Source organism: Euleptes europaea, chromosome 2 (assembly GCF_029931775.1).
Source record: "Euleptes europaea isolate rEulEur1 chromosome 2, rEulEur1.hap1, whole genome shotgun sequence".
Lineage (NCBI taxonomy): Eukaryota > Metazoa > Chordata > Lepidosauria > Squamata > Sphaerodactylidae > Euleptes > Euleptes europaea.
Window position 1 is genome coordinate 52,888,872 of NC_079313.1, and position 121,896 is coordinate 53,010,767.

Here is a 121,896-nt window from a genome sequence, read left to right on the forward strand (position 1 = left end):
CAGCCCCTGTCAACCTCCCAGAAAGTTCATTCCTGGGGTCACACAATCCAAGTGGAATTACAGCTAGGCAGGGAGTGGTTGACTTGAGAGAGGAGGGAACAAGGGGATGATGTCAACCCTTTTCCTTTGTAGAGCTGTATTTGCTGAAAAGGAAAAATTAACAGTTCCTCCCCCTTTGTCCCTCTCTCCAGCCCCCCCCCTCCCCGCATGGCTATTCCTCCATGTACATCTGTAGCCCTGGGAATGATGTTTCCAGGAGTCAGTAGGGGCTGCAGTAACAGAGAAGAACATAGCAAAATTCCACATTCCATGGATGTAGTAGAATACGAGCCAGTATTTATTATAGCCTCTCTGTAAGGTAGACTAGTATTTTAATTTTTGCATTACAAATGAGGTGGTTGAAGCCAAGACAGCAGTGACTTATCAAATGTCATCTACTTAATTCATCATAGAGAACACATTTAAACCACGGACATTCCAGATTAGAGCCAGTGTGCTATACCAGTTCCCACTGCTACCACCAATTATATTCATTGTAGCCATATAACACGAGGGGGAAACGCTGAAAGATACATCCCTACATTAACATCACTAGTGATCTGATAATGTAACACAATTGGCTACTGAGTCCTGACAATCACACAGTCACTGGTATTGCACCTAGTGGTGTGAAGTTCCCCAGTATCATGTGCTGCAAGAAACAGTAACTACCCTAATACTTAGAATGTAAGAGAGCAAAAGGAAGTAAACTGTACGGTGAAACCAGTACATATCAGTTAACAGCCCTCATGTTAGTTACAAACACATTAGATTACATAAGAACATAAGAAAGGCCCTGCTGGATTAGACCAAGGCCCATCAAGTCCAGCAGTCTGTTCACACAGTGGCCAACCAGGTGCCTCTAGGAAGCCACAAACAAGACGACTGCAGCAGCACCATCCTGCCTGTGTTCCACCACACCACACAATATAATAGGCATGCTCCTCTGATACTAGAGAGAATAGGTATGCAGCACGACTAGTATCCATTCTAACTAATAGCCATGAATACCCCTTTCCTCCATGAATATGTCCACTCCCCTCTTAAAGCCCTCCAAGCTGGCAGCCATCACCACATCCTGGGGCAGGGAGTTCCACAATTTAACTATGCGTTGTGTGAAAAAATACTTCCTTTTATCTGTTTTGAACCTCTCACCCTCCAGCTTCAGCAGATGACCCCGTGTTCTAGTATTATTGGAGAAGGAGAAAAACTTCTCCCTGAGCTTCATCAATCCCTAACCCTTCATTTCTACCTTGTCTCCAAGGGCTTCTCGCTCCTTTTTTCGCTTTTTCTTGATGGCTAATTTTTCCTGGGAGAAGGAAGAAAGAGAATGAAACATACTAATGAGCTGCAGAACTGAAAAAGGAAACAGTAATATATTTGTCCATAAATGACTACACAGGTGATACACAGCTCCCTTCATCAGATACATCTCCTCAATCCCACCTTTGTTATTTGTAACTTTAAGTATATGTCTAAATAACTCTCCCAAAAATGTACATTTCACAAATCTGATGAGCTCTGACTCATAAAAGGTTATGCTGGAATAAGTTTTGTTTATCTTTTAAGGTACTACTGAACTTCTATTTTATTTAGCACTGCATAAATAATTTCCCCCAGGTTAAAAACAGGTGTCAGATTAGAGGCATAACAATTTATTACCACTGTATAATCAATGATACATAACCTTTTAGTCTGATGTTTCCCACTGCTATTTGTTGCAACAAACAGCTATTATCTTCCAGTGTATACATGTAAAGGAATAAACTGCACCAGAAACCCACATTTCTTTCAAGGAACTCAAGCCAGTATCCTTGAGGTCATCCCATTTTCTTCCTACAGTCATCCTGTAGATTAGACTGAGAACACTGGATATACAATCAGCTTTACATCTAAATGGGTATTTTAACCAGTGTGTCTTCAGTCCAAGTTCAACACAATGCACATTGCCTACTTCTCACAGACTCCAGAAAGACACACAGTGTTTCCCTGCAAAGTTTATGGGCTTCTCTTTTCAAAATCAGCAAACTGGCACACATAGTATGCTAGACAGAGAACCTAAAAGTTGAGCTGCAAATTTATACAAAATACTGATATTGTTTATTATATAGCGCACACCCAATTAAAAACACTAGACCTCAAAACTAGGCTGATCAATTAAAAGACTCTAACAAGATAATTGCTAATTTACAAACATGGTTGATCATAAATATATGTAAATGACCAATAAGCAACCAAATGCATTTCGGCCTATGAGGCCTTCTTCAGTGGTCATAACATACCTTTCCATATTTTAGAGGAACACAGCCTGAAATACATATAAAGTTATGCTGAAAAGTAATTGTCTTCTACATTGTGTGGCCTGTTGTTACTTATTGGTGTAAAGCCTGGAATGGTCACCATTTAAATTGGCGCACTGAGGTCTTGTAATGTATTTTCTATTTCGTCAGGATGTGTCTATCATCAATGATAAAGCATATACAATAATATCAGTATTTTGTATAAATTTGCAGCTCAACTTTTAGGTTCTCTGCCAGTCTTGATAAGGTTGAGTTTTTTCCCTTTTCGTTTTTAACACATAGTACGCTCCCTTATTACACTGCAATTTATAAGCATTTGTCCACATCGTCAAACATTTTACTGATGAAAATAGAGGCATGCCTGCAACATTCCACTTCTCATACTAGACAAAGCAGGGAGCTGAGCTCTGAAAAACCAACTTTTTTTAAAAATCAATTGCATCAAGCGCCCCCAAAGGCAATCAATCAATATATATATTGATGGCAGCCATCACCACATCCTGGGGCAGGGAGTTCCACAATCGGGAGACTGTTTTACCATCCTGGTAAATAGGAAAGTTGGAGCGCATGCTTTCTTTTGATCGGATCACTTTCTACGCGTACCATTTCATCACAAGCAGCACATCTCTACACACACACACACACATGCAAAAGCGTCAATGGATCCCCTAACTTCATAAAGCCAACGCTGTTTTTCTCTCGCACCTTCCTCTGCTGCTGCTTCCAGCGCAGAAACATGAAATGGCGCCGCTGCTTGTTCTTGATTTCGGAGACGCTGAAAGACGGCGGGAACACCACCTGACCCTGTTCGACCGGCGCACCTTGACCTTCCTCAGGGCCCAGGACCTCCTCCGGTTTCGCTGCATCGTGTTGCACCTTCGGACACTTTCCCCTTTTCCCGAGGCTCTCCGACATGCTGTCTTCTCGACCCCTAACCTTTCACCTCCCGTTTTCTTCCTGGGTCATTCGCCAATAGCTCTCGCGATCGCGCAAGCGCGCAAGATGAATCCGGCCGACGTGTACGGCTATAGGCCACACGAGTGCCAAGCCGTGCGCCTGCGCATCCTGTGAGCAATTTTTTTAAGCGAGGTTTGTGCGCATGCTCAAATATTCGAATGCCCCGTCTATTTCCTCTGCCGCTGTCAATCTGGATTTTTTTTTAAACACACATATTCTTGCTGTATAATTCGTCGTAGACCAGTATAGAAAATGGGTTGCACGTGCGCAAACGATCTGGGGAATGTGATAGATAGATAGATAGATAGATAGATAGATAGATAGATAGATAGATAGATAGATAGATAGATAGATAGATGGAGTGTGTGTTGTGTGTGTATATATATATGTGGGTATATATATATGTGTATGTATACACACACATATAAAGGTTGGAGTCATCCACATACACATGCCCTAGTTACTGGAACCGTGAGTTGCAGAACCACGTGTCTGCTTCTGAGGTTCGAGGGGAAACTATGGAGATGGCAATTCACCTAGATTTTTTTGTAAGTTACCGCTGCTCAGTCCTAGATGTTTCTCTGCCATCTGAAGACACGTTTTGTGCATCAGGTTGAGTGGCTTTTTCTAGTGTACAAAGCTTATGCCACCGTCTGTTCTTGAAGGTGTCAGAAGATGCCTTTCTGGTGACTCAACACCTGCCCCCACCTCCAACCACTGCAGGTGTCAGCGCGTGTCAAGGCTTTTGTAGGAGACATTTTATTATGAAAAAACTAAAACATTCACATCTTGAGTTTGAAACAACAGGAACTTGGCTGTCATTTTGTTGGGGGAGCACTTTCACCACCCCTTGGAATGGATCCTGTTCCTCCCCTTTTCATTCCAAGTTCCCCCCCCCCTTTGCCTCTTTTCTTTTTGTTGGACTTAAATATGTGCTTCATTTTTTATCTTACATATGACAGTGTGGTGTAGTGGTTACAGTGTTAGAGACCTAAGAGGGGGGCTAAGCATGCCTCCACAACAAAAGGAGCTACAGACTTCATTTTTTTAAAAAAAGAAAAAAGAAAGAAAGCTGGGCATTTAGAGAATATGACAAGCAGTTTGATCCAGTGGAAGAAATGGCGGAATGTGTTAGCAGAGTGGATCTTTCCCTTCCTCTAGCGACTTGCTGTTTTTCCCAAAGCTGACTTTTGAGCATTGGGACAGCCTTGGAAATGTATCCCAGGATGGGGCTGCAATAATTACAAGCAATTGGATAGAAATGTCTCATTGTCTTCTGCAAACAAAAACCATGAGTGGAAGAGGAAGGAAGAGATGGTTTTACCAATCATTGCAGCAGTACCATGCCCTGTGGTACATTTTGCTTGCAAGGTATCTGGGACAAAAGCTGCTACAAGAAAGCAGAGAAAGGTCAGCTCCACCAATTCCTTCTGTGAACTCTTCCTTTATATTCAGCCCTTGATCTGAAACTGTTTGTCTACCTGTAGTTTTAGTTTGGCCTCTGAGCATCAATAGAGTACAATTTAAACGTTTATCATCTAAAGGTGAAAGTTGGGCTAGTTACAGCTCTTTAGAGCTCTCTCAGCCCCACTCACAGGGTGTCTGTTGGGGGGAGGGGAAAGTGATTGTAAGCCGGTTTGATTCTTCCTTAAGTGGTAGAGAAAGTCAGCATATAAAAACCCCTCTTCTTCTCTTGTACAGAGACACCTGGAGGAGAAGGGTCTGTGTCACCATAGACCCTTAAGCTCCCCCAGCTCTACATCTCTTTAGATTTCTTAAACTACTCTTCCTAGGAAGTGTACAATTGTAATGTCACTAACCTCATAAAACCATATAAAACAAACGGATTAAGCCATAGAATATTTTGCTTCTTCCAAAGGCTTTCTTGTAGAGACAACAGCTAGGGTTGCCAACCTCCAGGTAATAGCTGGAAATCTCCAGCTGATAGAGATCAGTTCATCTGGATAAAATGGCCATTTTGGCAATTGGACTCTATGGCATTGAAGTCCCTCCCCTCTCCAAACCCTGTCCTCCTCAGGCTCCGCCCCAAAAACCTTCTGCCAGTGGTGAAGAAGGACCTGGCAACCCTAATAACAGCTCCCAATAAAATGTTAGTGCAGGAAATTCTCAACAGCTGAATACTTTATTTCAATACATCTGTCCAAGGGAGCTTTGGCTGTCAAAAGCTCACTCCCTGAAAATCTTGTTGCTCTCTAAGGTACCACTGCATAGAATTGTGCTCTTCCACTGCAGACCAAACATGGCTACCCTTCTGAAACGTTATTTCAAGGTGTTTGATTCCCTAAAAGTCCTCTGGCAACTGCTTGAGAGTGACTGACTTGAGCAGTCTTACATAGCGACTGAAGATTAGATGTGGTGGCCATGTAAGGGATCCTTCAGCATCTTTCAAGCAATTTGGAGGCTGGTGGATAAAACAGGAGCAAGAGGCCAGGATTGGGAGCACATAAAGTCACACGTGGGTGGGAATACAATGTTCAGTCCCACTTTGACAAATTGGCCTTGAGACTTGCAGCCAGGAGCAAGTGTCTAGGCATGCCAAATTGCAGTTGAATTTACTAGTAATTATAAACATGTTCTGTTGCATGGGTAGCGTGAGAACACATCCCCCCACCTAAATCTATAAAACTAGAGGTACAATTGCTCTGTCTAGGGTCTCAAAAGACTACAAGGAGACTAGGGTTACAGTGCCTGTAATTAAAGTTACTGAGCTGTCTGGAAAAGTCTGCTTATAGAGAATAAATAAGAGAGTTAGTAATTTCAGACAACAAATGAATAGTGTCTGTTCCTATGATCTGCTGCTGCGCTTCCATTTATTGCTTGTTTTATTATGTCTCCATAAAATGTATATATTTTCCAGCATTTTGAGCTATTTTCCTTTTATATTCATATAGATGTAAGATTTTTTTTTTGCTGTTTTCTTCAGAGTGGATTGAACGGGCTAATGAGGTGATAAAACCTGAGCATAGTTTGGGGATAATGGAAACACAAGGCATAGTATTCATTTGCCATAAAACAATGTCTCATTGTCTGCATTTTTAAATGGAGACTAATTTTAGCTACTTTTAATACGCAGGGGTGGATAAACAAAATATATGGTGTTTACAAAGCTCAACAACCCCACAAATGATAAACACTAAGTATTTAATTATTAAATGGATAACGCTAAGTATGTAATTCATTGATTATTACATGAATATTAAATTGTTAGTCCTAAAGGGAAATATCTTAATTCCTTATAGGTTCCTTAAAGGTAAAGCGGCAATCCCACCAATTCTAAAATTTGGAAAAAATAAAAATGAAGCCACCATGGTTTTACAATGTCATCTTTTGATATTCTTTTTCCAGAACAGTCTTAAGATTTGGAAAAAATAAAAATGAAGCCACCATGGTTTTACAATGTCATCTTTTGATATTCTTTTTCCAGAACAGTCTTACTGAAATAAGTTATAAGTGGTTTAAGGATCAAAGCCTGGTACCTATATCCTAAACCAGGGGGCTACAAACTTGTTGAGCCTGTGGGCCCTTTGGAATTTTAAGACACTATAGTGGAAACTGTGATGAAATGACACTTCAGGTAAGTATCTGTGTAAGAATTTTTCTACTATTTGTGAATATTGGGTTTATGAATGAATGCTCTCAGGTTAAGGTCAAACTGCCCTTTCCAGGTAGTCTGTACTATAGCCAGCTCTCTTCTCCCTTTCCCCCTTCATAATATATTCTAAATCCAAGCTTCACAATTTGGGACAATAAAGATATCAATATTATAATGACCAGCCTGAGAGACGGGACAGGTCGGCTTTGCAATGGGTACTGTGGACATTCAAAGTGGCTAGACGGTTCTAGCTTTTTCCCTTCTCTCCCTGGTGAATTTACTGTGTGCATAGTCTTGATGTTCTGTGAGTAGCTCCCCCTTGAGAGGAGAGGCAGCTATTCTTACAAGGGAGGTTGCCATACTTGAGAAGAAGGAGACATGCATTCAAGGTTGCCAGGGCCCCGGGCTCTTCTGGAAAAAAAATCAAGGAGGTGAAGGAAAGGATCAACTCTTTGGTTTTGGGAAAAGATGCTGTATAGTTTCATTAAAAAACAACAACCCTGCAGAGAACATGCAGAAACTTCCAATCCCAGAGATATAAGTCCTTTTCTGTAGCAAAGCCAAGGGTACACAGCTGTGATGCACCACTATAGCATAACTTCTGCACATTGCTAGTCAATTACCTGTAGGATTGCCAACCTCCAGGTGGTGGCTGGAGATCTCCTGGTATTACAACTGATCTCCAGGCCACAGAGATCAGTTATCCTGGAGAAAATGGCCATTTTGGAAGATAGACTCTATAGCAGGGGTGTCGAACTCAATTGTTACAAGGGCTGGATATGACATAAATGTCACTTGGTCAGGCTGGGCCATGCCTCAACAGCCCAGATCGAGAGTGTATGACTGCCTCGCGGGCCGGATAAGGGCTCTCAAGGGGCTGGATCTGGCTCATGGTCCTTACGTTTGACACCCCTGCTCTGTAGCATTATATCCCACTGAAGTCCCTCCCCTACCCACACCCCGCTCTCCTCAGGCTCCAAATCTCCAGGTGTTCCCCAATTTGGAATTGGCAACCTTAATTACCTGGTAGGGAGTGACCTGATGCTTCCTGATTATTTCTGTTCCATACTTTGAATTTATCCCCAGGACTCAAAAACTTGGCTTACACCAGGAAACACATAGACAGGTATCATGGTGCCCTGGGTGCCTCCGTCTTATTTGTGGAAAGCAGTTCTCATCAGTTTTGTTGGGGGGGAAATAATGTGCATAGGAATGGATTTTAAGTGGTTTCAAGACAGTACACTAAGGAGATGTATTGGTGAAAACTGATTCTGAGTTACAACCTTTCTTATAATGACTGCCCTCAGTGTCCAAATATATTGATTCAACTTGGGTTGCCTGGCCTCCCACTGTGGCAGGAGGTCTCCCGACAGCAATCTTCATTGCCTGTTGACACACTGAGTAGTGGTGGGAGAAAAATTGAAATGCTGGTGCCACAAATGGCATGACATCAATTCTGGGGGAAATGCGGAAGTGATGGCACATCGCAGTAGGGTTTCTGACAATTCCTAAAGTGATATAACGTTACTTCTAGTTTTAACTGGAAGTGAAGTCATGGTGCATTTGCTTCCAATGCTCCCCCATATCCATACCCCTAAACTCCCTCCTTTAGCAGGCAACAGTCATTGCTCATTTCCCAGTAACCCACTCAACAATGTACTGTTAAGACCCTCATGGATTGCAATCTACCATTTGGAAATGGTTGTCCCGACCTAAACTATAATTTAACATGTTCTTTGGAGAGCAAAATGTTGACTTTTCATTAACCAGGTATTTAGTATGCTTTTATAATTAACCAAGTATAACTGGTGGCTCTGGCAGCATTGTTGTGTATGGCTTAATGAAAGTTAATATAGCCAGCATGCATGTCTCTAGTTGTGTATAGAATGAGCCTCATGCTCGAGAGCTGTGCCTCAGTGTACTGTAATAGACATGCAATGAGTTTCTTCATTAGGAAAACAAGTATTGTGTAATGGGACTAATTAGAGACTTGGAGTCAGGAGTCCTGAAGTTGCTAATTCTAAAGTTACTAGTTCCAATTGCGTATGTCCGCAAGCGACTTGCTTACTTCCATATGCCTCAGTATGCTTTTCTGTAAAGTGGGGATATTGACAGTTGCTCACTTTACAAAGACCATGAGATCATCAGATCAAAGACATTTAATGAGTACACAGTATTGTTATTAATACTGATGCTGCCCTGCCTACCCTGTACTCACATATACATTCTACATGCTTTGTCTACATGATATTTGTAGCTTGCTGATAGAATTCATGAATGATATTAATGTGCTGCTTAAAAGGAAGTTACTTGAATATGCAAAAGAGCCCTTCACTAACATTTCCTAGTGTTTACTCGCCATTCTACATGAATTGCTAATTTCTTACAAAGCATCTTGCGCTGTTTGCATTTTCTTTAGGAAAGTCACTTTAATATATTGGACTTGTGTAACCTTGCCCACCTGACTGAAGCCACCCACTTCTTGTTTGCTATTCTGCTGTATGAAGGGAATGAAGTAAGAGAATGATATAAAGAAGCAGGTATTTTACAATACATTTTTAAGAAAGCAAATAAATAATAATGTTATTTGCTATATGTTTTTATTCAGTTCTATCAAATCCCTTTGAAACAAATCGGATAAGGTGCACATGTAGCTATATAGCTCATCAGAGGACAATCCACTCTTATTACTAACAGAGAAGGAATATTGTAATGGGGCTCATTTACCAACTGCCAAAACCTGAGCCTACTTATATAGAGAGACTGTTCTGCATTTATGAATATATATTAGGATTACATGGTAGGTGTGTCCTTGATAGTGATCTATGAATCCTCTTAAAAAAGAATGTAATATCCTTTACACATAGGGGATGTTAAATGCCCCAACAGCTGTTGCCCACCGGCACTTTAGCAGCTGCTGGGAGAAAAAAGAATTGCCATCAGTGACGTCTAGGGTTGCCAGGTCCCTCTTCGCCACAAGCTGGAGGTTTTTGGGGTGGATTCTGAGGAGGGTGGGGTTTGGGGAGGGGAGGGACTTCAATGCCATGGAGTCCAATTGCCAAGGTAGCCATTTTCTCCAGGGGAACTGATTTCTATTGGCTGGAGATCAGTTGTGATAGCAGGAGATCTCCAGCTAGTACCTGGAGGTTGGCAATCCTAGTGATGTCAGTCCTCTTTAGGAACTGCTGAAAACTCTGTGGTTTTACTATAGAGTTTCCAGCGATTCCTAGAAAAGACTGGCGTCACTTCTGGTTTTCCCCCATAAGTGATGTCACACTGCTGCCTACAGCACCCCTCAATGTCTCTATCCCCCTGTATGCATGCCAGGGCATACACACAAGATGTTATTTGAATTGTACTTTAGTTGAATTGAGCTAGGGCTGCCCAAAAATTATTTTGGCATCCGATACAGGCAATCCAAACAGTGCCCTCACCTTGTAAGTGTGCAACTGGCCCTCTTCAACCCTAGAAAACACCCACAAATGCATAGGCCAAAGTAAAGTAGTATAAGCCCTTTTGTTTACATTGCAGTTCTTTGTCTTAACACTCCCCAAAGCAGTGTTCCAACCCCAAATCAATATCTTTTACTAGGTTTACCAACCTCCAGGTAGGGCCTGGAGTTTTCCCAGAATTACAACTGATCTACAGACAACAGAGATCAGGAGGAAATGGCAGCTTTGGAAGGGTATGGTCTGTGGCATTGCAATCCCGCTGCACTCTTTCCCCTCCCCAACTCTGCCCTTCCCAAGTACTGTGCCCAAGTCTCCAGGAATTTCTCATGCAGAAGTTGGCAATCTTTCTTAGAAGAATATAATGGTGAATACACAAGATAATAGATTACACAGGGGGCCCACTCCTCTACAGCACTGGGCAGTGTCTAAAACAGGGGTGGGGAACCTTTTTTCTACCAAGGGCCATTTGGATATTTATAACATCATTCACGGGCCATACAAAATTATCAACTTAAAAATTAGGGGTGAAATGGCTAAGAACTCCCCCCCACACGCATTCTGGCTCTGCCCCCTTTAACCCTTCCATTGTCGCCACTTCCGCCCCCAGACCTCTTGTAGTACAGAGGGAATACGTTTCTCCACAGCCCAGTTAGGAAAGGGTTAACACAGTTTCTTGGCCGGTCCTAGCAGCTCCATAGCTAATGACTCTTCTGCAAGGGGGGGGAAAGGTTCCTCAGCAAAACAAACTCACATCCGCCTTGAATAGAGGCTATTCCTGTCTGCGGGAGCGGGCGGATCACCAGTCTTAGATCCTTCTGAGCTAGAGATCTGCCAGGATCCACGAAGGGGCAGACCAAATGACTTTGCGGGCCTTAAACGGCCCCCGGGCCTGACGTTCCCCACCCCTGGTCTAAAACCATGGACATGTAGATGGTAGGGCTGCCAACCTCCAAGTTCCTAACCCAGAGTTGGCAACCCTGTTCAGTGGGCTTCAGCATTAGGGTTGCCAGGTCCCTCTTCTCAACCGGTGGGAGATTTTGGGGGTGGAGCCTGAAGAAGGCGGGATTTGGGGAGGGGAGGGACTTCAATGCCATAGAGTTCAATTGCCAAAGCGGCCATTTTTCTCCAGGTGATCTGATCTCTGTCGGCTGGAGATCAGTTGAATTAGCAGGAGATCTCCTGCTACTACCTGGCAGTTGGAGAAGGAAAAAAGACACCTCTGTACACATATCCAGGGGATAAGAAAATCAGTACAGGAGCGAATATTATTGGAAATCAACAAATTCTTATTGTGACTACTCACATATATATTACAAAAATAGTCACGTTGACCATTAACATACAAAATGCAACATGCATCAGACACAAAAGGTGGGTAATAAATAGGGTGAGTACACTTCAGTCAATAATCTTTCTGTTTCTTTTTCCACAGGAAAAAGAAGTCTCAAAATTCGTTTCGAAGTCTCAAAATTCAAATCTTCATCAGTCCTTCATAACAGAAGTCTCATAAATTCCTATGTTATCATCCATGTTGTACAATCCCCTTAGGGTAAGGTTGCCAAAGTATTGCAATATCAAAATATCCCAAGCAGGGTAAAATTCAAAGTTCCTTTTGAGGAAGGAACTTTGAATTTTACCCTGCTTGGGATATTTTGATATTGCAATACTTTGGCAACCTTACCCTAAGGGGATTGTACAACATGGATGATAACATAGGAATTTATGAGACTTCTGTTATGAAGGACTGATGAGACTTCGAAACGATCATATCCTCTTGATGAACTTGTGTCCATTGACATCCTTTCGTCCATACAAACCTGCTCCTGTGGAAAAAGAAACATAGAAAGATTATTGACTGAAGTGTACTCACCCTATTTATTACCCACCTTTTGTGTCTGATGCATGTTGCGTTTTGTATGTTGATGGTCAACGTGACTATTTTTGTAATATATATGTGTGTAGTCACAATAAGAATTTGTTGATTTCCAATAATATTCGCTCCTGTACTACCTGGCAGTTGGCAACCCTATTCAGCATGCTTATTTAACCCAGGCTTGATTTTTTTAAAACGATATATGATTTTGCTGCTCAAAATTTGCTGCCCAAGGGAGCTACTTCACTCTGTCTCGTGACAGAGTTGGTCCTACGTTCAAATTTTTAAAAAGTATGTCAATGCTAATTGTTTTAAAACATCTGTAACAGTGGGAGGCTTAATCCAAGTTTAATAAATTTTAATCCTAGGGAGTTTAAGAAGCATGGCTGGGGGAGGGGGAGACACTGCCTTCCACGCATCAGTCACTCACTATTCTGGCATCAGTTTGTTATATATATGTAGGGCATGAAAGGCCCAGCCCAATGAATCATATTAAATGACAGGATCATCACTTTTAGAACTACCACAGTGAGGATCTGAGAGAGATAATTTGGTGCTATATATAAATAAAAGAAAGCTTCTTGTATGCATGCATGATGTATACAGTTGCTGAATCTTGCTTTTAAATTTTTTGTCAAAAACTGTAAAGACAAAAAAGAAAAGTAGGCTTAGCCCTGACTAAGAGAAGACTGTACTTAACAACTCCTTTGCATATTTTTTAAATTTATTTGAATATGTAATGTACCACCTCCAAATTTGTTCAAGCCAGTTTCCAGAAAAACCCTGGAACTATAAAAATACAATAAATACATACAATCACCATGTGAATTGAACAACAACATAAAGCAGCAGCACAAACTAAAACAAGTGGCATAATTTGTATACAAAGAGGGAGGTAGAGTTTTAAGAACAGAACATAAGAGCGTAAGAAGAGCCCTGCGTTTCAATTAGTCCAGCAATCTGTTTCACACTGTGGCCAATTGCTTCCCTTGGAGGGCCAAGTGAACAGGGCAGAGAGGCTAAGATCTTCTCCTGAAGCTGCCATCTAGTCTTGGTGTTTGAAGTTTTTTCTGCCTCTGAATAAGGGAGACCTGGCCTCTCTCTCTGTTGCCCACTGGCCTGCTGAGGGCTGGCAGAGGAAGAAAAAGTTTACAAAGTGGGGTTTACCATAGAGTTTTGTCCAAATCCTGGGGTGTTGCATAAGTGTCATGGAAGTGACACCACTCCATTGGCATGATGTCATTCCTTCCATTCCTGCCCCTCCCCCTCCCACTGGTTGCCAGCATATGGATAGCAAACCTCCTCTGAATGTGGAAGGTCTCTTTAGTTGTCATAGCTAGTAGCCATTGATGGGACTCCATGAACATGTCTAATTCTCCTTTAAACTATCTGTATTAACAGCTCTCACTATATCCTTTGGGAGGTAAATTCTAGAATTTGATTATACATTGAGTAAAGAAGTACTTCCTTTTGTCTGACCTGAATCTACCACCCATCAACTTGGTTGGGTATCCCCAAGTTCTAGTAGTTCGGCCTGAGTGCTGAGAGGAAAAAGTCTACCCTGTGAAGATGTCAGTGTGCTAGTAAACAAGGGGGCATATGAGGGTTGTATTTGGCTAGATGCAATGGAACATGCTGAGCCCCAGCAACATTTCCATTGCATTAGGGCCTTGCCTTGGACCCAGCTGGTGGCTGTATGACTCCAGGAAGCAATGAGAGGCCTTCTCCCATGTTATCAACCTCAATGGTGATGCTACCATCTGTCGATTTTGCTTTGGTTGCCTAGGAAGAACATCAATCTGATGTGTCACAGTTCAGCACACACACCAGGGGTTGCCTACTCCAGCATAAAATATCATCCTACAGTAGCAGCATATATTCAGTATTAAACAGCATAACTCTCATCATAAAATGACAGTATTAAAAATTAATCCATGATAAAAATCACCAGCAGCAGCAAACCCCCCCCACCAGTCAAAGATCTAAGAACCAGAGTGTCTTAAACTTGCAACAGCAATATAAGATAGCCCAGGCTAGCCTGATCTTGTCAGATCTCAGAAGCTAAGCAGGGTTGGCCCTGGTTAGTATTTGGATAGGAGATCACCAAGGAAGTCCAGGGTTGCTATGCAGAGGACGACTTTGGCTGGGGAGGGTGGGTTATAAATCGAACGAACGAATGAATTAATAAATAAATAAACAACCTCAGAATGTCTGTTGCCTTGAAAACCCTCTGGGATCATCATACGTTTTCTGCGACTTGACAGCTCTTTCCATCGCCATAGGAGGGCCAACCAGAAATTAATAGTTTATAAAAAGCCTGGGTGAATGCAAAAAGCTTTAGGCTGTCACTGAAAAATTAGCATGATGATGCCAGGGAGAGAGTTAAAGCCTGGCATTCCAAATTTTTCTTCCAGTAGATTGTTAAATATTTGCCATACCAAATGGGTAGAAAATCTGAACAATCTGCACTGCATCGCTCACATGAATTAAAGCAGTTAAAACTCTCATAAAGTTCTGTAGGCATATAACACTGTTGAGGCAGCATCTTAAATGCTGTCTCTCCACTTGATGCAGATGTTCCCATAGCCTTACCCTCTCCTCTGTCATCATCTAGTGGTGGTGGAAGGTTGGGTGTAAGACTGTGGGGGAGAGGAGCGGATCTTTCTTCCTCTGTCATCCCTGCTCAGCATTCTGATATACTGTTAGTAGTCTTTTCTGAAGTATTAACAGTGCCATCCTAAGCAGATTTATCTCCTTCAGAGTTCAATGAAGTCCATGGACTTAGAAGGATGGAACTGCTTGGAAAGGCACTGAAAATCACCTAAAATGTTACAAAATAGTATATGAGGGGGAGGATGTGTAGCAGTGGTACAGCATCTGTATGCTGAAGATCCCATATTCAGTCCTTGACATTTTCCATTAAGAGGATCAGGTAGCGCTTGATGTGAAAGACCTCTGGCTGAGACCTTGGCAAGCTGCTGCCAGTCAGAGTAGACAACACTGACCTTGATGAGCCAAGGGTCTGTCTGATTCAGTATAGGCCACTGTATGTGTTCATGTCTTCATTGTCAACAGACAGTGTGGCTAGAGATTATTTTTAAACACCATTTGATGTTGTTACATCAGAGTTGTCTTCAACAGAGTTGGAAGTGTCTTTGGCATGCAGTTTTCCTGAGATCCTGGCTCCTAATCTTTTTATATTTGGATCCCAGATTGCAACATGGCTGTTGGATGATAGTTTGGAGATCACTGCCTACGTGAAATCCTCACCCGCAGCATCCCCACCCACGCCTGAACAGCTAGCATTCTCCCAAGAAACTGTAGGCAAAAAAAAAAAAAAACAAGTAACCTAAATTAATACCAGCATTGCTTGGAGCCTAGGAGAGGCAAATGAAAAGCATCATAAAGACAGGAAAATTAGGCATGTTTACGTGACAAGAATATGATAACATCATTAAGAAGAGTGTGATTTAAATAATGCTTTAATAAAAAAGCCTAATTAATGCAGTGTAGCGTAGTGGTTGGAGTATCGGACTAAGATCAGGAAGACCCACCAAGTTTGAATCCCCCCTCTGTAGGGTTGCCAGCCTCCAGGTACTAGCTGGAGATCTGCTATTACAGCTGATCTCCAGTTGACAGAGATCAATTCACCTGGAGAAAATGGCTGCTTTGGCAATTGGACTCTGGGGCATTGGAGTCCCTCCCCAAACCCCGCCCCCCTCAGGTTTCACCCCCCAAACCTCCTGCTGGTGGTGAAGATGGACCTGGCAACCCTACCCCTCTGCCATGGGAGCTTGATTGGTGACCTTAGGCCAACCACACACACTCAGCTTAACCTCCCTCACAAGGTTGCACAAGTACATGCTTTTCTGAGAGAAATGGTACAATTAAAACTACTACATTGACAACAATAAAAATCTTTGGCATGGTTTCGTCCAGGCCTCTATCATGAAGGCTCTGTACAAGCAGGCTTGTCGAAAGCAATTTCTTACAGTAATGGCTAGGGTTGTCAACGATGGGAAATTCCTGGCAATTTGGGGGTGGAGCCTGGGGAGGGTGGATTTGAGGAGGGAAAGACATCAGCCAGATATAATGCCGTAATGTCTAGCCTCAAAGCAACCATTTTCTCCAGAGGTTGGGGCGCAGAGAAGGGGCACACAATGTAGGAACAAGAGAAGCCCCCCCCCCCGCCAAGAACAAAGAGGCAGCCATCCTCCAAGCCTCCTCCCCACTATCGGAGCTCGTTCACCGGCCATGGTCACCCACGCCCGCCCGCTCACCTCACTGCACCCTGAGAGTCATGGCGCCAGGCTGTTTTTATTTTGCAGAGGGGGAGAGTCTAAAACCCTGGTTGCTTAAAAAAAGAGGGTTTAATGTTGAAACAATGGTATACCTGCATACCGTCAAAGAATATATGTATACCCCCCCCCATAGTTAGGTCAGCCCTTAACTGGCATCAGACAATTGTGAAGCACTGACGAGAATGATGAGCACTCCCCTACTATCCTGCAGTATCGCAAGGCGAAACAACCATGCGTTAACTGCACCCGCCGTCAAAGAGTCTGGGTGTGATTCTGGATTCTGGATTCCTCCTTGTCTATGGAGGCCCAGGTCACAGCCGTGGTCAAGGCAGCTTTCTTCCACCTACGCCGGGCCCGCAGCTGGTGCCCTTTCTCTCCCACGGTGATCCATGCGGCGGTCACCTCTAGGCTAGACTACTGTAACTTGCTCTATGTAGGGCTGCCCTCGAGACTGATCCAGCTGCTCCAGCTGGTACAGAACGCGGCGGCGAGACTCCTTACAGGGGTCTCGCCCCGAGAACATATAAAGCCAGTGCTCTGCCAACTGCACTGGCTCCAGCTGGAGTATCGGATCAGGTGCTAGCTATGGCATAACTTTCCTCTTTGGGAGCGGCTCAGCTATGCTGCTGTTCTGCAGCTCTGCTGCTCCTGGCCACGACGTAGCGCCCCCCCCCCCAGATTGGGCTGTTAGGATTCCACTGATACCTCTCACTGTATCTCCTTTCTGAGAAACTGTGTACCTGATAGTTTCAGGTGGGTAGCCTTGTTGAACTGCAGTAGAAGAGCAAGATTTGAGTCCGGTACCATCTTAAAGACCAAGATGATTTCTAGGGTTTAAGCTTTTGAGACGCAAAGCTTCAGGTACTGGACATAGGTTGTTGTCAGATCTTTTTGTGTCTGACAAAGGAAGATTTGACTCTTGAAAGCTTGAACCCTGGAAATCTTGTTACTGGACTTGAATCTTGTTCTGTACCTGATGAATTCCTGCTTGTCATGAAGATCTTAAAAACCCAGCACTAAAGACAGAAAATATTGCATTCTGTAAATAGGAAATAAATTAATAATTCTTTCTGTGCTAGGCAGTTCTTTTTTGTTCAGCAAATGTGTTTGGTTGATATGCTTTAGTAACAGAATTCTCGCAATCCCTAATTAACAGAAAAGTGATAGCATTTACCTCCTACAGAGGACATACTTGTATTCCAGGAAACTCTGGTAATGTATTTCTGCATTATATTACTCCTTTGCCTAGCTCTTCTTTTACCATTTCAGAAAAGCTCAGGAGTCAGGACCAATAGGATAAAGACAACTTACGCTTTGATCTGTACATGTCTTTTTGCTATGTCCTATGGCAAAAATGCCAAATAATTGTGTGAGCCTATGCAACATTTTGGCTCCTGTACTTGAATCAAGTACTTAATTTCTAAAGTGAGAGGTGCAGGACAATCCAAATGGCTTTCTGATGGCTATATAGTTTTTCCCCCTGTTGATATGGTTGGTGCTGCTGTCAATGTCCTGGGTGATCTGTGGAACGGGAAATGGTCTGGGCAGGTGACACGATCACTCCCAGGCACCCTCTCAAGTGTTAGCGCCCATGTAGCCCCTTGGTTGCCTGAGGGGTGTGGGGGATGAAAAGGTAAGCAAGATGGCTAGATAGACAGTGGTGGAAGACTGGGGACGAATCCAGTAAGACATGGGCAAAAGGTCATTTTAAAGTGTACTTTGTGGCAGAGATGGCGGCAAAGAAACACCACTTTCTGCCACCATTGCATCCACACAATGTATGCTAGCAGTGCTGTTCCAGGTCATCTGGGATCTGGTCTCCAGGAGGAGGTGGACTGCTCAGTGGCCCACTGTGACTCTTTTGCCCAGCACTTGGTAGATATAATCTCTTACATCCATCCTGACTTGGACTCTATGGCCTTTTATGCATGGTCTGTTTTTGTTGGATCTGCTGCTCTCTAGCTGCACAGTATTCGTGGTTGAATTCTCAAGACATCATGCACAGGGGCTTTTTGCCCCAAAGAAATTTGAGGAGTATTTTGTAATCAATTATGCATCCCCACTGAAAATGTGGAGCTTCTGAACCATGTGTGAGTCCCCCCCCTGAAAACGCTGCTTTGTAATTGGCTGTGGTGTATTTGTTTTGAAATACATCACCACCCCCTGCCAGTCCTGCAGCAGGATTCTTTCATTTGATCTGAATTGAGTGGCCATTTTACAGCCAAAGCAGTGGTTAGGACAACCCCCCCTGACCTATTTGTTTCTGCTTAACTCAATACAGGGGTCATAAGAACATTAAAACACTTGTATGGTCATTTGTGACATTCATGGTTCCATCAGTAGTCTTACACTCGGAAGAAAAAAAAAGACGTGTATGAGGGAGGGCAGCAAATCAGCCCAGCTCTGTTCTGTCTTGCCGAAAAATGAAACGGACTCACACTCACTGTGAAACTGACTAAATAAGCAGCCTCATGATATTTCTGCATTATTCTCTTGCTAATGCACTTGATAATGGCTTCGAGGGGAGGGTTGGATGAGGGGGACAGACATTTGGGAGGGAGAAGCAAGAATGGGCATGGGGAGAAAAAGCCAAAGTGACAAGTATGCACAGGACTGGCTTTCAATTTGGGATCGAGGCAGACTTTAAACTCGGCGTAAAACAGCATCCTGAAAATGTGGGGAAAGTGCGAGGGGAGAGCGAAGCAACTTCTGAAGTTCAGAAAATACATGCATAATTAAATCAAAGCCATGAAGTAATCGTGGGCTGACCACAAAGGAAACAACCCATGCATAAAAGGCCTATGTTAACAGTGACAGGGTCAGATGGTGCCAGGGTGCCAACTTGTCCAGTGTTAGTCTTTAAGGTGCTACTGGACTCTTGCTCTTTTCTACAACTTGTCCAATTGTTTGGGATACTTTTCAGATTATTCAATCTGAGGATGTGGGCAGGATCCTTGGAGGTTTGAGGTCTACCACCTGCTTGTATGACCCTTGCCCTTCCTGGTTACTTAAATCTTCTTGGTGGGGGGAGATGGCTGACTGGCTTCAAGAGGTAGCCAATGCTTCCTTAAGAGAGAGAGAGTGGTTGCTCCAACCTTGAAACAGGCTGTGGTGCATCCACTTCTAAAGAAGCTTTCCCTTGACCCAGATCTTAATAATTATTGACCAGTCTCAAATGTTCCATTCTTGAGCAAGTTGATTGAACAGGTGTTGTCTGGACAACCCCAAACTTTCCTAGTTGAGGCAAATTATTTAGATCCCTTGGGTTCAGTCTGGGTTTAGGCTTGGTTATGGGACTGAAACAGCTTTGGTCGCCCTGGTGGATTACTTTTATTTATTTATTTAAATGTTTATATTCTGTGTTTCGTTGTGGTTCAAGGTGGCTAACTTGTGTTGGGAGATGGACAGAGGGAGTGCAACTCTTCTCCTGGACCTCTCAGTGGCTTTCAATACCATCAATCATGATATCCTTCTGAACTGTGTATCTGGGCTGAGACTGGGTGGCAGCGTTCTGTGGTGGTTCTGGTCCTACCTGGAGGGTAGTTTTCAGAAGGTGGTGCTGGGCAACTGCTGGTAGGTCCATTGGCCTTTGGCCTGTGAGGTACCACAATGTTCCATCTTGTCCCCTATGCCTTTTAACATCTACATCAGGGTGGGGAACGTCAGGCCCGGGGGCCGTATAAGGCCCGCAAAATCATTTGGTTTGGCCCTTTGTGGGTCCTGGCAGATCTCTAGCTCAGAAGGAACTAAGACTGGTGATCCGCCCCCTCCCACGGACAGGATTAGCCTCTATTCAAGATGGATGTGAGTTTGTTTTGCCGAGAAAAAAAAAAACCTTTTCCCCCCCTTGAAGAAGAGTCGTTAGCTATGGAGCTTCTAGGACTGCCCAAGTATATAGCAGGCTAATTTTTTAGTTGATAATCTTGTATGGCCCGCGAATGATATTATAAATATCCAAATAGCCCTTGGCAGAAAAAAGGTTCCCCACCCCTGATCTACATGAAACCACTGGGTGAGGTCATCCGGAGATTTGACCTGTGCTGTCACCTATGTGTAGATGACACTCAGCTCTATCTCACACTTCCAGCTGATCCCAGGGAGGCTGTAGAAACCCTGAACTGGTGCCTGAAGACAGTTCTGGAATGGATGTAGGTTAATATACTGAAGCTTAATCCTAATAAGATAGAAGTACTACTGGAGGGTGGAAGGTCTGAGCCGGGATTTAAGGTGTCATCTGTACTGGATGGGGTTCCACTCCCCTTGAAGGAACTTGTCTGTAGTCTGGGAATGCTCTTGGACCCAGGCCTTCTGTTGGATAAGCAGGTGGCAGCTGTGGCCAAGAGCACCTTTTACCAGGTTTGACTGGTTAACCAGTGGTAGCCTTTCCTAGGCAGAAAAGTTCTTGCCATTGTTGTACATGTCCTGGCTACATCTAGATGAGATCACTGCACTGTGCTCTACGTGGGGCCACCCTGGCAAAGTATTTGGAAACTTCAATTGGTACAGAATGCTGCAGCCAGGATATTGACTGGAGTGGGTCGTAGGGACTGTTTCACTCCAGTCTTGGCCCGTCTACACTGGCTCTCAAGTTGTTTCTGGGCACAATTCAAGGTGCTGTTTTTGACTTTCAAATCCCTATATGGTTTGGGACCAACATACCTGAAGGACCACCTACTCCCTTATGATTCTGCACCACTACAATCACCTTCAGAGGCCCTGCTTCTGAGATTCTGAGAGATTCTGAGACGCCCACCTTCTGAGATTAGGGGGATGGCATCCTGCAAGAGAGCCTTCTTGGTCATGGCACCAAAGCTCTGGAATTCTCTCTGCAGGGAGATTCATCTGTCCCCTTCTGTTGCCGTATTCCACAAGTGGGTGAAGACTTTTCTGTTCTGTTTGGCATTCCCTCAATGATGCCCCCTTCCTAACCAATTGATCTTATTATGTTTTGCATGTATTTTAATTGTTTTAGTGATGTGGGAGGTATTGTTTTTCATTGTTTTAAAATGTGATTTCATTGTGTATGTTTTAAATTGTTAGCCACCTTGGTGGCCCTTGTAAGGGCAGAAAGGCAGAATACAAAGTCTTTAAAATAAATAAATAAATAAATTAGTGCTTTCATATTACAGTGGAATTAGTCTGTCCTCTGAGTACAATGAATTCATACTTTCTTTGGGATGCCAATGAGCTATAATATGTTTATGAAATAGATTCAAAGTAGATAAAAGGAAGTACTTCATGCCACATAAATAACTTGTAGCACTCACTGCCACAGGATGTAAGTGATAGCCACTAGCAATTAGACAAATTAATGTAGAATATGTTCATCAGTGGCTGTTAGCCATAATGACAAAATGGAACTTCCATGTTCAGAGGAAGTATACCCTTGAATGCCAGTTACTGATGGGACTACAACATTTTCTGCACAGTCAAGTTACTCCTGATATTTTTGACAATTGATCCACAAGCACTGGAATCGTTTTGGGCAGGGCATGTCTGCCCTCCCTGTGCATTTTTACAGTTGTAGAGTCAGTTTATTTTCATCCTCATGTGGCTTAAATAATGAGGATTTCCAAGGGAGGGTGCTGTCTTCATCGGTGTCATTATCAGTGGCATCAGAGCACCCCCCTATTTAAAAAACAACAACCCTAAAATGTCAATATAACGATATAGTATTGTAATGATAGTTTAGGTAGATTATCTGAATTCCTAGCTTTCATTTAAAAAAAAAAAAAAAGCTGGGAATTCAGAGAACCTGCATAAACTATCATTACAATACTACAGCATTATATCAATATTTTAGGGCCTTTTAAAAAAAGACTGAAATCACTTATCTGGGGTGGGGGTTAACAAAGACTACAGTCCAGTTTTCGAAAAGTGGGCTGGAGGTGGATGGGACAAATAAAACTGATAGAAACATTATGCACTAGAAAAAAGCTGACTCAAAATCATCTTCCATAAAAACATTGGAATAAAAGTGGTCCCAAAAGAGCTGGGGGGGGGGAGGTGGGGGACAATCGGGACAAAAAAATACATGAAAACTAAAGGCACAAAAATGCATATGCAAATTGGGGGATAAACCGAAGCAGTATGGGACCAGAACCAATGACAACAACAACAGAACTCATGCAGAAATGACAAATAAGGAGGAGAGACTTTGCTCTCCTGTGTCCTTCATGGTGGGCCTTCAGGGAATCAGCAGGCCATGATGGGAAACAGGATGCTGGACCATAGTGCTGATCTAGCAAAGCTCTTCTGATCTCCTGTACCTTGTATTTAATTTGCCTCTTCAAAATAGTGAGCTATTGGACTCTATGCTACAAATAAGCCCAAAGGGGAGCTTGGAATCTCAAGGAATTAGCTTAACATTAACTGTACATTTCAGGTGCAAAAGTGAAAATGGTTCTAAACTTGGGAGAAGGCTATTCTAGCATTAAGAACTGATTCAAATGTTGCCTGTTGGGTGGCACAGTCCTCTAATGGGACTGTAGTGTCTCACTTTGCCTACAAGGAGGCCTTGGTTTTAAATTACTGCCATAAGAAAATCATGCCCCTCCTTAAAAATTAACCATACCAGATAGAAAGCTGAATTTTCCAAGCAGTAAACATTTGGATTATTAAGCAGTGGGACAGGGCTCTCACAGCTAGGAGTCATCTCCCTCTTCTGTCTCATGCTTCCTGACACGAAGAATAACCTGTCTGCATATTTAGGAAATCCATTCAGTCCTGGCACCCTACTCAGATAGCTGATCCTTAGGGCAGATTGACGTCTAAGATAGGTTGTTCTCAGATCTTCTGGTGCCCATGGCGGAACATCGGATTAGAAACAATAAAGGCAAAAACATGTTTTGCTGTTTCATTGTTTCACAAGGTGGAGAACTTTTGAACTATGTTAACTATTTGAGCAAAGCCTTAGCCCTGGAGGCAGTTGTAATGCTAGATCAGAAAAATGCAAGGAAACAATGAATAAGGGAGTACTTCAGGCTTGCCAACTCACCCACTATGTCAGGCAATCTCGCACTGCTGCCCCCAGCAGTGCTCAAATGAGTGGCAGGGGGAATGGGGGAGGGCAAAAGATGTGTACTCTGGGTAAAACTTGGAAGTAACTGTAGGATTTTGACAAAGTCTAGATGGGCAAAATCCTTAACCTGTTGGTGATGCCACTTCCAGGTTTTAGCTGGAAGTGATGTTGACACGCATTAAAAGTCTTTTTTCCTCTGCCCCACCCCCATAATCTCCCAGTAGGGTTGCCAACCTCCAGATACACCCCAAAAACCTCCCGCCGATGGCGAAGAGGGACCTGGCAACCTTAGGTTGCAGGCATGTGCCTGGCAACCCTAACCTCAGAGCATGTGCAGAGAATCCTTTCTGGAATTGCCCTTAATAATAACCAGTACCAGCTTCTAAGCTTCTATTTGCTGACTTTCCAAATTCACCTTAAAAATGCAAGTCATTTCATGATATACACTTCACTATCTTTTAGGAGTTCAAATGTATTTAGATAGCTAACCTGGGTTTGGAAGAGTAGGTCATATCTATACCTCACACAGGATCAATAAGCCTTCTTCCTTGAGAACTGTAGTTTTTGGGGGGTTGGGGTAAGGATTTCGCAGTCAATCATCAGCAAGCAACTTTACCAAATGGCAAAAATCAGTACTATGTGGGGATAAGCCATAACAGTTAATTTTGATGTGGAATATAGAAATGAATTTAATCACTATTTGGATATCCACTGCTTGAAAATTCCAACTTTCTTAGTGCAATCCTATGCAGACAGGGTTGCCAATCTCCAGGTAGTAGCTGGAGATCTCCTGCTATTACAACTGATCTCCAGCCGACAGAGATCAGTTCACCTGGAGAAAATGGCCACTTTGGCCATTGGACTCTATGGCATTGAATTCCCTCCCCTCCCCAAACCCCTCCCTCCTCAGGCTCTGCCCAAAAAAACTCCCCCCGGTGGTGAAGAAGGACCTCGCAACCCTATATGAAGAGTTACTCTAGTCACCCCCTGCAGAGAGTCCCATTCCCCTCCCCTATCATGTCTGCTGATGGAGGATGACTTGCCAGGGATGGGCTCGGCGGTGACCCCCCAAAGACAATTACCCGCACCACTCAGCCCGGCAGTGGCAGCGGCCACAATGCAACTGGGCCTGGCCTGACAGCAGCCACCATGTAACTAGGCCCAGCCCAGTACTGGCAGCCACCGTGCAACTGAGCCCAGCCTAGCACCAGCAGAGGCCACTGTTCAACTGGACCAGACTTTTCCCTAGGAGAGGCTGCCAGGGCAACAGAAAGAGGGAAAGCTGAAGGCAGGGGAACAGATAAAGGCACCAGAGCCAGCCACCGCACAACTGGGCCAGACTCACATAAGCAAAAATGAGAGCTTCCTGCCCAAAAGGATTTACAGGAGGGCTGGGAAAGGGGACAAATATGATCTGTACCTTAGGTGGTAGCTGGAGATCTCCCGCAATTACAACCGATCTCCAGGCGACAGAGATCAGTTCACCTGGAGAAAACAGCTGCTTCGGAAAGTGTTCTCTATGGCATTATACACCAATGAAGTGCCTCCCCTCTCCAAACCCCGCCTCATCAGGCTCCACCTCCATAATCTCCAGGTATTTCCCAACCTGGAGCTGGCAACCCTATGCTTCATGGTTTCACTTATTCATGGTGTATCCCAACCACATAGGTGCCAGCTCCAAATTGGGAAATACCTAGAGATTTTGGGAGTGGAATCTGAGGAGGGCGGGGTTTGGAGAGGGGAGGGACTTCAATGCCATAGAGTCCAATTGCCAAAGTGGCCCTTTTCTCCAGGGGAACTGATTTCTGTCACCTGGAGATCAGTTGTAATAGCGGGAGATGTCCAGCCACCTCCTGGAGGTTGGCAATCCTACAACCACATGATGCTGTTAGTCCTGAGCACATGACCCCTCTGCATGTTGGTAGAGGGAGAGCAGGAATGAGCATGCTGGCCCTACAGCTTGCCTCTGATGGACTGTTGTCTATGCAGGGAGGAAGTGTGCACACTGGGTAAGTTCTGTGGCACCAACCTTGCCTGTCTCATCAGATGACTTGAGTGGTGGTGCCTGCCCAGTCAGGTCATCTGCCCAGCCAGGCGACTTGCACAGCAGTGCCCGCGTCACCCACCCAGCCAGGCAACTTGCACGATAGCTCCTGATTGCTGCATTGTGACTTGCCCAGGCCAGGCAGGCAAGGTGGCCATTCAGGGTGATCCCAGGAATGGAACTCGGGGAAAATGGCGAGGGTCTCCTTTATAGGGTAGAGAAGAGTGCTAGTTAAATATGGTACTGTCAATGCCTAATATGCAATCTTCTTCCATAGTTATGTATCGTTTATTAATGACATTATAGCCATATCTAATTACCCCAGCTAAAAAGTTGGCATTTACCTCCTACATATAAAACCACGCCCGCCCTCTGAGAAACCCTGAAAACTCCCTTAGGGGTTGCTCTCTTAGCTCTTTGACTAGATTTGTTTCTGTTTTGCAGCAGTTAAGATTTCATCTGGTACAGTGTAATTCTCCTCCTCTGGAGGAGTTAGACTTGATCCACGTGAACCTGGACTGTTTCCGAAGGTACTTGCTGACCTCTGGGCACTAACACAGGAAATGCTGTTTTTTACCCTTTACTGTCCTGTTTATTTAGTCTACATTTTGAGTTTCAAATTCAGGATCAGTTTTATTCTTATGAACTTAGTTATTTTCCAGTCAGAGTGATCCCCCTCACCTGCTTTTCTCCCTATAAGAGAACACATACCCTTTCCTCACCTAGTAGGAAACAGAATTAAACTCTCCCACACTGATCAAATTTGTACTCTTCATGACTGCATTACAATTTTTTAAAATGTTGGAAGACTGCTTGTGCATTTTAGAAACTTCATATAATTTAATTGGCCCTGATTTTGTTACGAGAACTTAAAATTATTATAGGATATCTTAAAATGGTAATGGGGGGGAGAGACAAAATTTGTAAACACCAGATCAGACTGAATTTCAGTGGCAGAAATCCACTGAGCAACAAACCTCTTCCCTTTGGATTCAACCCAATGTCATTTGCAGTGCAATTCTAAGCAGAGTTACACCCATCTAAACCCTTTGACTCCAATGAACTTAGAAGAATATAACTTTGCTAAGGCCTGCACTTTCAGTCTAGGGTGCAGTAAAGTTTTGCCTCTGTCTTTTGTTTTTGTTATCAGGTATATCAAAACTGGTTGACCTGCTGTAGAAAGCTACAGCTTCCTGCAAATCAACAGCCATTATTTATTTATTTATAAAAAATACTATGCCACCTCTCCACGAACCTATCCGAGGTGGCTTACAAAATAATAATAATACTAATAAAAACAAAACACTGAAAATGATTAACTAAAATCTATCTTTAAAAAACCTAGCCTAGCATAAAAATAGACCATAAGAACAGACCAGTGACAGCTTAAAATAACAGTTTCCATTCTAAAAATAGTATTTTTAAAAAACAACAACAACAACAACCCCTTAATTATAAGCCTGGATGAACTGCAACATTTTGGCCTAGCCCTTTAAAGAAAGAAACGTAGGAGCCAGTTGAGTCTCAAGGGGAAGGGTATTCTGTAAATGAGGTGCCACCACTAACAAAGCTCTGTCTCTGGTTGCCAGCCACCTCACCACTGAAGGTGGGGGTATAGAGGACAGGGCTTGTGAGGCAGATCTTAACCAGTGGGCTGTGCAATATGGGAAGGAGGCAGTCCTTCAAGTATCTCAGTCCCAAGCCATTAAGGTAAGAACCAGCTCTTTGAATTATGCCAGAAACAAATGGGCAGCCAGTGCAGATCTTTCAGCACGGGGGTTATATGATCTCCCATTTATGCATGGGAGGTTTTGCCTTGGATTTGCCACTCTTTAGGTGCACATTTCCCCATCTGAATTCTCAAAACTTTACAAGAAGCCCCCATGCAGGGTTTTGAGAATTCTAATGGGGAAAATGTGCATCTAGAGAGCAGCAAATCCAAGGCAAATCCTCCCATGCATAAAGGGCCTTTATCTTGCCCCTGACAATAGCCAGGCTGCTGCATTTTGGATTAGCTAATGTTTCTGGACTGTTTTCGAAGGCAGCCCTACATAAAGCACATGGCAGTAATCTAATCTGGATGTAATTAGAGCATGGATCACCATGGCCAAATCATGCCATTCATGGGGACCTGCTGACCCAATTGCTCTAAGAGACATTTGTTAGGATATCTTTGTCCCCCTAAAGCAAAAAAAGTTTAAGGATATAATTTATAACTAGTTTTGCTGCCTTACAATGAATAGATGGCATATTAGCTTCCACCTTAGGTAGCGCTGCAGGAGTATTTGGAAATAAATCTAGTGCGTTCATTATACTGGAACTGGCTTTCGTTGTTTCCCAAAATTTATACTATATAGTGTTTGAACATGTGCCTTCTGTACCCCTCCCCCATCTTTAGGTTTTCCTCATCACCTTTATTGCTCCTCTCCCTTCAGCTTTATCTTCCCTTCCTCATATCTTTACCATTTTCATCTCTCTCTCCCCCACCCCCTTCAAGCTGACACTAATGAGACTTGGAATATTCAGCAATGTTGGTTGGGCATTGCCTAGCAATCCTCAAAACGGATGCCAGGACCTCACAATAGAGTACTGAGAGATCTTGTTGGCACACTTTTCTTGAACAATTCATCTGTGATTGTGGTTTTGTTTCCTAACCTCTAATTTTTAATCCACCCCCCCCCCCCGCATTTCATGTTTTTCTGCAAATCTGGGGCTTTCCCCTGGGTTGTAGAGAAATCCCCCTTGTCATTTCTTGGCTCCATTGCGTGGATTTATTGATCCTCATTCTGTGGTTCAGTTCAGAATTAGATATAAACATCATTTCTTGTTTCCCCAAAGCTATTTCCTGCAAGTATGATCCAGTGTTGAAGCTATTGCTAGCCTATGCTCTGAAAGACATTACCAAGATTATAATTACATCATTGAGGATATCAGTCCATTGCACAGATGCCTGTTGTCACGTCCTTCGTACTTTGTGGCATTCCCTATGGCAGAGGGTGGTGTGCATTCAGTTAGTGTCTTGGAGCAATAAAGTATGAGCAGGTGCTCAGAAAAGTATAGATGAGAAAAATGTCCTGAAATCATCCTTAGTTGTCCCCACCAACATAACTAGTTACAAATTAAATGTATTTAAGTTTTCCCTAGTCAGGGATGGGAAACTGGATGTTTGCTGGGACTACGTGTGTTTTCACAAGTAACAATACAATCACACTCCAATTTGCTACATTGTAATTTTTAAAAAAATACATTGATTGGAACATAAATATGATTTTAAAGTAGATCTTTTGGACTTTCTGTGTTTAATCAGAAATGACACAGTGAGACTAAAGATGTTCTTAGCGTCACATATGAAAGCACCTAAATTAAGTACACACAAATCCATTGTTTTGAATGTGCTTGAGTTTTTGTTTTGGGATGAGGGTGCTATGTGGATCTTGGCAGAGTTCATCCTCAGCTTACAATCAACAAAAGGAGGTATTCCACTGGTACTGCTTCAGCAGCTCATTCTGTAGCACCTCAAATTAATTAACAGTGCTATCCTAAGCAGAGTTGCACCTTTATAAGTCCACTGAAGTCAGTGGTCTTAGAAGGGTGTAACACTTCTTCGGATTGCACTGTGGGAGGGCCATTTTGTTAACTAAGATTGTTTAAAATGAATTCATCCTGATGCACTGTTGGATTGCACCATCATATAAACCTAACTATTTTCTTTCAGTTTTGAGTAGGTGGTGGGATTGGAATACATTCCTTCACAATTGAACAAACTCTGCCTAACAGGTTGTGTCATTATTCCATTACCCAGTTTACAGAAACGATGCTATTGATTTTATGTCAGAGAGATCAGCATGAGAAAGCTGTTGACGGATGCAGTGACTTGAGAAAATAGATGGCGACTCTGCCAAATCCATCCTGGAGCCTGTACAAACATTTTTATTACAAAGTGTTAATACTGTTGTTGTTTTTTGCATGCTCTGTGGCTGCTGCTCTGTATGCACACTTACCTGGATGTCCCAGCAGAATGTACAGAGCAGGCTTTAGTAGATCTTCACAGAATACTACTAAAGTCTCTTCAATGGGCCTTATTCCCAGGTAACAGTTCTTATGCATAGGATTGGGCTCTTCCTCATGCAGAGCAGATTTCTGATAAAGCTGAAAGTTCTGATAACTTGTTCACCATTCCTCTCTAGATCTCTAGATTTTGTTTCAAATACATATACCCAGCAATTTCCCCCTTCTCCTTCCTGCCACCCCGTTTTCCTCTTCTCTTTTGTGTTTTTGTTTTTCCTATTTGGTTGATGTTTCATGGGAGGTCATTTCACAGGAGAAATACCTTTGCCTCCCCCCTCCCCACCCCCAGAAAGCAATAGATCAGTCTTACTAACGATTCAAAGCATTTCTGAAAAGCCAACAAGTAGAATGGGTTCAGGTGGGATCTGAACACAAGCTGAGAGGTACAAAACCATTTCTGTGTGCCATAAGCCATGGGGGGGGGGGGGAAACCAATGTATGCTGTCTTCTTCACCTCATAAAAATCCTCATGTAATTCCTAAATTAAACTATTTAGTTATACTTGTACCTTGAAGATGGTAGAATAACATGAGGGTGGGGTGGTGGTTGAAAGTGTCTCTCCTGAACATAATTTCACCTTAATATGTTCATTATAATTCCTGAACAGGCCCCAAGCACTTACAAACTGTAACGACATAATATTTGAATGTACAATCTGTACACCTGATGGCACATATGAAATTCACCTTTCCTCAATGGTCTGTATTTCTTCCCACCATCAGCTTTTTCTGTCTATTCTTACTGTATGAGTCCCTGTTCTGGGATATTCTGGGACATCATAGCAACTCTGAAAGTGTCTAGAAAGGGCTTGTGGATGCAGAAAGTAGTATATCAAGGTGCAAATTAAACAGCCCTCCTTAACTGCAACTCTGCAGCTGAGACCTATCTTCCTAGGACCCAGTTCACTTGGTCTTCACCTAGTTTGGTCTTGACTTACAAATTGTGTTACAGGAAACAAATTGTGTTACAGGAAACTGAAAGAGACATTAATCAGATATTGTCGAAGGCTTTCACGGTCAGAGTTCATTGGTTCTTGTAGGTTATCCGGGCTGTGTAACCGTGGTCTTGGAATTTTCTTTCCTGACGTTTCGCCAGCAACTGTGGCAGGCATCTTCAGAGTAGTAACACTGAAGGACAGTGTCTCTCAGTGTCAAGGGTGTAGGAAGAGTAATATATAGTCAGAGAGGGGTTGGGTTTGAGCTGAGTATTGTCCTGCAAAAGTATTGTCCTGTAAGTATCAAGATAATGTGCTAATGAGGGTATGGTATGTTAATATGGAACCATTGTATCCTGAAGTGATCTGTTAATGTGTGTAATCCAAAACTAATCTGTATGGCTATTGTTGAATGTTGTCTTTGTCTGGAGGTTTTTCAGGGCAGGAAGCCAAGCCTTATTCATTCTTAAACTCTCCTCTTTTCTGTTAAAGTTGTGCTGATGTTTATGAATTTCAATGGCTTCTCTGTGCAATCTGACAAAATAGTTGGTAGAATACAATTCTACCAACTATTTTGTCAGATTGCACAGAGAAGCCATTGAAATTCATAAACATCAGCACAACTTTAACAGAAAAGAGGAGAGTTTAAGAATGAATAAGGCTTGGCTTCCTGCCCTGAAAAACCTCCAGACAAAGACAACATTCAACAATAGCCATACAGATTAGTTTTGGATTACACACATTAACAGATCACTTCAGGATACAATGGTTCCATATTAACATACCATACCCTCATTAGCACATTATCTTGATACTTACAGGACAATACTTTTGCAGGACAATACTCAGCTCAAACCCAACCCCTCTCTGACTATATATTACTCTTCCTACACCCTTGACACTGAGAGACACTGTCCTTCAGTGTTACTACTCTGAAGATGCCTGCCACAGTTGCTGGCGAAACGTCAGGAAAGAAAATTCCAAGACCACGGTTACACAGCCCGGATAACCTACAAGAACCAATTAATCAGATACATATGACAAAATGGGAGCAAGATCTATGTTCAGTTACCTCTAAGTCCCATTAAGAGTTCATTTTCCCCATTGGCTCCTGTTCCCTTCTGCCTACTATGTTCTCTGGTTTTTCTTCCCTCAGGCCACCCATCCCTTAGGGTTCCCCCCCCCTTTAGATTACTGACATTGATCCTTTTTACCACTCCCTCATCTCCTTAGGCTCTGTTCCACCACTCAGCTCCCAGATAACCATCCATATTGTGTGTGTGTATAAAGTGCCTTCAAGTCACAGCCGACTTATGGTGACCCCTTATGGGGTTTTCATGGCAAGAGACTAAGAGAGGTGGTTTGCCAGTGCCTTCTTCTGCACAGCAACCCTGGCATTCCTTGGTGGTCCCCCATCCAAATACTAACCAGAGCTGACCCTGCTTAGCTTCTAGGATCTGACGAGATCAGGCTAGCCTGGGCCATCCAGGTCAGGGCAACCATCCATATTAGGAGACATTTATTTATTTAAATTTCTATCCCGCCCTCAATCTTTGGCTGAAACCCTGCTCAGGACAGATTTCTGGTGGCAGCCACACCTACTTGGGTCTTGACTTACAAATTGTGTTACAGGAAACTGAAAGAGACATTAATCAGATATATATGAAAAAAATGGGAGCAAGATTTATGTTCTGTTAAGTCCCATTAAGAGTATTTGTAGAATTGTGCAATCTTACATGAGCACTGGTTTCTGTTAATGGCTGAGTGGCTTCTTCTGTCATTCAAAGTAAGTAGAAGTAACATGGAACTAAAAGCTGGAAGAGTCATAAAGAGAAGGTAACATTATGTACCTACGAAGGGCCTGTAAATTGGCTAGAAAGCACTGGATGGTAATACATTAGTTAATGGAAGTAATGTTAGGATATAAAAATGCCAGTAGATCCAAACATCTTTTGCTGAGATGCATAAAGATTTTTATAAAGGGAAGGGATAAGTGAAGAACTGATTTAGACATTAGAGTCTACTCATATCCTGATGTTCTTTATTTCACCACCTCTGCTTCTCATTATTGGCCAGTGTGTGTGTGAGTTAAGTGCGGTCAAGTTGCTTCCGACTCATGGCGACCCTATGAATGAAAGTCCTCCAAAATGTCCTATATTTGACAGCCTTGCTCAGATCTTAAAAATTGAGGGCTGTGGCTGTGGATTTCTCCAGTGCTGGTGGAGAAATCCTCTTCACACATTATGGAAAAAGACCCAGGAAGGTGCTATTTAAAAAAAACCATACATTCCCAGGGATTTTCTTTCTTTCTTTCTTTCTTTCTTTCTTTCTGCCTGCCTGCCTGCCTGCCTGCCTGCCTGCCTGCCTGCCTGCCTGCCTGTACATCAGGCAAAGATGAATGGATTTCCCCCCAAAACCCCTAAAACCAAGGGGTACTGTCTAGTCATATTTCTATGCTAATTTCCACATTCTGCACTCAGTTTAAAATCTGGCTCTCACTGGTGCCAGCCACAACAATAGGGATGGGCACTGGCACCTCTTTCTAAGAAATTATACGTCTGGGGAGCAGAATGTTTGTTTTTGAGCCACAATGCAGCAGGAAAATTTCTGATGCACCACTAATTTAAGCAATCACCCTGCACCCCATGAACCCATCAGACTCTGCTGGATTATTAGTACCAAAGGCACAGTAGTCCTTTCTGCAGTTTTCATTTAATTTCTGCTAAATAGGTTACATAATTGGAGTTACCTTATATCACCTAGCCTGACTTTTTTCTGCGTTCACCGGTTATGATGATGAGCCTTTTCTTTACTTGCATGGCATCAGATTATGCTCAAGAGACTGCATTAACATGACATAAAAGAACGTCTACAATTACTCTATTTCAGGGTGGCTTCATTTATGTCTTGAACAAAGAGGTAGGGTGGGGATTAATAGCAGATCCTTATAGATTCTTCTAATGTTTACACCCACGCCCACAAAGTACATCTAAAAGAAGGCCAGCAACTTGGATCTGTGCAAATCTTTCTCTACCCAAGAAATATATATATTTTAATACAGAAGGCATTATAATTCCATTTTTTCTTAATGGATACATCCATGATATAGTACCAGATTTAAATGCAAGAGAATTTTAAAGCCTGTTAAAGGTTTTGCTGTTTTCTTAAAAATCAAAATAGAGCTGACATGAGAGTACCAGAACTGCAAAGGTCTTATTTCTTGCCCCTAACTAGATAAAGGAAGGATTTGGAGCAAAGGCCCCAATGGTCAGTGCCTTGGTTCAGGACTCATAAATGAACCTTTTATTTTGTAAAAATAAACACAACCTTGAATTATGTACATTTTGTAACATTTAGGCTACCTTCTCAAAGCCAGGGTTAAATTAGTCTGCAGTAGGGTTGCCAACTCAAGAAATTCCTGGATATTTGGGGCCAGAGCATGGGGAGCTCGAGGTTTGGGAAGGGACCTTAGTGGGGTGTAATGCTATACAGTCCACCCTCCAAAGCAGCCATTTTATCCAGGGGAACTGATCTCTATAGTCTGGAGATCAGTTGTAATTCTGGAAGATCTCCAGGCCCCACCTGGAGGTTGGCAGCTGTAGTTTACAGTAATTTCCACAAAGGTTTAAATTTTTTTAATGAATATGTTTGTTAATTATGGTTTGCTGTGTTTCAATAATACTGTACAATCACAAATCATTAGCTCACTTGGGCATTCCCCAGGAAGAAGAGAATCTTATCATAAACGTTTAAGAGGAAATAATAAAAGACCTTGAGAAACCTGAAAGCATTTTGCTTTGTCTGCAAAAGGTTTGGAATTGGGAGCCTACCAGGACTCCCAACGGTAAAATTAGTCATTAGATGTTAGCTTACCTCCTTTTCCCCTCCATGTGGTTTCCAGTCCCTGTTTTGGTATACTCCTTCAGACCCTGCATTCCTTAACTCTCAGCCCTTCTTGTTACCTATTACCCAAATCATTGCTTTTTAAAAAAAAAAATCTAGTTTTGAATACAAAACATTATGTGATAATTTCTTATATGAATTAAATTAAATTCATGCAAATATATTTACAAAATGTATACCCCACCTTTCTGCCCTCATCAGGGCCACCAAAGCTGTTAACAAATTAAACACTTATTTAATAAAAACTTGTCTTAAAAACCATTAAAACCAAACAAAAACACATCATTCAAGCAATTAAAACCAAGTTAAGTTAATTACAAATACAGAATATTCAGTATTTGGGTAATGGACTTTTAATGTGAGATATAGTTAGATATAGATATATAGTTAGATATAGATCTGTAGTTAGGTATAGTATAGAATTCGGGAAGTGCTAAATATAGTTATGATAACAGTGCTTACTACATTTAGGTGGAGCTAACTTATCCATGTGTCCCCATCCATTGTGTGCATGTATCCTTCTGGAAAAGGAAAAGGAAATTGACTGGATTTGATTCCTGAAACAATTGTTTTTGGTCCCTGACGACACTACCAAATTTCAGTCAAAATATGGCAAAGATCATTTACCCAAAGATTCACTGGTAGGAAAAAGGGGGTACAAACTACATTTTAAAGTTATAACATTTCTCATTGGATTTCTGTAATTGCTTTTTCAAAAAAATATTGATATAACAATAATATCACCAACAAATATTGTTCAGGATTCTCTTTTATACATTTTTCCCATCCCCCTACTGACAGTGTTTACAAATGTATTCTCAGTGTAGGAGTATATGGGTTCCAATTTTTTTTTTTAAAAAAAGTTTAAATTGTATATTACAAAACTACTGAATTTTGTGTATGCTGTTTGCAGCCCCAGCCCTAAGGTGGGGGGGAGGAGAAAAAGGGGGGCACCTGCCACCCCAGGGGAGACCCCAAACCCTGGTGACTGATTTGCGTAGCCTGACCAAGGATGACTAGTACACCGTAGCTGGAGAGAAAAGGCCACAACTTTATTGATTACAGCGTTAGGCATTGGCAAGCATGAAGGGCAGGATCCAGGGATCAGCTGACCCATCTGCCAGCTGATAACACCCTGCGCCCAGCCCGCCTGCTGGGCGCAGCCTGAGATGGCAGTATGCCAGGCCCCACGTGGACGGCAGTCAACTGTGTGGTCCACTGCCACTTGGGAGGAGGCCAACCGCAGCCCCCAAGCCAGGCTTAACCATTCCTGGCCTCCCCCCAAAACCTCTTATTAGGGTCCCCAGAGTGGGAAGCGGGGCACGCAGGCCGTCTTTTCCCCAAACTGGATCCGGCCCCATTCCCAAACCGCCACAAGAGGCGACCGGAGCTGCCTACCCCGCCTCTCCGGGCATCTCCCGCCAACGCCTAATGCTGCAACCACCCACAGAGCCCATGACGTATGTCGTGTAGCCATATGTCCATGCCCCATGATGACAGGTGCACCCCGTCTGGGCGGAACAATGCCCCCATCCGGTGAGACAGGTCCGGGTGGTGGATCACGGCTCCTCCCAAGGCCACCACGGCCTTACCCACAGCCACCGTGACCTTCTGCCTGGCCCGGTCAGCCTTTTCAGGGGACTGTGCACCCCACCAGCACCTCTGCTCCAGCATGTCCGACCAACCCAAGGTCGTTCCAGGCAGCCGCGCTGCCAGGGTCCGTAGGTCCGCCATCGCTGCCACCCACAGGTCATGGCCCGACCGCCTCACCAGGTCGTTTTCCCCCAGCTGGATGACCAAGACGTCCGGTGCCCTATGGTGCCATATGTGGTAAAGGCACCTGCGTCACCAAAGCCTCCCAGTGCATGCCACGAATGCCGAGCCAGGAGATCTCCAACCACTCGTCCAGCCCCAGGTGTCGACCCCAACCGGCACCCGTAGCGTAGGACCCAGCCCAGTGCATGATGCTGTGCCCACAAATCCATACTTGCTTCCGGTGATGTGCTGAAACTCAAATATGAAACGTTAGAGAGCGTCCCCCAATGGGCGGACATACAATTTATAAGCCCCAGAATGCCAGCGACCGATGGCCTTAATCCTGTCTTCCGAGAGGCCGCTTGCTGCCACCTTGGATGCTGCCCCGATCCTGAATGAATGGGATGCGAATTCCCCTGAGACGAGGCCCAACCTGGCCAACCCCATGCGCAGGACTCTTGTGAATTGGTACCTTGTAAGCGGAGCGCCGTCTGCTTGCCTCAAAAAAGGTCCCGCCCCCGGCTGGTCTGACCGCCACAAAAGCTTTCGTGGCCCTAACTGGGCAAGGCACCTGGCAAGGAGTGCTGCCGAGCCTCAGAACGCACCCCTTGCCCGCCTGATCGGTTTTGGAGCGCACGAACCTGATGAGCACCTCCTGTTTTCGGACCGTCACTCCTTGGTCCTGCAGAGCACGGCCAGATCCGTCCCTGGCGGACCCCACCACCAATTCCCCCACCCAGAGGGCTCCGTAGAAGGCCAGTGTAAAGGCCGTCTCAAACAAGATGGCCTCGAAAGGGGACCAGCAGACCTGTGGCAAAACCGCAATCAGGCCTGACAGTAATTCAAGGGTAATAGGTCTCCTCTTATCTGCCGGGCGCAGGGTCAACCGTTTCCAACCCTCCACTGCTTTCCGTGCAATGAAGGCATCACAGGGGTCCTCGAAGCCATGAACTTTACTAAAAAAGGAAATGGCCACCATGTGACCTGACATGGTCCTGGGCGCCAACCCACGCTCCCTCAGTTCCGCTAAGTAACGCAGGACCATTTCTTTTGAAGCCGGCCAGCCCCCTGATGCCCCCTCTCTGGCTGAGAAGGTGAGGAAGGAGTCGGCCGCCGCCGAGTACAACCGCAAGGTAGAAGGAGCGACAGAGTTACACACCCCTTCCATTATGGTTCTACGCCAAGGGACCACAGCTCCTCCGGAAACTCCTCCGGGCCCGGCTTCACCCTCGGGGCCAGGGTGCGGAACTTTTCCACCTGGAACCAAGACAGCGCATCCGCCAATTTGTTATCCACCCCGGACACATGTCTAGCTGAAAAGGAAATGTTTGAAACTAGGCAGGTCAAGACAAACCTGCGGACCAACCGCATGACCCTTTCAGAACGAGAAGACTGCTTGTTAATGATCTTCACCACGGCTTCATTGTCACACCAGAACACAACCCGCTTGTCCTGGAACTGCCCTGACCACAGGGTAACCGCCACCAGTATGGGAAAAAACTTGAGGAACGTGAGGTCCCGGGTGATGCCCGGTGCGGCCCAATGCGGAGGCCACCGCTGCGCGCACCATCGCCCATCAAAATAGACACCGAACCCCAGTCCGCCGGCTGCGTCCGAATGCACCTGCAAAGAACCCCCGAGGTCCCATTGTTCTTGCCAAAGAGATATCCCATTGAACGCGCTCAGGAACACCTCCCACACCTTTAAATCCGCCCGCATGCCCTTGGTGACCCGAATCCGGTGGTGAGGATGTGACCCAGTAGCGGTGGCCCTGGCCAAGCGAGCGCAGAAGGCCCTACCCGGTGCCACGACCCTGCAAGCGAAATTAAGGTGGCCAACCAGGGATTGCAACTGTTTCAGAGTACATTTCTTGAGGGCCGCAATCATTGACAAAAGCGCCCGCAGGGCCAGGATTTTGTCCGATGGGAGGCGAGATGTACCCGCAGCGGAGTCTAATTCGATGCCCAAGTAAGTCAACCTTGTAGCAGGGCCCTCAGTCTTCTCGTGAGCCAGTGGGACCCCCAGTTCCCCAGCCAATTCATGGAAAGAACTCAGAAGGTCAGCACAACCAGATGAGCCTGCTGTGCCTACGAACAGGAAGTCATCCAGATAATGGGTGACCTGTGTAGCCCCAGATTTCTTTTTCACGGCCCACTCCAGGAATGTGCTGAAGGCCTCAAATGCAACACAAGCTACAGAGCACCCCATGGGCATGGCCTTGTCCACATACCACTCCCTGTCAAAACAAAAACCCAGCAGACTGAAATCCTCCGGGTGCACTGGTAGCAACCTGAAGGCGGATTTGATATCACATTTGGCCATGAGGGCCCCTAGACCGCACGTCCAGACCAGCTTAACTGCCTGGTCAAAAGAGGCATAACGGACCGAACAATACTCCGGTGGGATGGCCTCGTTAACCGAGGCCCCTCTCGGGAATGACAAATGATGTATGAGTTGGTATTCCCCAGGGGCCTTCTTTGGGACCACTCCCAGTGGGGAAACCCAGAGGCTGCTCAATGGAGGGCTATCAAAGGGGCCCACCACCCGGCCCGCCAGAACCTCCTTACGGATTTTGTCCACTACCACTTCTGGCAATTCCTTTGCCGACTTCAGATTGCCAGAGTGCATGGCCACCCTATGGCCTTGAAATGGGATGTGGAACCCATCAGCGAAACCGTCCCCCAAGAACTGCGCCGCACTCTTATTCGGGTACCCTGCCAGCCACCGCTGCAGCGCACCCAACCTCACAGGTGTGCTGCCGAGCCCCCCCACCGAGGAGGCCTCATTTGCCCCCACCCGCGGCGGCCCCAGCCACCCCGTTCCTGCGAGCGGAGGGCCAGCCCCCCTGAAAGGGCAGGTGGCCGGTAGACCCTTTAGTGCAGCTGCTCTTGGAGTGGGACCCTCCGCACGCCTCGCAAATGTGCTCAAATTTGCACTTGGACCGGTTGCATCGCCCTTGGCTGAATTCCCAACACACCAGCCGAAAGGGGTCCTTGCCGCTGCCCCATCTGCCGGGTCTCCCAGCCTCAGGCCTCCCCTTGGCATGGGGGTTCACCAGCGTTGTCCACAGGTGACTGTCATTGAGATCCCACCGCCACGCATCATTGTGAGAAGCCCGCTTGCGGAACTCCTCATCATACTCCAAGGCCGCCATGTCCCCTGCCAAGGAGCGAGCCTTCAGCACGCAGCTATGGTGATTAAGCAGATGCCACGCTCGTTTAGGGTAAGAGGCAGCTACCACCCCCATGTAAATGTCAAAACCCATAAGCCAGTTGTCAAAAGTGCAATCTCGCGTATTCACCTTGAGCTTTTTTGGCTCCCACTTCCCTGCCTGGGTGCTCCTGCCCTCAGTAGCCTCCGGCTTCATGAGGGTGAAGACATCTATATAGTAACTGTTGAGAATTAGTTCCCGAAGCTCCCTGGGCAGGTGCATACCTGGGGGGTTGTCCCCTGACCCGCACGTTGACTTAAAGGAGCGCCCGTCCCCGGGGCCCTGCTCCCAGACCCTCAGGAGACCTCGCCCTGCTCTGGGCCGCCCACAATGGCCCTCCTGCGGTGGACCCACCCAGGGAGCCAGGGCATGTCCTCTGCCACCTTCCAGTACCCGACAGAGGCTCCATCCGACTGTCCCCTGTCAGACAACTCACTGGAGGCACCCTCCCTGTCAGTCTCGTCCCTGCTCCACCTCCCTCCCTTCCACGTAGACCCAGACCCGCGACTCTTCTTCCTGCGTTGCCATCTTTGCCCTTCCCGGGACCCACTGGATTCAGATCCCCCGGAGGTAGAAGGGGAGGAGCCGCCTCTCACCCGTCGTGAAGTGCGGCCACCTGTCCGGCCCCGCTGTGGAGGCCCCTGATCTCCCAGTGTTGTTGTGCCTCCTGCCGCTACCTTCAGCCCGGCCTCAACGAGCTGCCCAACCAGCTGAGCCAAGCCCTGCAAAGAAGTGCCCGCCGCTGCCAAGGCCTCGGTCGAGCTTTCCAGTCCTGCAACGGGCCGCCCGCTTGCTGTTGACATGGCCCCCTGCCGCGGGTCGCCCATCGTTCTCCTGGCCGAGGCCGCCTCGCCGCCCCCCCACCAAAGGTCTCCCTTTTCCTGTCTTCGCCGCCCCTTGTGCCTCTTTTTGCAGGTGCCCCATCTTGCCCGGGGCCACAACCCGTGCACCAGCCGACCCTGAAGGGGGCCTCGCAGTTCCCACCACCACGTCACCTGCCACCGCACGTCGAGGCTCCCCCTTCTTCCTTGGGGCCAACGCCACCTACAATCTTCTGACACCCCCGGCCTGGCTGCGAGCCTGTCCCTTCTAATGTCTCTTGATTGCTGCCGCCGCCGGGCCCAGCCGCCGCCGCCGCCCCCTGGTCGCCGCTGCGTGAAGACGAGGCGCTCCACCCCGCCTTTTCCCCACGCCCTTGGCCACCTTTCTCCCCCCGGCTGCCGCTTGTCCCTCGGCTGCCGGTCGCCGGCTTCCGGGAGCTCCGGCCTGCCGCGTGCCATGGTACTTGCGTCGCTGAGGGGGGGGAATCGAAAAGGCACCCGTCTTCTCTGCTGCTGAGGTTCGGGAGGAAGCCTGGCCAAAACGGGTTCGCTAAGGGGGGGGGAGACGAAAGGGCGCCCTTCTCCTCCGCAAGCACAAGCGGCGTGGTAGGAAGAATGGCCGCAGCCTGGGGCGGGGCCGCGCTTTATTCCCCCCCCAGCCTGCCGGCCGGCGCCAAACCCATTGGTCCCAGGCCGGCCTTTGACAGCCCAGGTCACCCGGGGGGTGAGGGGACAGCCATGGGGGGGCGGCCCGGATCCCCTGGGCCATTGCCCCTGCCGCCCAGAAGAGCCGAGGCAGCCGGTAAGCCGGGCCCCCCCTGCCCCCCAGTTCCCCCCCCCGCGGGACCGCAAACCCGGATCCCCCCAGTCGGATCTGACGCTTCCACCCAGGTTATTTGCCCCATGTTTAATGCTGTCAAGAAGCGGTTTTTGTTCTGCTTCCCCATAGAGTGGTGGTGCATTCATATACCTCCCAGGGTTTCTCTGGCTTTTCTGTGAGCTTCCCCAATCCTGTTTTGCCATGAAGTTTTGTGAAAGATCACAGCAAAGCCTGGATAGCTGCTGTGGAGGTAGGAAAGTTCAGATTTTCCTGCCCCCGCCCCAGTAGCCATTTTTCCTGTCCCTGCAGTGATCATTTCCCCCTGCCCCCAGAGGGATTTTTATTTTATTTTCTTAATTGGCAGTTGAGCATCATCATAAGCCCTGATCTGGACGGCCCAGGATAGCCCGATCTCATCAGCTCTCTGTGTATCAGATTCTCTAAATTTCCAGCTTTCATATTTTAATAAGTAAGCATCTAGCTCCTTTCACTGTGGCGATATAAGGGGAAAGAACATCTCCACAATAAAGGGGGCTGTAGACTTTTTTTTTTTTTAATGAAAGCTGGGAATTCAGAGAACTTAATACATGGACTGTCCTATAATAGAAATGATATAATATTCAATTGCAGACGTGGCAAAAAACCTGGAAAAGCTCTAGTGGCTCAGGTGAGGGGCACGGCCACTGCTGGAGAATGGGGGCAGGGAAACTACAGATCAATTTGCCCTGTGGAAGCCTCGTTGCAACTGTAATGCATTGGCAATCTCATCAGCAACAGGGGAACTACAGAAGCTTCTCCCTATGTGGAAGTCTGGCTGTTCCTGACCTAAGTCTCTGGATCCACCTTCAGCAGGCACTGCCCTCAAATATCCAGCAATTTTTTCAAGCTGGAGTTGGCAACCCTAGTAACGTTCCTGGTGCTCAGTTGTGTTTCCTGTTTCCAGCTTGTCTGCTCTGCAGGTCACACATTTAGCCTTGATACCAGAAGAAGAGTTGGTTTTTATACCCCGCTTTTCTCTACCTTTTAAGGAGTCTCAAAGCGGTTTACAGTCGCCTTCCCTTCCCCTCCCCCCAACAGACACCTTGTGAGGTAGGCGGGGCTGAGAGAGTTCGGAGAGAACTGTGACTAGCCCAAGGTCACCCAGCAGGCTTCATGTGGACGAGTGGGGAAACCAACCTGGTTCACCAGATTAGAGTCTGCCACTCAAGTGGAGGAGTGGGGAATCAAACCCAGTTCTCCAGATTAGAGTCCACCGCTCTTAACCACTACACCACACTGGCTGTCAAGCACAGTCATAAATCTGGCTCCCTCTCTTCCTGCCACCTGATACTAATATCATGCACCTGTACCACAAGGCGTCTTATGCTCTTTGGGTCCTAGGTCTAGAAAGCCTGGAGACCACTGATCTAACCTATTGAACTCAGTGGGGATTCCTTGTGAGTAAAGATACATCAGATTCGGCAGCAAGTCTTCAATCCTAAATGCATTTATCTGGAAATCTTGACATCACTGGTACTTCATTTTAAGTAAATACATTTATTTAAGTGGAATGGTATAGTATAGCCCAATCTAGTCAGATCTCAGAAGCTAAGTAGGGTCGGTGCTCAGATATGGGACCATCAAGAGAGAATTTGCAGAGGAAGGCAATGTCCAACAACTTCTGCTTAATCACTTGTCTTAAAAATCCTATGGAATTGCCATAAGTCGGCTATGGCTTGATGGCACTTTACATACACACATTAAAATATCTGTACCTCAGCTTTTCACTGAAAAGGGGACCCAAGGCAGTTCATACACCAATAGAACCCCCCCCCACACACACACACAAATGTACATTAAAAATAAAAACCAGGTACAGTCTTATTCTGCCCTTTCTTCAAGAAGTTCAGTGTGGCATACATGATTCTCCCTTTCCCATTTATTTATTTATTGTATTTCTAATCCACCCTCTCCAGCTAAAGCCGGGCTCAGAGCGGATGACAACATTAAAATACAAGTACAACAATAAAACTTTTAAACTTTTAAAACCTTTTAAACCATAATGCCATTTCTGAATATTAAACGATGGGAGCAAGAAATGCCGAAACCAGGCGAACCAGACGGCTATCCCCCCCGATAACATCAGTTATATAAAAGGGGGGGAGGGAGGCCATCATTAATTTAATCCTTACCACAACCCTATGGACCCTAAGGCTGATCCAGAAGGTGAGCCCGTGGATGGGCTAAAACTGTGCTGGGAGGGATTAGTAAGCTCATGTTGCTGTGAAGAGTGCATTTGGCACAAGGTTCAGACAGGGAAAACAGGGTATTAATCTGAAAAGCAACTTTTGCAGTGTGTTGCATTAATTTGTAAAACTTATTCTGAGTATGTACCAGGATACAGTGCAGCCTGCTCTCAGGGGTCTTGATTAGGCATGAACAGTATGTTCTGGTGATGTAATGTTTGTAGCATATTAACCTTGCTGAAGAGTTTTTGAGCAAACTGGTCTCACAAGCTTTGAAAAGCTGTTTTAAGAAAGCAGTGGTTATCATGCAAAATTGACGCCAGACTCCTAATTATTTCTTTAAACACAACCTCAGAACAGCATCAGCAGGGATTTTTTTTTTAAAAATCTATCTAGTAGGCGTTTCTAGCTACACCTACCACGTAGAGGAAACAATGCTCTTCTCGTGACACGATGACATAAATATGCATTCACTTACAGAGCATATTTTAATGTGATATTTGAGGCTCTGGTTCCATCCACCCTCATTTGCTTTTCTAATAATCTAGTTAAGAGTGAAAAGTACTGTTGCATTTACCTTCTCTTCATGACAGATGACTGAATGGTACTTAGCTCAGCTATTAGCATGATGAAACACTCAAAGGATTATTTTCTCTGTCTTACAATGCAATCCTAAACTGTTACAATCTCCTAAACCCATTGACTTCAATGGATTTAGAAGGGTATAACTCTGTTTGGGATTGCACTGTTACACACACTCACACAGGTAGGGAACAAACCTGACTGTTACACACACTCACATAGGTAGGGAACAAACCTGACTGCCAGCTGCTCCTGCCATCGGCTGTTGCTGTGCTGAGTAGCTAGGCGTGCCAAGTCTCCTGCTTTGGGGGGAGACCACCCACTTGGCCCTCCCTGGGCCCCCACTGTTCTGTGGAACAGCAGGAGCAAACTTGGGTGGGGGGAACAGTGTCACACAGATGCTGTAATGTCACATATGGCGTGAACCGAGAAGGGATGTCACGGCTTTAGGATTCACCCAAGTGTTGCCCTAGGGCAGTGGTGTCACTTCTGAGTTTGAGCTGGAAGTGATGTTGCAGTGTCAGCTCGATGCCAATTACATTGTACCCACCCCCAGACTCTCTGGCCGGTTGCCACTGTCTGACTGCCATGGGGACTTCCATGTTCAAACTCCCCCATTAGGGCAAATAACAGCCTTGGGGGCAATTTCAGGTCAGGAAAATGGTGCAGGGGGGAAGGCGAAAGGCTCTCGTCCCCACCGGCCCGATCTGAATCAGTCCCTGCGGCGCTTTGGAGTGGAGATCCCGCGGGAACCTCACAGCTGTAGTCTGATTGCAAGTTTCCCTGGCGGTCACATGTTGAACATCACGCCGAGTTCAGGCCTGAGTGTGGGTTGTGCCAGTGCAGGGAGGCAAAGCAAGCGGAATAGGCAAGCAGGCCCTCTAGCCCTTCAGCAGTGACTGACTTCAGCCACTTCTGGAAAAGGGCCACTGCCCAGTGTGCTATAGAGCCATTTCAAATGTCGTAAGTCAAACCACAACGCAATCTACATCATCAAAAACAAGGCAAACAAAATAAATTTAAATAAATAGCTAGAAATAAGAACATTGTCTCTCCCTTCTTTTGTCCAGCAGCAAGGGGTCCAGACACCCCAAAAGAGGGCATGCCACCCAAAAAACTGGTTGTTTGGCAACCCTACTTGGATCTTCTGTAAAATGCAACAAGAAAAAAAGAATATAAATATATGTGTGAAATTTCATTGAAATAAGTATAAGAAGTTATTTTTATTACATTGGGTTAATTTGGGGAAAGCATTGAATGCTGAGAAGAGGAAATGACAGAAGTCTTTCCCAGGCATGATTACAATTCACACCTTCACATTCACTCACCACACAGCATTCCAAATCACTCTATAACACCGCCAGGAGAGAGGAAGCTTTCTGCTAATTTTCTCTTCCAGGAGGAAGACAGTAACTGACTATCTCCTTCATTCCCTGCAAAGTGTGGGGCTGGACACTGTATCCAGAGGATAGGGAGCTGTAGCAGTCCCTCCCCATGAAGAAGAAGAAGACGAAGAGTTGGTTTTTATATGCCGACTTTCTCTGCCACTTAAGGGAGAATCAAACCGGCTTAAAATCACCTTCCCCTCCCCTCCCCACAGCAGATACCATGTGAGATAGGTGGGGCTGAGAGACCTCTAAGGGAGCTGTGACTAGCCCAAGGTCACCCAGCTGGCTTCATGTGGAGGAGTGGGGAAACAAATCCAGTCCCCCAGATTAGCCTCCGCCGCTCATTTTGTCCAGGTGAACTGATCTCTATTTGCTGGAGAAAACTGTAATAGCGGGAGATCTCCAGCTATCACCTGGAGGCTGGCAACCCTATTCTCTATGGATGTTTTACCCAAATATTTTATTTTGCGTATTTCCAGTTTATAAAACACTGTATTTTAAGATTCTGTGATTCTGACTTTGTTTTAATTGTAAGCCATTTCAGAGGGTTTTAAAATATGAAAAAGTGGTATATATGATTTTTTGGTCAGGTGATGCAAAGTTTAGAAATTTTCTTTGCATTTGATCAAGAGTAGAAAAAAGCAGATGAAACAGATGAAAAAAAGGTTGAAATGTGGTTTAAAAATGTCATTAAACAGATGCCATCTCAAGCAGCATACAGCTTCAAACACAGTTTCATATCCACTCAAAATACATGCAGTATTTGTACATTTGCCAGTTTTGTGTATTTTTTATATTCGATACCCATGTAAATGTGTGTTTTTTTAATTTCAACTTGCTCAGCTCTGAATCTTGGTCAATGTTCTTTGCAATATGACTTCACTAGAAAGAACTGCATGCAGGATTGAGGCAGTAGAGGTCATAGCCATAAAAATGAGCCTTCCCAGCTAATGCCTCCATTTCAGCCTACTGTTGGCTTTTCAGAATCCTCCCTGTCCTGTTTTAGAAATACAGCTTCAGGCCTTCTTACCTGCTACTGCAAGGTTTTTCTAAGGAGATGGACCATAAACCAGCATGCTATGCTGGTTTTCCTGTTCACTTGTGTATTGAGTAATGTAAGATATTTGCTGCTAATCACATAACTAACTCAATGAATCTCATACGCAAGGCTAGGTTCATGAGGAAGCATATTCTGTCAAGTCACAAACACACTAAATAAAACTAGTAGATGCAACAGAATAGCGGGTTCATATATTATGTGAAACAGAACTGCAGATTCAATTAAACACATTCAGATAATACTTAATGGCTTTGATTCCCAGGAACTTTACCATGGACAGAGGGATTTCTCTTCATAGATCATAACTTTCTCAGCAGCCTGAAATGCACTTCCCAATCCTTTCCTGGGGATCACCTGGGAACGCCAGTGCTCACCAATAGTGGGCAAACCTCTACCACTGCACCCACCTGCCCACCTGCTGCGGGTCAGTTCATCACGGGAGAAAGATACAGGGGGAAGGATGCTGTGATAATGTCCTTTCTGGAAGTGATGTTACAGATGTTACAAGGAATTCCTAGAGCATCGCAGTAAGCGGTGACTTCTGGGTTTTCACCCAGAAATGATGTCGTTGCATCAATGATGATGTTTTCCCAGGGCTCCTGCCAGAGTAAACTACCAGGGATCGCCAGCAATAAACTTAAAACCTTCCAACCATGGAATAAACTTCAGGGGATCTAAGTTGTTATTTTAAATATTTTGTTTTTTAAGAAGAGAAATATTACAAAATGGCTGCAAAAGCCCAGAAAGTTGCTAAGAGACTCTGACAGAAATGTGTGAATAAGTGCTGCAGACATGTGCAGCCCCCATGACAGCAAGATTGTTAACCAGCAACTATTATATTGGGATGGCTTGTGCAAGTGCATGCTAGCTGCTAAGTAGTATAGGGATTTGAAAAGTCAAATAAATGTAAGTGCAGTTCTAATAATGATCTTGTGCTATAGACCCCCTATACCCAGACAAACTAAGTTCTTGCTGTTATCTTGCCGTATGACCTGCCATATACACCAGGCTTCCGCTCTGACCTGTCAGGGCTCTCACTTCCTCTGTCCTACTAGGGGTCCTCCTGCCCAACGGGGACACTATTTTAAAAATGGTTCGGGGAACCATAATTCGGAAAGTTGATGTGCGAATTGTAAAGACTTGTGCTTCACAGAGCGGCCCCAGCTCAGTTTTCAGTTAGGTATCCTTAACTAATTAAATATGTGCTCAGTTGCGGTCAATCTCTTTTTTCATTATCATTATTTAAAGTCTCATCAAATGAATTGTATGCTTATAATATAATGCATTTGTGGGGGTTTTACATTTATAATGTAGTTCAGTTAATATTATATGTCAGAAGATAGTCTACTGTCATTGACCGATTTCCTGCAAGCCAACGGTTCTTTTCTTAAGCATATTCAGTCACTTTCTTTTTTTGTTTCGCATGAATGTAATTAGTTATTTTTTTGCCATGGAAGTTTATTTTCACATTTTTGTTAACTTGTTAGTAGCTGGAATTTGGCTCAGCAGTCATGGCAAGGATGTCCTAGTACAGAGCAAGGTAAGTTCACCACCCCACAGTCTCCTTGGGCAAGTCCCTCTCCAACACCCCTGTTCCCCGCCTCCCCCAACCAGCTGCAGCAGACCCCCTTGGGGCAGATGGTGGCACAGCGCTCATCTGGTGGGGGATCATCTGCTGCTAACTACAGCCCCCCTGGGGACACCACTCTGAGACCCACCTTCCTCCATGTGGAAGCGCATGTGCTCCTGCAGGCACAGCAGCATGGTGTCCAGAAAACTGTGGAGGCAGCAGCTCACTGAGGACTGGGACGCTTCCGGGACTTTGGACCCGACTGTCTGGAATGGGGCCTGTGGCGAGGAAGTGGACAAATAGCAGTACTTTCTGCAGGTCAGGGATAGCTCTGGGGGTGGGCGCCTGGCCCTGCAGTGCTGAGCTGAGGTCCTTGCAGAGGGCTTGGAAGGCCACCCTGTCCAGGCACAACTACTTCAGGCTGCTGCAGGGTGCTGATGCGCTCATGGTAGCGCTTGGCACCTTGCTTCCTCCAGTATCACTGTGGAACTCAGAAATATTGTGAGGGCAGGAGGTGGACTAGCTGGATCCCTAGCAGGTGTGGTGGAAGGCAGGATGCGTTCTGAGAACCAGGGATTCCCACAGAGCCAGGCCACCCTCACATCCCCCTGTGCCATGCTGGCATGGCCATGCCAGGCTCTGCAGGCAGCAATGCCCACCACCAGTCCAACTGGACTGAGGAGGAGAAGGTGCTGCTGTATGGGCTGGTGTTGGCGCTCATGTGGCCCTAGCCAATGCCAGGGCAGCTTCTGGTGAATGGTGGCAGAGTGGGTCTTTGTCTTGGGCCATGCTACTAGGGGGTATGCATTTGGCTATAGCCAAACCAGAAAAAAACCCTAAAACACTTTTCCAGTATTTTTTTTGGGGGGGGTTACTGCTAAAAAAAATGGCAGCAATAAAAGGGAGCCGAAAAAAGGGATCCTGAATAATGCCAAATTCTTCAGCGGCATTATTCAGGGCCACTTTGGCCCAGCTGCCATTTCCCCCTCCCTCCCCGACACCATTTTCCCCTCTCCCTCCCCTCTTCCCTCCCCCCTTACTTACCTGCTGGCTGAGTCAGATCACCGGTGGTGACCTCTGTGAAGTCCACGGACTTCACAACGACCCCAGGGGATCAGATTCATCCTGCCGGCCGTCCCCTGCCTCCTCAAGGAGATGAGTACTGGGAAGCAGCCAGGATCTGAATCCCCACAGTAACTCAGAAATTGAACGCTGGGCTCCACAGAGCCCAGCACTCAGCTCTGAGCCATGTATTTTTCAAGTTCAGGTTTAATAAGCCCGAAAAATTTGAATTATTTGAAAAGCCGAATCCATTATGTGTCTTGAGATGGCCCCTGCCACAGGCATCTTGGGCCTTCCCTCCTCTTACCTCACTGGCAGAAAGGGAGGCCCAAGGTGAAGACGGGCCCAGCCGCACTGAGCCAGCCACACCTCCCATTCCCTCTGCAGGCCGAGGCCCTGGACACTACCCACACCAGGACAACGACGGAGCATGCGCAGATGACGGAGGAGGAGGAAAGACACTGGCAGCTGGCTTTGCCCCCCCCACCCCCACCCACTGCAATGCTGCTGCTTCACAGTCCCATTGACCAGCTGATGGTCAGGCGGGCTAGGCAGGGGCGGGGCCGAGGAATGTGAGGCCCCTCTGACGCTGAACGGGCTGGCTTGGGGCTGAAGCAAGGCCCAACCAGAACCCTTTTATGCACTCAGGAGGGGCAGGACTAGAGGTGGGCAAAGGGTGGGACTGGGCGGAGCTTTGGTACTCAGTCTCTATAAAGGCCAGAGAGGAGCTGAAGCCAGGGAAGAGAGCCACGGGTCAGGCTGGTTGCTGAAAAGCCTGGAGCCCTGGCGTCCTCTGAGGGAGAGGGTAGCTCAGATTCTCCGTCAGAGCGGTCTGAGGCTGAATAAGCTCCTCTGGCCAGGCCTCTCAGGGATCTCGAGGGACAGGGTGGAATGCTCCTCGAGGGTGCAACTCACATTATATTCAGATTTTATTTTTTGATTTTCCAAAAATTTCTGGGTTTATTAAACCTGAACTTGAAAAATACTGGAAAAAGCTGCACAGCCCTACATGCCACTGTAATGGTGGAATGACTTCTTTGGATCTTTTCTGTGGCGTGTACATGCCCTCATGTCCCAGGACATTCCCTATGAACGGACAGTGGTGGAGGGTCTGCCCAGTGCCAAGGTTGTGCTGTGTGTCATGATCTCACCCATAATTGTGGATGGCTTGGCATCAAGGTCCTGTCCAGTGGGTGTCTGGCCTCAGGGCTGTATTACATCCCTGGGGCAGTGGCAGGGGTGATCCCTCTTGCTGCCTGCTCACTCCTTACTTTCCCCGGAAGCAACTTACTCAATGGGGAGGCCAGTGCCAGGCCATTGGTTAGTGAGGCTGGCAAGGGGGTGACCTGAAAGCCAGTTCACGGTCTGTGGAGCTGTGGGAAAAAAGTCATCACTGTTGGTGCAGGTCTATTGACTACCCCAGTTGACCTCTCCATCAGCCCCCCAGTGGGTTGCTCCCCTGCTACACATACAGTACCAGTGAGCCAAGAGAATTTGGAAGTCAGTGATGGACTATCACCACTGCAGCCAATGATGTGTTGCTCACCCCGCCCAGGTTCTTTTGCCTTGACTTCCTTTGCCATTATTGTGGAGCATCTCTGTGCCCTCACCCTTTCAAGAAAGGATGAGGAGGCCAGTTTGCTCATCCTCCAGATTTTGGGCATCAGGGAGTCCCCAGGGCAAGTGGTTGTGGATGAGGCGTCCCAGAGGGCATACCACATCTTTGGACAGTGGTGGGGTGGAGGCCATGGCAATGGGGCGGAGGTTACCGAGGATGCGATACACCCTGGCCTGGTCCCTGATGTGGCTGGTGCAGCCCCTGGTTGGGCTGGGGATTCTTAGCTGCTGCCAGGCTCATGGCCATGGGTGCTCTCCCAGTGCAGTGCATCCTCTTGCCCATGTGGGTAGCCTGTGAGAGGGAGTAGCTGAAGACCTAGTCTGAGAGGAGGGATGCTGTAGCCCAGGGTCAGCAGTGATTGGAGGGCCCCACAGTGGCTCAGGGTGTGGCTACTGGGAACTTTGAGTGACTGGTGGCTGTCATTGGAGAGATGGAGTGCTTCCAGACATGTCAGCAGCAATCTGAAATCTTGCGCTGGACCCTGCAGCCCCCTCCTGCACCACTGGAAGTGATGGAGGGGTTGCCCAGGGTGCACCGTGGCCATAGCATAGGAGGCACTCCCACTGGTGACCACTGGGCAGCCTTGGGCAGCCCCATGTTCCTTTTGCTTCCTCTGTGTCACTTGTTTCACATGAGGCTTCCTTCTGGGCGGACCTGTTTGGGATCAGTCCTTGTGTGTGGGGTGGGGGAGGCCTTGCTGTTTCTTGGTGCTGCTGCTGCTGTTCTGTGAGGTGGGAGCATGTGCCTTTAAGGGGTTGGGGTTGCGTGCCGCTGGCATGGCGTGGCAGCACGTGGCCTTTCCCCACTCCTCCGCTCACCCTCACATGTCCCTGGAGCTGGGTCCCTGTGGCTGCTGCCCTCTAGTTGGTTCCCCCCCCTCCGTCTGTCACAGCTGTGCTATCATGTCCTTATGATGTCTTCTGGGCGCAGTGGCACTGTTGCTGGGGACACTGGTGGGTTGTGGCCCCTACAGCCCTGCTGCCAAGGCATTTGCCCAGTCCCTGGCCTCTGTGGGTTCCCTTTAGTTGGCCACCTCTACCTCAGAGGCTATCAAGGTTGTGCTGCCAATTTAGTCCTTGGTAAATGAAGGTTTGTCCACGGCTCACTCAAAAGGGGGGGGGGAAATCCTGCTTTAATGTTACAAATTTCTTTTCAACATACAGGCTGCAGTCCAAAGGACATTTTCCTGGGAGTAAGCCCCACTGAATAATATGGAACTTGCTTTTGATTAGACTTGTTTGGGATTGTTCCCATTGCCTATGCCGAGTATATGTGCTCCATAATGATGAAGCCCCGGTACCAGCTTTGTTATGAAGTCTGACCACTTGTGAGAGGTTTGATTAATGCTGCAAAATACATGTACAAAATTGGGACCACTGTCCATTGAATGAAGGGGACCCTAAAAATAGAGAAATTGGCTATTCCTTATCTTTCTATATTTCCAATATAGGTTAAAAAATTCACCCTTGGTTTTTTTTTTATTAGAGATTGTTTAGTCTCTGAAGTCCTGTTACAGTTCACATAGATTGTATACTCCCATTATCTCAACTGTGAACAAGATCCATTCACGTGTCTCTGTATTTCCTTTGTTGTCATAAATACATTTCTTCATTAAAATTTCTGCCCAGGGCAGAAAAAAATGCAGTGCTACTGAATAAATTGGGCAATATTTACATCTGTCAGGCCAACCCCTCAATCATTGCTCCACCTTACACATTATGAAGATGACACTTTTTATAAAGCACTAGCAGGCAGCAACAGCTGTAGCCGGTGGTAGTTGTGAGTTGCTATTACCTTTCTGAGCCATCTCCTAATGGCGAAAACACAGAGACCAGGAGTGTGTTACCCTACAGTAAGTCTGAACTTTTAAAGTGTTGTGTTTTCTCCTCTAGGTAAAAGTTGTACCTAAGAACAAAGATATGTTTTCTACTCTGAAGTTTACACAGGATGCTAGGCTAAGCAGATCTGAGTCAGTCTGTATGTGGAAGCATCTGGAGAAGGCTTGTGATGCTTGGGCAGTGAGGGTTATGGATAGATGAACTTTTAAATGAAGGATACCATTGCTTAGTATGGTTTTAGCCGTCAATTTAAGAATTATATGGCATAAACACACATGCTTACTAATAATTTCAGTATAAAATATTTTAAATTCTGTTTCCTAGCCTTCAAATGAATGAGGGTTTTCATTGTTGAAATATTTTGAGCAGTGGCTCCAAATTGTGGTTTCAAGCTTCCTGTCCTGGAATTTATGTCATCATCCTACAGAAGCCTGTGAGATTAATGGATTCGGCTTGTCACTAGTCATTTTCTACTTTATGAATTTTCCCTGTCACAGCATGAAAATTAATAGAAAATTAATCTATTTCATTTTGATGTTTCATATAATGTTTGGAATCTATACAATGGATCTACAACTAATTTTCTGCTAATTGATTCCACTATTTCCACTCTCATCATCTGTCAGTTCAGCAGCCTTCTGAAAGCATGGGCACGACAGATTTCAGTGTTTTATGGAGCGGGGTTATATGAGTGTATGAGATAAAAGGCAACATAAAGGAGATCATAGAAGTTTATAAAATTATGAATTGTATGAAGAGTAGGGATAGAGAGATTTCCTCCCTCTTTCATAATATTAGAACTTGGGGATCATCAAATTAAGCTGATTAGTAGTAGTTTCAGATGCATTATTAGATGATACACAGTGATGGCTGTTAGCTTAGTTGGCTTTAAGAGGAGTTTGATAGATTCGTGGACTGTCACTAGCTATTAGCCATGAGCCTCCATTTTCAAAGACAGGATTCCTCTGAGTACCAGGTGCTGGAGACTGTGGGAGGGCTGATGTTCTCATGCCCTGCTTGTAGGTCGGCTGCAAGTGCTTGGTTGATCATTGCTGAAGATACAATGCTATGCAACTCGAATGCGCTCATATTCTTATTTCTAAGTGCTCTAAGGCTCCAGTTCCTTCATATAACTCACTAAAGTCCCATAACCCAAATGGGAGTTACTCCTGGGTAAACAAGTTTAGGGTGGGGTACACATCAAGCTAGGGAGCCCTAGGGAGTGGAGCAGATAGCAAACACTGCTGTTCCCTAGCAATTGAACTGACATCAGAAAGCATAGGGGTACCTTTGCCTTTATCTCAGTTCAAGAATTCTTGTCAGAATGTTTTTACAATGAATGGATTTTTGTGCCACTGTGCATATGGAACTTCCCTCCTTGCTTTACTTCAAGACCTCAGCATCCTATATTAGGCTTTACACCTTGGATTTCAGTTGTGGGACGTAAATGGTAGCGCAGTGGATGCTTGCTACATGATTCAAAATGTGCCACTGTGGAAGAGGGTGAGAAAGAATAGAAAAGAGTTCGTAAAATCCTGTAATTGTTTGTGAAATTTAAATTTGTAGTTATGAAAGTAGATTCCTGAAAGTTTTCAGAGGCTGTTTTTTGTTTGGTTTTTAAAATTTGAATTCCATATCCTCACTGGAAACTGCCCCCTAATCTAGCAATATCAGGCATACCATAACTCAAAGTGGCTATTTTCCTGCCTGACATTTTGTTTTCTTCCCCTTTCTTACTTACGTTTTTCCCCATGAAGGGGACATCCTTGAATATACTGTACAATTTCTAAATCAGAAGAGTAACTACGCTGTGTTTACTCTGCCAATATACTAGCTTTTCCTCAGAAATCTAGTTTTGTATGCTTGTTAAATCGTTTGTGGCAGGAATTTTAAGAAAAGCATCTGAGTACACTGATACAATTAAGCATTATGTGCTTGCAGTGTTGTGGGCCCCTGCTTGTAGGCCTTTAGGGTATCTGGTTGTATGCTGTGGCAAACCGTATCTGGTTGGTGGACTCTTACTAAATTCTTATGACATCAGCTTGCATCATTACCTTCAGATATAACTTTTGCTTGACAGGTGTGGTTCTATTCAAAAAAATTTTGCCTGAATTATACAAGTGGCAGGAAGAAACACACATTCTGTAAAACCTCCCCACCAGTTATGAAAAGCATGTTTTTACTCCGAAGCACATTGCACATCAAACCCAGTGCTGCCTTCAGATCTTTAGTAATTATAATTACTGGGCTTTGTTTTATTGGTATACTTTGTCATTGCTATAATTCCGTCGGGGTTGGAGTTGACAAGCTGCAATCCAGAGAAGGTACGTTTACTTTAAAATGTACCGATGAAGCAGGAACACAAATCAGCCATTCTTTCCCTCTTCCATTTCACTGGCCTCCTCTCCTGCAGGCAGTAACACACATGTTTCACCACAACTTGGTAGCCCTAGTTTGGGTCAGCCTGCCCTGTGCAGACAGCTTGTTTTAAAACACCTAGTCCTTTCTTAAATCTTCAGACGTCTGTTTGCAGATGTCCAGAGGAAGAAATCTTTCAGAGCCTTCAGCTCTCCTCCTCCTCCTCCTCTTCCCGTGTGTTCGTTGTGCAAGCTAGTGTGGTGATGGAGATGGAAGCTGACCGTAGACATGGAGGCAATTAGCTACTTGTCAGCTTCCCTCAAAAAGAAGCTCTTCCCTTCAGAGGAGAAGAAAGGAGCTTCTTCTCCCTCCTCCCAACTAATGCCACATTATATCTCTGGGCCAGGAAGAGCATCATGGTGTTGATGCAGCTGCTCTCACAGCATTTTAAGATCAAAGACTCAAATATTAAAGGGAGCTGTGTGTGGATATGAGCTCTGCCTTGAATGACAGTGGAGTGGAGCAGCATAGGGAGGAGGAAGAGGGCGGGATTTCTAGTGCTGGAAGTCCTTTTCCATTCCAGCCTTGTCTACCTTGTTTCAGCCACCTCATCGCTCTCCGCTTCCTGCCCTCCACAAGTATGGGCTCAGTGTTCTCCCTCTCCACAGAGGGGGCCCAAATCTGGATCAAATGGATGCCAAGTCGCCTAGTTCCACATGCCATGTTCCATAATAACAACTTCCAGGGTGGAGGTATGTTAATCTGCTGCATCTAAAATAACAAAGAGCCTTGTGGCACATTAAAGACTAATGACTTTATCACAGCACACATTTTCCATTCGTGCCAAAATGTGAGCACTTGTCCCCGTGGTAATCCCACAAACAGCATCCACAGACAAAGAGTCCAAAAGAGAGCTGATTTATTGGAAAACATACAGGTATGCAGAGCTTACAGGTACATAGGCACGAATGGAAACTGGGAGCATAGTGCAGGGCCTATATGGGAAAGTATTAGTCACAACAGGTCTACCGAGGAGCCGTTCCCATGGGAGATAGCGCTGGAACAGGAATTCAGCAGTTAGCAAGTCCCACCTTGAGAGGCACCTGGTGGAATCGAAACTAAAACCTTCACAGTCTGACAGGCTGCTGAGAGCAGTGGAAAGCAGGCCTGACATCAGGCCACTTTGTAAGACGCGAAATTGTCCTGTAACACTTTAATCTGAATTTAAATATTTTTTGTTAGATGACGCTGCCTTAAGTACATTTTGGCTTTTGGCATATGTAGTCATGGAAGACATGACAAGACATGTTAGTATTTAATCTGCATTGATGCTCTGCTTTTATTACATCAACATGAAGATAATTTATTTGTCTTAATATTGCTGATTATGAAGAATACATATACCTATAACTATTACTAACCAAAACTGATATTGTGTACTGCACAACCTAGTAAATAGTTTGGTACAGAGCCAGTTCTGTATTTTTCAAACAGTAGCTTTCTCTACCTTCTTCTCATGAATGTTCAGTTGTGAATATCCTGGGCTTCACTTTGCACATATAAACACTTTCAGAAGCAATTCCTCAGTACATTTCATCCAACACATTTCTTCCTTTTTCATTGCTGCTGAGAAAGAAACCAATGCGGTGTCATTAAGGCTTCAGAGTTAAATTTTAAGTGGTGGCATTTGTACAGTGATGATCAGCCAGACTGCCTGTAGGATCTTACGGGCCCTTGACCACAGCGTGAACACATGAAGCTGCCTTATATTGTGTAAAACTAGGGTTGCCAGGTCCCTCTTTGCTACCGACGGGAGGTTTTTGGGGTGGAGCCTGAGGAGGGCAGGGTTTGGGGAGGGGAGGGACTTCAATGCCATAGAATCCAATTGCCAATGCGGACATTTTCTCCAGGGGAACTGATCTCTTTCGGCTGGAGATCAGTTGTAGTAGCAGGAGATCTCCAGCTAGTACTTGGAGGTTGACAACCCTATGTAAAACCCTTGGTCCACCCAAGTCAGTATTGTCTACTCTCACTGGCAGCAGCTCTCCAGGAACTCAGGCAGAGGTCTTTCATGTCCCCTCCAACCTGATTCTAGTCACTGGAGAAGCCAGAGATTGAAGCTGGGACTTTTGGCCTGCAAAGCACATGCTTTGCCACTGAGCCACAGCTCCACCATGGGGATCAATTAGTCCCTATATTTAGATCCCCTTCCTCATTTTGACTGTGTCAAAGAGAGAGTAGTGTGGTACTCTCAACTCATTTAAGGTCAGAAAGGGGTGTCAAAGAGTCAGGGATGTGTTTGTACCGGTGCTGCTCCTACCAGGAAATGGTATCCAGACGGCCTTGCAGTGAGGCAGCCTCACGTTTCATTGTGGAAGAGGCACTGAAGGGGAGAGCAGGGCTTGTGGCTCTTTTTCACTCTGCTTCCTCCACTGCCAGCAGACCACAGATTGGTCCAACTTCTCCAGTCTAGGGGTGCTAGAACCCTAGTGAGTCACCTCCAGCCAAGGTGCCACTTTTGGATTATTGCTGGAAATTATGTGCACTGGCAAGACGGTCCCCACCTTCCAGGGAGGATCCAGGCAGTGGCCTGTATCCTTCCTCCAGTCAGTAGTGTGTCCTGTGCTGTACTATGAGCCTCAGTTGGCGCCTTCCCATAATACTGGACCTGTATATCCACTGCAGGGAGGAGGGATGCTGGTGCCATTTTGTTAGGTTTGTGATAGAGATGTGGGGCCCAATGATGGTAGCTTGCTCAGGTGACATTAAAAAAACGCTAAGCTTAGATGGCCTGCAAATAGTTCACAAAAATGTATAGAGGCCTATCAACAATTATGTATGGTGTGGAGAGAGTGAACTCTCCTATAATACTAGAACAAGGAGTCATCCACTGAAGCTGAAGGGTGGGATATTCAGGACAGACAAAGGGAAATACTGGTTAGACCTCACCTAGAGTATTGTGTTCAGTTCTGGGCACCAGAATTTAAGAAAGATGTAGACAAGCTGGAACGTGTCCAGAGGGGGGCAACAAAGATGGTGAGGGGTCTGGAGACCAAGTCCTATGAGGAAAGGTTGAAGGAGTTGGGTATGTTTAGCCTGAAGAGGAGAAGACTGAGAGGTGATAGGGTAAGTATCTTCAAGTGCTTGAAGGGCTGTCATATAGAGAATGGTGCCGAGTTGTTTTCCGTTGCCTCAGAAGATCGGACCAGAACCAATGGGTTGAAATTAAATCAAAAGAGTTTCCGTCTAGACATTAGGAAGAATTTTCTAACAGTTAGAGAAGTTCCTCAGTGGAACAGGCTTCCACAGGAGGTAGTAAGCTCTCCTTCCCCGGAGGATTTTAAGAAGAGATTAGATGGCCATCTGTCAGCAATGCTGATTCTATGACTTTAGGCAGATCATGAAAGGGAGGGCATCTTGGACATCTGGGCATGGTCACTGGGGTTGTGGCGGGGAGGTAGTTGTGAATTTCCTGCATTGTGCAGGGGGTTGGACTAGATGACCCTGGTGGTCCCTTCCAACTCTATGATTTTAGGATAGTTCTCTCAGCATGCGGAACTCACTGCCACAGGATGGTCACCAACTTGGAAGGCTTTAAAAGGGGGAGTGGACAAATTAATCGAGGACAGGGCTATCAAGGGATACTAGTTTTGGTGGATATCTACTCCCTCCAGTACTAGAGGTAGTATGCCTGTTTATATGAGTTGCTGGAGAACACGGGCAGGAGGATGCTGTTGCAGTTGTACTGCTTGTGGGCTTCCTAGAGGCAACTGATCAGCCACTGTGGGAACAGAATGATGGGCTTGATGGGCCTTTGGTCTGATCCAGCATGGCTCTTCTTACTTTCGTAAGTTGCCATAAGTCTGTTTATTTTGTTTATTTATTTATTTTACATATTCAGTTGTGACTTGATGGCACATATAGATGTATGTATCATCAATTATTAGCTATAGTAATAGATTACCTAAATCCAAAGAAAAAGAAAGCAGGAATAGATAGCAACTTACATTATGACATGATGAGGCCCTAAATTGTGTTAATTTAAGAGGCCCTGCATGATAATACTTTATTGATCTCAAATAAAGGACACTGAAAAGATAAATATGAAAGATTTATTGTCACATATATACAAAGGTGAAGGCAAAAAGAAGAAAACTATAATCTAGGTAAAACTCCCCCCCCTTATTTAGAGATCCCTCATATTGTGAGCCCCTAAACAGGAGTTTGTCTAGTTTATCCCTAAATGTTCCTTGATGGCCTCTTGATCTTAACCAGTGTGGCTCTCCTGAAATTACAACTTGGGTTGCTAGCCTCCTCCTGGGAATGGGGGATCTCCTGAGTGGCAGATGGAAGTGCCCAGGTGAAATGGGGTGTATGTGTTGCGGTTGAAATCCCCTGAGTGATGACATTGTTTCCAGCTTCCAGGTGGAGTAGCGTAAACTCTGGCTGAACCAAATGACCACAGAAGGGGGAGTGGAGATCCATTCTCTCCTCTCCTGGCCCAGCCTCTCAAGTGGAAGTGAATAGTGCAGGCTGAGGTGGTTCAGTCTATCAGCAGATTGATTTATGGGCCTGCTGATTGCGAAGCTTAAACTTGCACACCTTTCAATTTTAATATTAATGTTCTTAACTTTTAATTTTCAGATTAGGGACTGTATGGAATACTTACTTTAATGATACTGTTCATATGGCCAATTTGACCCTGATCAATGTCACACTGAGCCCAAGACAAAAAAATAAAAAGGGAAAAAAGGAACTATCTAAATACCTCAAAAGGAAATTAGTATTTTTTAATCTTAATTGACTGGGAAAGAAATTTGGCGCCTGCCAATGTAGTATTAAAATTCACTCCTGCTAAAAGAACCCTCAGAATATCCAGTTTAGAGACAGATTCCTGAATAAAAGGCTTTATCCATCTGTCTAGCCTCGTTGAGCAAGTCACAGCTAAACAAGGAATGCTAAAGAGTGTCTATTTGGCCAGAACCACATTGATATACTCTCTCACAATACAGTACCCTATTTAAACGACCTATTAACTCCTGTGATGGGATGGCATTCAGTCTAGCCAGCATTAATCATCGTCTGTATCGCGGAATTATCGGAAAATCAAAGAACATTGGGAGGGATTGCAGCAAGTTTAGACCTAGGTATAGAGGTGAAATGTATGGAATACAAACTCTTAGCAAACAGCAGAATGTGTAGGATTAAAAAAAGAGAGAGGTGCAATGCCAGAGGGCAGTAGAGGTAGATACACAGGAACAAAGAGCCATCCTGTTTCCTTCTGTGATGTCATGCCCAAGAATCTTTGGCATCTTATTCACCATCTGAAAACATTTCTCAACCCAATAAAACTAGACATTTTTTTAAAAAAAATAACCAAAGTTGAGATTATTGGGAATAATTTACAGATCCATGACTCTTGTGCAAACTCACGAGATACGACAACCATAATAACGATCAACCAGTTGCCTGAATGCTTTGTAAATGTACTGATTCTGAGTGCAAATGAAGCCGCCACTTCTCTTAGCCTGCTGAGGTGCATAATTTAGGTCTCCGATGCATGCCCATTGGTCTTCGTACCTCCTAGAGACACACCACTTGGAATGATCATAATATGAGGAGAAGGAAGAATTCCATGATGTCTTGATTAGATTTGTGTTATAGACATGGTAATGAAGAGAGCAATTTGAGAAGAATTCACGTCCCTTACGCTGCCAGGATTCTACTAACAAATCTGTTTCCAGTTCTGGAGCCATCCAGTTTAAGTAGATATCTGGCAAATAGGAAAAAGTGAAAAATTATTATTGGATTGGCTTGTTAAATTTACTTCATTTTCAGTTTTGAAGAGTACCCCTTCATTATTTCTTTTCAAATTTTTGCTTTCAAAATCTTGGATGCATCAAAAAATGTCAAGTGACAGCTTTGATGAATACCTGTTGTTTTGTTTGAAATAACTGGACCGTCACAAGGTAGTTAGCTATATGTTTTAGAGACTGTATTGGGGGATAGCCAGCTGGCGCATGTGTCACAATTTGGTTCATCTTCTGAGACTCATCACCATATCATGTCTTGGCTGTTCTTCAAGACTTGGGATGCAGGAGAGATGATGCGAAACTGAACCTCAGTTCAGTTTCTGACAGTTTCACACAGTTTCACCATTGTTTGATTTCCAACCAGCCTCAGGAAGGCTTCACTGTCTGTTTCTTCAATCCCATGTCTAAGAGCAGCCAGGCTCGTAGTACTGGGGAAAATGACTGCAGGACACTTCCATCTGTGGAAGTTGGTTGGGAATGGAAGCCATAGCACTTCTGCCTTTATTTCACATGCCCCTGTAATCTAAGCCTGGCCATGACAGTGAAGTTGGAGAGGATCTTGGACATGGGGTACTTTGGCTAGAGATGGTAGTCCAGCTCCCAATCTGTGTAATTTGTCTGCCTCTGCTCTAGGGTGTAGCATTCATGACACAAGAGGAACACCACACAAGAGGAAATGATTCATATTCCAGAAGGAAGCCTGAAAGTAATAACAGCCATGCCACTTCCAGTGGGCTTCCTCCCATATTGTGCTCCTCAAGCCTATGTTGGTACAAACAAACAAAAAACCTTCAGCATTATTTTTGACATGCTAACATTCTTTTCCTAGGGAGGATATTGTAACTTCCTAAAAAACCATTTTCTCTTTTTGATGTTATGATTCTACTCTTTAAAGGAAAATTCATATAGTGCATAAGTGCCAAGTGAAGATAAATTTCTAATCTAAAACACAGTCAAGAAATACCAGTTCATAGTGGGAGCCCCATGGCAAAAGAATTGAGGTCAGTCAATAGCAGGGTATGAATACATGCTATGCCAGTGCAGCTTCTGGGATCCTTCATCCTGCAGGGGATTTGCACAACCAGATTGAAGGTTTCTTCCTCCTCATGTTAAAATTCATGTTATAACTACAGGTAGGATTTGGGAGGAGGATAACCTGAACATCTATTCTATGGCCTGTTTTGGAGAGCATTCCAATTCCGTTGAAATCAGTTCTAATGTGTCCACCTTACTGGATTGCACTTTTGGCTTTATTAAGAATATCTTTGTGCTGCTCCCCTAGTTGGGTGTATAACTTTTCCTGCTGTCAGTCCCCCCAAAAAACAGCGTTTCTCTTTCCCCACTGAAGTTATCCCTTCCCAGTCTTACCCTCATTATAACTGTGCGTTTTGGCAAAGCTCAGGAGACTTTCTCCTTGGGCTGAGTGGAGTTTGGTGAGACACTGCTTCTGATGGATCGGAGGCAGCCTTGACCCTGCACACATCACTTGCAGATTGAATAGCTCTGGGCAAAAGATTTTTGGGATGGAGCAGTTGTAGACATTTGGATTGTAGCATAACAGTTGTTTGTCTGAACAAAATGAGAAAGAGATTAGGCAAGGGTGTGTTAAAGAAAACGAGGGAAGATGTTAAATTCCAGAAGGAAGCCTGAAAGTAATAACAGCCATGCCACTTCCAGTGGGCTTCCCCCCCCCCCCATATTGTGCTTCTCAAGCCTATATCGGTACAAAAAAAAAAAAAAACCTTCAGCATTATTTTTGACATGTTAACATTCTTTTCCTAGGGAGGATATTGTAACTTCCTAAAAAACCATTTTATCTTTGAAGAATGCCTGTAAGTGGCCTTTATACAGATCAACTGAATATATACCCACCCGACTCTCCAAATTGCGCGGCACTGCTATTTTCACTAGGGCTGTTGAAAAATTTTTTTGGTAAAATTCGGATCCGGCAAAATTTGGCCCATTTTTATTTGGGAAATGCCAAAGTCCGAACTCCCCCGATTCGGATCCGTGGAATTCGGCATGAAATTCAGAGTTCGCGAATAAATTCGGCCGTTAAAAGCCATTAAAAACACATTCATGCCTTTCCAGGGCTCCGTAGGGAGCATGTTTAGAGTTAGAGGTCCCAAACTTTCAGTGTAGCTTGAGGGGTTCCTTCTTGCAAGAACCCCCAATTTTTGTTAAGATTGGGTCAGGGGGTCCCAAGTTATGGCATCTGGAAGGGGTCCCCCCATCCACCCATTGGAATAAAGCCATTTAAAGAACATTTGCGGCTTTCCGCAGCTCCAGGGGGGGCATTTTTGGAGGTAGAGGTCCCAAACCTTCAGGGTAGCTTGGAGGGACCCTACTTGCAAGAACCCCCATGTTTTGTGAAGATTCCCTGTTCCTCTGCATTGTCTATTCAAGACCAGCATCCATGTTGGCATGGGCTTCTCCCATGATATGCTGTCCATGCTATTTTAGGCAACTATTTCCCCACAAACTTCACAGTTTAATGCTCATAGCCAAATTGGGAGTACTTGGGACCCTCTGAAAAGCTACTCCTTGTTTTGAAGTGACACATTTTTCTTCTTTCACCAACCTGGCCGGAAATCTCCTGCTATTACAACTGATCTCCAGGCAACAGAGATCAGTTCCCATGGAGAAAATGGCCGCTTTGGCAATTTGATTCTATGGCATTGAAGTCCCGCCCCTCTCCAAACCCTGCTTTCCTCAGGCTCCTCCCCCAAACTCTCCAGATATTTCCCAACACGGAGCTGGCAACCCTACCCATGATCCACTGACCATGAGGCCTGGTTTTATGCATAAATCTCTTCAATCAATAAGGGTTACTCACAGGTAAGTGTGCTAAGAACTGCAGCCTTAATCTTTGAAAGATATGTCCTAGACTGTCCCCCAATATTTAGCATGATTTATGCAGGCCATAATATCTGCAAAGTTCATTTTTGTGGGTCAGCCTTCTGAGACATCCTCTGATGAGAAGAGATAGAGGCAGAGAGCCAGGTGAAGACAAAGGAGCAGCAGCAGCAGGCAGAAGAGCATCCACAAGCAGAAGAGACCTCACTGTATTTGCAGGCTTCTGGCTCAGGGGATTCAGCTGTGCCTGAGGCCCAAACACTGCCAACGTCACCACTGGATGGATCAAACGGGTCACCAAAGCCTCTGGAATGGAGGCATTGAACAGTGGCAATACAAGACCAAAGATGAAGCAATAGATTAATTAGCTAGCATAGAGCATTAGCCATGAGTGATAATGAAGACTGATATGCTCCACTGAGCTTGCTTAATGAGCAATTGCTGGCCTGCTACCTTAACAAGATTTAAGCAGGCAATGAAACAAGCCATGTGTGGGAGCAACATGTTTGCAATCCCCCCCCCCTTGTACCAGCCATGTGCTTCTTTGATCCTCTGAACGTATCTGGACTGCTATTACCCTGACCTCAGGACTGAACCTGACCCTGGATTTGGATTGCCCCTCTGATACTGATGCCTAGGAATTGGATTTGAACAACGCAGTGCCTGACCTTGGACTGGCTTCCTGATTACGCTATCTGCCTCTGGCCTTTGTATCTGCCAGCATTCCAGACACTCATGCTGCTGCCTTCTCATGTGGCGGGATTTTATATAAAATAGTAAAGTTATTTTGGATATCTCTCACATTATATGAAGCAGCTCCGGGCATACTTGAACCATTTCTTATAAAGGAGAATCTCAACATCCACTTCAGTTCAAGGTTGCAAAACATAGCACTATCCCAACACCACTGCTGAGGCAGAAAGAAAAATGCTTCAAATGCTTATGGAGCAACATCAATATTTCCAAAGCCAGCATCACGTTTTTAGCAGCCGAATGTTTTAGGGCCAAGGTAATTTTGCATATTCCTAAGCACTACCATGAGCTCTTTCTCAAGGTCAGGCCAACCAGGGATCATTTCATCTTTGGTTCCATGAGATATGCTGGCTGATATGTCTATGTATGAGGATACCAGAGTGTACTCAAAATCTATCATAGCTGATTAATTTGGGTCATATGGAGTAAACATGCTTTAAATGCTTTGGGGTTTGCTCCACAAATTTGTTTTATTGATTTAATTGTTGTCATGTTTAAGTGCCCACAGATTCCACTGACCAAGAATTAAGCAGACGCTTAATTCCCCTGAAATCAATGTTCTTGATTTTTCTTCCCCTGAAGTCAATGCAAACTGAAATAACCTTAGTCCCAGTAAGGAAAGACAACAGGTAAGTAATAGCATGTAGTTTGGCCTTCAGGAGCAGCATTTGAGACAGCATAAGGGAAAGAAAGGAAAGAAACATGAGGAACGAAAAATGAGAAAGCCCCATTCTGCTTGTGGTAATCTGGATTAAAGGCCGTGTTTAGAACTAAGAGGTAAACCCATTTCTTGACTTTTTAAGTGACTAATATCACAGTTTTAAACATTTGCACAGAAAATTTAAGAATAAGACCGAAGTCATAAGGACCATTTAAAACTCCTCTCAGCCGTTCTCCCAATATTTGTGTGCACATGTGGAAAATTGAAAGGCAGTTTTAAAAGTGTTATCGAAGGCCATTTAGAGAGGTTGATTTACAATCACATTCCAATGATTTACAATGCAGATGTGATCTCAAATACTATGAGTTAAGTGTAACCTGTCTGTGGCAGTGGCTTGTCATTTTGCCATGGGTCTGAAAATGGCACACAAAGTCTGCTGGTTACCTGTAGAGTCATTCCCATTTGTGAGGTGTCAAAAAGTGGCCCTGCGTGCCCATTTCCAGGAGTTTCATGCTGCTAACTGTGCTTTCAGTTCTTTGATCAGTTGAAACCAAACATATCACATAAGTGAAAATGAATAAAAACAGTCCCACAAGGTAGTTTTGTTCATGTATAAGAAGGCTTTCCCAGGTTAACATATCATTACCTATTTTTGTAAACTGATCATAATGGAATGTTAAGCAAATTGCTGTCTGTCCATTTCTCTGTCCAGTGGAGGGATATTGATAACCCGTCTGAGGAAATGGAGGAAACTCAGGAATACTGTGAATTACCCAGAAACCTTGGGATTTGTCCAAAAGCAGAAATCCTGTTGCATATAGAAGAAGATAACATAAAAAGAATGAGAATGATTTAATGCAACATTAAAGGGGTGTACAATCATTTATACCCAAAGGATAATATTGTTTCCGACATTCCTTAATACCAATAATTAGTTTTCTGAACACATACGTTATAATTTTTTTTTGGTAAAGATCCTCTATCCATTTATTTCTCAGCCTATCGAATTAGGAATTAATCTTTATTATGTAGTTATCTTACAATTTTCATTAGGCAGCAAAGAAAATGAAGATACAATGATGTTGAATTACTTTTGCCCTATGCCAATCAAGAAGCCTACAGTGAAGCAAAGCAATACAACCTCAATTCTCCTAATTTCTGAGCTTTCATATACAATGTTTTTCAGAGGCATTAAGATAATTTTATCACCTTCCAATATGTAATAAGGTAGATAAAGTATTTGTGTCTGAGGCAGGCACATGGACTTAGAGCCTAAAGACGTTTGTAAATGAGTTCAATAAACATTGGATAATGCTCCATAGCAAGTTGAATTATAAGCAAAGCATATTCAAATTTTCAGTGATAGATGTTAAGTGTTCAATAAATCACACTGGATATTCTTTGAAGTCTAGTTTATTAACAGCTAAAAAAAAGATTTGGATACATAGAAGAGAGGCTCATCTATAGAAGAAGTGGTTCAAAGCAAATTACCTTTAGTATGTCCACGTTTCCAAGTGTAATTCATTTTGCCTGGCGGACCATCATTGTACATCACATACGCAGTGCTGTTTTTCTAAAAACAAATATTTTTAAATAGTGTGTTGAGTTTAAGGGGGGAAACATGGCCCCCAACGACTTCTCATGATGTAAGAAAAACAACAGAACCTTCTAGCACTAGTTTTAAGCTAAAATAATTTTACAGTTAACAGTATTGCACTGGAAATGCTGGATATAATCAACATATGAAACAAATGAAAAGAAAGTCCCATTTTGTATGTTTTGTTTTACAGTGCAGCCCCAGGCAGAGTGAAACACTCTTGAAGTCAGTGGATTTAGGAGGGCGTGACTCGTCTTATGATTGCAATACCAAGCCTCTAGTTCATCTAAAATGAAAGTAAAATGCAGATTTCTCCCCCCCCCCAAACTAGTGGCTTTCACTTCGTATTCTGGGAAAACATGGGTACTTTCACTCACGTTAACCCCCCATCTATTTAGGTTGTTCCTTGGAGCTATGCATGAGTTTTCCGTCCATTAGAGATGACCTCGCCCTGACCTGGATGGCCCAGGCTAGCCTGATCTCGTCAGATCTCAGAAATTAAGCAGGGGGTCAGCCCTGGTTAGTATTTGGATGGGAGACCACCAAGGAAGTCCAGGGTTGCTGTGCAGAGGAAGGCACTGGCAAACCACCTCTCTTAGTCTCTTGCCATGAAAACCCCAAAAGGGGTCGCCATAAGTCGGCTGCGACTTGAAGGCACTTTACACACACACACAGAGATGACCTCGCTGCCAGCCCTCACAAATCCTGGACCGTCCCGTTCATCTGTTAACCCAATTCTTCCCTCTCCCCTGAACTCAGCCTGGGTGTAATCTCAGTGCATAAGGCAAAGTGCAGGACGCCAAGCTTAGTTTTGCTCACAACCAATTACAAAGCAGCATGTCCAGAGGTGGGGATTCAAATACTGCTTGCTTCCTCAGAGCTCTTTCTGAGCAGAAGAAAGGTTTTTTAAAACCGGGGCTTGGATTTCTCCCCCCCCCCCCTTTTCAGATTGATCTGTTTTTTGTTTTATGTTCTTAAAATGCTTTTTTATGCTGCAGTTGGCTTTGGGAGGGGGGGAACTTTTATCTCACTACAGCCAATTACAAGCAGCATTTCAAGGGTTGGGGATTAAAATACTTCCTGATTTGAGTTTGGAGACTGCCAACAGGAAAGTGTGGGTCCAGTGAGCAATAAACCTCAGGTAAAACTCCCATGCATAAAAAAAATCCATGAGGTTCTTCATAAGCTTATTAGGAATTTCTCAATGAGAAGATCAGTCATGGTGGATAAAATTTCTCGAAGGATCTCTTGCCACTCTGTTCTATAATGCATTGCCACAGGGAAATGCTACAACATAGCTTAACAAGGTGGCCCAACAGAATTGTTCATCACTCTATGTGAAATGGCTTTATGTCTTAGAACAAGACTGGCCAGAACTTAGACTGAGATCCAACAGTGGACCACAAGCAAATTTCTGATGGGCCACAGGTAAATGTATGGTGGTTGCTAGAATTTTCCAGTTAATCACATTCAGCAAGTCACAGTATTGAATTGCATGCAAAAGGAACTCCCAGGTTTGTAGCTTTGAAGTAAACCATGCTGTTTGAGTTTGTTATTTTAAGCAGTGAGACAAATCCTCAACCATGTTTGACTGCCCAAATTTGAGAGGAAAATAGATACCATTCCTTTATGACACCTCAAATGGATTCTTTGTTTTATCATCTTTCTTTGGTTCGTTTGTGACATGGACTGTGGTCTTTTGGGTCATAATTGCCAATTTAGTTTGCCTTCCCTGAGGGGTTTGGAATGAGATAAATTTTTCCTTGTAATCAGTGATAGTACTTTTCACCCCTAATTTTGGGTCCATTTGCTGCATTTTTACAAAAAGGTGAAAAAAGAGAAATATAGATGAGTGTAGAATTATAAAAAGAGACTATGTAGTATTTCTTCCATATGCCACATTAGTGGAAATGACCAATGATATTAATTTTATTTATATAACTGTGACCTCTTTTGAAACAAAAGGCTCTGTTCATAAAACTGATATTCTGCAGTACAAATCTGTTGGTGAAAGCAAATTATCCTAGCTTGCCAATCATCAATAAGTAGGGTTGCCAGATCCCGCCCTCTCCTCTGGCAGGAGGTTTTTGGAGTGGAGCTGGGGCGGGAATCGTTTGTGCGCGGCTGCCCGCGCAATCCCCACTCCTGAGCCGGCCGATGGATTGGTGGGCAATTGCCTGCCAATCCAAGTGACCTGGCAACCCTATCTATAAGGGGGGTCATTACTTCACGGGGTCACCATAAGTCAGAAGCAATTTAACTGCACTTAACACACACTCTATCTGAATGTAAACAAATAAGTAAAAGATCAGCTCTTGGCTAAACATTAGCATGTTACTTTAGATAACATCGTTGCTATGAGAACTGTCTGCAAAAAAACCCCAATTGTGTGTTGACTGTCCAACAATTCTATTTGCATAATCCTTGCTGATGATAATCAAAGGATGTCTAGAACAGTCCTACATTATTGCCAGTAGTTGGCTCTAAGTCTTAGAAAGTTACTAGGCTAGAAAATCAACATACATCTTGATATTAAATAATACAGACAGCATTTTCCCAGGATAGGTGAGTTCTGAACCCTCCCAGAGATAAGCTACTCTTTTTAGACAAGATACTTTTGAAGGTGGAATTTTGCTTTGGAACTGTTGGCCAATCAGGCCTGAGGGTCAGGACTTAGTGTCGCTTGCAGATTTGGGACTAGCTGATGGGAAAATTGGTTGTGAAGTTGGCCTTTCCTGGTATGTTGTTAATTACTGACAAGAAACATCTGCAGACATTTAGGTGTTGTTATGAATTTTTCTTTTTTAGTAATTAACAAACCACCTGGAAGGTTCAGCTTCAAAACTAGCCTCTTTATCAGTTTGCTCAAATCTGCAGGCGACATCAAACCCAGACTCCATGTCTATTTGGCTGGGAAAACGTTTTAACTCTAAAAGCACTTTTCTAAAAAAGAATGGCTCTCTTTTCCCCCCTGGAAGATGTATGTAACAGAATTCATGCTACTGTAACCTCCATATTAGACTAGTGTAACATACTAGTAACACATGCTGAATATGAGGCTTTCTTTGAAGATGTCTCAGAGGTTTCGATTTGTACAAAATGAAGTAGCCAGATTTTTGTCTGGGGCAGCCACTTGGAATATATAACTTCAGTGCTGCTGCAATTGTACTGCTTACCTACTTGCTTTCAGGCCCCATTCAAAGTGCTGGTAATTACCTAGGGTTGCCAGCTCTTGGTTGGGAAATATCTGGAGATTTTGGGAGTGGAGCTTGGGGAGGGCAGGGTTTTGGGAGGGGAAGGGCTTCAGCATGGTTCAATGCCTTACAGTCCACCCCCCAAAGCAACCATTTTTTCCTGGGGAACTGATCTCTGTGGTCTGGAGATCAACCTGGAGGTTGGCAATCCTATAATTACCTCTAAAGCCCTTCACAGCCTAAGGCCCTCATACTTATTGAACCATGTTCCTGGTATCATCAGTATGCAGATGATACCCAGATATATCAGTTGATGAGGGGCCAGCCAGATGCCTGCCCAGAGATACTGGCCAGATGTCTGGAGGCTGTGCTGAAATGGTTGAAGCAGAGTCGGCTGAAACGGTATCCATGGAAGTTCTGTGGCTGGGCCAGCGAGATTTGGGGTTGGGATGCCAGCTTCCAATTCTTGACTGTGTGCAAATTAACACCAGCATTGACCATCAGGAGTTTGAGTGTGACTCTGGATGCCTCCCTTTCAATGGAGGCATAGGTCACAAATGTAGCCAGAGTGGCATTTTCTATCTTTGCCAGGTTAGGCAACTGGTGCCCTTCCTATCTTGCCCTGACCTAGCCACAGTGATCCATGCACCTCCAGATTAGACTCCTGTAACTCGCTCTGTGCAGGGTTACCCTTGAAGCTGCTCTGGAAACTTCACCTGGTGCAGAATGCGGCAGTGCGGGTTCTTACGGGGACCCCATGGAGAGCGCATATACAACTGGTTCTCCACCAGCTGCATTGGCTCCAGGTTGAGTACTGGATCAGGCTCAAGGTTTTGGCATTGACCTTTAAAGCCCTAAACGGTCTGGGGCCATTGTACCTACAGGACTGTATCTCCTGATAGATTCCCCCAAAGAGTGCTACGCTCAGCTGGGAACAACTTTCTGGGGCTCCCTGGCCCAAAAAGCATCTGGCTGTCCTCGACCAGAGCCAGAGTCTTTATGGCTCTGGCCCTGGCCTGGTGGAACTCCCTGTCAAGTAAGACCCAGGCCCTGTGGTACCTGGTTCAATTCCGCAGGGCCTGGAAGACTGAGATGTTCTGCCAGGCCTATGGTTGAGGACAGCAATGGTTCCCACCTTAGCTGGCCTCCCTCCCCTCCCTTTTACATATTTACTTGTATTTTACCTATTTTATTCCCTATCCCTTTTACATATTTACTTATATTTTACCTATTTTATTCCCTATCCCTTCCCTTATCAGGGGATCCTGTTGTTTCTCCTTTCCCTTATTCTTTCCCCTAGGATTGGTTCCCTGCTATTGTTTTAAAGGTGCCATTGGAATTTAAAATAGAGACTGAGGAGTTTTAAATTGAATTTGATGTGTTTTAAATTTTTGTTGGTTTTTTGCTGTAAGCTGCCCTGAGCCTGACTTGGTTGGAAAAGGGCAGCATAGAATTTAAAAGAATAAATAAATAACTATACTCCCATAGACCAGAAACATTCTCCAGGCAGCCGCCTCCTTGTGATGTCCTCTTAGGCTCAACAGTATGACAATAGTTCACAGACTTTTTCTGTGTTAGGTCTAGTCCTCTGGAATTACTTACCGGAATGGTGCAGAGAGGATGCCTTCATTTACTGTATTCAGGAAGGCATCCAGAGGGCAATTGATGGAAGGAAACTGGTTTGGGCAGATCTGCTGCATTTTTAACCTGTGTGTTTTTAACATGTTACATTTTTGTGTCCTTACAACTTCCTGGTGCTTTGTTAGCTACCTTGAGTTTAAGGCGACAGGATGGGATGTAAGCATTTTAAATGAATGAATGAATGAATGAATGAATATATTCACCCATCCCAGGGAAATGCTGCCCACCATATCGTATATCAATGTGAAAATGCTAATTTTCTAGCCATGCCATTAGCTATCCAGGCTGAAAACAAATAGCATGTTTCATATCATGAACAGTTCTCATAAGAGCTCCCTTGCTTTGTTCCAAAAATTTCACTCTGGGGTTTAAGCCAGTTTTTCAAGCTTTCTTCATTTTATATTCATTATTACTTGCCTTAGACTCATAAACTTGGTAGAGCTGCTGTAATGTTTGTCCCAGAGCACTCTCAGTCATGTTGATCAAATATTTACTTAGTTTCCAGCCTTGAGTGAGAGAATCCATAAACATGTATTCTAGCCCAGTTCCAGCAGCTTCGTATCTCATATACTTTGGTAATTTATAAATAATGTACCTGTTAAAAAAAAGTTTTAGTAATCAGCATCAAGCTATATATTTGCAAATAATATGTAGAGCCTAAAGAGAAGAGGAGATCTAACATACAGAATTGGTATTTTAACAACAAATTGTAAGTACCTAATGATGTACCCAGTTTGAAAGGTTTTTCTCATCATGTACATTTGGGTCATAGTGAGCCCCGTGGCGCAGAGTGGAAAGCTGCAGTACTGCAGTCCAAGCTCTGCTCACGACCTGAGTTCGATCCCAACGGAAGTTGGTTTCAGGTAGCCGGCTCAAGGTTGACTCAGCCTTCCATCCTTCCTAGGTCAGTAAAATGAGTACCCAGCTTGCTGGGGGTAAAGAGAAGATGACTGGGGAAGGCACTGGCAAACCACCCCGTAAACAAAGTCTGCCTAGTAAACGTCGGGGTGTGACGTCACCCCGTGGGTCAGGAATGACTCGGTGCTTGCACAGGGGACCTTTACCTTTTTACATTTGGATCATAGTATAGATATACCAGTGTATGTGTTCAAGTGGCACAGTAGCAATTTTATGTTATGACATAGGAGGAAGAGAAGAAGGTGATTGTAATGGATTTGTTTTTTAATGGGGGTGTTTCCAGTATAAGGCAGCATATATATATCTACTCCAGTTGCATCTCCATTGTTGATATAATACTTTATCCAGTTCTTATCCCTTCCCATAGAAAATGCACAAGCAAATTGAGGAGCTCCAGCATCTACCCTAGCAAGCATAGTAGTTAGGAGGCCTCCACACAGAACTCAGACGCTACCATGCCCCTAGGAGGAGAGTTTGCAGTTCTTCTCTGTTCATAACACTGCACACAATGAGGGTATTTTTGCTTACACCACCAATTGTGGTGTGCAAAGGTATAACTGTGGGAATAGGTATAGCTGGGAAGGCACTGATCCCTGAGGGAAGTGCCTTCAGCCAGCTTCTCCAATCCTCTCCCCTTCACGTCTTTCCACTCAGATTTCTTCCTCACAGAAATTGTTCCATTGACACAAGATTTCTTTCTGTCTCCTTCCACCGGTGTTCCTTCAAATTTGGTGTTCTGCTAGTTGAATAGGATGCACACTTGAATGCATTAACATTCTAATCTGCATTTCAGAGTGGAACCAGGCTGATGCTTTTTGTTCGCCCCACTGCTCTGTAGTAGTTTAGTGGCTGCAATACATTTGGAAGGAACAGGGAGCAATTGGCCAGTTGCCAAAGTAGAGAGGGCACAGCCCTCCTGCCCAGAAACACTTTCAAGTACCCCCTGAAAAAATTCTAAAAATGGGGTGGGGTGTATTTCATCAGACACAAAGTGAATTCTTGTTTCCAGTCACCTAAGAAGAAGAGTTGGTTTTTATATGATGACTTTCTCTACCATTTAAGGGAGACTCAAACCGGCTTACAATCACCTTCCCTTCCCCACAACAGACACCCTGCAAGGTAGGTGGGGCTGAGAGAGCTCTTAATAGAACTGTAACTTGCCCAAGGTCACCCAGCTGGCTTCGTGTGTAGGAGTGGGGAAACAAATCCAGTTCACAAGATTAGCCTCTGCCACACATGTGGAGGTAGGGTTGCCAACCTCCAGGTACTAGCTGGTAATCTCCTGCTATTACAACTGATCTCCAGCCGATAGAGATCAGTTCACCTGGAGAAAATGGCCGCATTGGCAATTGGACCCTATGGCATTGAAGTCCCTCCCTTTCCCAAACCCCACCCTCCTCAGGCTCTGCCCCCAAAACCTCCCGCCGGTGATGAAGAGGGACCTGGCAAACCTATGTGGAGGAGTGGGGAATCAAACCCGGTTCTCCAGATCAGAGTCCACCGCTCCAAACCACTGCTCTTAACCACCACACCATCTAGCCCCACTAACCATGAGTTCTCTGTGCAGAATGGAGGAATGGCTCCCAAGGACCTTGTAGATGTGCCTTTTCAATCCTTTCCTTCCTTCTAGCTATCCTTTTGTCGAAACAACAAAGAGTCTTATGGCATCTTAAAGACTAACAAATTTATTGTGGCCTACACTTGTTTCTTCAGATGCCTGCTTCTTCAGATGCATTTAAAAATGAGCTGTGGCTCAGGAAAGCTTAGTCCAGAAGAAATAAAGGTGCCACAAGAAGCTTTGTTGTTTTAGCTTCAGTAGATTAACATAGCTACCACACTGGAATATTGTCTTGTCTGCTTTCAGATTCTCAGCTGTTGCCAGCTGCTTGATTTTGTACAATTCTGCACATACCAATGAGTATAACATTGCAGTAATAGAAAACTTTACCTGGAAGGTTCTGGAAAAAGTGCCATTGGATGCCCTACTGAAAGTGCTAAGCTTTACAGTGGGAATTGAAGCTGTAACCCTGCGACCCTGTTCCATTTAATGAGGCCATTTAATTATATTTATGGGCAATTGATCTTTTATAAAAACAACAAAGATTAATGCATTTATTGTGACATAAGCTTTCATGAGCCAGCCCTCATTAGGTCAGATGCATGATTCAATAGCCAGAGAAATAGATTTTTCTTTCTTTTGCTTATAGCATGTGCATGTCTGCATATTAATGTAATGCTTCATGCACCTCATGAAGTTGGTTCTTGCTTGTGAAAGCTTATTTCCCAATCAGTTTCTTAGTCTTTAAGATGTTCAGGTACACTAAACTCCCTTTGTTGCTTTGGCTGCAGATAGCAACACAGCTACTGCTCTGGATATCATCTTTTATATTTTGGGTGGAACAGTCATTCACAAATTGATGAATGACTTATTAATTTAATTAAAATATTGAAATCCCACCTTCCCTCATGGCTCAAAGTAACATATGTGTCATAGTTAAAACAACAATTAAAAACCAATAGAATACACCCCTCCTCACCTTTACACCTCTCCCTCATTATACCCCGGTAAAAGCCTTGGTGAATAAAATGGCCTTGCAGTACCTCCTGAAGATTTCTGATGGTATTCCCTTTACCTTCTCAGTAAGGTTGCTAACCTCCAGGTGGTGGCTGGAGATCTCCTGGGATTACAACTGATTTCCAGGAGACAGAGATAAGTTCACCTGGAGAAAATGGCCTCTTTTAGAAGGTGGACTCGAGTCTATGGCATTATACCCCGTTGAAGTCCCTCCTCAGGCTCCAATCCAAAGATCTTCATGTATTTCCCAATGAAGAGTTGGCAACACTACTCCTTAGGGAGCCTGTTCCACAGAGTTGGAGCTACAATCAGAAAGCAATGGGCTCTGGTTGATGTCAGGTTGGATACCTTAAGTGGGGAACCACAAGTTGGTAGCAAACTGAAGACTGTAGTTCATGCATGGGAATGTATATGAGGGGGTGGTCTTTTAGATATCGATTGATTGTATTGTGAATGGTATTCAGTTACTTTGTTTAATGGTAAAAATGTAAATTTACTAATGTTGGAGGAGGGGAAGAAGCATACTAAAATGTCAACTTATTTTTCAGACGAAATACGTACTCTGATTATAGGCCTAACTCAAACGTTATGGACAAGGATGTTACAATTGCAGTTACACCAGGCGACTTAAAAAAAGCATTTTTATCTGAAAGTGGCAGATTAGAGCACAATATTGATAAAAAGATTGAGATAGCATGGAAGCAAACTGAAGATGTAATGAAAATGCTAGAAAATAAGCTTCTCTGAAAAAACATTAATCATAATAAGATATGGAATGGTGAAGTAGAACATCAAAAAGGAATTGAGTGATTAGTTCAATAATTGCTAGGAGCATTGATTAATTAATTGTACGGATGGAAGATTCAAAAACTAAAGTCTGAAAAACAACTTGAGGATATGAGGTATCGCTGACATGGGTAGGATGCTTCTTATCTTTGTGAAAATTGGATAACTCGTTTATTAGTCTTGCATACAAAAGAAACTTGAGTGTTTAGTTTGAAATTATTTTATATTGGTCCAAGAAACATCTCTTAATAGTCTTTCTCATAAATCTGTTTAATGTAGTTTTTAAAAGTTGATACATTGCATTATAGAAAAATATAATTTGATGATTGGTCAATTCATAATTTATATCAGACTTATCATCCTAAATGTTAAGAAAGCTTGAGAACCACACTCCCCTCTAGCTGCTCTAGGGGACTCTGCCCAGGGAATGCAGCCTCGGCCAGTCAGCTGCTAGATATCCAAGTCCCCTGTTCTTTCTAGGTGTCACTGGCTGCAGCCTTATCTTATCATTGGCTGGGCAGGGCATACTTCCAGTAAAGGGGCTTGCTGTTCCCAAGCATTGGACAGTCCATAAAGCTTTGGACAGCACTGGATTGTCTAAACCCGGATGTGTTCTAGGATGCACAGCTTCTTTTTCACCTCTTTGCCTCCTCCCACCCATCATCCAGCCATTTTGAGCACTCTTCCACAGCTCTAGTTGTTTCCTTTGTATTGTGAATTTTTTTTTCCAAGAGTCGGAGTGTGTTGGGAAGTCAGGTTGTGAAAAACAGCAAGCTATTAATGTTGTTCGAGCTAAGGAATGACAGTACACCCCTGATCAGTAAATCTGCCAACAAAAGCACAGTTTGTCAAAGGAAAATGCCTCTAGATTACAACAAAAAGATTAAGTATTGATATACTTTCTGCTTTCAGAGATGAAAGCATACCTGTTTGCTTGCGAGGAACGGTATTTACAAATTCTTAATGTTAAAGAATGGTTAATGTAGACATAATTTAATTTTATGGTTTATATGACTGTTTTGAATGGCATGTTCTTTTTGCAATATGAATCTTTCTAATTTCATATAGTGTATTAATCTTTCCCAGTTTGACATCCTTAGCAATTCTAGTCTTTAAAAATATTTTTAGGGCATAATGCATAAAACAGCTCCAGCTAAATCAAGGGATTTTGTGATTGGGATACTTTTTGGTCCCAATGTAAAATATATGGGGAACTGAGGTAAAAGATGACTCATGAGTTTCCCCCCAGAAAATTCTGATCAGGAAAGCATAACGAAGTGTTCTGGAAAAATACAGACCCTCTTTCTTCTTTTTTTAACAGAAAGATGATTTGATAACATGCTGAAGAACTGGTATGAGTTATTAAATGTGGAAAATGGGGTGGAGGATCAACTACAAAAAATTACCTCATGTTGCAACTGTGTGTCTAGGTTTTGTGTCTGAAATAGGTTGCCAACCTCCAGGTTGTGGGTGGAGATCTCCTGCTATTACAGCTGATCTCCAGGCACCAGAGATCAGTTCACCTGGAGAAAATGGCCACATTGGAAGGTGGACTGTATGGCATTATACCCATTGAAATCTCTCCCCTCCCCGAACCCCACCGTCCTCAGGCTTCACCCCCAAAATCTAGCTGTGTATTTATGAAATACAATGAGTTCTGCCACCACAAATAATTTAGTTTTTGTGTGGAGACATTTCACTATGCTTACTTTGGAATTTGGCTTGGGAGTAGTGAATGTGCCTCAAATAAAATGTGTGTTTTTTCACTGAATTGTCAAAGGGCAGCTACTAGGATTGTCACCCATGATGAATAAAAATTACATTCACGTAGGATTGTAATTATTACAGTTATGAAATGCATTTGCTGAAACTTCTTTAACCCTTCTACTGAAGCCTGTTCACAAGTTACAGTGAAAGCATGTACATCCTGCATGTACATTCATAGATCTATTCGTAAGTTTCACTTCTGCTCTTCATAACACACATTAGGAAACCAGTGACTTTGTGGGTTGAAAACAACTAACTGACTTAGAAATGGTGTTGCGGATGGGGAAGAGGCTTTTATTACTCTGAATATCTCCAGTGTTACAAGAAAACACTTCTTTCTCAAACATCTTAATGTTTCAGTTGGCTCAGTGACATATTGGGTGAAAATGCACGGTCGCTTTATCCTCCTTTAATTCCTGTTTCAGCCAGAATTCAGCCAGGATCGAACACATGCGTTTCAATTAATGTGCGTTTGCTCCTGGCTAAAACAGGGATTAAAGGAGGATAAAGCGACCATGCATTTTCGCCCATTGTTTGGCTCTGTACCGGCACAACAGGTTGCTTCCAACTATTACTCTCTGTAACACTGGGCCCTTAGTCAGCAGATTCCAGTGCATGTTGGAAATTGAATTTAAAATAACCCTTGCAATAGCCTCAGTGCTCCCGACTATGATTGTATAGTGTGAAAAGCATATTTAACCCCTAAGGCAGAAGAAACGGTGTATGTCTTTTATATTGAATTGGAGAACAGATGTTCCTTCATTCTAGAGCCTTTTGGGTGCAGTGGATTCACCTAGTTATGCAGTAAACACTTAATTAAATATGCCTACGTGACTGAAGACTTCATATTGTCATGGGTCAGCCTGCTGACACCTCCTCAGATGAAGAGGAAGTGGAGGCAGTCAATCTCAGCCCCGAGCTGATAACAGAGGACCAGTCACAGGCAGAAGCTGTTGTACCATGCCCTCAGCCCTCCAGCTCAAGAACTGAAGCTGTGCCTGAAGCCCAGCAACCGTCAGCCTCACCTTAAAGATAACTGAAACCTTTGGAGCAAAGGAGGAGGCATTTACGAAGGGAACTCCAGGAGAGATGGCAAAGTGCACAATTGATGGCTTAGCATACATCAATCTCTGACAGCAAAGCCGAGGCTGATGAGTTACACTTGGCTTGGAATGCCTGAACAGCCTAATGAACTACAGCTGGATTATCTGTCACAGCAATATAATTTACTGTTTAAGCAGCCAGCAAAGAGAAGATAGCATGGGATAAAGTTGCCAGGTGGTGGCTGGAGTACTCCCGCTATTACAACAGATCTTCAGGTGACAGAGATCAGTTCATCTGGAGAAAATGGTTGCTTTGGAAGGTGGACTCTATGGCATTATATTCCATTGAAGTCCCTCCCCTCTTCAAACTCCTCCCTCCTCAGGTTCCACCCCAAAATCTCTAAGTATTTCCCGGCCTGGAGCTGGCAACCTGAACATGTCACCACCCCTTGCGTGCCTGCCTTCACATCCGTTCTGCACTCTGGACTCCCTGTGAAGTTGAATTTTTTGGACTGGACCCAACCCACGCATTTTGGATTTGCCCTCTCCTGCATTGATGCTTTGGACTCTGAAATATCTGTGTTTTGACCTTGGACTGCAACTGCTGACCACGCTTCCCGTCTCCTGCCATAGCTAGCTGCCTGACTCTGGACACATATACAGTTAAAAGCGTGCTTGCTTTTGTGCGTTGTTTCAGGATAATAGGCTGAGTATAAAAAGGTAAAGGTCCCCTGTGCAAGCACCTGGTCATTCCTGACCCATGCAGTGAAGTCACATCCCGATGTTTACTAGGCACACTTTGTTTACGGGGTGGTTTGCCAGTGCCTTCCCCAGTCATCTTCCCTTTTTCCAAGCATAGTCAAACAGAAATTGAAATTGTCATCACAGAAGCGATTACTGTAGTTTGGTTTTTAAAATGATTCATATATTTTGTATGCCTCAAAAATAATCCATCTTAATGCTTGTAAAAATCTTGGTTATTCATTCATTATGATGAAATGCCCTCCACCCTAGAATTCACCCTGTTCACAAATTGGAGCCTGACTGCAAATTTGTTGCTGGCAGAAAGGAGGGGGATGGGGGATGAGCCATCAGCCCCAATCACAGGATGCTGTACTGCTTTACTGGACAAAATAGGAATGAATGGGCTTAGACTGGAGTAACTCTCCTTAGGAACGCACTGTAAGCTTATCATCTCACATATTGCTGGAATACCACACCTCAAGGAACGTGGGGGGGGGGGCAGCCAAGTAGGTAGGTAAGTTTTCCCTTCCTCTAGAGAAAGGAAGATCAGAATGGCTCTCTGGAGAAGAGAGATTATAAATTCCCAGGACATGGGAAAGAAGGAGCTCTTCCATTTTGCTCTTTTCCTTAGATGGGTACAAGACATGCAGGACTAATTCTTTACATGGAGACACCATCTTGCCCATGTGGCAATGAACAATGGGGAGAAGGTCCAGCTCTGAAAACTATGGGGTATTCTTCACGGTGGATTTTGCTTCGGTTTGGAATCGGAGCAAATAATAAACTGATTTAAATAGCTTTTTCATGGCAGTGCAGATTCACCCCCCATCCCAATTTTTCACGGGAGAAACAGCACACTTCTCTGCGCTGCTTACGTCTGCTGCCGCTCATGACTCACCGCTCCAAATCCGCCTAATCCCGCCCACTCTTCCCATGATCCTGTGTGTGTGTGTTTGGGGGGGGGGCATCCCGAGAGCAGCAAATCCAAGCCAAAACTCCCGTCACCCTTCTGAAGAGGGGCAGCCAGTCTGCTCTGGGTCTCCCTCCAGCCGGTGCGATCCTATGTGTGTGTGTGTTGGGGAGGGGCATCCTGAGAGTGGCAAATCCAAGCCAAAACCCCCATCACCCTTCTGAAGAGGGGCAGCCAGTCTGCTTTGGGTCTCCCTCCTGCCGGTGCGATGCTGTTAGAGTGGCACTTCCCCAGCCAATCACCGTTCTTGGGGGAGGAGAAAGGAGACATCCCGGGGAGCGAAGCAAACATTTCTTCATGGGCATCCGAGCAACAAAATGCTCTTTTACTGGAAAGTACGGCTCAGAAGTGGTTTGGATTGCCTCTCTTTTAAACCGGCTTATTTTGCTCAGTGGGGGAAAACACGGCTCTGCAGTGAATAACCAAAATTTGCCTCCGACGCAGAACAGCGTCGAAACAGCAGCAAATATCCATGAAGAATACCCCTATGATTTGCTGGTGGTAGCAGTTAGTTCACAGTTTGGTTTTGGTTTGCTCCCCTAGGCATGAGGGAAAGGGGCAGTGTTGCTGAGCGGAGACTTGGCATGGCTGTGGGGGTTTCTGCCCTCCCAGAAACAAAAGGAACAGGGCTTGTGAGTCCATTCCTTCACGATGAACATTATTTTATTCAGCTCAATGGACTGAAATTAAGTGAAGAGGGCTATTAGTATGATCTCTAACCCCATTTTGTATCAATGTATTTTACATGCTTAAAATACAAATAGTTTGTGATCTAGCATGTTTTTTTTTCCTCAAAGGAAGAATATCCATAGAGAAAAACACATGACAATTACATTAGGGTGAAAAATTATGTGGTTTATGTATTCTGACATTTATTCATCTATGTTCCTCTGGGTAGAAAATTTTACATTACAATCAGCCACAGAATACAGCTACAGCTACTGACTGGTCTCTCTTCTCTTTTGAGCTTGAGGTCCACTTCTTTTGCTGCTGCGGTTTTTATGAGCTAAAGATACCACAAGGTGACCTTACTATAACAGTATTTCAGAGTAAATGAATATTTTTTTAATGTCACCACATGCAATAAGACCTGCTTTGTAACACAGAGAGAAGAATCACTTCATGAATGCATTTTCCACGTCAGAAACTCTTAAACAAGCCTGAGGTAGAAACACTTTAAGTCATTTCACACTGTGAAAAAAACAACACCTGAGTTTTGCCCTAACTAGACAGTCTAGGCTTTTCACAACAAGGCCAGAAAACCTCCCTCAGCAATGGACAACATCATCCTCATGGGCTTGTGACTCATGAGAACTCCCCTATCATTGCTTAAAAGTAATATAAGTCAGCTCACGTAGAAAGCCCAGTTTCTCTCACTAGGCTAATCCTATCAAGAGAAGGATGCAGTCCACTCTAAAAATGATTGTACTGTAGATATTTTTTGAAAATCTAGATTGAAAAAGAAGTATCAGGAAACAGCTACCAGCTTTTTCAGCATCACAGAAAGCTAGGGTTGTCAACCTCCAGGTAGTAGCTAAAGATCTCCTGCTATTACAACTTATCTCCAGCCAATACAGATCGGCTCACCTGGAGAAAATGGTTGCTTTGGCCATTAGACTCTATGGCATTGAAGTCCCTCCCCTCCCCAAACCCTGCCCTCTTCAGGCTCCGCCCCTAAAACTTCCCGCCGGTAGAAAAGAGGGACCTGGCAACCCCACAGAAAGTGAAAAAGCAACCTATGAGATGTAGAGTGAAATACGTGCTGTTTTCAACGCTCAAGCTTCCCTGAGGCTTGGAATTATAATGCATAATTATTGTTCTCTTGATCAAAAGAAACAAACCCTCTTCGAATCGAGGATTACTTTGCAATTAGTCATAATGCAATGATGTGCCTAAATTACTCATAGCACTAATCATATTACAGTAACGTACAATTCATTTTCTAGATGTAGTTCAAAATCTACCCTTAGCAGCCTCTAAAATTAATGCACTAGTTATTCTTATGATTGAGTGTTCAAGTGACATCACGTCATTTCTTGTACAATTTCTGCTTTTGTCTTGATTCTCTCCCCCCCCCCCCAATACTGGTCTGTTCTACCTACCAGTCAACTGGCTTGCCATCTTCGTTTCTGCAGGAAATTTCAGTTGCCCACAGGGGTAGGATATGACCAAGGAGCAATAGCATACTCCAGGTACTCCACAAAGATCGTAAAGTCATCTTGACTCCATCAGCAGATGACAAAGGAGAAGTGAAACTGATCTCAAGAAACTGACGTTCTTGCACTCATTCTGTACAGTTTCATTTTACAGTCATCTAGCAAAAAAATACAGTGAAAATGCTATAACTACAGCTAAAAACACACACACACACAAACCCAAACAAACAAAACAGCATGCTATCCTAGTGGAAAACGCTCTGTTGCCTTAACGCATACGAGGAAGTGATATTTTTTATTAGCCCAATTTCTCTTGAAAAGAGAGACAGCTTGCATTGCAATTCTCTCTTCTTCCAGCAGAATTAAATTTATGCTTACTGTGGTGTATTAACAACTCTGTTCCTTTAATCCCAGCTAGTGCTAGTCCATTCCAGGACTTGGTTGGGCAGGAACAGGGAGGAAGGAAGTTGTTGTCACTGCAGTTCCAAACTGAGCAAGAACTGGACTTTATTAAATGGTGCTCCTGTTTGAAGCTATGCTGTCTCCTTATGCTGATGCCAAGCATTAAAGGTAAAGGTAAAGGTCCCCTGTGCAAGCACCGGGTCATTCCTGACCCATGGGGTGATGTCACATCTGAGCGTTTCCTAGGCAGACGTTTGTGTACAGGGTGGTTTGCCAGTGCCTTCCCCAGTCATCTTCCCTTTACCCCCAACAAGCTGGGTACTCCTTTTACCGACCTCGGAAGGATGGAAGGCTGAGTCACCTTGAGCCGGCTACCTGAAACCGACTTCCGTTGGGATCGAACTCAGGTCGTGAGCAGAGCTTGGACTGCAGTACTGCAGTTTACCACTCTGCACCATGGGGCTCCTGATGCCAAGCATTAGGGCACAACATTTACTTATTTGTTTATTTTTAAAATTTATTTACATTATTTATAGTCTGCCTTTCTCATAGGGACTAAAGGGAGATTATACATAGTGAGCCAGTACAATCACAGAAACGGGGCATTCAATAACCAATGCATTAGGACTTTGGAACCACCAGAAGGAATTGAAAAAGGTAAAGGTAAAGGTCCCCTGTGCAAGCACTGGGTCATTCCTGACCCGTGGGGTGACGTCACATTCCGACGTTTCCTTTGTTTGCGGGGTGGTTTGCCAGTGCCTTCCCCAGTCATCTTCCCTTTACCCCCAGTAAGCTGGGTACTCATTTGACCGACCTCGAAAGGATGGAAGGCTGAGTCAACCTTGAGCCGGCTACCTGAAACCGACTTCCGTCGGGATCAAACTCAGGTCGTGAGCAGAGCTTGGGACTGCAGTACTGCAGCTTACCACTCTGCGCCACAGGGCTCCTATAGAAGGAATTGAAGCATAGCATAAATATTCACATGACACATTAAGCGGCACAGAAATTATACAATCGGATTCTATTTACAAAACACTATATACAGCAGTAAAGACCACAAGTCACTAATCATTTATCCAAGTTTGTGAAACCATTTTGTGTAGTGCAACCCTATTACCTGCACAGAAAAGCCCTCTTGAATAGTTTAGTTTTGTGTTGTTTGCAGAAAACCAGGAGAGTGGGAGCCTTCCTGACTTCCTTGGGCAGGCCATTCCATAAGGTGGAGGCCACAACAGAGAAAGCACATGGTTGTTGATTTCACCCATTTGCAGGTTGGCACCTGTAGAAGCCCCTGCTGACTTAGAATCATAGAGTTGGAAGGGACCACCAGGGCCATCAAGTCCAACCCCCTGCACAATGCAGGAAATTCACAACTACCTCTCCCCCGCCACACCCCTAGTGACTAGAAGATGGCCAAGATGCCCACCCTCTCATCATCTGCCTAAGGTCACAGAATCAGCATTGCTGACAGATGGCCATCTAACCTCTTCTTAAAAACCTCCATGGAAGGAGAGCTTACCACCTCCTGAGGAAGCCTTTTCCACTGAGGAACCGCTCTAACTGATAGAAAATTCTTCCCAGTGTCTAGACGGAAACTCTTTTGATTTAATTTCAACCCGTTGATTCTGGTCTGGCTTTCTTGGGCAACAGAAAACAACTCAGCACCATCCTCTATATGACAGCCCCTCAAATACTTTGACTTGAGCAAAGTTGTCAGGGTGGAGCTTAGGGAGAGAGGCAGTGCTGCAAATAAGAGCCACGAAGGGCTTTGTATGTGATCGCCAATACCTTAAACTGAGCTCAGTAACAGATGGGCAGCCAATGGAGCATCTGCAGAAAGGGAGTAACAAACACACTGTTTAGCTCCCGTTAATAGCCGAGCTGCAGCATTCTGGACCAGCTGAAGTTTCTGAGTTGATTTTGAGGGGAGACCAATATATAATGCATTACAGTAGTCTTGTCTTGATGTTACTGTCGCATGGATCCAAGTGGCCAGATCAGCTGTATCAAGGTAAGGGGCCATCTGATGAGCTAGGCTGAGTTGGAAGAAAGCCTTGTTTGCAGCTGCATTAACTTGCTTCTCCATAATAAAGCTGGATCCAGTATGACCCCAAGGCTTTTAACTGAGTCAGCAAGGGTAAATCGAACTCCATCAAAAGAGGGGAGAATGATGTTCTTCAAGACCTCCTCCTTCCCAACAAGCATTATCTCTGTCTTTTCAGGGTTTAGTTTCAATTTGTTCACTTTTAGCCAGTTAACCACAGTTGCCAGACAGCGATTCAGGACCTCTACTGTATCACCAGGAGATTTGGATAAGGATATATACAGCTGAGTATCATCAGCATAATGATGATAACCAACCCCAAAGTTATGAATGGTTTGTCCTAGCAGCTTTACATAGAGGTTGAAAAACATGGGGGATAGAACTATGCCCTGTGGAACCCCACAAGATTGGTCCCAAACCAACAACAACTGGTTTCCAATAGCAACCCTCTGAGTCTGATCCATGAGGAATGATTTGAACCAGTTCAATGCACATCTCCTGATACCTACTTCTGCCTCCAGGTGCCTCAACAACTGTATCAAAGGCTGCAGATAAATCCAATAACAACAGAAAAGCTTGGGCATTGTTTACACTCAGACAGAGATTGTCAACTAAAGCTAGCAGAGCTGTCTCTGTCCCATCGCCTGTCCTGATTCTGAAGCCAGGCTGAAAAGGGTCTAGGGCAGATGAGTTATCCAAGAAGATGGAGTTGATTCACTACCACTCTCCCAGTCACTTTGCCCAGGAAGGGCAAATTAGAGATCAGGCAATAATTGGCCACAACATTTTTCTGTAGGGATACTTTTTTAAGTAGCAGATGAATAACCCCCTCTCTGAGTAGCTGAGAGAAGGTGTCCCAAGTTAGTGATTTAAAAAAAATAGATGCTAAGGGTTTGTTGATGTGGTCCTTACATGATTTTATCAGCCAGGAAGGGCAAGGATCCAGGGTACAAGTAGAGGCCTTCACAGATCCCAGGATCTTGTCCACATCCAGCACAGAAACTGGGTCAAAATGATCCTTAAATTGCCCACACGGTGTATTAGGCCTTTCTTTTCGTATACCTATGTTATAACTCATATCTAGATCGAGCCTAAACATTGGCGATGTGGGAATAATAAAGAACCTCAACAACACTTACAGACAGAATAAAGATAGTCAACAAAGGAAAATAGTTGAAAATCTCTTCAGGCAGGCAGAGAGTTCCAAAAGGAAGATGTTCATACGTCCAGAAATTGTTGCTAACAATAGAAGGCACAAGACTTGGATTATAGGAACCCATGACATTACTGGAGACTGGTACATTCACTTGGTTATTTAGTGCTAGATGACTCCCATATGAGAGAGCTAATTCCATTGGAAAGCATTGCATTTTGGGTCCATGGATATGATTGGAAGGGCACAGGATAGAGCAGTGTTGGTTAAGCATAGCAGGAATTTGTCTGGTCAGCATTTAGAAGAGATTCTGGCATATTTTGTAATTTATTGTTTTGACTTGCAAATTCCTGTTTCTGTTGTGCTTTTTACTTGTGTGAATTAAACCCATTAATTTTAACTTTTGCAGAATTTTTGATTTCCTTGTGCTGAAATGTTAAATTTACACGTTTTTAATGTTATATTCAAAAAATGCCATAAAAGAAACAAACAAGTTGGAAATGCCAGCAGTGAAAATGGGTGAAATGAAAAGGCTCGTGACAAAAATTTGCAGAAACAAAACGACAAAAGCATATTTGTTCATTTCTGGTGTGTGGATGGGAGAACTTCTAGTAATTCTATGCAAGTTACTTGGAGTTCAACGATGGAAGAAATCTGGGATATATCTGCAATAAATAGGTCAGTGATGTGAGGAAGTCTTTTCAGTGGTATTGGGTATACACGTGTGCAAGTAACTATTTGACGCAGTAGTTACCAAGTAGTTACCAAGTGATGAACTGGCATGTGTAGCCCAAGCCAGAGTCTCTATATCATACAGTATTTTTGCAACACAATTCAATGCAAAGTTCTTCATGTTAACAAAATGAATGTAAGACAAACACCAGCAGATAAGTGATAGTATCTAACTATCAAGTTCTGAAGACTTAAAGACCCATCTGTTTTCAGAACAGGGGGTGACAATTCCTTTCCACTGAAGACTATTCTTTTGCTCTCTACTGTTCCTTTGCTGACCCACCCCCACAGAACAGTGGGCTGCAGTGGGAGGGGAAAGTGAGAAAATTTCATTCTGCAATGTCTGCTGTATGAGTGAATCTTGTTGGATATGAGCCAGTATGTTCATAATGAGAAAAGTTATATTATATGTTCTATTCCAGACCAATTCTTCTTTGCATCTTCTTTTAAGTCTTTATTGTAACATATTATTATATGCTATGATCAGCACATGTCAGTTTCATACATTTAAATTGTTGGCTCTATGTTTTGTAAATATCTATTATGATGTGTTAGCTGGTTTTGCACCTACTATTTTGGTAGCATCCTATTTTACACTAGACTATTTTGTCCTATTTCTGAATCAAAGGGGCTTTATAAAATAAAATAAAAATATCTATGAATGTGCATCAAAGAAAACAGAGAAATAGCCTAGTGGATTTTTCTGGGCTGAGAGTTCTAAAGAATAGACTCTACTAGGGAAAAGGCCCTGTCCTGAGCCCCAATCACATCCATAAAGGGAACACAGAGCTTAGCTTTTTAACTCATTTAGATGAATAATGTTGATTTCTTTTTAACTGAACTAAGATAGTAGATGAACAATTATGACTCTGTACAATATGTTTTTACTTTGACCATAAGAAGACCCATGCTGGATCAGATCCGAAGTCCAACTGGTACATCATTCTGTTTTGCTTAGTGGCCAAGTTATTGCCATGGAGGGCTAACAAACAACATAGAGGCCAAGGCCTTCTCTTGATGTTGCCTCCTACCACTGGTATCCAGAGCTTTTACTGCCTCTGAACATGGCGGTTCCCTTTAGTCATCTTGGCTAGTCACCATTGATGGGCCTATCCACCATGACTCTGTCTAATCCCTTTTCAAAACCATCTATGCTGGTGGCCATCATTATGCCCACTGGCAGCAAATTCTATACCTGAATTACTCACTGAGTAAAGAACTTCTCTATATCTGTCCTGAATCGATTACCCATGAACTTCATTGTTCTAGTACTGTGGAAGAGGGAGAAAAAGTTCTCTCTTTCCACTTTCTCCACCCAAGCATGATTTTTATAAACTTCAACCTTATCAAAATATTGTCGAAGGCTTTCACGGTCAGAGTTCATTGGTTCTTGTAGGTTATCCGGGCTGTGTGACCGTGGTCTCGGTATTTTCTTTCCTGACGTTTCGCCAGCAGCTGTGGCAGGCATCTTCAGAGGAGTAACACTGAAGGACAGTGTCCAGTGTCTAACCCTGCCACAGCTGCTGGCGAAACGTCAGGAAAGAAAATACCGAGACCACGGTCACACAGCCCGGATAACCTACAAGAACCAATTCAACCATATCCTTCCTAAGTTGCCTTCCAAAGTCACATTTTTAAAAAACTGAAAGGTCTCAGTTTCTTGAACCTTTCCTTAATAAGAAAAGTATTCCGAACCCTTAATAACTGATTGACCTCTTCTGCACTTTTTACAGATAATGATTCAACTGTGTACAATATTCCAAATAGGGGCACACCATAGCTCACAATTTAGTACACAAGGGCACTGCAAAACTGGCTGTTTTATTTTCAACCCCTTTCCTAATATTTCCCAGCATATGGTGTGCCTTTTTCACCATGCTGTACATTCAGTCAATATTTTTATCAAGCTTTCCCCTACAATCCATCTCTATCTCTACCAGTTCAGATTCTATTAGCATAGCTTTAAAGTTGGATGTTTTTTTAAAAAATTGATGTGTATTATCTTGCACTTCCCTTTGTTGAGTTTAATTTGCCATGTTGCTGCATGAGTGATCCTCCTGGAGCTCTTCACAACCCATCTGAGTTTTCACCATCCTGAAGTTTGGGACCACACCTAAAACATTTGTCATTTTTCTTTCCTATAAACGTTTTACAACCACTTGTAGCACTTGCTTTCACTTCCTGGTTTCCTTCAAGGTGTAAACTGCAAATCCTCATTACGTTTTATTTTTTAAAAAATTGCCCGTCCCTTCACAGGAATGCATCCCTGACATATTTCTTCCACTGGGCAAATTTTTCAAGTTCTCTGCACTAGCCAGATAATGATTCAAGGCTGGCTGAATAATATTGTCCCTTATGTGAGGCTTGCCTTCATACAATATTGTCAGCAGGCTTGACAGAAACTTGAGAAATACAGGATCATAGACTTAGTTCCAGCTGCTAGATTTGAGTCCAGTAGTACCTTAAACACCAACAAGATTTTTGGAGTATAAGCTTTCAAGAGTCAAAGCTTCCTTCATCAAGTACAGTAGCCTTCATTCTGACCTGTGAATCTCTAGTCATATTTTGCTCCTGTTTTTCTAGTCCCCTGTTTTCTGTTCATTTGAACATGGTCCTCAGGTATGACCTTGGTTTTATTGTCTTGTGTGCATGAGTGTGCGTGAGTGTGCATGTGTGTACACACAATTAGTTATATAGTGCCACGATCGGTTATATAATCCTTCACCACTAGTAGTATGAGAGTGTGCATTTTGTGTCTGAAACACTCTTGTCTTATAATTTCCAGTTTGGGTTAGATCCAGGCCATGTTTTCTGCTGTTGGAAGACATTTCCACCAATGGAAAAGAGGGGGCCATTTTCACCAGTTCTCTGCCCCCCAACTGCAGACCCACCACTTCACTTCCCATGCTGTTTCCAGGGCTCCACCAACCCCATCACCACAAAGCCAGAGTTACAGAGGGCACGGCTGGCTGTTGTAGAAAATTGGCTTTTATAAGTCCCATTCTGCTCACACCAAGCCATTGTTGGCAACTATTGTGGAATTTGGTCACATATAGTGTTGCTTTTGTGAGGAACCATAGTACATACTTAGAATAGGCTCTTCCTGTTTGGGAGTGTAGAAATACTGTTGTTGTTTTGGCATGACATAGGGTTGCCAACCTCCAGGTGGCACCTGGATATCTCTTGCTATTACAATTGATCGCCACACTACCAAGATCAGTTTCCCTGGAGAAAATGGCTGCTTTGGAGGGTGGACTCTATGGCCATTTATGCAGGGTCAATAGTGATGCTTGCTCAAAGCTCTTTTAAAAAATGCAACCTTTAAAATGCTTATTCATAGTCCCTACGCAAAAGGAGACATTCCCCCCACCCCCACCCGCCTGCTCCTTTGTTCCTTCCGTTAGCTAACCGCCGTTTGCATAGCTAATGCGCGGCTGTCGTTTTGCATGCTTCCTTGAGGGGATTCTTCGGTGCGGGGGCGGAGCAAACACAAAAGGTTGCGTTAAAGGGGCTCTTAAGAAATGCAAAGTAGGTATGTGCCGGCTTCGCAGTCACTTCCTGTATGATGGTTCAGCGTGAAAAACTAAAAAAAAATATGCGGGGCACTTCAGCCTGGAACACGCTGCTAATTATCAAGCATAAACGGCCTATGGCACTTACTCTGCTGAGGTCCTTCTTCTCCCCAAACCCTGCCCTCCCCAGGCCCCACCCCCAAATCTCCAGGTATTTCCCAACCTAGAGTTGGCAACCTTAGCAAGACATCATTTCTGGTACAGACCCCTTTAAAACCATGGCCGAACAATGATAGAAACTACCGTTGCTCCATGAACGCGTTGATTGGAGTTAAAAGTACTCTGATTCAGGGATTCAGGGAGCTGACTGCTCACAAAGCCGCTGGTGTGGAATTATCCTTATAGCAATTGTCAAAAATTGGTTGTTAACACAAGGCTGAATTGAGCCTTTTAGTTTTTCGCAGAGGTAGGAATCCCATATCGGTATAATTTCAGCCTGCATGATTGAACATTCTACCACACAAAAATAAATATATCCCCAGATAGAGAAATACATAGCAAGGAGAAGGCTACCCACAAGTGAAATTCTTGAGAGAGGTGAGGCGTGGCGTCAGCCCTGTTCACCCTCCCCTGGAGAGAAATCTCTTAAGGGAAGCAGTTAAACAGGGATGTGAGGTGGAGTAATTTTCACATAGAACCTGTAGTACAAGACGTGACTCTAGCCTGGAGACTTAAGCATATTATCAGTGCTTCATGGGAAATTTAGCTGATGTTTCTACTGTTTAAATGCAAAGACAAAAGTAGCCCTCATGTAAGTTCTTTAGAAGTCAGTGTTACTCCAATAAATGTAGGTCATCACATAAACCAACATCCACATTTTTTTAACAGTGCTGTTACATAAGCTACTTGATAGAGTACCCCAAGTACAGGAGTTACATTTGTTGATAGAAATGTTGAGCAACATAGAAGGAAGGGAAAAGAAACAGATTTGCAAATTATTCAGTAGAAATTTATTTTCTTTATTCAATATTCATAGTAATGGAGTAATTTTAGTTCTCTGATTTTAAATTACAAACTCAAATTATACATAAAACAGGTATTGTCAGGACTCAACACAAAGAAGTGAGACTATTCCCAAATGCAGGGTTGAAATGAAAATTATTTTCCTCATGTGTTAGGTGGTGGCCCCAATCCAGAGATTGTTAGTATCCCTTAAATTCCATTGAAATCAGTGGCCTGTATCCTACCACTCCATTATGCCAAGTTTGAAGCCTTCTTCCAGCCTGAGGAGACTTCCTCCAACTTAAGAGGAGCTTCCTCTAACAGAAGAGCCACTTAGGTTGGAGGAAGTCTCCTTAGGCTGGAAACACTTCCTTCAGCCTAAGGTAGAATCCTGCCCAACGTGTCTTAAAGTATTTGTGACTGACTTCTATTTATTTCAGATGACTAACTTTTTCTATATTGTAGCTTATGACTGTCTTGATTTCAATGTGACATAGATAAAAACCTATATTTAAAAAAAATCACGCTGGCAGTGTGGCTCAAAATAGATAAGACCCTGAAAGATTCATGAATTTTTCCAGTATATTTTTAAGCTTAAACTACCTGTCCTTTTTCCTTTTAAAAAAAACTAATGACAACATGGGGGGGGGGGCTTGGTTTTGATTAGCAAAACCATGCAAAGATAGAACATTACCCCCCACCTTCTACCCTATGATTGTGTTCTGAGTAAATCTTGCAGCTCTTGATCTGTACAAATGCATTCATAGCAAACTTTCCAAGATGATGCTGCAAACCTCAGATATGCCAGGGAAAATTCCACAAGCACTTATTTAATCTTTCTTTTTTTAAAGAAAAAAATTTAAACAAATTAAAAAAATATTTCTTCAAAAAAGAAAGAAAACAAACAAAGAAAAACACTTTTTAAAAAGATACATAAAGACAAAAGTATAACAACAGTCATGGCAGATCTACACATAAATTTCTATAGGTTTCCAAATATATAAAAATAAGTCCCAATGCAATTGTAGTCTATATGCCATGCATTCAAATACTGATAGGGTTCTAAGGTCCTCAAGCCATTGATTTACCAGATGTGGGCTTTTATCTTTCCAACATTGTAATATGAATCTTTTAGCTGTAGTAAGGGCACATTTTTGTTGACCATTGGCTAGCCTCCAAGTTACAGGCAAATAGCTTAAAAGTACATAGACATCTTCAAAAACCAGTGAACATTCTAATACAAAGTTAATATAATAACTTCTTCCCAGAAAAAACAAATGACTGAGCACACCCAAAGCATATGTTTAAGGGTCGCATGTGGTAAGTTACAATGCCAACAATTAGACACTTCATTCAGTCCTTTGCTAAAGAATCATTGTGGTGTCCAGTATTTCTTGAACATATTTTTTGCTGAATAAGTCTCCACTTATGATCCATGGAGAGAGCCGCTATAAAATGTAAGACCATATCCCATTGTTTTGGCAAAATAGGGTGATCTAGTTCCTTATTCCATTCATTTCTGAGACTTTGCATGTCATATTTATTAATCAACATCAAATATTTAGAAACAAATATTGTAGATTTTGTTTTCTGCCTTGATTCCATTAGAGTTTCTAGGAGCGAAGGGGATTCTGAGACACTTAATGCCACAGGGCCTTATTTAGATACCAAAATAAAGAAATGAATTTATTTGTGGCTAATGTGTCAGATAAAACAGGTAAAACAGAAATTGACCATATAAAATATATGTTTACAACCAAGGTCAACAAAATTCTGGAATTCAGATACCAATAAATGTTGCAACTGTAAATATTGCCATTCTACATAAGGTGACAAGTTATATGTAGACATCAGCTCAGAAAATAGCAAAAACTCATCATCATAACCTATCAATTGGTCCAATGTAAAAATCCCGTCGGTCCAAGCCTTCCATAAAAAAGACTTCCTCCCAATTTTTAGATTTGGATTGGCCCATAATGTTAATTTAGCACATGAAAATGGATCAAACTGATATTGTTGTGCCATCATACCTAGTGTTCTCTAGTTTCAGAAATTGCAAGAGGAATGGGATCCACTCTAGCATAAGCAGAACCCACTTAGAGAGGGGCAGCAGACAAGGAGCCTCGAAAAGAGCCCACGATGGATAGTCCAACTGGAAGGAGTGATCCCAGTAATTAGTACAAGTTAAAAAGTATGCCAGATGATATAAACTAAAATCAGGGAGACCGAATCCTCCTTCATTAAATGGAAGTTGCATCCTCTTTAAAGAAATCCGAGGAGGTGAGGAACCCCACATACATTTCTAAAACAAGATATTAATTTTATAAATATATCTGCAAGGTTTATAGAAAGGAATTTACAATATTGGGGAAAGGAAAAACTGTATGTAGACATATAGGTTGGACTTTAGGAAAGCAAATTTTAACAAACGTAAATTTATGCTGGGTAGAATCCCATGGTCAGAAATACTTAAGGAGAAGGGAGTTCAAGAAGGGCGGGAGTTTCTTATAAATGAAATACTGAAGGCACAATCACAAACCATTCCTATGAGAAGGAGAATGGGAGGAGCCTAAAGAGGCCAGGGTGGCTCCATAAACAGCTTTTTAAAGATTTGAGAAATAAAAAAGACCCATTTAGGAAGTGGAAGGAGGGCCTTATAACCAAAGAGGAATATAAACAAATAACTAGTGGTTGTAGGGAAAGTGTTAGGAAAGCTAAAGCTCAGTATGAGCTTAGGCTAGCGAGAGATGCTAAACACAACAAAAAAGGGTTCTTTTCCTATGTACAGAGTAAGAATAAGAGCAAGGACAAGATAAGCCCATTGCGGGGACCAGAAAGTGAAATTGTAACAGGAGATGAAGACCGGGCAGAACTGCTCAATTCCTACTTTTCCTCAGTCTTTTCTTACGAGAGAAACGGTGCTCAACACGGCATAAACAGAACACATGATGAGGGAAGGGGTTTGCAACCTAGGATTGGCATTGGGGTAGTGTGCAAGCACCTAGTTTCTTTAAATGAAACAAAGTCCTCAAAGCCAGATGAATTGCGTCCAAGGGTACTCAAAGAACTTGCAGATGTAATTTCTGAGCCTCTGTCCATTATTTTTGAGAAGTCTTGGAGAACAGGTGAGGTGCCAGAAGATTGGAGGCGGGCAAATGTTGTCCCCATCTTCAAGCAGGGGGAAAAGGAGGAACTACCGACCCATCAGCTTGACTTCTATACCGGGAAAAGTTTTCGAACAAATCATCAAACCGTCCTTGAGCATTTAGAAAGGATGGATCTGATCACTAAGAGCCAGCACGGGTTTCTCAAGAATAAGTCATGTCAGACTAATCGTATCTCCTTTTTTGAGAAAGTTACTACCTTGATGGATCAGGGGAATGCAGTAGACATAGGCCATCAACACATGGCTCCTTTGTGCCAGTAAAGGTGCACACTTTTTTAAAGCGGGAACCTTTTAAATGTGGGAAATCAAACGCATGGCACAAAGGAGCGCCCAGTGGGAGCCGCCGCTGCTCTTCTCCCCTCCACCTCACCGTCCCCGGGTGGAGGCAAAGGGAGGCTGGCAGCGAGCAGAGGCTGCTGCAGCCAGGGACTGGCAAAGCAGCCGCCGCCGCCCTGCCATCCCCCGGGCAGCTAAAGGATGTTGAAGCTGAAAATTGTGTGAGGTTTGTTTAAAAAAGGAACTCAGCGAAAGTAAACAGGAGGGAAGCTGGCGGTGGGTGGACTGGCGAAGCCGCCACCCTGCTGTCCCTCAGGCAGAGCAGGGGAGGGTGGAGGCGGAGTTGGCGGAGGGTGGAGGCGGCAGGGACTGGTGGCCGCCGCCATCCCCCAGGCACAGTGGGGGGGGGAACCGGAGGCTGGGACTGGGGAAGCAGCCCTCTCAGCCCTCCTCCTCGCCTCACCTCACCTCTAATTGTGGCTGCTCTCTCTCTCTCACCGCCTCCTCCTCCTCCCACACAGGCAGCCCATCAGCAGCGAGGAGGTGGGTGGAAGCAGCGGGGAGGGGACCTGGAAGCTGCACGCTCGGGCAAGCTCTCCCATTTGTAGCGGGGCTTTGGATTTAAGTCGCAATATCAGAGCAACGTCAAAACTCAGAGAAGCTCTGGGATGGGCAGAATCGACCGCGCAAACCAGAGACACCAAGCATGTTGATAAGGATAATTCGCTGCATGCCTGGGAGTTTCCCCAGACAAAACGGCCATGCGTTAATGGCCAGTGTTTATCTTGATTTCAGTAAGGCTTTTGATAAGGTTCCACATAAGGTTCTTGTTGACAAATTGGGAAAATGTAATTTAGATCCTATTACTGGTAGGTGGATCTGTAACTGGTTGACAGATCGCACCCAAAGAGTGCTTGTTAATGGTTCCTCATCTACTTGGAGAGGAGTGAGTAGTGGAGTGCTTCAGTGATCTGTCCTGGGCCCTGTGTTGTTCAACATCTTTATAAATGATTTGGATGAAGGAATAGAGGGGATGCTAATTAAATTTGCAGATGATACTAAATTAGGAGGGGTAGCATATATGGTAGAAGACGGAGCCAAGATACAGGATGATCTTGACAGGCTGGAGAATTGGGCTAAAACTAATAAATGCATTTCAAAAGAGATAAATGCAAAGTTCTGCATTTAGGTAGGAAAAATCAAATGCATAATTATAGGATGAGGGAGACTTGTCTTAGCAGTAGTGTGTGCAAGAAGGATCTTGGGGTCTTAGACCAAATACTGAACATGAGTCAGTAGTGTGATGCGGTAGCTAAAAAGGCACATGCGATCTTGGGCTGTATCAACAGTAGTGTCCAGATCATGCAAAGTGATGGTATCACTTTACTCTGCTCTGGTTAGACCTCACCTTAGGGCTGTTGAGAAAAAAAAATTCGGTATAGTTCGGATTCAGCCGAATTCGGCCCATCTGGATTCGGGATATGCCTAAGTCCGAACTCCCCCGCTTCAGGTCCGTGCAATTCAGCGCGAATTCAAAGTTCGGGAAAAAAATTCGGCCGAATAAAGCCATTAAAAACAAAACAGTGCCTTTCCGCGGCTCTGGGGGGGCATTTTTGGGGGTAGAGGTCCCAAACTTTCCGTGGACCTTCAAAGGACCCTTCTTGCAAGACCCCCCCAAGTTTTGTAAAGATTGGATCAGGGGGGCTGAGATATGGGCCCCGAAAGGGGTCCCCCACCCTTAATGTGCATCTCTGAGCAGAGCTTGCCACCCACGCACAAAGCTCCCAGCCCCGACAAACAGCTGAGCTGCGGGAAGCAAGGGCGGGGCAGGTGCGAAGAAGTTTGCAAAGCAACACAACTGCAAAGCAACACAACCATGCAAAGCAACACATTTGCAACCATGCAAAGCAACACCTGACACCTGGGAGTTTGCAAACCATGGAAAGGGACAGAGGCAGCTAGCTATGCATAATGAGCAGGAGGGAGTGGAATTTCCCCTTTTGCATCGGACTCGAGTCGGGACCAGGCAAATGTATTCTTTAAGTCACCATTTGAAAACCAGTTTTGAGCAAGCATCAAAATAGACCTAACCGATCTTATGAATGAGGAAAAACCTGAGGACACACAACTGAAGCCCCCCCTCAAACCAGGGAGAGAGAGACTCGAGGGGGCACACACCCCCCAGGCAGAACGGGCAAAAGCCCCCTTTGGCTTCCCCCCCACACCCACAGAAACTGCTCCCTCCCCAGACACACACAGACTCTGCTTCCCCCCCCCACACACACACACAGGAGAAAAAATATAGATTAAAGCCCCCAAAAGGGTCTTACTGTGGCTGTCTTCTGTTTCATCAGGAGGGGCTGGGAGGACTGGGTAATCCAATATGATTCTATTTAAGCACGGGAGGTTTTGCCTTGGATTTGCCGCTCTGGAGATGCATACAGGATCGGGTGATCCATTCATCCCAACAGGGAAAAGGGGAAAGCCCATATCTCGGGACCCCCTGGCCCAATGTTTACAAAACTTGGGGGGGCTCTTAAGAAGGCTTGTCTGAAGCTATGCTGAATGTTTGGGGGCTGCATCACCAAAAATGTGCCCCCTGCAGCCACGGAAAGAGAAAAGGGGGGAGCCCATATTTCTGCCCCCACTGAACCCATCTTTACAAAACGTGGGGGGGCTCTTAAGAAGGCTTGTCTGAAGCTATGCTGAAAGTTTGGGGGCTGCACCCCCAAAAAAGCACCCTCTGCAGCCATGAAAATGGAACAGGGGGGGAAAGGGGTGGAGCCCATATCTCTGGACCCCCTGACCCAATGTTTACAAAACTTGGGGGGTCTCTTAAGAAAGCTTGCCTGAAGCTCTGCTGAAAGTTTGGGGTCTCTACCCCCAAAAATGCGCCCCCTGCAGCCACGGAAAGGAGCGAATGTGCACACACACACACCACAGGGATTTCTCTCTCTTTCTCTCCCCGGCCAGGCCGCGCAGCAGCTGATTCCTCCAGTACTCAATCCTGACTGATTGGCCAGAAGAAGACCCAGCTTGGCCACCAATTGGCCGGGGGAGAATGCGGCTTACTGACAGTTATGCTGTTGCGCCCTGAATGTGCCGAATTTATTCGTGAACTCCCAAACTCGCTGAATTCGGCTCCCCCGTTTTCCCGCCATTTTTGAGTTCGGTTCATCCTGAACTAAAAACCGCCGAATCAGGGGAAATTTGGCTGGTTTTCGGTTCAGGCCGAACCGAATCAACAGCCCTACCTCACCTAGAGTATTGTGTTCAGTTTTGGGCACCACAATTTAAGAAGGATGTAGACAAGCTGGAACATGTCCAGAGGAGGGCAACAAAGATGGTGAGGGATCTGGAGTCCAAGTCCTATGAGGAAAGGTTGAAGGAGCTTGATGTGTTTAGCTTGCAGAGGAGAAGACTGAGAGGTAGTATGATAAGCATCTTCAAGTATTTGAAGAGCTGTCATATAGAGGATGGTGCCGAGTTGTTTTCTGTTGCCCCAGAAGGTCGGACCAGAACCAACTGGCTGAAATTAAATCAAAAGAGTTTCCATCTAGACATTAGGAAGAATTTTCTGTCAGTTAGAACAGTTCCTCAGTGGAACAGGCTTCCTCGGGAGGTGGTAAGCTCTCCTTCCCTGGAGGTTTTAAAGCAGAGGCTAGATGGCTGATTCTATGACCTTAGGCAGATCAAGAGAAGGAGGGCATCTTGGCCATCTTCTGGGCATGGAGTAGGGGCCACTAGAGGTGTGTGTGGGGGAGGTAGTTGTGAATTTCCTGCATTGTGCAGGGGTTTGGACTAGATGACTCTGGTGGTCCCTTGAACTCTATGATTCTATGAATTACATGTAAAATATAAATAATTCTAGGTATAATATTCATTTTGAGTGTATTTACTTTGCCCCATAGAAACAAGTTTAAAAGTTGCCCATCTGACCAAATCCTAAGACATGCTAGCAATTAGCTTGTTAAAATTTAGCATAATCATGTGCATGTCTCTAGGAATCAGTATTCCAAGTTAAGTAATGATATCTGGGCACCATCGAAAATGTCCCTAGGTAAATACTCTCCAAAATATATTGTCTCCCAGTGGCATCAGATTTTGCCCAGTTCATTGAATATCCAAACAAGTCTCTGAAGGTATTAATCGTATGCATTAACGCAGGAATGGAAGACTGATGTTCCAAAATAAATACTAAAAGATCCTCTGCATAAAGAATAATTTTAAATTCCAAAGAGTTATGTACAAAGTCATGGATATTATTATTTTGTCTAATGGCACAAACCAGAGGTTCCAGACATAAATCAAAATTAAGAGGAGAAATAGGGCAACCCTGTCTAGTACTCCTCTCACGGAGGAATGGCATGGAAAATATGGCATTAGTTAGCACCCTGGATCTGGGATGTGAATAAAGAGTTCTAATCCATTTCAAAAATTCAATGCTGAGGTGGTGGCTTGGACTGTACCACTTCAGGCTGCATTAGTGTATTCCAGCTTTGAATGTTCCTTTGCTTAAAAACTCCATGGAAATGGAAAACAATCACAGCAAAGAGAAAGGTACTACCACTCTCTTTGTTTGCTGTGTTGGCTTTCTGTTTACAGGGGAGCTATTCCAAAATGTAATCCTTCATTTTCCTGAACAGCCGTTTTCCGAATTAAGTGGTTCTTCCTTCAACACAAGAATTCATTCAGTTGGAGGAAGGTTTCTTAGTCTGGAGGAATTTCCTCCTGCCTAAGGTAGGCTACAAGCCATTAGCTGCATTAATTGCATTGGATTTATTTAGTGTTTATTTTATTGTTGTTTCTTTGGGTGTTACCAGTACAAAAAGAAATAACTAAATTAAATCAACTATTATAATAATATACCAGTTGGAGATCCACAAGGAATTGCAGAGAGATAAACAATTTGCCATAGAGTACATTAGCACGATATTGCTGAACCTGGGGCTAGCTACCGGTAAGTAGCTTCCTGTTTAGCTCTGAAGCTCAGTGATCTAGCGTGGCAGTGGAATTGCCCTTACTAAGGCTGACCTGAATGGCCCAGGCTAGACTATTCTCACATTGCTACACAGAGTCAGGCAATGGCTAAACACTTCTGTTAATCTTTTTTCCTTGAAAACCCTTTGTGGCCACTACACTGTGGCTGTGACTTGACAGCAGTTTCCGATAGTGCTGACTGCTGAGATATAGGGCTAGGTGTTCATCTAGCCTCAGACTTGAGTGGGTAATGCAAGAAGGAGGACATGCAAGAAGGGGGACCTCGCAATTCCTATGCTATATGGGAGAGTTTGGAGGAGGGGTGGGATGCAAACTCATGCCCTGCAGTATACAAGTTATTGTCAAGATGTGCACCAACCCCACAGTTTATTAGATTCTGTTTTTCAGTATATCTGCTATCACCTGGAAAAAATTAACTCCAAATTATACTGATGGATGGCTTCAGGTCAGTCCTATGATCCCCGCTGCTTGAGCATGCATGCATGTGTATGATAGGGGAAGTACTTTCTTTCCTCTCTCCTGTTCCCAGTAGAATGAAATGCAGGTTTGCAGAAGATGAGACCACAGAAAATCTTTCAGAGCTGTAGATCCAATGAAAGGCTTTATTCTAAACATACCACAGACAGACAATTAACTGGAATTGGGGAAGGGAAAATAAAAGTATAATATCTGGCTCTTAAAGTTTTTCTGGTCATTACAGCTCCCTTGTGAGACAGTCCAAGCATTCCATAGTTGAAAGCTTGTGGAGCTGACAACTGGCAGCTAGTTGCTGACAATAAGACTTTCATTTCTAGTTCATATTTCAGGGATTCCATGGGAGAGTTCTTTGACTAATCAGAATGTGGGCATCTTATGCAAATATTATTTCCAAAAAGGTCCAATGAATTGTATGTCCTGGATCATATAGGTTTTTTGCGCTCAACTTTTTTTGGTGTTCTGTAGAAAACTCAGTATGGAGTGCAGTGGTCTCTGGTGAGTAGGGTTGCCAACACCAGGTTGAAAAATACCTGGAGATTTTGTGGGTGGAGCTTGTGAGAGTAAAGTTTGTGGAGGGGATGGACTTCAGTAGAGTATCCTGCAATAGTGTCCACCTTCCAAAGTGGCCATTTTTTCCAGGTGAACTGATCTCTGTTGCCTGGAAGTCAGTAATAAGAGCAGGAGATCTCCAGCTACCACCTGGAGGTTGGCAACCCTACTGGTGGGTACTCTGGAGATGTCTGATGGGAGGAAACGCTCCATTGTTCTCCTTTTGTGTGATACTTGACAGGTATTTTGAGATCCAGGTAGGTGTCAAATGCTGAATGTTTACATGACTTATTTTAGCTTCTGAAATGGAGTTTGGGCCATCTGCAATCCATTAAATTGCAGTCGAAATGAGTGTTTCTCCATCATAATTATATGCTGTTAGAAGGATGAGTAAGCCATTTCTGTTTCCCCCTGTTCAGCTGATGTTCATTCTATGGTTCTAAAACTCATCAGACTGTGATTTGGGGGGAGGGGGGAGGGGGATGAGGTCTTTTGTTTATATATTTAAAAGCTTATATTTTTTATCAAGCCTAGGGATCTGATCAATGTGCAGAAACCTCTGTGTTGTTAGTGGGTGGTTATGCTGTTACCTGATTGATAGACACAGTGCTACTGCCATCAAGACTCTCATTTGAAGGAACTATAGGCCTTATCCTGTTGAATCTGCATTGCACAATCCAGCATTTCATAGACAGAAAATGTAATTATTTGTAAATAAAACAGGGCCATTTGGATAGCAAGGATCACTGCTGGATTCCCGATGCCACTTTGCCACTATTTACACACTGCTGAAAACACTACTCTTCTGTGACATTAGGGTTGTCAAACTCCAGGTACTAGCTGGAGATCTCCTGCTATTACAACGGATCTCCAGCCAATAGAGATCAGTTCACCTGGAGAAAATGGCCACTTTGACAATTGGACTCTATGGCATTGAAGTCCCTTCCTTCCCCAAACTCCACTCTCCTCAGGCTCCGCCCCAAAGACCTCCTGCCGGTGGTGAAGAGGAACCTGGCAACCCTATGTGACATTGTTATTCTTCAATAGCCTCTTCTTCATTGAGTTAAAAAACAAGATGTTCTTTGCCTATTTGGTTAAAGACATACTAAAAAACCATAACTATTCAACAACAATACAAAATATCTATATTCTTCTATGGAACTCAAGATGGACCATGTAGGGTTCCCAGGTAGTCTTCTGGACATACATTGACCTGTAAGGTGGCTGTATCATGTGCTCTTAAGTCTATGCTCTGGGACATAAGGGAGCAATTCTAATTGGGTCTACTCAGAAGTCAGTCCCATTTTATTTTATTTGGCTTACTCCCAGGAAAGTGTTCTTAGAATTGCACCCTACGCTGCTCAGACTGTATTAAACTGACAGACTGTGAATTAGTACCTTACTGTTGAGTGTACTTTACCGTTCATGTGTAGTCATTTATATGCATTTGAACGATACACAAGATGCAGCTGTGTTACAACCTGAACGCACTATGAATATGAGTGAATAACTGCTGCAAAATTGCCATAAAGCTGCATGAACTCAATAGAGCTGCATGATTCACTGTGTCATAAAGCACTCTGCTAAAAAGGGCTGTAAAACACAACATACTTCAGAAACTAACCACACCAAAATGATTGCCATCCCTACTAGCTACCTTACTTCCTTCTGATTACCTAATCAGATGAAGCTTTCACATGCTATTTGGCCAGATTGCCTCACCAAAGTACAAATTTTGTGGTACACATTTAACAGCTGAAACCACTGTTTCCAAAGGAGTCTGGCTAGGGTTGCCAACCTCCAGGTGGTGGCTGGAGATCTCCCTCTATTAGAACTGATCTCCAGGCAGCAGAGATCAGTTCCCCTGGAGAAAATGGCCACTTTGGCAACTGTGCTCTATGGCATTGAAGTCCCTTCCCTCTCCAAATGCTGCCCTCCTCAGGCTCCACCCCCAAAATCTCCAGGTATTTCCCAATCTGGAGTTGGCAACCCTAAATCTGGCCTGTGATTAATGTTTTGGAAACCTATGCATGTGCACAGCACTTTAAACTTGATTGACAAGGTAGGACAACAAAAGATGTGAGTAAAGTCTGATTGAGTGGTGATTAGATTTGCCAACCTCCTGGTGGTGACTGGAGATCTCCTGCTATTACAACTGATCTCCAGCTGTTAGAGATTAGTTCACCTGGAGAAAATGGCCGCTTTGGCAATTGGACTCTATAGTATTGAACTCCCTCCCCTCCTCAAACCCTGCCCTCCTCAGGCTCTGCCCTAAAAATCTCCAGGTATTTCCCAACTGGAGCTGGCAATCCCAGTGGTGATATGTATTAGAAATTTTAAAATGTGTTAATTGTTGGATGTGTTTTGAGCTGCCCTGAGCCCTGCTGTGGCTGGTGAGGGGCGGGATAGTAATTGAATAAAATTAAAATAAATAAATAAGAGTGTGGTAGTATGTTTTGAGACCTTATAAAGGCAGGAGAAGCCTGTACCTTCAAAGGGATATTTGGGACCTTTTGCGTATAAACCAATGCTCTACCTCTGAGCCACAGCCCCTCTACTCATGCTGACTCATTCCACACAGATACAGTGCCTTGCACTGATGGTGTTTGGAACTAAGCAGTTAGGTGGCAGGAAATTGAATGGAAAAGAAGTGTGATGAGGAAAGGGTAGCTTCCCAGTTATACAGAACTTTTGGAAATACAAATCAAGAGCTCTGTATAGCTCTGAGAGACAGAAACTTACATGCAGTGTAATAATCCAATGGAAATGTCCTACTTTGCTAAAGCAAGATGCCACTATATATGTGCTGGCTATATCTGTGTAATGCATGTTAATAGGTATGGGGTGTTTGGAGTTCGAATGTTCTTAGTAAATCAATAAGCACACTCTAACCATCTGTGAAAATAGATGCAGACATTTGTCCCATCTCATATGTCTTAAATCTTTTGTGTCTTTAACAAAATGATTTTTGGTTCCATTACAGCCTAAGGATCTGGAATACGTAAATTCTGAATATGGAAAGAATGCGGTGAGGCTCCTGTACATTCGACGAGAGGGCAAGATACACTGCATCAAAGAACTGGAAATCTCTTTACATATAAGACTGAATAGTGTCAATGAATATGTGAATAGTGACAATTCATGTGTCATCCCCACAGACACCATCAAAAATACAATCCAGGCTTTGGCAAAATGTCGAGGGGTATGTTTTTATGTGACTATATTTGGCCTTGTATCAATACTGACTCTATGGTTTGTATTCAAGTGCTTTCTGTCCATTAGAAAATCAGACAAAAAAAAAGTGCTTGGAACAAACCGGGGGTGGGGGAAGAGGCAAGCTTTAACCACACTTACGATTTCATATACGTCATGCCACCAAATCGGTGACCTGGGAGTATCATGCAACTGTATGACAGATTTACGATGATGCAAACAAAACTACTTTTCCGAAGATTGACAGCAATGTTCTTAAAAACTTATCTCTAAGACTTCATCTGCACGCAAGAAAGTTCTTGGCATTTGTTGGGGAACTACATGGGGACTTTGTCTGTCCTCACCCCTCTGTTTTCGCATCCTCCAATCATTCCAGGGAGCTGCTATCAGCTGCTATCAGCTCCCTTGTAAAAATCATGTTACGGATGTGGCTACATGTCAATTCCACAGTGAAACTAACAGCAGGTCCACAGGGCAGCTTGAGGATCAGAAACAGGGGCAGGGGAGGCGAAATTGACTTCTCCCTGCCTGCTGTTGTGGCAAACAGAAAGGAGCAGGTGAGTGTCTGGGAGGCTCCAAACTCCCATGGCACACGTGATGCAAAGCCCTTGGGATGTTCCCCAGCAAACACAAAGACTTTGTAATGTATAGATAGAGCCTTAGGGAGGATTGCTCGCTTATTATTTCAGTCTTACACATCTGTCAGTCAAAACTGGAAAATGAAATTTGCTATAGTTATAATGCATCTACAGGTAGTAATACCCTTTTGATATGGACAAACAGCAACTCCAGTTTGGAAATATTGTTCTTCAATAAATTTTTATCCCACTTCAAAAGCATGTTCCAGATGTGTGTGAACTGGATTTTTTTTTTAAATCAAGAACATCCTAGTTTAGGGAAATTAAAAAAAAAACTTAATTCTTATTTTTGAATAATTTTAAAATATACATTTAAAAGCTTTCAATGGATTTTCACTAACACACAAAGGCATGTTTTCAATGCCACAATTTGAATTTTTCAGCAGACTTTTGATTAACCCAAATACAATAAACAATGGCACATAGCAGATAAATCAGGAGCCATTATTTCTTTTTCTTTCAAGTCATAATATATAGGAAACTGAGTGAAAATGAAAGGGGGTAAAATTGTGCTAGGGACCAAAGAACCATGAAACTAGGTATGTGAGCTCACAGAGACGTTAGGTATTGTTTTTCTTAAACAATAGCTCTATGCCAGCTTTAAAACTGCTTTATAAACTGAGAGAAATTTCAAAAGGAATTTATGATAGGATGTAGTCATCAGCTGTTCAAAGATAAAGCCCAAAATTCCATTGGATTAGTGCAAGTCTCTTATACAGGACTAAGCAATGCTATGGATTCAATCTAGAACTTTTTAGTTTATCTGCTTGTAATTAAACCATAGATTCTTTTGCCATGGAGTATTAAGAACATTTGCTTTAATGAAGACTATCATTTGTAAAGAGCAGGAAGTTTCACTTAATCTAAACTATGTGTTATGACCTGAACATCTCGTATGATACAGTACCATTTCGAAATACATATCTACATGAAATACCGAACACATCTTTTGTTTCACTAGATCAGAACAATAGAAGAATTTGGCCTCGAGCTGTGTGAGCACTTTCTCACACAATATTGCCACGTGATATATTGCAACGTCTTTATCCAAGAGGTACCATGGCAACGCCTGGAAAAGGTATGTTGATCTTATAAATGTGAGGGCACTAACTAGTCTGTGCCCTGTGTGCATGCAGCTCTCTGCTCCCAGGAAAGACACTGATGGAGGGTGGGAGTCAGTGGGAAGGGAGGGGGAAGCTGATGAAGTGCTGGATTGTGTCGTCAATATTTCATTTTACATTTGCTTGCAGATACTTTGTCACTTACTTTGCCATTTTAGAAGCCTCAACAAAAGACACAGCGGTTTTATTTACAAAGTTGGTTTCTCCTTTTTAAACTCTAGGATGGCGTCCCGCATGCCCATGCTTTTCTCTATAGTTCAGAAGGAGTTCGCTTTTGTGAAGTGGAACGGAATTTGAACTGTAAGACAATAATGATCATTCTGCCCATCTTTTATTTTAATTTGCCATAAAGTAGGAACAGTTGAAGCTGTTCAAGGATTTACTGTAAAAATAAAAAAAGGGGAGGAGTCTCTACTTTGGTCTGGAAAAATGAGAGAGAGAGAGAGATCCACTTTAACCCTTTCTGATCACAATGTCTGAAGAAAGAAAACCATCCAGAATCCAGTCCTTTTTATTGTTTATCATGTTTCTATCCTATTCTTTTTTCAGATTAGTATAGATAGGGTTTTCACCATGTTTACTTCAGGGTCAGACTCAGAGGTATTGGCTGGCCCAAGGGTCACCCAGTGAGCTTCGTGGCTGAAGCTGTGATTTAAGCCCAAGGGCGAAAACGCATGGTCGCTTTAGCCTCCTTTATTCCGTTTCAGCCAGGATTCAGCCAGGATCGAATGCAGTTCAGCGAAAACACGTGCGTTCGATCCTGGCTGAATCCTGGCTGAAACAGGGAATAAATGAGCCTAAAGCGACCATGCGTTTTCACCCCACGTCTCCCCATTCCTTGTCCAACACATTAGCCATGTACAGTGACTCTCACTAAAGTTTTTCCACTTTAGTCCCCATAGTTTATAGAGTGACCTACTTGTTATCACAACACCTCTTTGGTAGAGAGGAGGCAAAGAAGCTCAGATGATCTTCATCTGGCTTCATTCAGGCTCCTGACAGAACAATCCTTGTGGTTATGTGAAAGTACTTAAACCTCCATGCCTTTGGAGGTAAATCTAAAAATCAGATCATTTAAATACACTATTTCAATTATGTAATTTTTGTAATCTTTGACAGTTTTGTTTCAGAATAGTGCAAACCACCTTGAGGGCCATGAGGGGTCAAAATAGTAGGATATAAATTGATAAAATAAACAGATAAATAAATATCTCAGACAGGGGGAGAAAAATTCAGATGTTAGCAAACTGATGGGGAACCTCATTTTTGCTGACCATGACATTGTTACTGTAACATCTGAAATGAGCTTTGAGTTAAAATCCGTCTATGTTTGCAGGATCAAAGCAAAGAACACCGCAAGGCATCATCTTGCACAACGAGCTGCTGAATCACAGCAGAGCTACTTGCAAGACCTCTGTGCAAGTGAATTAAAATATGTCTTGCTAAAACTGTCAAGTAGACTTCCTTCAAAGTCCTTTGCTGCTTTGTTACAGGTTTAGTGAGACGTGTCTGCAATAGGAATTACAAACAGAACAGACCACTATTAAAGCAAATTAAGATCCTGAGCAATCTCAGAAATGCAATTTATCTGCATTTATTGTTGCGCTCAAACACACCTTTGCTCATCTGAAATTATGTGCTTGCAAATATATATATATATATATATATATATATATATATATATATATATATATATATATATATATATATATATATATTGTTATAGATATATAGATATATATATATATATATATATTGTTATGTGCTTGCATATATCTATCTATCTATCTATCTATATATATATTGTTTCTTATATTTTGGATTATAGGTCCCCCAAATGTTTTCTCTGGCATCAAGGATCTGAAAATTATGAAGACAACCCAATCTGGCTTTTCAGACTTCTTCAAGGATAAATACACCACGCTCCCAGACAGAAGAGACCGAGTGTTGTCAGTAGAATCGTTGATCAAGTGGTGCTATGGTGACTGCACAGGAGGCTTTGACTATGACTGCATATGGTACAGTAAAAGCCTATGGGACCTCTTTGCATAAGAACATGAAGAGTCCTGCTGGGTCAGACCAGTGGCCCATCTAAGCCCAGCATCCTGTTTCTCACAGAGGCCACCAGTTGTCCTGGAGCGTCAACAAACAGGACACAAAGGCCAAAGCCTTCCCCAGATACTGCCTTCTAGAGCTGATATTCGGAGGTTTGCTACTTCTGAATATGGAGGTTCTCTTTACTCACTATGACTAAGTAGTCATTGATGGATCTATCCTCCATGATTCTGTCTAATTCATTCTTAAAGCCATCTATGCTCATGGCCATAACTACCTCCACTGGCAGTGAATTCTACAAAGTGATCACTCTCTGAGTAAAGAAGTATTTCCTTTTGTTTGTCCCGGACCTTTCCCCCACCAACATCATAAGATGCCCCTGAGTTCTAGTATTAGGGGAGAAAAGAAAGTTATCTTTATTCATTTTTCTAATGCCATGAATAATTTTTTAAGCCAGGGGTGGGGAACCTTTTTTCCGCCAAGGGCCATTTGGATATTTATAACATCATTTGCGGGCCATACAAAATTATGAACTTAAAAATTAGCTGACCAAGCTCCAAGCAGGCAGCTGACCCAGCTGACACCCCCCCTACACAGGCAAGCAGGCAGGCATCCAACTGGTGGCGCACTCACCCTCCTGGTGGCACAGGATGGTCTGTTGCACCAGCCGGGCGTAGCCGTCCTGCCACAAGCTGGAGTTGCTCCTGCTCCTCATGGTCAGGGCCAGATTCTACAGCCTGTTCCTGCTACCTCTGCCTGCAGGGGTGAAATGAGGACACACTGGCTAAGAACTCCCTCCCCTACGCATTCTGGCCCTGCCCCCTTTAACCCCTCCATTGTTGCCACTTCCGCCCCCAGCCCTTTTGTAGTACAGAGGGAATATGTTTCTCCACGGCCCGGGTGGGAAAGGGTTAACACAGTTTTGGGGGCGGTCCTAGCAGCTCCATAGGTAATGACTCTTCTGCAAGGGGGGGGGAAGGTTCCTTTTCTCAGCAAAACAAACTCACATCCGCCTTGAATAGAAGCTATTCCAGTCCACGGGGGGAGGGGGATAGCCAGTCTTGGATCCTTCTGAGCTAGAGATCTGCCAGGACCCACGAAGGGCCAGATCAAATGATTTCGTGGGCCTTAAATGGCCCCTGGGCCTGACTTTCCCCACCCCTGTTGTAAGCCTTCATTATCCCAGACTCATAAGCCATTTCTCGCAGGAAAGGTGTTCCCAGCCTTTATTTTGATTGCCCTCTTCTGCATTTTTCCCCATCTCTGCAATATCCTTTTTGACATATGGTGGCCAGAACTGAACCCAATGCATATAGCACAATTACATACCCATGAGATCTTGTGTTGTATAGTGGTTAGTGTTGCACTAGGATTTGGGAGTCACTTTGGGTCAGTCACAGACTCTCGGCTGAACCTACTTCACAGGGTTGTTGTGAGGATAAATGGAGGAGAAGAGAATGTTGGAAGCCACTTTGGGTTCCTATCAGAAAGGGTTGCTGTGAGGATAAAATGTGGGTGAGGTGAACAATGTAAGCTGCTTTAAGTCCCCACTGAGAAGAAAGGTAGAATATAAATGATGTAAATAAATTTTTTAAAAACTAAAATTCTCCATGGTAGAGGAGAAATCTAATCTACAACAGGATAAAAAACATATAGCTATATAGCAGTGAGTCTAGAATAAGGAAGGTGTTTAATCAGACTAGGACTGTTGAAAAAAAAATTCGGCAAAATTCGGATTCAGCAAAATTCAGCCCATTTTGATTCGGGAAATGCCGAAGTCCAAACTCTCCCGATTCGGATCCGTGGAATTCGGCACCCAATTCCGAGTTCGGGGGAAAATTCGGCTGAATAAAGCCACTAAAAACACATTCGCTCCTTTCTGCGGCTCCAGGGGAGGCATTTTTGGAGGTAGAGGTCCCACTATTTCAGTGTAGCTTGAGGGGACCCTTCTTGCAAGAACCCCCAAGTTTTGTTAAGATTGGGTCAGGGGGTCCCAAGTTATGAGGCCCAGAAGGGGTCCCCCCAAAATTGCCCATTGGAATAAAGCCATTAAAAACACATTTGTGGCTTTCCACGGCTCCGGGGGGGGCATTTTTGGAGGCAGAGGTCCCAAAATTTTAGTGTAGCTTGAGGGGACCCTTCATGCAAGAACCCCCAAGTTTTGTGACGATTGGGGCAGGGGGTCCTGAGTTATGGGGTCCGGAAGGGGTCCCCCCCATGACCAGCCCATTGGAATGAATAGAAATAAATAGACTGTTTGGACTCGGAGTTTGCAAAACCATGCAAAGCAACACGTGACGTGACCTTGGGAGTTTGCAAACCATGGAAAGGGACAGAGGCACGCTAGCTATGCATAAGGAGCAGGTGGGGGTGGAATTTCCCCTTTTGCATCGGACGCGGGACTCGGGAGTCTCGGGACCGGGCAAATGCATTGTTTAAGTCACAATTTGAAAACCAGTTTTGAGCGAGCATCAAAATAGACCTAACCAATCTTATAAATGAGGGAAAACCTGAGGACACACAACTGAGGACCCCCCCCTCAAACCAGGAAGAGAGAGATGCGAGCAGGCACATACACACCCAGGCAGAATGGGCGAAACCCCCCCTCTCAAACCAGTACGGCTCGGCCCCAAACAGGAAAAAAACCAAGGAGGAGGAGGCGCGGCCCGGGTGCCGAGCAGAGAGAGACTCGCTAGCCACCACACAGACTCAACTTTACACTTTAAAACTTTAAAAGCAGAACACACACTCCCGCAGAGGCGAGCGGGCACACACCCCTCGGCAGAATGGGCGAAAGCCCCCTTTGCCTTCCTCCCCACCCACAGAAACTGCCCCCCATACACAGACTCTGCTTCCCCCCAACACACACACAGGAGAAAAGGTATAGAGAAAAAACCCCAAAATCAAACTGCGTGGATGTCTTCCAGCAGGAGCATGGAGGAGAAGTAAATCCAATCCTATTCCCCCCCCCAGATACACACACACAAGAAAAAATTAAAGAGAAAAGCCCCAAAATGGGTCTTTCTGTGGATGTCTTCTGAGGGAGTCAGGACTCAGGAGTAATCCAATACGATTCCATTTATGCCCGGGAAGTTTTGCTTTGGATTTGCCGCTCTCTAGATGCACAGAATCGCAGTGGGTGGATGGGGGGGGAGGACCACATAACTCGGGACCTCCTGTCCCAATCCTCACCAAACTTGGGGGTTCTTGCAAGAAGAAGTGTACCCTGAAGGTACACTGAAATTTTGGGACCTCTATCTCCAAAAATGCCCCCCCGGAGCCGTGGAAAGACGCTAATGTGTTCTTATTCGCTTTATTCCAACGGGCAATTTGGGGGGACCCCTTCTGGGCCCCATAACGTCGGACCCCCTGACCCAATCTTTACAAAACTTGGGGGTTCTTGCACGAAGAGTCCCCTGAAGCTACACTGAAATTTTGGGAACTCTACCTTCAAAAATGCCCCCCCTGGAGCTGTGGAAAGCCCTAATGTGCACATTCACCCTCCCATGGGGATCTCTTTCACACACAAACAGACACTCTCTCCCTGGACCATGCAGCAGCTGGGCTCACGCACTCAACCGCGACTGATTGGTCAGAAGAAGACCCAGCTTGGCCACTGATTGGCCGCGGGAGAATGCTGCTTACTAACTGACGGTTATGCTGCTGATTCGAAGCCCCTGAATTTGCTGAATTTATTCGGCGATCGCTCCGAACCCGCCGAATTTGGCTTGTAGTTTTCTGCCTTTTTAAAAATTTGGTTCCATCCGAACTGAAACCGCCAAATCGGGGGAAATTCGGCTGTTTTTCGGTTTGGGACAAACCGAATCGACAGCCCTAAATCAGACAGCTGTAGTTATGAAAGGCTTCACCAACCAAGGCCCTAGTTGAGATCACTGTGGTTGACTGCCTGCTGCTTCTAGGGGTGTTATCTTAGACTGGTCTTTAGTGCTCAGCCTTAGCATTGTTCAGAGTTGCTTTAAATTTGCATTTATTGACATGAATGAATATATGCAAACGTGCAGATGGGCTTTTCCTATTAGAAAGTGGCAAATCTTAAAAGCATTGCTATTTATGAAAATTATCCCTCTCTCCTAAGGGTCTTTCCGCATACTTTTTTTTCAATCAACATATTGCCTTCTTTTTGTTATGTCTACCACATTTGCTGCAGGGAACTGCTTGTTGCAGTACTTTGTTCCAGGGAAAATTCAATACATTCCCTTGCAGATATAATGTTGTTGTTGTTGCAGTTACTGTGTGCAGTGTACCTGTGGGCATTCCAGGGGCTGCTAAACATCCAGCAGCCACACCCCTCCCCACTGCTGCAGTAGCCGCCTCAATGCCTCCGTAGCCTCTTTTCAATACACTTCAGTAAAAATGCCAGTTCCCCTTCCACATTTAATGCAGTTTGCTGGACAAACTACCACTGGCCTGTTGTCTTGCAAGTTCATACAGACACAAATAAATAACAGCTAGATTTGAGTCTAGTAGCACCTTTAGGCCATCATGATTTTGGGGGTATAAGCTTTCAAGAGTTAAAGGTCCTTTCATCAGATGAAGGAAGTTTTTACTCTCAAAAGTTTATACCCTGAAAATAGGGTTGCCAAGTGCCAGGTGGTGGTGGGCAAACCCCGCTAATCCACCTGGCCACCCGCTGACCAGCTGAGGATTGGCGGGCAATCTGTGCAGGCAGGGACAGGTCACTTCCGGTTTACATCCGGAAGTGCTGCATTGCAAAGGGCCGGTTTCCACTCAAACTCCCAGTTTGAGTGGTAAAGGCCTGTTGCGATGAGGCACTTCTGGGTGTAAAACGCATCACAAGGGGCCATTTGAGTGGAAAACGGCCCCTTGTGGTGCATTTTACAGCCGGAAGTGCTGCATCGCAATAGGCCTTTGCCACTCAGACTGGGAGTTTTTGGTCTATCTTGTGGTCTATAAGGTGCCACTGCACTAGAATCCAGCTGTTCTGCTGTGGACCAACATGGCTATCTTCTGAATAAATAACAAAATGATTATTGTACAGTATCTAGCTATTATGCGTTTCTCTGAAGGAGAACTGCCCATGAAGCTGCCCTAGATGCCTTTGCTGGACCACCTGAATCAGGCCATTACTCGCCTTCTTACCAGAGGACTGTCAACCGTATTCAGACGTACATCCTGGATAGGATTCCACAGGTCAGCATTGTTATTTCTGCCTTTAAATGTTTGTTGTTAGAATACATTACTGAAAAGCAATATATGTACATTGTAAACTGATGATTATTCTAGAGCTTGCGAAAAACTTTACATGGGACACTTTACATGGGCACAAACATGTGATGCCATCTAATACTGTCAGATCATTGGTCCATCTAAGCCAGTAATGTCTGCTCTGGCTGATGGCAACTCTCTAAGGACATAGGCAGAGTTCTCCCCTTCCTTGAGATCATTAAACTGAAAATGCCAAAAGAAAGGAAAGGAAAATGCCAAGGCTAAGCCTTGTACCTGCAAGGTAGAACGCATATATTCTAGCCCTAAGCTAGAATGTCCATAATCTGTTTAGGGAAAAACAAAAGAACAGTCTTGTGGTGGCTAAACATTTTACAAATGCCTCCTGAAATGCTTGGGGATAGCTTCTCTGAAGCATGACCCTTTTAAATCCTCATGGCAAAAAATCTTAGATGAGAAACTGTCATTGTTGGGCTTCTTGCAGGATATGTTATTAAATCTTGGAAAAAAAACAGAGTTTCACTTACCTGTAACTGTTGTTCATCTGATGGAACTTCTATGCAGTAACACATTGGGACTGCGCAGGCACAGGCCAGCCACAGATAAGATTTGTTAGCTTCTAGCAAATTCCAAAGAGAGTGCTCCCCCTCCCCTGGGGCATGCAATCTCTCCGCCCCTCGGTCACATGTCCCAAGGGGGAGGGGGCACTCTTCCCTCCAGTTCTCCAACCTGCCACCACGGAACCATACTAGGACTAGCCTAGGGTCCCACAACGGGGAAGGAGGGAGGGAATGTGTTACTGCATAGAAGTTCCATCAGATGAACAACAGTTACAGGTAAGTGAAACTCTGTTTTTCATCTGAATGGCTTCTATGCAGTCCCACATTGGGAGAGTAGCGAGCTCGCTTACCAGGACGGTGGGTGTGGGACAATCACCGGAATAATGAGTGCAGCACGGCACGTCCCAAAGCTGCTTCTCTCGCTGAGTCCACATCCACAGCATAGTGTTTCATGAATGTCGAGGGAGTGGACCAGGTGGCAGCTTTGCAGATGTCCCGGAGATCTATCCTCGATGCGAAGGCTGCAGAAGTCGCATAAGCCCTAGTAGAATGTGCTTTAATCATGGGAGGACGCTCCTGACGAGCAAGCTCGTAAGATAGTTTGATGGTACATGTAATCCACCTTGAGAGAGTTTGCGGGGAGGTACGATGACCTACTTTATGACCTCCAAAGCAAACAAACAGGTTTCCTCTTTACGGAAAGGTTGAGACCTCTTGATGTAAAAAAGGAGGGCTCTTCTGACATCTAGGGAGTGTAAAGCTCTCTCCGCCTCCAAGGAGGGATTGGGGAAGTAAACAGGGAGGACAATGTCCTGGGCAAGGTGGAAGGCTGATACTACCTTGGGCAAAAGATCTGAGGTCTAAGCACCACTCTATCTGCATGAAACTTAGTGTAGGGAGGTGAGTGCGATAGTGCTGACAGGTCGCTCACCCTTCTTGCCGACGTAATTGCCACCAAAAATGCAGTTTTAAATGACAGCATTGACAATTGGCAGGTGGCCATTGGTTCAAAAGGAGGTTTCATAAGTTGTGATAGAACCAGAGAGAGGCTCCATTGAGGGACCGGAGGAGTAACCGGGGGGTATAAATTAGTGAGACCTCTAAAAAAAAATTTGGAAAGGGGATGGGAAAAAACTGAGAATGAGTCAATATTAGGGTGGAAAGCCGAAATTGCCGCTAAATAAACTTTAATAGAAGAATTTGATAAACCACCATCCTTGAGTGAAAACAAAAACTCAAACACTGCCGACAGGGGGCAGGAAACAGGAGAAATACTTTTGGCTTGAGCCCAGACCGAAAAACGACCCCATTTTGTATCATAAGAGCGTCTGGTGGACCTTTTCAGTGCATGTAATAAAACCTTGGCTACTCTGTCAGACCACTGACCCTGGGACGTACCCTCCAAGCTGCCAGTTGTAGGTCTGGGGGGAAGTGGGAGGGGTCTTTCGGGAGAAGGACATAGTTCCCTTGTGCAAGCAACATTAGCACTGCAAACCACAACCTCCTGGGCCAGAATGGAGCAATCACAATAGCATCTGTGTTGTCTACACTCAGTTTGGCTCTGGTTTTGTGAAGGAGGGGGAATGGGGGAAAGAGATAAAAGAGAGCTCCTTCCCACGTTATCTGAAAGGCATCCCCCATAGAGCCCGGTCCGGCTCCTGCTCTTGAGCAGAACCTGTGGCACACGGTGTTGAGTGAGTCGCAAATAGATCCACTTGTGGATGTCCCCATAGACGGAGAATCTGATTCAGACAAGTGGCTGACAAGGAGAGCTCGTGCCTCTGGTTGGGGAGACGGCTCAGCGTGTCCGCTAGAGTGTTGGTCACCCCTGCGATGTGTATGGCTACTAGGGTAGCCCGGTGAGCTATGGCCCATTCCCAGATCTCGCTGGCTTCCCTGGAGAGCGAAACGGACCCTGTGCCACCCTATTTGTTCACATAATACTGGGCAGTGGAGCTGTCCGTAGCGATCTGGATGTGGCGTCCGTCCAGGTGCCCTGCGAACGAAGATAGAGCGAGACAGATGGCACGAAGCTCCAAAAGGTTTATATGCAACCTGGATTCTTGTCGTGACCATGTACCCCTTGCCGTAAGATAATCACAATGGGCCCCCCACCCCGAGAGTGAGGTGTCTGCAAAGAGGTGCTTGTCAGGGGAAGGGCGAAGGAACGGAACTCCTGAAAAGATGTTGGCATCTTTTAACCACCATTGCAGGGAGGCAATGACATATCTGGGGACAGACAGTTGTTTAAATTGGGAGTCCACATTCAGTCTGAATGCGCGCAGAAACCAATTCTGCTTTGGGCGCATCCGGAGTCTTGCGAACTCAACCACAGCCGTGGTGGAGGCCATAAGTCCTAACAACTGTTGTACATGGTATGCTGTCTGTAGGCACTTTCTGGTGAACCTGGATACTAGTTTCTGGATGGCACGGCCTCTGTCAGTCGGGAGGAAAGCCTTAGCCTGGGCTGCGTCCAAGCGTGCTCCTATGAATGTCTGAGCCCTTGATGGCTCCAATCTGGATTTGTTGAAATTAATGACAAGTCCTAAACTGTTAAGAACTGAGAGAGTTAAGTCAACCTGAGCAGCCAGTTGGGAGTGGGAGGTACCCACCAACAACCAGTTGTCCAGATAAGGGAATATTACACATCCCTTAAGGGCCAAATGAGCTATCACCACGGCCAGACACTTCGTGAATGTTCTAGGGGCCGTGGACAACCCGAAGGGCAACACGTTGTATTGGTAGAATCTGCCCCCGCATTCAAATCTCAAAAACTGGTGACACTCCTCATGAATGGCAATGTGAAAGTAGGCATTGCGAAGGTCTAAAACCGCGAACCACATGTGATCATTCAAAAGAGGGAGGACCTCTGAAATTGATAGCATTCGAAATTTTTTAGTCTTAACAAACTTATTAAGGTCCTGGAGGTCTAAGATAGGCCGTTTGCCACCTGCCTTCTTATCTATGAGAAAAAAACGGGAGTAGAACCCTTTTCCACATTCAACAGTGGAACTTCTGAAATAGCCCCTTTAGAAAGAAGGCCTTCGATTTCCTGTAGCAGTAGGGTAGGTGTCGGCGAGCGAGAATGACCCAAGGCAAGTTAGTAAATTCAATAAAGTAGCCAACGTTTATTATTTTTAACACCCAGTTATCCGATGTAATAGAAAACCAAGCATGGGAAAATTGTGATGACCGTTCCTGGAAATCTACATGTACATCTAGTCATGCCTGTTTGTTCTTTGAAAACTGCCCTGGGGACCCTCTAGGGCCTTTTCGTACTCTGGGTCTGCCCTGAAACTTCCTCTCGTTCTGGGGACGGGGAAAAGAAGGGCGGAAAGAGGGTCGTGAGAATTGCCCTTGGAAACTGTACGGGCGGGGTGTTTGGGCCGATTGCCGGCCAAAGTACCGTCTTTTGAAGTCTGGTGCCTGAGGGGCTATCCCAAGGGACTTGGCATTGGTCTTATTCTTTTTAAGACGATCCAGAAACGTGTCCGTCTGGTCGCTAAATAGGGAGGTACCTTCGAATGGAAGGTCTTCAATACGCACTTTAGTATCGTGCGGGAGTGCAGATTGCCGTAGCCATGCATGTCTACGGAGGACTATAGAGGAAGCGATTACTTTGCTTGTAGCATCAGCTACATGCCGTGCTGCTGTCAACTGTTGTTTCGCTAAGGACAAACGTTCAGATTGTATAGCCAAGGGACACTGATCCTCAGGTATCATGAGGATAGATGGGGACATACGGTCCCAGAGGCAGTATTGATATCGTGCCATGATGGCGAGGAAGTTAGATATGCGGATGTTCACCGCACTGGAGGAATACATTTTCCTGGCTAGGATGTCGAGTTTACGTCCCTCTTTATCCTGTGGAGAGGAATGTGCACCTGACCTATGCTTCCCTGGCAGGGCTTCTACGATAACAGAATTAGGGGAAGGGTGTTGGAAAAGGAATTCTCTTCCCTCTTTACGTATTTTGTACATATTCTCCACCCTTTTGGAGGAGGAAGGGACTGATGCAGGTCTAGCCCAATTAGCCTGAAGTACTTCCCATATGCTTTTAATTATGGGAAAAGCTATGGGGCCCAGATCTGGATTATGAAGATTATCCATGATGTCATCAACAGGACCTGAGTCCTCAGGTTTACACTCAAGCTTAAGGGCCTTAGCCATGCGGATCAGCTGCTCTGCGTACAATCAAGTGTCCCCCGCAGGGGAACCCGGCTTAGAGTCCCCTACAGCATCCTCTGGCGAGAGGGCCAAAGTACGAGACTCCTCGTCCTCATCAGGATAGTATGACTCATGGCGGGGGCTCCTCAATGGTGAGCGGGAGCGAGTTCGTCTACGGCGATAATCCGTCGACGATCCAGAATATGCCGGAGTGGTATATTGGCGCCGGGAGATGTCTCAGCTGCGACGAGAGGGGGATCGACTCCGAGAGGAGTAATGGCGCCTCTGTTCCGTTGGGCTGGAACGGAGAGGGTGACCCTCTCGACTCTGACCGTTGTTTTGGCTCCGATGGCTGTCTCAGCTCCGATGGCTGTGTCGGGTCCAACAACTGGAATGACTCCGACGGCTGTCTCGGCTCCGACGACTCGAACGACTCTGACGGCTGTTTCGGCTCCGACGACTCGAACGGCTCCGATGACTGTCTCGGCTCCGACGGGTCGAACGGCTGCAACTGGTCGAACGGCTCTGGCGGCTGCTTCGGCTCCGACGACTACCTCGGCTCCAACAGCTATGTCGGCTTCGATGGCTCGAACGGGTGCGACGGCTTCTTTGACTCCGATGGCTTGAACGGCCCCGGGTGGCCGACCGACTCCGATGGCTCGACCTGCTGCAACGTGTGCGATGACTCGAGGGCAACCTGCTCCGATGAGCCAGAGCATATTGCCTTGAAGTCGAGCGGTACCGATCACCTCTAGATGAAGACAGGGATCGATGGCGAGAGGGCGATCGAAGTAGAGGTCGTTGACCAGGTTCCAACTGCGAAGAGCCTTTAGGCGACCCCGATTGCCTCTGGACGGTAGGACGTTGGGGGTCCTGCTGAACTCCTTCCTGAACAGCTGGTTGCTCGGTACCGAGCTGTGAGGTGGTCACATCTGCCCGAGGCTCTGACTCTGCAGGCCGTGGGGACTTTGCACGCACCTGAGGGACGTCCTTATACAAATGCAGGAGGTGCTGCTTAAACCCAAGGCTACATTGTCAGTGGCAAGATTTGTTTCAGTCCTTATATCCCTCAAACACTAGATATATGCTGCTCAAGATCAATGGATCAAGGAGCTTCTAAGGGATAAAAAGGAAATGCTGGGGGGGGCACTCTGGACTGCAGCGGGATGGGAAATGTGAGAAATTCTGTGGAATCACTCTGTTTGATCTAAGCCACTGTGTTGTTGCCACTCCACATCTCTTTTTTATAATAGCTAAGTAAAAACAATTTGTGATATGATATTTTCGTACTGTCATCACAGCGGACAACCAGTGATGAGATATGGGATGGGCACCACTGCACATACTATATCCTATGTCTTACCTAGAGATTATAAGTAAGGGGGGCAAAGAGAACTGGGCTGGCAGCAGTTCCATGTTTCTTGTAATGTCTATTTAAGTCCTCAGCTGTAAAGGATGTCTGAATGAATGAAGATTGTATTGCTGATAGCTCATGATGATGTATGCTTTATACTACCAGGTTGATGAGGTGGAAGTGATCATGTCCAACATCCACTATTGTGTTGCAGATCTAGACAAACTGGGATTGACCAATGACAAGGAGGTGAGAAAAATTTCTCTTCTAATTTCTGGCCCATAACATCAGGATATTGTTGCAGAGTTGTAGAAGTTTTTAGAGGAAGGAACAAAGTCCTAGGGCAGACCTATATATTATCTATATTTTAAACTGGTGCAAGAATTATTCATTGTTCCCAAGGGACCCTGAGAAACTGTAGTTTTGTAAGGGAGAGTTAGAGTTCTCTGACTGGGAATTCTCCTTAACCCTATTACAATTCTCAGTGTTCTTTGGGGAAACTATTACAGTTATAGACAACCAATAGTGGTTTGCACTGAAGATAACATCCCCAGTGTCAAGCACTACTTTGAAGTTGGAGACTAACAGAGCTGAAGGTAGTATGGTACAGGCATTGTTTACTGTGAGGTACAACACACCAGTTTCTTTGTTCGACTGTCATCTGTGTTTTCTCTTACCATTTCCAACTCTCTGAAAACAAATTATCATCTAAGTTTTAGCTTTTGTTTGGGCAGAAAGGTGAGGGCTTAGTATTCTAGGGCCAATTCTAATGCTGCATGTATTCATAAATGGAAGACTACATGTGAAAACTGTCAGGACAGGACACAAAATCTTATTAGCTTAAAGATCCATGGAAGTGTAGGTAGAGGGGGTAGAGATTTGGGGCTTGCTATTTTTATCTTTGGCTTTTGTTGGGGTTATTTTAACTATTATTGAACCATTGAAAGGTGGGATATAAATGTTTTAATTAATACATAAAAATGGATTTTGCATTTTAGTGAAATATTTTGACATATTTTCCTTCATGGAGGAAAACAATGATACATTGGCACTGGTCCTCAATCATAGCACTCATGATCTATTACCCTGTCAGAATGGATGTTCAACGCTCCTGACTATTGCTGAGCAAAGAATACAGTACTTGGTTGTACAGGAGTGTGTATCTGGGGAGGATGAGTACTCCGGCTTTAGAGTTTTCTTAGACTGGAAAGAGTACTCTACCTTTAGAGGGTTTATTTTAAAAGACTTTTCAACCTTTTCAAGATTCCATACACTTTATCTCCTAGTTTCTGTATTCAGATATAAGCACTGTATGCTCTGCATACATGTCCAAATTCAAAGCATTTCCCCATTGTGAAAGGAATAGTTCCTACTTAGATGCGATGACAATTACTTTGTAGTATTGGTAAATGTTGAAAAATCTTCACTATAGGTAAGAAAAACACCACAGAAGCATAATAGTTATACCATTCGTGTGAAGTAAGGCAAAGTCAATGATTTCATTAGGGAAAATGAGTAAAACAGAGACTCTATAACCTTGTTGCATTCTGCTTAGAATCTTCACGTATAAGGTTTGATGCAAATGCAGGACTTCCTAGCAATAATAAATTTGAGCTAACTAGGGCCCTTTCTCCACCATAAACTTAAAGCAGTTTTATAGTGCTATTAGCTTCTTTGAAGAGAGTCATGGAAATTTAAGATCCCTAGCCCTTCCCCTGGGAAGTATGTTTCCCAAGAATACCTAGGAGATAGAATAATTGTTAACTAAGCATGTAACTACACAATATACCTGACACATGTCAGGTCATGGGTATGCAACTGGATTTGCAGACATACATCCATAGGGGAACTTGCCTTAAAAATGCTTGTTTGTTTGGTGCTGCAAGGGAGCTCTGCAAGGGGGGGGGAGAAATGGTTTCCAGTTCCCCTCCCATCCTGCTTTTTCCAGTGGAGAAAAGGGGCTTTTCGCCCCTTTTCTCTGGTTCCACGTGTGCTTTTTAAGTTGGTTGACTCACCTGTGACCAAGCATGTGTTGGAAGTTTCATGTACTTTGGCCCTTCATTGAAGTCTGTGGTGTGACTGTACCCTTAAAGAAACATGGGGTAGGCTTTCTCTGAAGTTAGCTATGTGTATTGCAACCGGAGCAAAAGCATTCACATGTGTATCCTTTGTACACAGATCTTGACTCCTCAAGATACACCATTTGGCGCTTGTGCAACTACATTGCGTAGGAAGAAGTGCTCAGAGGGAGAGTGCCCACAACCGATGGAATGCAAGCCCCGTCACAGTGTCTCATGGAAGTCTGACCATATGATGAAGTGAGCAGCCTGCTCCCTCCTTATCAGAACATCACATTTAGCAAAACTGATCTTTTATTGCCATGTGTTTTGCTCCGTACTTTTCTCCATAGTACTATAGCTCCATATGTAAATGCAACTGAACTTTTTAGGGATTGCATAAAGGAAATCATATGCTGACATCACGATGAATTTCCTTTTGCTTCATTTGAAAAAAAAAATTGAACATTCAAAGAAGCTCATCTAGAACAGAATGATTTTTGCAAGCTTCTTTTACAAATTAACGTATTAGGGAAGGTTTGTATAGGTTTTTTGCATACATGAAGCTGCTCAGTGAGTTCTTTAAAACAATTAGCAATTCTTTTGATTAACATTGAGAAGATTATATATGATATGTATATATATATATATATAGGAGAGAGATTTATGTGCCAGATCCTGTGGTTTCAAATGGAACTTCATTACACTGAGCTATACTAGCTGAGGATCTGGATCTTTCCCCGTTTAACAAATCTTGAATTATCCATATCAAATTAAATTATAGCTGCTAAATGAGTCAAATGAATTGGTAGTACTACAGCCTACACATATTGTATAACTTGGTCATAATTATAATAATTGGTCATAATAGTATGTGCTACAACACAGTTTGCCTAGTAAACGTCGGGATGTGACATCACGCCAT

At 44.3% G+C, this 121,896-nt stretch overlaps 3 protein-coding genes across 3 annotated transcripts in view; 1 reads left to right on the top strand and 2 right to left on the bottom strand.

Annotated features, from left to right (window-relative positions):
• Positions 1 to 3,254, bottom strand: part of RPF1 (ribosome production factor 1 homolog) — a 7,923-nt gene extending 4,669 nt beyond the window's left edge. Inside the window, exons 1-2 of the mRNA XM_056844479.1 lie at positions 3,045 to 3,254; positions 1,292 to 1,348 (exon numbers count right to left, since the gene is read on the bottom strand). Of these exons, the coding sequence (XP_056700457.1) occupies positions 1,292 to 1,348; positions 3,045 to 3,254 (267 nt within the window). The remainder of the gene's footprint in view (positions 1 to 1,291; positions 1,349 to 3,044) is intronic.
• A 49,127-nt stretch (positions 3,255 to 52,381) lies between these two features.
• LOC130473521 (uricase-like) lies at positions 52,382 to 121,604 on the top strand. The gene is made up of 8 exons (XM_056845059.1): positions 52,382 to 52,469; positions 103,585 to 103,803; positions 105,414 to 105,530; positions 105,795 to 105,873; positions 107,402 to 107,591; positions 112,677 to 112,800; positions 119,080 to 119,163; positions 121,093 to 121,604. The coding sequence occupies exons 1-8, from the start codon at positions 52,431 to 52,433 to the stop codon at positions 121,234 to 121,236; spliced, it is 996 nt and encodes a 331-aa protein (XP_056701037.1). The 5' UTR covers positions 52,382 to 52,430; the 3' UTR covers positions 121,237 to 121,604.
• Positions 60,243 to 82,349, bottom strand: DNASE2B (deoxyribonuclease 2 beta). The gene is made up of 6 exons (XM_056867517.1): positions 82,234 to 82,349; positions 71,746 to 71,923; positions 66,388 to 66,469; positions 65,543 to 65,704; positions 61,995 to 62,195; positions 60,243 to 60,586 (listed from the first exon to the last, which is right to left on the bottom strand). Exons 1-6 carry the CDS (start codon positions 82,347 to 82,349, stop codon positions 60,243 to 60,245), a joined length of 1,083 nt encoding a protein of 360 aa, XP_056723495.1.
• Positions 121,605 to 121,896: the final 292 nt, after the last annotated feature.

Excerpts from the sequence above, each read along its gene's own strand:
- LOC130473521 (XM_056845059.1), top strand. The coding sequence starts at position 52,431 with ATGGCGAAAACACAGAGACCAGGAGTGTGTTACCCTACA. Across the intron at positions 103,804-105,413 it reads CTTTGGCAAAATGTCGAGGG|ATCAGAACAATAGAAGAATT; the intron begins GTATGTTTTTAT and ends TTGTTTCACTAG. Across the intron at positions 119,164-121,092 it reads GATTGACCAATGACAAGGAG|ATCTTGACTCCTCAAGATAC; the intron begins GTGAGAAAAATT and ends CTTTGTACACAG.
- DNASE2B (XM_056867517.1), bottom strand. The coding sequence starts at position 82,349 with ATGACTTTACGATCTTTGTGGAGTACCTGGAGTATGCTATTGCTCCTT. Across the intron at positions 66,470-71,745 it reads ACCAAGTTTATGAGTCTAAG|AAAAACAGCACTGCGTATGT; the intron begins GCAAGTAATAAT and ends ATTTGTTTTTAG. Across the intron at positions 65,705-66,387 it reads GAAACGTGGACATACTAAAG|GATTTCTGCTTTTGGACAAA; the intron begins GTAATTTGCTTT and ends TATATGCAACAG.